The 134,663-nt window shown below is 48.4% G+C and overlaps 4 protein-coding genes and 1 long non-coding RNA gene across 9 annotated transcripts; 3 read left to right on the top strand and 2 right to left on the bottom strand.

Annotated features, from left to right (window-relative positions):
• Nucleotides 1–13,172: 13,172 nt before the first annotated feature.
• Nucleotides 13,173–22,593, bottom strand: LOC149360462 (uncharacterized). Its single transcript, XM_089567855.1, has 3 exons — nucleotides 21,301–22,593; nucleotides 17,144–17,308; nucleotides 13,173–13,178 (listed from the first exon to the last, which is right to left on the bottom strand). The coding sequence occupies exons 1-3, from the start codon at nucleotides 22,468–22,470 to the stop codon at nucleotides 13,173–13,175; spliced, it is 1,341 nt and encodes a 446-aa protein (XP_089423981.1). The 5' UTR covers nucleotides 22,471–22,593.
• On the top strand, nucleotides 16,850–105,802 carry LOC149360459 (membrane metallo-endopeptidase-like 1). Of its 5 annotated transcripts, none has more exons than XM_089572324.1 (5): nucleotides 16,850–16,979; nucleotides 93,699–93,798; nucleotides 94,665–94,774; nucleotides 95,499–95,557; nucleotides 101,301–105,802. In XM_089572324.1, exons 3-5 carry the CDS (start codon nucleotides 94,681–94,683, stop codon nucleotides 103,362–103,364), a joined length of 2,217 nt encoding a protein of 738 aa, XP_089428450.1. In that variant the 5' UTR covers nucleotides 16,850–16,979; nucleotides 93,699–93,798; nucleotides 94,665–94,680; the 3' UTR covers nucleotides 103,365–105,802. The 5 variants fall into 5 exon arrangements, with proteins under 5 accessions (XP_089428450.1, XP_089428449.1, XP_089428452.1 ...); XM_089572323.1 differs by lacking the exon at nucleotides 16,850–16,979 and adding an exon at nucleotides 80,695–81,041; XM_089572326.1 differs by lacking the exon at nucleotides 16,850–16,979 and adding an exon at nucleotides 80,695–81,041 and having other exon boundaries at nucleotides 95,485–95,557.
• On the top strand, nucleotides 26,508–40,270 carry LOC149360461 (uncharacterized). Its single transcript, XR_016288835.1, has 3 exons — nucleotides 26,508–26,726; nucleotides 37,122–38,643; nucleotides 38,731–40,270. It is a non-coding gene; the product is annotated as an uncharacterized LOC149360461 (long non-coding RNA).
• LOC149360460 (endothelin-converting enzyme 1-like) lies at nucleotides 50,273–54,717 on the bottom strand. Its single transcript, XM_089567854.1, has 2 exons — nucleotides 53,908–54,717; nucleotides 50,273–52,342 (listed from the first exon to the last, which is right to left on the bottom strand). Exons 1-2 carry the CDS (start codon nucleotides 54,715–54,717, stop codon nucleotides 50,273–50,275), a joined length of 2,880 nt encoding a protein of 959 aa, XP_089423980.1.
• A 3,263-nt stretch (nucleotides 105,803–109,065) lies between the features above and the next one.
• Nucleotides 109,066–110,665, top strand: LOC149360458 (uncharacterized). Its single transcript, XM_089569288.1, has one exon. It carries the CDS (start codon nucleotides 109,207–109,209, stop codon nucleotides 110,455–110,457), a length of 1,251 nt encoding a protein of 416 aa, XP_089425414.1. The 5' UTR covers nucleotides 109,066–109,206; the 3' UTR covers nucleotides 110,458–110,665.
• Nucleotides 110,666–134,663: the final 23,998 nt, after the last annotated feature.

The raw sequence follows: 134,663 nt of genomic DNA, 5'->3' as shown, positions 1-134,663 counted from the left end.
AAACTGGAAGAATACATTACTTGGTAACGTGTAATAGCAGTGCAGCGGCTTTTGCTGCACAGACTTAATTTTTATTTTGTGTTGCCCAAATCGTGTGCTTAAAGCACGTATTACCAAAAATCAGCCTTGCTTCCTGTATACATTATGCAGCCAGTGCGGATGTCTGCGCTAATCCTTTCCATAGCAGAAGGGGAGAGAGAAATTTTAATTAGCATGGTTTAATTAACAGGAGCCGGCTGGTCGAGGCCCTTAATCCAGGGCTCCTCTGGCGGCAGCTGAATTGCGGATTAGCTGGATGATCCAGGCTGTCGCTTGTCAGTGCCCCCTCCCACTGCTCGTGTGCCGGGTATGGCACTATTAACATTTTGTCCGGTTTGTTCTGGCATTCCCGAGATGTATGGTAGAGTGTGGGGCTTGCTCCGCACCAAGGACAGTAACTTGGGTATTGTGTGGGTCTGATCTGGAGCTTCGCATCATTGTTGTGACAGTGTTGTAAAATATTTCGAAGACAAGGTGAAGAAGAGGAGGAAGATTAATACATCTACACGCTTGGGAGCGATTTTTTTTTCCCCCTGTCATTAAAGCAAATAATGCAAGCAGTTTGCTCCCTCGTTCTTGCAAAGATGGTACTGTGACTAGGATACTAGTTGTAGTCAAAATTTTTTACTCAAATAGAGGAGTTGAGAGCAAGCAGGCCCCTGGGCCAATGCATGGCACCGGGTAGGAAATTGGTCGAGCTTGGGAATCAAACCCCGGTCTCCGGAGTGCTAGACGAGCATGCTAACCACTCCGCCATGCCAGCTCGGTGGTAGGGAATGAACAAAGGCGTGTCTAGTGAATATGGTGTCTTCGTTCACTCCCATCTTCCTCCCTTCCCGTTAGGGCGAGGTTCAGGTGTCCACCGAGGTATGCGAGACAGATACATTTCTTTTCCTCGAAAATAATTTACCGACGAGCAAGGCGTAGAAACGAACGGGCGATGGCGTTCATGGACTCCCTGGCAGCGTTGCAAGACTGTCGTGTTTCACTCTAGAGGCGAAGCTTAACATCTTAACAACACATCACTGACACAAGCAGCAACACTGAGATATGCGAAACAGTTACTGCTTAATTTGCTTTCCTCCAATACAATTTTCATTTTCTTCATTACGGCCCCTCTTTGTCTTTCTTCTTTCACTACAACTTCCTCCCTTCCTGTACGATGCGGTTCGGGTGTCCACCGCCACGGCTGCTAGGCAACGGCTCATACGGCCGCATCAACAACACAACAGTGCGATTCAGGCATCCACTGTCCCAGGGAGTCAGTTATGCGCACTTCCTTTCCTTAAAATGATCGGAGTGTAAAACGTCAACGCCAATGAACGCAAATGAACGCCGAACGGGGCAACGGCGACAGCGACGCCGCGAAACGGGCGCCAAAGAGCTGCGCTCTCAAACACTAGAATAAAAATCTCTGCCTCTCCCGTAACCGAGAGTAGAGTAAGCATGAAATGTTTACGGGCATAACAAATTGGTTGTAGATGGTACTAATGAAAATCTTGAGATGGGTCTAGTGTTCAACACACCACACCACACCACACATACTGTGCACTGGTCCATGTGGACGCAGTCGTTTCCTGTGTGTGTCTGGGGAATCTCTTCCGCTCTGCCTCGTCAGCTGCATCCGATTTCTGTTTGCCTTTCATCTTTGTAATCGTTGTTTTCATTCCTCCTAGACAGAGGGAGGATATCGACATGGAGATTAGGAGCAATCTAAGGATTCCCCCCTTACCCAAGAACATGCACCCAGAAATAAACAAGGAAAGAAGACAAAAACGGGCACAGGTGATAGACCGCATCTACGGTGACAAGCCTGAGGAGGAGGTCGCCTACGTAGACGCAGCGGGTGATATACCTAGTCAGTACACGACCGTCGCGGTAGTGAACGGAGCGGGTAGCCTCATTACGGCCGCAACCGTCTTAGGGACAAACACTGAGACGGCGGAGGAGGTCGCAATAGCACTAGCTTGCGTCGGTTCCAAAGCTAAATACGTCATAAGCGACAGCAAAGCTGCAGTCCAAAATTTTAGTAGAGGGAGAGTCTCTCCCCTCGCTGCCAAAATTTTAAGACAAGCGACATTGAATAGAACAATCAATATAATCTGGACCCCCGCGCACGAATCTGTCCGTGGCAACGAGGCGGCCCACGAGGTGGCTCGAGATCTCTACCACCGAGCTGCACACGACGGTCCACCGCTCGTAGATCACGGGAGAGAAGGGCGACTAATTTCCTGTCAGGAAGTTACAGAATATTATAGACAACATCGCAGGCACTTTCCCCCGCCCAGCATAACACTCAACAATCAACAGGCGGTGGCGTGGAGGCGTCTACAAACAGATGTCTACCCACACCCAATTCTATGCAAACATTTAATTCCTGAAATAGAAGACGATAAATGCAAGAAGTGCGGAGCGAGAGGGTCCCTCGACCACATAATATGGGAGTGTAGCCAATCCCCAGGCAGGGCGAAGAACATTAATAGTAGAGACGCCTGGGAGACCTTGCTCCGGAGCTCGGACCCTGAGCTCCAGCTCACCGCCGTCCGACTGGCTGAAGAGGCCGCCGGGATACAAGAGATCCCGGCCAGCATCTGACGCGACTACCCCATGCGGCCGGATCTCTCCTGATCCTCCTCCCTCAACTGAGGGTATGGGACAGGGGAGGTCTGGGTGAGGTAGTCTCATTCTGTTGGACAATAAATGTTTTTCACTCACTCATTCCTCCGTTATTTGTACCGCTTTGCCTATGTGACACTGGTGACGTCACCACTGGATTACGTCACACATAATTGATGACGAAGTAATAACAAATTAGTAATTAGTGACTAATTACCGCTTAATGAATAAATCCTAATTACCTGCTAATTAATGACGCTTAAGCTTCGCCTTTAGGAGAGGAACGCGAATGCGTGTTGTAACGCTGCCAGGCAGTGCACGGTGGTGAAAATATTTTAATGAAATGGTTTAGGAGGTTGTAGCCGTGGTTGGAGCTCTCAGTCCGGAACCCCATTGGCGTAGGCTGCTGTCCGGGCTCTTTCGATGAGTTGCTTTTGACTCTTTCCGTCCGAGCTGGACAGAGCTGCCTCCCACCCCTCCTGCGTTGGCTGGTTATTAACAGTGATCGCCTGATTTCGTTGGCAGGCCCATACCATATGGTACAGGTCCGCCTTCTCCCCGCAGAATTTGCATTGTGAGTCAAATGACTCCGGGTCAATGGCATGTAGTCTTCGTGGGTTGTTGTAAGTGTTGGTCTGTAGCTTTCGGAGGTGTTGTTCCTCCCCTTTATCTAGTGTCTTAGCCGGCGGAGGGTAGACCCGACGGGATAAACTTAAGTGCTGAAGTATGTCATTGTAAGTTAGTAATGGGGTAGGAGGTTCCACGGCATCCGCACTGGGTGCCCGGGGGAGAAATGCTCGGGCTGAGGCATGTGCGCTCTCGTTCCCTGGGATGCCCTGGTGACCTGGTACCCATATTAAGTGTTTGTGTGTGGGTTGGTAGCCACGGATGCAGCTATCTTGCAGGATTTTAGCTGCTAGCGGTGCGACCCTGCCCCTGAGGTAATTGCGATACGCTGTCTGTGAATCTGTGAGAATGTATATTGAGCTAGTGTGTGTTGCAGCTAGAGCAATCGCCACTTCTTCCGCAGCCAGTATGTCCTGGCTAGCCAGTACTAGTCCGTCGACTGTTGTATTTTGGTGCACTACCGCGACGGCCGTCATTCCCTGCTCGGGACCCGCATCATCGACATAGAACACGCCCTCGCGCCCGCCGTAGTGTCTTTTCATGGCTTCGGCTCGTGCTTGTCGTCTTGACTGGTGAAAATCAGGGTGCATAATCCTGGGTAGTGGAGCTGCCTTGAGTTGTCCTCTCCATGAGGCTGGGATGTTGGTTTTTTGTTTCTAGCTGTCGGGGGCAATTGATGTTTAAATCACTCAGGACTTGTCGGCCAGTTCGAGTTGTGGAGAGCCGTACCACCTGCGCCGTAAGGTGTGCCTCTATCAGCTCATCGATCGTGTTGTGCACACCCAGTCGCAAGAGCCGGTCCGTCGATGTCGCAAGAGGGAGTCCCAGGGCCTTCTTGTAGGCAGTTCTGATTATGATGTCGAGGTTTTTGATGTCACGCTTCTTAAGGCGGAGGTAGGGCGCTACGTAGACGACGCGGCTTACAACGAAAGCCTGCACCAGTCGCAGAGTATCGTCTTCTCGCATCCCCGATTTGCGCGTCGTTATCCTGGCGATCATCCTGGCGACTTGCTCGCTCACGAGCCGTAGTTTCTGGAGGGCAAGAAGGTTGTTGCCGTTGTTATTTATGTACAGACCCAGTATCTTCATGGTCTGAACTTCCTTGATGGGTGAGTTGTCTACGCGGATATTGATGGTGTCTTGATTCTTGCGTTGACGGAAGACTATCAGTTCGGATTTTTCGGGTGAGCACGTTAGTCCACACGCCCGGGCATAATTTTGAACTGTTGTCGCCGCGGTTTGTAGTTGTTCTTCAATCATTCCCATACTTCCTGTGGTTGTCCAGATGGTTATATCATCAGCGTACAGGGCGTGGCGTATGCCCTGTACCTGATTGAGAAGAGGTGGGAGATTTAGGAGTGCAATGTTGAAGAGAAGTGGGGATAGTACTGCCCCTTGCGGAGTGCCTCTCGTGCCCATCTTCACTTGCGTTGTGTGTTTTGAGCCGGTGCTGATGTTGACGGTTCTGTCCGTAAGGAAATCGCAGATGTACGAGTAGGCTCGCTGTCCGCAGTTCATGCTGTGGAGGTTGTTGAGGATTGTGGAGTGTTTGACATTGTCAAACGCTCCCTTGAGGTCAAGTGTTAGAAGCGCTCGGTTACTGTTTGTGCGTGCGGGATCAATGACTTCACGTTTGATTTGCAGAAGCACATCATGGGTGGACAAGTGTGCCCGAAATCCAAACATCGTGTGTGGCAGTAGCTCATTGTCCTCAAGATAATTGGAGAGACGGGTGTGGACTGCCTTTTCCATGAGTTTGCCTGCACACGACGTGAGGGATATGGGGCGCAGGTTTTCAATGCTGATTTTCTTGCCGGGTTTGGGAATAAAGTGTACATTGGCTGTTTTCCATGCTTGTGGAATGGTGCCGGTACGCCAACATTCGTTTATGTAATCCGTGAGTTGCTGCAGAGCCTCCGTGCCGAGGTTGGCCAGAAGTCCGACAGTAATTTTGTCTTGTCCCGGGGCTGTGCCTCGGCGCATATCTGCTAGTGCTGCAATGATTTCCTCTGAAGTGAAATCTCTGTCTAGGTCTTCGTTCGGTTCCCCACGGTACTCCTTATTGTAGGGCTGTGGGTCTCGCGCGGTGCAGATATAGCGACGCGTGAGTTCATCCACGAGTTCATGATCCGTGCCTTGAAAGCTGTGTAGGGCTCGATGCAAATTTCTGTGTTGTTCACTCTTCGCTTTCGGAGGGTCAATTAGGCATCGCAGAAGGTTCCATGTAGCCTTGGTGTCTAGGCGGCCTTTGAGGGATTCGCACTTCGTTAGCCAATTGGTGCGAGCGAGGTCCCATGCGTATTGGTCTGCTTGAATAGTAAGCTTGGCTATTCGAAGTCTTAGTTTCCGATTGTGTCTTTGTTTTTTCCACCGTTTTATAAGACTACGTCTTGCTTCCCAAAGGTGTAGGAGGTGGTTGTCAACAGCTGGGTGGTCCTCCGTGGTGGCAAGAGACTTTGTGAGCTTTTCTTTAAGGTCGAGAATGGAAGCCGCCCAATCTTCGTAGCTGGTTATTTGTTCGGATGTGGTTAGTTTGGTGTCCTTTCTGAATGTCTCCCAGTCTGTAATTCTGGCTTGCCCTCGTGGTTTGCTGTGCTTGTTGCTTTCGAAGATGGTCTGCAGCACGTAGTGATCGCTGCCTAGGGTCTCTCCTGTATTGAGCCACTCATAGTTGCGGGCATTGCGGACGAGCGTGAGGTCGGGAGAAGTATCCCGCGTTACGCTGGTGCCGACTCGCGTCGGGTGCTGCGGGTCCGTGAGTAGGGTCAGGGCCATGTCAGCGATGGCGGATGCTAGTTTTCTGCCTTTCGTGTCTTCCCTGGGGTATCCCCATAGGGGGCTAGAAGCATTAAAGTCGCCAACTATAGCTAGGGGAGCTTTTTGGGCTTCTCTTAGGGCTTTAAGAAAGATCACGTCGAAGGCTACGCGGTGCTGTTTGGGGCGACTATATATATTGAGTATATAGGTGCCCTTGCTGTTTCTGTGCTGTGGCAGTATTTTTATGAAGGTATATTCAATGTCGCTGTCTAGATTAAGGTCTACAGTAATTGCCGTGCATGATTTGTGGACCAAGATGCATGTCGAGGGATTTGTTTGATGTGTTGAGTATCCTCTGATCTTAGCCTCCATATTCACTTCTTGCAGGGCTATTATTTGCGGCGTATCGGGATGACAGTCTATGTATTGCTGTAATGTTTCCCTCTTCCGTTTTAGTCCCCTGCAGTTCCACTGTAGGATAGTAAGTTTATGTCTACGTTGTGGAGCCATGCTGAACACTAGAAACTTGTGCCTCATCATGTGGTGCGCCCTCAGGTTGTAGATCTGGCTGAGTGCTTGGCAGACGACGAGTTCCCATTTTACCCTGCAGCTTTGTGCCTCTGTTGTGAGAACCATCTGATAATTCCTGAAGTTTGCGGTCAATTCTGATCTCCTGCGATTGCATCCTTATTAAAACTGGTTCGAGGTTTTCCATCATGGGTTTAATAACTGATTCGAACATACTTTTGATTGTCGTCTCGATCATAATTTGTAATTTATTTTCAATGAGGTCTTGAATTGTTTTTTCCAAGCGAGTGATGCGTTCCTGGGTTTGGGGGTGCTCTGTATATTGCTGCTTTAGTGCCTGCGATGGTGGTGCCTGCGGAGTTGGTGCCTGGTGGGATGCGTCTGGTGTAGTTGCTTGCCTCTCGGGGGTGCTAGCATCTAACTGGTGTGGAGACGGAGGGTGTAGCTCTGCCCTATCTTCTTCCATCGGACATGCCTGTTGCGTCGATGGAGGTAATGTGTTGTTTGGATTGACTGCGATGACTAACTGCTGTTTCAATGTGCTATTTTCTGATTTTAGTTGTTCAATCTCTGCTTTAAGTCGTTTGTAAGCCAACGCTTCGGGGGAGGAGGCAGCTACATCTGCCCAGCTCACCTTGCTGCCGTTGCGCTGCTCCTTGTTATGGGGTCCTGTTGTCTTCTCGGCTGGACGACTGCCGTTGTTGTGCGACACATTATCGGTAGTCCCAGGTCCATTGCTTGAAGAGCGTGAGCCGGGTGGTGCTGAGTTGTTGCTGGAGGACTGGTCCTGGTGGGTCAGTCGGTCCCCGCTGCTCGATGGACCTCTGCTGCCGGACCGGTTCCGAAGCCTGGATCTTGACCGGTGGTTGAATTCTCCTGTCTTGGGCTTGGTTTTTTGTGATGTTCGGTACTTGTACTTGCACTGATTCGACCCCATGAGATGTGGACCTTCGCAGACCGTGCACTTGGGTTGGCAGTCGTGGGATTCTGGAACATCTTGCTGACCGCACTGCGGACATCTTGACTTCGAAGGGCAAGGGCAAACATCCGCCCGGTGTCCAAGTTTCCCGCACAGTGCGCAGGCTGGCGTTGTTTTCTTGTATAGGCGTACTGGAACCGCTTCACCGTAGTAGAAGACGTGAAACGGAACCTTTCTTCCTTCAAACGTGATGGCCGCCACGTTGGAGGAACCTAATTTTCTCACGCTCACCACTGGTGCGTCCGGGGAGCGAAGCGCGTTCGTGATGTCTTCGTTGGAAACCCTCGGGTCCACTTGTATTACTCCTTTGCAAGTGTCGTCGGAGGGGCGGAGGTAGGAGTACACTGCCTGTGCCTTGTCCCCAAGCTGAATTTCGTGAATTGCCAGGATCTTTCTGACTATTTGGGCGTCTCGCACCCCGACGACGATGATGTTCTGTTCCCATATGGGCCAAACGCTGAGCTCGGCTGAGCCCTTGTCGACGCCAGCAGCAATGTGCAAGGCGTTTCCGACCGCGTTGCTTCCCCTGAATTTGCTGAGATCCAGCGTTCCTTTAGGTTTGATTATGATCACTGCATCTTGCTTGTCCAGACGCGGCTGCGGAGGAGGCTTCCAACGCTTGACTTGCGTGCGGGGCGTCTGCTGCAGCGGCGTATCCCCTGCCGCGGTGACGCGTCCATCTGGCGTTCGACCTTTTTGCCGTGCCGAGTGGTTGTCACGGGCTGATGCGCGTTCCCACTCTTCTATCTTGCGTTGGATAATCGCCTCCGTAACCTTGTCGAAAACTGGGGTTTTCGCCTGCGGCATGGTGACAATCTGCATCCCCTCCGGGTCGTATACCATCAGGGTCGTCATGGTTTGCGGCAGAATTTGCCCGCGGAGCCGCGGCGGGCAGCTGAGTCGTGGCCTAACTGTTAGGCTTAGCAACTCGCAGATCCGCTTGGTCTTCAAATTCTCGAAGGATTTGAGAAAACGGTCCCACCTGAACAAGGGTGGGTGGTCTCCTCGTTGTTCTGGAAGTGTAGCCAGATGGTGTCGCAGCGCTTCGGCAAATGCTTCGGGAAAGGATCATAAAATTCGGCGGAGCCGACGTGAGACACGTCCGCTCTTCCCGACTGCTGAGGCGCGTCTCAGGCAGTGCACGGAACGCCACCACGCGTTCGGCGCGATGCCTTGCCCTTTGAACGCGACGCTTTTTTGAGGAAAGGAAATTACGCAGTAATTCTCTGTCATCTGGGTGGACACCCGAACCGCACCGTACAGGAAGGGAGGAACGCCACCACCCGTTCGGCGCGATGCCTTGCCCTTTGAACGCAAGGCTTTTTGAGGAAAGGAAATGGCGCAGTAATTCTCTGTCATCTCAGTGGACACCCGAACCGCACCGTAAAGGAAGGGAGGAACGCCACCACCCATTCGGCGCGACGCCTTGCCCTTTGAACGCAACGCTTTTTGAGGAAAGGAAATGGAGCAGCAATTCCGTCATCTCGGTGGACACCCGAACCGCACCGTACAGGAAGGGTGGTGGTGGTGAAAACTTTTAATTTCTGAAATAGAGTTTGGGAGCCACAGAGTGGCCACGCTACATGGTCGGCGTCCCTAGTCCGGGACACCGCATGACAATGCCCCGTCTCTAGCCCGTTTCACCAGAGCCCTTTGGGACTCAAGCGAGGAGCAGTTGAGAAGGGCAGTCTCCCATGCCTCTCTGGAAGGGGTAGGGGAAGGGGGGAGGTGGGGATTTTGAGTACATGCCCACACCATGTGGAAGATATCACAGGTCTCCCCACAGTGTGGGCATCGCCCATCCGTGTTAGGATCGTAATGCTTTAAGATTGCAGGACAGAGTAGAGTACCTGTCTGCAGGCGCCTTAAAGTTCGCTCCTCCGTCTTACTCAGCCCCTATGCAGGGGCCGGGAAAAGGCGGTGGATGTCGCTATAATGCGTTATAATTTCCTTGAATCGCAGCAGCGGCTGGTTAGTCTCCGAGCCAGAAGAGCTGGAATGAGGAGCCCGGTGAGTAAGCGCTCGGGCAGCCGCGTCAGCGGCCTCATTACCTCGTAAGCCCTGGTGGCCAGGAGCCCAAATGATTCTTTTGGGTGTTGGATCAGTGGCAGTCCGTCTTAGAATACAAGCAGCTAAGGGGGAGATCTCCCCTGCCAAGTAATGATCACATGCTTTTCGGGAGTCCGTAATGATGATTCTCGAATTGGCGTGGGCGGCAGCAAGCGCTATCGCTACTTCCTCGGCTCGCATTGAATTCGGGGCTCGAAAAGAGAGTCCATCAACGTGCATTTCCTGGTGAACGACAGCGGCCGTGTAAAATCTCGTGGGCGATGGGCCTGCTACGTCTACATAAAGGAGGAACGCCACCACCCGTTCGGCGCGAAGCTACCGGCGCTTGTATGCCGGTCCAGTAGGAGGGCTTAGAGTGTCTCGTTAAATCTCGTACGGTGCCCGGATGCTCTCGTTTCAGCTCCCGGATGTGTGGAATTCAGTGCCCGGATGAGTGGAATTCAGTGCCCGGATGTTGGCTCTCGGTCCCGGCGTGACGTCACCACACTGCCGACAACGGGAGCTAAAAGCATTTCATGCTTAAAAAAGCGACCGCAGTCGCCAAAGACAACAACCGCCTCTCCCGTAACCGAGAGTATAGTAAGCATGAAATGTTTACGGGCCTAACACAGGCTCCATTGCTCGGCTTAAGCAGCTGTGACGGTGGCGGCATTGAAATCCAGGACGATGCAGAAGCGTACGCGGACACGACGAGACGCAGGCCTGACAAGAATGGATATGCAGCGCGTCCGAATACTCCGCGAGCGCGTATACATCTGCCTGCCAGAGGGAGAAAGGGCTTGAAGGCCAAGCGGCCGGTCTTGATATCTTGATAAACATTGAGAAGACACTGGCAGCAGTTATTTTTTGTGACTCGTTTGGAGAGCAACCGGCGCTTGTATGCCGGTTCCTTAGGAGGGCTTAGAGAGTCTCGTTGAATCTCGTCAAGTCTCGTACGGTGCCCGGATGTTCTCGTTTCAGAGCCCGGATGATGGCTCTCGGTCTGGGCGTGACGTCACCACAATGCCGACAACGGGAGCTAAAAGCATTTCATGCTTAAAAAAACCGCACATGCGGGAAGCCCGCCACGCGCCAAGCGGTTCGGGGAAGCGACAGTGGGTTGACCACAAGGCTTTCGCCAAGCACACTTTAGAATTTCCAAAGTGTCTTCGGTAATTTTTTTTTTACCTCAGAGAGGAAATCGATGGCTTCTTGAAGGAGAAAAGTACGCCAATTGTTCAGTTGTGAAAGGGTGGAAGGATGGAAACAACTTTATTACACACAACAAAGAATCTTCCAGGGTGGTCCCCTACTGCTTTTGACATACTGGACTCACCCGATGCACCCCCGCCCCGCCAAGTGGAGCTGATATGGATGCCTGCGCACTCCGGGAATCCCGGAAACGAGGCCGCCAAACACGCAGCACTCTGGCGCAGATTACAGACACACACTCTCCCCTCGCCCCTTACCCTAACCCACTATCATCCCTCCTTCCCCACTCCTGCTTGCGCCCTATGCCCAGAACCCTTCGCTTCTTCCCTCCACATCCTTTCCCTCTGCCCGGCGGACCCTCCCCCGCGGGACCTAGAGAACCTTAAGACCTGGGAGGACTGGGAGACCCTGCTGCGCTCGGAGGACCCGGCCGTGCAGACCATCGCCACCGGCCGTGCTGCCAGTGTTATGGACCTTAGGAACATAAACACTTGAGTGCAGTGGGGTCATGCGGGGACCCTGGGGCATGCCCCGAATTCCTGTTGAAATAAAGTTTTTCTCTCTCTCTACTGGTCCAGGAGTCCACGGGCCTGTGCTTCACGTAAAAGCCCGATCCACCAGCCATTTCTGGCCGGCGGGCTGAACAGCCCGTAAAGCAGCCTCCCAGGAAGAACGAGTGGGATTGGGTAGGGTGGTACTGCCTTTGGGGAAGGACATTCCCAAAGGTAGCGGGAAAGTGGATCTGGGCACGCCACGTGTGCGGAGGCGGAAGGAGCCGCCATCGCACTTGCTCTGGCCCACTCCACCATTGACACAAACATAACCGAAATTTGCAGATTCCCAGGCCGCGTACCGCCACTACCTAAAGGGCGTGGCGACGCCGGCAACACACCGTATTCTTACCACGGCCACCTCTCTCGACGGAACGGTTACTCTGTCGTGTGTTCCTGGGCATGCCTCGATCCCCGGTAATGAGCGCGTTCATGCGCGGGCCCAAGAACTCTCCTCCAGGACCCCGGATGATCAGGCACCCAACCCTGCACAAGAAGCTCCATCGGTCCTCTCTACATGCCACCAAATCACCACATTTTACAAATTCAGCCGCGTGACACTGCCACCACCCCACAGTACCTTGTCGCCCTTATCCAGCGCCACATGGCGACAATTACAGACAGGCTGTTTTATTTCACCCCACCGTCTCTCATGCTTCCACCCCCCTTTCCTCCTGATTGTAGCACCTGTGGCGTGCCCAGATCCACAATTTTCCACTACCTTTAGGAATGTCCTTCCCCAAAGGCAGTACCCCCCCCATCCCCAATCTTACTCCTTCTTCCTGGGAGGCTGCTTTTCGGACCGCTCAGCCTAACGGCCAGAAATGGCTGGTGGATCGGGCTTTACGTGAAGCACAAACCCGTGGACTCTTGGACCAGTAGGGGACCACCCTGGAAGATTTTTTTTTTAATAAAGTTGTTTCCATCCATCCATCCAGGTGTTACAATCAGGAGGAAAGGCGGGGTGAAAGCATGAGAGAAGTGGCATGCCCAGAACCCTTCGCCTCTTCCCTCCACATCCTTTCCCTCTGCCCGGCGGACCCTCCCCCGCGGGACCTAGAGAACCTCAAGACCTGGGAGGACTGGGAGACCCTGCTGCGCTCGGAGGACCCGGCCGTGCAGACCATCGCAACCGGCCGGGCTGCCAGTGTTATGGACCTTAGGAACATAAACACTTGAGTGCAGTGGGGTCGTGCGGGGACCCTTGGGCGTGCCCCGAATTCCTTGTACAATAAAGTTTTTTCTCTCTCTCTCTGCGTTCTCTAGCATTTCTCACAGACACACGTGATCACCTTAACATCTTGAACGCAAAGCTTCAGGAAAAACAAAAAGTCATAACGAAAATGAGCGAGGACGTTCGTGTATTTCCGACCAAATTACAACTCTGGCAGCGCCAAGTAAAAGCGAATAAGGCGGACCACATTCAAACTATCAAGTCACTAGGAAACTTTGCTTAAGAATCTTGTGGTGCTCTCGCAACTCCACAATCTCGAGGAAGAATTCAAAATTCTGTTTCAAGGGCATCCACAACCTCTTCGATAGTTCCAAATTTTCTGCGTGCCCTTCGCTGTGTGCCCAAAGTTGTACATTTTTTAGATAAGGCAATTATTCCGACGGTGCTGCACCAAGCGGCAAGGATCATTTCCTTTTGCAGCTCTTCTTTTTTTACTGATAGCAAACAAATCTGCTCAGCGTTCAAAAATGACAGCCGGCTAATTGAAAGCCACCAAGCGAACCGTTCCCGTCTAACGCCGGGTATTGTATTCCTTGTCGCTGCTAAGTGCTGTCAAACCGGCTTGCTTAGACCAGAAGGACTATTCCTGCGATTAAAAAATAAATCCACTTCTTGACAAGGCCACTTACCTTCATAGTTTTTTATTCAACGCACTGCAAGACAACAGTTCTGCAACCCCCCACCCCCCCCTCCGCAAAAAAAAAATAAATTGGCTGGGGCTTAGCTAAGGTTAAGCCTGGATATCTCGAAGCGGAAAGAGAGAGAGAGAGAGAAAAGTTTATTTACAGAGGAATTCGGGTCACGCCCCAGGGTCCCCGCACGACCCCACTGCACTCAAGTGTTTATGTTCCGAAGGTCCATAACACTGGCAGCACGGCCGGTGGCGATGGTCTGCACGGCCGGGTCCTCCGAGCGCAGCAGGAAAGCTTCTCTAGCTTATGGTTATGCTTTATGATTTAGCCTATGTATATGCTTACGATTTAGCTTATGGTTATGCTTTATGATTTAACGTCTCTGTTCAGCTTCGTTTTCACGCCGTTTAGCGAGACGTGCCTCTCGTACTTCTGGGGTTTCAGACTCGGCTTTGCTGCCTCGTTGTTCGGGTGTCTCAGACGCTCTTTGAGCTTTGAGCCTTTCATTTCTTCGCTTCTTTTCAGCCAACTCCCGTGGTTGTTGTTGTTGTTATTGTCATCTAGAAAATGGCGCATACCCACTGCGGGGGATTGGCCAAGACACAGGCGGCAACTGATAGGTGTACAAAATGTTAAACAAGAAAATAATGGTGGAGAAAAATAAAATAATCATGATAATAATAGCAATTAGGAAATAAATGAAAGGATCTCAGATGTGTAATTGAAATAGGTTAAACAAATGCTGAGAGATCGGTGACTGAAATAGAGAACGGGGCTAAATATTCCACGTTTCAGAAAGCTTTCATTCCAGAGATATATTGATCATGAGAAAGAGCAGAGCTTAAGACGCCAGCCGTTTAGTGTCTGTAAGGAAGTTTTGCATGGCGGAGAGCCTATTCTCTGGCAAGCAACCGGTTATATAGCCGGTCTCCGCGATAAACACGCGCTTGCGGCGAACGTCATACGACGACGCATAGCGCGCGGCAGTGTACGCCTGTTCTAGGTTCGTTGGTTGCGACTGAGAGAAGGATGAAAAGAAAAGCCTGGTAGGTTGCGAAAGCTAGGGTGCCTCGATGCGCGCCCTCTCCTCCGCTCCGTGCGACGGAGAGGGCGAGCCTGCTCACTGTGGCATTCTGGCTAATGAAAAAGCAGATGAAGCGGCCCGTAAGGGCCATCAACATCGGAGATACATTCGAACTTTTTTCACGAAATCGGATGCGTCCCAAATGCCTAAAAGTTTTGCTTACGAAGAAACGTATCGGCTTTGGAGTTTGCCGACACATCAGTACCAATTTCTTCACTCAATCGACCCACATCTTAGATCAAGACTCTCACCCAAAATTCCTCGACAACTGGAAACACTTTATCACCGACTTCGTCTGAATTCTGCATATACAAACGGCTTGCGATACTGTTTTGGACAAACGAACAGTCCGCATTGTGACAATTGTGCCTCTATAGAAACTGTGGAACATATCCTACTTGTGTGCCCTGCGTATGCTAACGAGCGTGCGTACTATGAACATTGCATGCAGAAGCTCTGCCCAGTGGCCCTAACAATGGACAAAGTTTTAGGTCCCTTAGCCTGCTTCAGGCAACAGAGACTTGCAATGAACTTTCTTTTTACATATTTAAAAGACATTGGACATCTTTATAAGCTCTAAATTCACTTGCACGTTACCTTCATGCATTCTTCATGCAGTGAACTTCGTCAGCCCATTTGTCGGACTATGCGCTCCATCATTCCATAGGTTACATCAATACTCGCCATTGCATCCTTAGTACCCATTTCATGGCCGCATTTTATCTTCGGGTTTTTTTTTTACCTCTTCCACGCTGCTCTCCTTCTGTCTTTTTCTCCCAAATTCCCCTTCCTACGCAGAGTAGCATGCCAGCGATTTTTAAACGCCGGCTAAATTCTCTGCATTTCATTAAAGAGTCTCTCTCTCTCTCTCTCTCTCTCGAGGCACCCTAGCGAAAGCAAAAGCGCAGCGCCTCCAACTGAAGGAACGCAGTGCGCCGCGTCTACAGGTCACGCATGGCTACCGGCCGCCACTGCGCGACGACTCAAAGCGTCTTCAGTAATTTTTTTATTGCGAAAGCAATACTGCGCTAGGTTTTGAGCCTTCAGCGTCGTACCGGCGGATCCACGTTTGACCTTTAGCTTGACCTCTGTTGTGGTGTTCATTGATGCGCTCTGACATAGACAGCGTTGTAGACTGCGTTGATTTGGAGGAAAGGAAAGGCGCCTTACCAACTCTGTGGTTTACTGGACACCTCAATAGCACTTTAAGCTAATTCCGGAGTTCATTGATGCGCTCTGACATAGACAGCGTTGTAGACTGCGTTGATTTGGAGGAAAGGAAAGGCGCCTTACCAACTCTGTGGTTTACTGGACACCTCAATAGCACTTTAAGCTAATTCCGGAGTTCATTGATGCGCTCTGACATAGACAGCGTTGTAGACTGCGTTGATTTGGAGGAAAGGAAAGGCGCCTTACCAACTCTGTGGTTTACTGGACACCTCAATAGCACTTTAAGCTAATTCCGGAGTTCATTGATGCGCTCTGACATAGACAGCGTTGTAGACTGCGTTGATTTGGAGGAAAGGAAAGGCGCCTTACCAACTCTGTGATTCAGTGGACACCTCAATAGCACTTTAAGCTAATTCCGGAGTTCATTGATGCGCTCTGACATAGACAGCGTTGTAGACTGCGTTGATTTGGAGGAAAGGAAAGGCGCCTTACCAACTCTGTGGTTTACTGGACACCTCAATAGCACTTTAAGCTAATTCCGGAGTTCATTGATGCGCTCTGACATAGACAGCGTTGTAGACTGCGTTGATTTGGAGGAAAGGAAAGGCGCCTTACCAACTCTGTGGTTTACTGGACACCTCAATAGCACTTTAAGCTAATTCCGGAGTTCATTGATGCGCTCTGACATAGACAGCGTTGTAGACTGCGTTGATTTGGAGGAAAGGAAAGGCGCCTTACCAACTCTGTGGTTTACTGGACACCTCAATAGCACTTTAAGCTAATTCCGGCGTTCATTGATGCGCTCTGACATAGACAGCGTTGTAGACTGCGTTGATTTGGAGGAAAGGAAAGGCGCCTTACCAACTCTGTGATTCAGTGGACACCTCAATAGCACTTTAAGCTAATTCCGGCATTCATTGATGCGCTCTGACATAGACAGCGTTGTAGACTGCGTTGATTTGGGGTAAAGGAAAGGCGCCTTACCAACTCTGTGATTCAGTGGACACCTCAATAGCACTTTAAGCTGATTCGGGCGTTCCGTGCAACACTTTGTTGTCTCCAGAGTGAATCAAATGTATAGCATAATGATAATGCCATGTAAAACAAATGGCCAAAACTTTGATAAACATAAGCTTTACTAAGAGCACCACCAAGACACACCACCAGCCAAACCAGGCGCAGCCAGGGCTATTGCTTTCGCAACTTACCGGGCTTAACCAAGCTAAGCCTCTGCCAATTTTATATTTTGTTTTTGATGTTGCGACTGAGAGAAAGAAAAAATTGGGGGGGGGGGCTTAGCTTTGGTTAAGCCTGGTAGGTTGCGAAAGCAAAAGCGCAGCGCCTCCTACTGAAGGAACGCAGTGCGCAGCGTCTACAGATCACGCGTGGCTACCGGCTGCCGCTGCGCGACGACTGAAAGCGTCTTGGAACACAGTGCGCCGCGTCTGCAGGTCGCGCGTGGCTTCCGGCCGCCGCTGCGCGACGACTCAAAGCGTCTTCGGTAACTTTTTTATATTTTGTTTTTGATGTTGTTGCGACTGAGAGAAAGAAAACATAATCTACAGCTGGTATGACGTCACAGCGGCAGTAACGCCACAGGTGCGCGGCGCGGCGTAACTGGTGGTGGTGGTGGTGAAAAACATTTATAGTGCAATAAATATTTACAGAGAGGTGATTGGGGTAGTCCCTATGGCCCTTTCCCCTAACAATACTAGGTGGAGCCCCTATTCCGGGGCCCCATTGGCAAGCAACGCCGCCCGCGTCCGGTGAACCAAGGCCTTTTGGGTCTTTAGGTCCTGACAGCCGAGCAGGGTCGCTTCCCAGTCCTCTCTGGTGGGGTTGGGGTTGGGGGGATAGATGGGTTGGATTGACACGCCCAAACCATGTGGAAGGTGTCAGCCACCTCCCCACAGAACTGGCACGTGCCATCAAAGGATTCGTTGAAATGTTTAAGTACCGCCGGGCACAGTACAGTGTTAGTAAGAATTTTGATGAGGAGGCGCTCGTCAGCGCGATCCAGTCCCTTACAAGGGGCCGGGTAGCGCCGGTGCTCCTCCTTGTAGTAATCGGTGATGTGTTTGAATGTAAGGGCCAGATTGTCTGATTGGGAGTAGGCTTCCAAGGACAGGGAGATAGCCCGGGGAGAGAGTGCGCGGGCGGCCTGATCGGCCTGTTCGTTTCCCTGTAGGCTCTGGTGACCGGGTGCCCAAATCAGGTTGCGTGGAGTTGGATCTTCGCATCGGCAGCTATATTCCAATATGCGCCAGGCAAGCGGGGGAGCCCAGCCCAACTCATAGTTCCGACAGGCCCCTCGCGAGTCGGTGATGATGTGTTTCGACTTGGGAGTAGTGAGAGCCAGAGCAATGGCAATCTCCTCCGCGTGTGTTGCGCTGTAGGCTTTGAAAGTGAGCCCGTTAACTGTGTTTGTGTTGTGTACGACTGCGGCCGTGTACCACACCCCGTGGTGTGGGCCGGCAACGTCCACGTAATACACATGTTGTTGTTTACCATAGTATCGCGCCAACGCTTCCGCGCGCGCCTGGCGACGACCGCTATGGTCTTCTCTGGACATGTTGCGGGGAAGGGGTCGGACCCGGAGGGCGCGTCTCCAGGGTGCTGGCACTCTCTCCCTTTCCTCAATATGGTAGTCATGTTTGATGTGTAGCCGGTCCAAGAGGCGGCGACCGGACGTGGTCTGTGCAAGACGCGTGTATTGGTTGACTAAGTGGGCTTCTCGAAGCTCCCGGAATGTGTTTACCGCGCCCAAGGCCAGAAGTCGCTGGTTGGACGTGGTGACCGGGAGGTCGAGAGCCCGCTTGATGACTTTCCGGTGGATGACCTCCAGTTGGTCATCATCATGTTTGCGCAAGTGCAAGTAGGGGGTTGAGTAGAGGATTCTACTCGTCACGAAAGCATGGGCAAGCCGCAGTGCATCCTTGCTTCGTAATCCGCCCCGCTTGTTGGAGACCCGGCGGACCATGCGGCCCACCTGGTCTCACTGTGCGAAGTTTGGCTAGGGTAGTGTCGACCCTGCGTTGATGGTGTATGAAGAGACCAAGGACGCGGATCTCCTTGGACTTCCGGATCGGTCCCGAGGGGAGACTGATGCAAAGCGGAGTTGTGTCCCGAGGGGAGGGACGTATGTGCACAAATTCTGATTTAGATGGGGCGCACTGGAGTCCGCAGTAGGCCGCGTAGTCGTCGACTAGGGTCGCCGCTGCTTGCAGGCAGGATTCCATGTGGCCCAGGTTACCTTGCGTGGCCCAGATTGTAATGTCATCCGCATAAAGAGCGTGATGTATCCCGGGCAAAGAAGACAATTTGGAGGGAAGATGAAGCATTGCCAAATTGAAGAGGAGGGGAGACAGGACCGCGCCTTGAGGTGTTCCCCTCGAGCCGATGGTATATGGGCCGTGTTCCGCATCTTGTATGCGTATGTAGGCTTGACGGTCTGTAAGAAATTGTTTTATGTAGTTGAATGTTTTGTGGCCACAGTTGGTGTTACTGAGGTGGCCCAGGATTACTTCGTGGTTGACGTTGTCGAATGCGCCTTTAAGATCCAAGGCCAGGACCACCTTGTCGTTGTGGGGACATTCGACAGGATCTAAGATGTCGTGGTGAAGCTGCAGAAGTATATCCTGTGCAGACTTGTGAGGGCGAAAACCGAACATGGTGTCCACGAAATTGTGCTGTGTTTCGAGAAAATCGGAGAGTCTGTCGCGCACCATCGTTTCCATCAGCTTGCCGACACAAGACGTGAGGGAGATGGGGCGAAGGTTCTCCACATCGATAGGTTTTCCGGCCTTCGGAATGAAGGTCACGAGAGCCGATTTCCAATCGAGAGGGAGAGGAGTCTCTCCGTCCCGAATGCTATTGATGTATTTGAGGAGCGCGGCGTAGGCTGCGTCGGGAAGGTTGGCCAAGAGCTTGACCGTAACCTTGTCGCGCCCGGGTGCAGTGCCCCGCTTCATTTTGCTTAAGGCTGCCCGGAGGTCGTGGAGTTGGAAAGGCTTGTCCAGCTCCGTGTTCTCTTCGCCTGCATACGAGTACGCCGCCTGCCGGGGGTCCTTAGTGGTGCACAGGTATCGATCCCTGAGCGTGTGCGCTAGCTGTTTTGTCGTTCCTGTAAAGTTGTGCAAGGCCCTATGTAATTGGCGTTGGGTTTCCGTGCGTGTTTGTATTGGATCGATGAGAGCGCGGAACAGGCGCCACGTGTTGCGGCCAGACATCTCGCGAGCAGCCGCGTTGCACCGGTCCACCCAGTTAGTGTCGGCTAGCTGAGTAGCATATTCCGCTGCCTGTTGTGTGAGTTCGAGGATGCGGTTCTTTAGGCGTCTGTTATGTTTCTGTTCTTCCATCGCTTCGTGAGGCTGCGACGGGCCTCCCAAAGGTGGAGAAGGTGGTTGTCCACGTCTGTTTGTGTTTCTGTGAGCTGTATCTGCTGTTCGTGTTGTGTGAGTGTAGACGTGAGCGATCTGGACCAGGCGTCGTATCCCGACTGGAGGGGGTCTACGATAGGTAGAGAGGTGCGGAAAGTCGTCCAGTCAGGGATACAAGCTTGTTTTAGTGGGCGTTTCAGGGGACGCATGTAAATGGTTGTGTTGATTATACAGTGATCACTACCTAGAGTGTCCTCTGTATTCAGCCAGTCGGCATGGCGTATGTTGCGTGTAAATGTGAGGTCCGGGCAAGTATCTCGTTGAATGGAATTGCCGACACGTGTTGGGTTGGCGGGGTCAGGGTGCAGGGTGAGTCCAAGTGTGGAAAGAAGTTCCGCAAGCTTCCTCCCACGCCTGTCCTCCCGGGGGTATCCCCATAGCCTGCTCGGGGCGTTGAAATCGCCGACGATTAGGAGGGGATCCCTACCCGCCACCTGCATAGCTTGAGTGAAAATTTCATTGAACGTGACGTTCTTAAGTTTCGGTGGGCAGTAAATATTTAGAATGTGTACAGGTGGGTCAGACCGCTTTAGGGGCAGCACTGAAACCATCGTGTATGAGAAAGACGGTGTTGTGGGAAGTGTGACCTCCTGCGCAGTGTATCGCTTGTGAACAAGTATACATGTCTGCGGGTTGTGTTGAAATGTAGTGTAGTTTGTGAGTTTGGTACCGGCGCCGGGTTCCTGAAGGGCAACCACGGCGACGAGGAACTCAAGGTTCTGAAGAAAGAGGCGGAGATGAGTCCGCTTCTTGTGGTTCTTGAGACCCCGGCAGTTCCACTGCGTTAGTGTAAGCGGCTGAGTTGTTCTTGCTCGCGACTTAGGGTTGGGGGCCATGGTCGGAGGCGGAGGGTGGGGTCACGTTGTTAAGACTCCCCAGTCCGCTAGTGCCCGGCGCAGACGTGCAGGAGTCTTCCGAGAAGTCAAACTCATCGGGAATAGCTCTATTGAATTTTGAGGGGCGGTTAGCGTCCCTGATGGGTCCTACGCGTTTAAGGACGCGCGGATTGTCTTTTATCCATTTTTGGATAATGTGCGTTACGGCTTGTGTCACCTGTGCGATGACACTCTCCACCTGACGCGCGATGGTATCATGGATAATTTTGGGGAGGTCAGCCAACTGTGTTTCAATTGCGGTCACCCGGGTCTCCATGGCCGCGGCGCTACTCTCCACAGGAGGAGGGATCTCCCTGTCTTATGTTTTCTGCCTCGTCGCTCGACGCGGGCGGAGTATGGAATTGGGATTTGAGCGAGTTAAGCTCGCTGGCTAGTTTTTCGTTTTGAGCTCGCAAGAGGGCGAGCTCGCGCTTGAGTTCCTGCGTCTCGGCGGTGCTGGTGGGGGAGGAGGGGAAGGAGAGGAGGCGACCCTCGTCCAGCTGCCTACCTTGGGTTGGTTGCAGGCGGCGCCGCCAGATGAAGCGCTGAGAGCTGGGAACTCCGCTGCTCCGGGTGGTGGCGTCACCGTTGCTGTCTTGGCAGGGGGAGGCGTCACGCCACGCCGTGGCGTCTTGTTGTTTTTCTGCCGCCCTCCCCGTGTAGCGCCGGCATTGGCTCCCTTGGATAGCGTCCTGGTCCCTGGCTGCGGCAACTTAATGAATTTGGCGGTGCATTCGCGGGAGCTGGTGAGGTGCGGGCCCCCGCAGATTAAGCACATAGGATTGCAGACGTGGGGGGCCATCCCCTCAGTACCAAGCCCCACGTTTTGGCCACAAATGCCGCATCTTTCCTTGACCGGGGTGGGACAGTTGTCCACCCGGTGCCCCAGTGTGCCGCAACGGTAGCACGCTGGCACTGTTTTTTTGTACTCCTTGACGGGAGTCAGTTCGGCGTTATAGTGGACGTAACGCGGAACGGTGCGTCCCTCGAAAGTCAGCACAGCTACGTTTGATTGTCCCAGCTTGCGCACATGAACTAGTTCACCACCGCGCCACTGCACATTATGTTTTAGTGACTCACTGGTTTCTAAGTTGTGAACAGATATCACACCGCGACACACATCACCGGTGAGCTTGAGGTGGCCGTGAAATGCGAGCGATCCTCTGCTGGTGTTGAGTTGAAGGTTCGTGAGCAGCTTTTTAACCACCTCTGGGCTCTGCGTGCCACAGACGATGATATTTTGTTCCCAATTTGGTGAAATGATGATGGTGTCCATGTGCTGCCTACCGATGAGTTGCGAAATGGCAGCGCCGAGCTCACCTTGCTGGAAGGCCGTCTTGAGGGAGACCGTACTGCGTGGCCGCAGCACGACCACGTAGTCGTCAGGGTTCATCCTGACCGTTGGCTTGGGAATCCACTTCGAGACTGGTGAAGAAGTCTTCTGTGGAGCTGTAGAAGACGGAGCGCGAGCGTCTCCCGTTGTTGAATTGTTGAGAGGAGTCTTGGGCATTGCCGCTCCTCGTGCGTTCTGCCGGCGGCGGCGCCGGCTCTCAACGACTTGGAAAAGGGCAGCTTGCTGCGCCGAAATGGTGGATGGGCCATCCTCTGACTGGCTTACAGGGACAGATGACCACGACAGAGTCGTGGGGTCGTATCCGCGTTGTTCAGGCAGAGCCATGTTGAGAGGTTGGCCGGCAGGCGTCTCCGCAGCCAGCGGCGGAGGAGCCGGAGCCGTTAGGCTTGGCTCGACCGCTACGTGGTGATGCGGAGGGTTGCTCGAAATGGCCAAAAATTCGGCGTACCTGGGTGTGATCGGTTTCTCCAGGTTCCTGGTGACTTCACGGTTGCAGGCGCAAAGGTTTGATAGGCGTTACATCAGGTTGCCGCGGTTCCAGCCGAGAAATCGACGGAGCCGATGCACCACGCGTCCGATCGCTCCGCCGCGTAACTGCAGCCGGGCTATCTGAAGGAGCGAGTTGGTCGCCCATATTCACTCCGCTAAAGGTAGCTGACACGAAAGACGCGGTTTCGATCCCGAACGCGGCGGTTGAATTTCTTTGGAGGAGAAATTCTAGAGGCCCGTGTACTGTGCGATGTCAGTGCACGAAGAACCCCAGGTGGTTGAAATTTTCGGTGCCCTCCACTACGGCGTCCCTCATAGCCTGAGTTGCATCGGGACGTTAAACCCCAATAAACCAATAAACCATTACTTTCAATACTTCAGTAAGAGTGTCTTACAATTTTTCAGTTTTCAGAATTTTTTCCCGAGAATGTTGGGCATAAATACGGATTTGAAAGCCTGTTGAGCTGGCTTGTGAACAAGGCTCCCGTGTGGGAGCCGAAACGTGGAAAGCTGAAAGCTGGAATGGAACCTATAACAAAGGAACATAGAAAGGAAACAAAAACGAGTGGCTGACATATCATGACCCGCTTTCACTCGCAGTTCCTGTTCCGAGTCACACCTTTATTACTTCTACTTTTGATTGTTGGCTGTTTCTTGCAGGCATTGTATTTTGCTCGTACTGCTTCTGTGTTTATTTTGATTCCTTCCTTTTTTCCCGAGATTGTGCCCTGTTTCGCTGTCCGCAGTTTTGATGTCAGATGGTTATCATTAATCGTGTTTCAATATCTGTAACTGCGCTATTATTTGCTTCGCTGCATGCGCGAAGGTGATGAGGCCGTGCCAGGCGCTCGCTTTTTCCCTTTGGAACGTCAGCAGATGTAATCTCAAAAATTGTAACTTTCTTGCTAGATGTACTCCAATTTCTGCTGAAGTAAGACCTTCAAACCTTGAAACGCCATCTTCTTTTCTTTTGGTCGGCGTAGTTTATTTGCATCATAATTCTTAATGCTTCCAGTGGTCTGTCTTCCTTCAACAACGCTTTTCGAAGCTGGTGAAGTATCGCTGAGTGCTGACCACAGTTAAACGGATGACCGAAAAATTGGCTGAAGGCTTAGCTTGGTTAAGCCTGGCAGATTGTGAAAGCAATAACACCTGGCTGCGCTTGGTTCTGCTGGTCTCTTTTGTAAGATTTTGTAAGCACAACAGCAGCTCCGTTTAATCCCAGTATAGCGAGCTCCCTCACTCGGTAGCTGCGCGGGAACGAAGGTGATGATGATGATGATGTCCTCGGGCTGAATGAAGAGCCTCCATTTCTTCTTCTTCTTGACTAGCGTGACGTCACGCGGTCACGTGGTAGCGCGCCGCAGCTCCGCCGGAGCGAAGGATGAACCTCCATCGATGGCAGAAAAGTGCAAGCAGTATTGCTTTCGCAATAAAAGCTAAAGCTGGTAAAACTGATTGTCACCTTGGCCTGGACGCCGTCAGACGAAGCTACGCCTCTCGCATCGCAGCGTCATGGAGGACGGTTATAGATAACCGTCCCCAAGAACCGCCGACACGCTTGACGGACTTTGCAGCGTGAGGCACTCTTCCAGCAAGTATTTCAAAGGCACCTGTCAGTAAAGTGTATAAACCTGCAAAAGAGACCAGGAAACACGTCTTGAACCTGCCTGATGGCCTTTTGAAAATCAGGGTGAATTTACTACACGAGCAACGCTGCAGCGGCATATGATGAACGTAGTTGAGAGCTACCTTGCAAGTCGGGATCTGGTACTGAGCGTGGGAAGCTTGCCAGGTCACACGAAGGGTGACAGCCAAATTCTTTAATAGCAGCAACAATTCATTGGTCACTTCGTCAGTCGAAATGGCGTGTGCCGACGATGGGGGCTGTGCCTAGAGCAGAAATTCTTTAAAAGATGTTTCGAGAAGCATTTAGGCGTTGACAGAAATCTGCGTACCTTTCATGGGGGGAGAACTGGAAGAAATACACCCAAAGAACTTCGGCTCCGGCAGTCTACTTTGACACTTGTGCACCTTGAAAGTGAAGACTTAGAACTTAGAGGATGAACTTAGGACTTAGACGATGAAGAAGCTTACTTCTAACTTAGGAGCTAGAATAGATCCGTGTCAGTGACGTATATACTTCTTGCAGCCGCGTGCCACCCGAGGGTGTGAGGACAGCGCACCGCTCGTTAGGTGTTGCTTAACTAATCTGCTGCGCATCGAAGCTGCAGCGAGCGGTGCTTTGGAACTAGGCGCTGCCTATCATAAGATGTCTAATCCTGTTAGCAGTACACTATAAATAGAAAAATCGCTCTCTGAAATTAAGGTATCGTTGGTTTACTCAACGCCTTCGGCAACAAAGCGAGCGAAGAGTCTCACACGAGGGCCGCGGCTATGCTTTATTTAGTGTGGTTGGCTTCACCGCATGATCGCAAAGTGGCGCGAATATTGACCGAAGAGAGCCGCTAGGAGAATCGCCTCTTGCCGCTTCATGGCGTGCCGTTCGACATATCGAACGACTGCCGAAATTGGTGTCCGAATAACACGCGAGTTTTCAATATTTTTACACCGGATTTTGAAGGGAATAATTCGCGTTTTCGATATATCCAGTAATTCGAAATATCCAGGTTGGATATATCGGGGATCGACTGTACCGCACTGCAGGTTGTTCCAGCGAAGCTCTTCACTATTTGTTAAAAATGGGTTTTTTGAGGCATGATGATGGCTTTCGTGGCATATATACCAATACCAGTGGAACGAATCGCGGCCAGCATAACACTGCTTTTGCACTTCAAATGTTTTTGAACAGAAATGCAATAAAATCGTGTGAGGATTGATTTCATCTATTTTTATCGCTCGAGATGCTCTCTGGACTACATCGGATGCCCTTGCGTTATGAGTGCATGTGTTCTGTGCTCCATAAAAAGAGAGTCCAGCTCTGGCGACTCTGCACACTTGGTCACGGAAGCATCAGTATTAAATGAAGTCCATGACGCCTGCGCCGTCCCCTGATGCAGTCGTACAAAAATTGTCGCACGTATCAATATTCATTTATTTATTTATTTCAAAATATTACAGGCCTATGCGGCCCAAGCAGGAGGGGCAAACACAAAAAAGAAACGAAAAACGTCATACGGCGATAACAAAAGGAAGATAAAAAGAACAGCATTAAAAAATACAAAATGAGACAACTTAACCAAGGAAATGTTCTTCCAATGCGTTGCTAAAATTACTATTTTGAAAAAAAGATTCTGAGAGCAAGTTTCAATCGGAGGTGGTTGGGGGGAAGAAGCTACACTTGAATGAATTTGTTCGTGCAAAGATAGGCTGTAGTGTGTGTTCCTTAGTGTGTCGTGTACATCTGGTGGTAGAAGGTTGAACATAGTTAGGTATTGGAATGTTTACCTCGCGTGAAAGAATCTTGCGAAGGAACAAAGTTCGGTTTACTTTGAGGCGGTCTGAAAGAAATGGGATATTATTTTCTGCCATTAGCTTTGTGGGAGAATGAAATCTGCTGCATTTGCGGAAAATAAACCTGGCTGCTTTCCTTTGAATGATTTCAAGGGAGGTAATGATATTTTTCGTATGCGGATCCCAAATGATAGATGCGTATTATCGGATAAAAAACAACACTGCGTAAAAAAGCCGTAAGGGCAAAGGTATACGCAAGCAGTCCTTGAAGAGTAATTAGCCGGGATCGAACCGGCCGTCGATTCGTCGACACTTTCTCCTAGCAACATGCGACTCGCGCTCGAGGAACACCTGCACGAGCGCAACCACGCCTTTCTAACGGATAACAGTGACTCAGCTTAGCTTTTTTGTAGTGTGCTAGCTGTCGTTGGCGTCCTTTTATTTTGCAGAATGTCACCGTAGCGCGGCACTGACGGGCGAACAGCGTATTGTGTGCGTTTCCCGCCATCTGCTGTCGAGTGCGTTGCACGCCATTTTCAGGCTCTCGGAGCTTGCGCATGATGTCTCATCAGCTCTAGATTTTCAGAGATAGAGACTTGGACGCATTGGGGAAGTCACAAAGATTCGAAATCCACCGCTGCTTGGAATCACCCGCTAAAGCTGTATCAAGAGAGAAAGTAAGCAGAACTTATTCTTTTCTATTTCGGTGCTTTCAGAAGCGGGGACATTAAAAGCTAATTAATGTAATTCGCATTAGGCAGTTTACAATCACGAAATAATGTAATGAGATAGCAAATATTTCAAATTAAGCTAGAACGGGGACATTGCAAGCCATAAAATTGCTCAAAAGACGTGAAGATTGGTTGCCGCGCCACTAGTAAATCTTGGAATCTTGGACTCTGATTAAGAGTTGCTGAAGTTGAGCTAATTGGCTGGCTCGGAGAAGAGCGCGAACAGAGGTAAACAACGCACGACGAGCGTTGACTGGCAAGTGAAAGTTTGTTAAGAAGAAAGACATCGAAGAAATGAAGCTTTCAATGCGTATATCAAGGGTTTAATTCCTTCAATGACTGTCTTCTTAAACATTCAGTCGCGAGTCAGCACTCGTTGTGTGTCTTCTACCACTGTCCCTCTGTTTATCACGGTCTTCATCACCCAAGAATGTTAACAGACCAACTAGCCCATTTTGAAATTCTTACTCTAGTTTGCTCATTGGCTGAAGCGAAGCAACTGAGACTGCACGAAGACGCTAGCTAAGGAATGCAGGCATGGACAGGGACATTCGTTCACCTGCTTTTTCTGAACGGTGTTTCACTATTAGCCTTTCTTAGCTAAAACAATCAGAATAGCCCCAGCCATTTGTTCTCTGTTCTGCTTAAGAAATCAGTTTGGATGAAAGTGTAGGGTGAGGGGTCTCTGACGATTGAAACGGCGCAGTACTTTTTTCAAGCATTTTCTCGGTCGGCACCTGTCCTGTTTCTCAGCAGTACGTAAACAGCCACGCTGTCGGACGCGGCACTGCTTGCGTTATCACACCCGTCGTAGTTGGGAATTATTCAGGATTCTTGTAACGCTTGGGCTCTTATTGCCACGTGTTTGTTTTTTAAGTGGCGTTACGTGTTGTCTTTTTTCCCCCCTAATTTTATATTTTTCTGCGAAACAGTAAATCGCGGCCATTAAATCGGTAAACTCCCCCTTGCAATGAACGCACGCCAAAGCCCCGAAAAACTGATTTCGCGTGCGCATGCGGGTCATAGAGGATGTTTGATCGGGTCCAAACTGCGGTGCGTTGTAGCCATTCCTTCCCGCTGCAGTGTCTTTAAATGCTGACGTGTAAAACGACAAACGCGACAATGCTGAACACTCTAGCCCGTTCGAAACGTCTTTAAGACCTTCTTGTTTTTGTCGTGTTGTAGTATATGCCTTGCACGCATATGCTTGCACGCGCGCGCGTGCAAGCATATTTTCAGCAGGAAGCAGTTTTTAGGGGGCTTTGGCGTGCGTGTGTGCGTGTGTGTGTGTGCACGTGCACGTGCACGCACACAAACAAACACACACACGCACACGCACGCACGCACACACACACGCACACGCACGCACAAACACACAAACACGCACGCACACGCACACACACACAAACACGCACACGCACAAACACACAAACACGCACGCACACGCACGCACATACGCACGCACACACACACGCGCACAGACACAAACACACAAGCACGCACACACACAAACACACAAGCACGCACACGCACACAAGCACGCACACAAACACACGCACGCACGCACGCACGCACGAGGCTAGGCTCGAACTAAGATAGGTACACATATACCGCCAGCCATAAAAATGCGATGACATCTCTTTATTCTCGGAAAAACATGACACTGGATTAAAAACCAGCGCACCGGCTTTACATGACAACAGCAACGTCACTCCACTGGTAAACCATGCGCCGTGGCTCGTCAGCCGAGCGGTAATGCCCGGTACGACTACGGGTGCGCGTAGTCGTCGTTGCGTAGCTCACTTGGCTGTCGTCGCCGTAGCGTCGCTGGATAATCCAGTGGGATGAGGAGGAATTAGCGAAAACCGAAATGGATGTAGAAACAAATTCTCAGAAACCGTAGAGCAAGAATGTAGCGGATACTGCGCCCAGTCAGGAGGCTGCTCGGCAACACCGTCTGTGGTCCACTGAGCACCCACAGCCCGAATTTCATTCACAAGAGGGGTCCCTCCATCCATCATCGTACAGCACCGAGAGAATGCTTCCTTGCTTCGTGTGCTTTTCCTTTTGAGTCATTGAATTAATTGATGAGCATTATTTTCCGTTCGAAAGGAATGCAAGGACTTTCGTAGCAGTTTGTCACGTGACATTCACACTACTGCGTGTGCTGATGTTAGCCCCCATACGACTGTCTGAAAGCGAGTGATTAGAATTTGTGCCGGACCGTCCTCCTTTAAATATGTATTTTTTTGCCAAATCCAGCAACAAAGTAAACGGTTGTTTTTGTACCACTTGCGTCAAGTTCTGACTGTCCGTGTCCTACAGGCTTGAAGCTATTGCTGCATGTAAGCTGTCACTGCATTTTCATAGTGTTGACACTGTTGCGTAAATATGGCAACACGTATTTAAAGGCAATTTTCGTATATTCAGTTATAGCTGCGATACGGATAATGTATGATAAATATGCCTCGAACGAGTCATGGATAGTATCGAAGATGCATGTATCTTCGATACTACTAAACTATTTTGCAGTGCAATTTGCGTATCGCTATAAGGTACCAGTAGCTTAAAATGAAATACATTTTCAGGGTATCATGTATGTTAACGATACGCTAAAATAAAAAAAAAGTGTGCCGTAGATTTTGAGGCTGCTCAGTCTCAGACTTTGGGCCGACGGCGGCAGAGCATTGAAAAAAGGGAATTGGGAGTGAAGGGCTCCGGAAATTTCGACCGTCTGGGTTCTTTAAACGTGCACTGACACCGCACAGCACACGGGCCTCTGGAATTTTGTTTGCCTCCATCGAAATTCGGCCGCCGCGGCCAGGATCGAACCCGCGTCTTTCGGGTCAGCAGCCGAGCGCCGTAACCACTGACCCACCGCGGCGGGGCTAAATGCGAATAAGAAAGCCGGCTGAACGAAGGATATTCAAAACTTGCCCATCTAGCTTCCTATGCTTGTACCTGAGGTGTACCGAGCTATACAACGGTGCCACACCACGATGAAAAGGCTCGCGCTTGCTTACCGTTGCTTCTACACGAAGTGCACCTCAGCGGTTCTGTGGCGCAAGGGATGTGACAGGTTTGAGGGCATGCCGCCTCGCTTTTTCTGGCCGGGAGAACATCTGTGGACACTACGAGAGAATAAAGAGCGTCGCTCTCTGTGTTGCAGACACGCTCGCTGTAGGGCTCTGAAAATGGCATAGCAGCGCGGCCTGCACATAACAATAGCCGGAAGAGAACCCACTCGATCATGCACCGTCACCGCTTACGCTGCCGGTGTCGTCATCTATGCACCAGCTGCGGTCGCGTCTCTGCTCTTTACGTATGCAGTGCTCTCGAAACTGCTTCGTCCAGCGTGCAACAGCGGATGTTACGCTGTACAGATAGTACTGCCATCTGAACGATGTTTTAGGAACTATATGGCCGGCTTGCGGACTGGGTGGGAAAGGTCGCCCTCCGTTAGGGGGCCATTCATCCCACCCCATTGATCTGTTAGATCAATAAAGTTTCTCCAATCCAATCCAATTTCTGGAATGAAAGCTGCAGCCCAGGCGCGTATCCTATAGGAGGGCCCTCCGTGTTCCCCGAAATCAAGCTTGCCTCCAGCCCCTCTCCTCCTGAGGCTAAAAAGACTCTCTATAGTGTTCCTGTTCAGCATGCATCGCCTAACAGACCCACTCCACCTGCTTCCGATAAAAAAAAGTATGGGTGCACCAAAGCAATTCTTATGATGTGGAAAAACGAGAGCGTTGCTTGTCGCTGAGTGTGCTGGTGAGTGTCGGGGATTTGTGAAGTTTTTTGTGCAATCTCTAGCCGCGTTTACACGAATACGACAGTAACCTGGTTTACATGAACCCGAAAGGGGTGGGTCGAGTCAGGGTATGTAGCTGAGCAAGGTCAGCCCAACTCGACGGCTGCGTGTTTACATGAATTCAATTTCAGCGAGTTCAGACCGGTTCAACTGAAACGACACGAAGTGTCGAGCAGCGCAGCGGGCAAGGGCAGTTTCAGCCTCCAAGATTGTGACACGGCACCGCTGTCTCGAAGCATGACGGCGCAAGCGAAAAACAAATTCGCATTTTACCGGTCCCCTCCCGCTCACCTGACTCTTCGTTTCGATGCTTTTAAAAAGGAGGGTCAAGCGAGTTAACCTACCCCCTGTAGTCGAGTTAACTCAACTCGCTCTGCCGCTTATTTTACTCGACCCGACAGCGTTTACATGAACCCGACAACTTGTTTTTTACCCGACAAGCAAACTCGACTCGATTCTATCGAGTTCATGTAAAAAGGCCTATTGGCGCATCGTAATTACAGCGTATCACGCGGAGATGACACGCCGCTGTTTACATATGCCACATCCTCAGCCGGGACAGTGGCATCTTGCCCAGTGCGTGCAACGGAGGGGACCAGCCGCTCCCATCTTGAGCCTGGTCTGCTTTGTTATTCGAGTGAGAGGGTATTCTATAGCCACCCTAGGGAGGAGAAGCGGCGCCCCCTAACCTGTTTTCATTAATCGCTGAAATCGACTTGTCGTTCTCGGAGGAGGAGAGAGAGCGTTGATGTTGATGACGTCACTCGCGTGCGTCGTCTTTGCCACGCGTATTGGCCGCACGTGCCTGCAGCGGCACGCTTCAGCTATATATAGCTTCAGCTTTATTTTCTCAGTAATCAGTCACGACCACTCGAATGTTTTGTTTTTCTTTCGAGCTTTACGAGCAATAGTGAAAATTACAGAAGGGTGAAAAAAAAACATGCAAACTACCGCCTGCTGAATCCTCAGCACCGTGCGGCACAGCACAGAGCGCGTTGAAAGAACGTATCTGAACATGACCGTTTCCTGCAAACAGACTCATTAGAAATGGACTTAGCTTCTCATTTCACATGCAGAAACATCGCATTGCCCACGTGACCTTCGTATGGTCCTCTCTCTATGGTCGCTCTCTCGGATCTCATGAGTACGCTTTGAAAGGAGAGAATAGAAAATCTACTTGATTTTTTAACCTCTTCCGGAGGAAAGGTATGAAAGCTGTTTCCTATACACGCATCTGTAACTACGGACTTATAACATGGGCTTCGAATCGATCCTCTCGCACACAAAGCCTGAGGGGCGCTGTTCATGAGGAAGAAGTTAGATAATGGAAAGTTCAGGGCGCGTTGGTGGGGAGGGTGTCATGATTAATCTTGAAGGCTCCCGTAGAGGGTGCTTCCGAGTTTATTTGTACCCATATCACTTTAACAGAAGGGACAAGACAGGAAGATGAGATTCTTGAAAAGGCAAAACAAGACGAATAAGAGTGAGGAACGAGACGTGAAGAATCAGCTAGCAGCGTAGACAGGTTCCTTTTCCAAATCCTGTTCATTTCATATTAGCATATAAAGATGCGTGAATTTTGGCGCATGAAATACATTATACATTTACATTAAAAGTTTTCTTGTCCAGTCTACCGTGTCTGTACGCACTGGGCGTCACGAAATATGCAGAGTAGGGTAGAGTTTCTTCTACATAGCTGCAAGTTTGCAAAGGTCAATCTAACCCACCATTGGGATGCTGAACCCTGAACCATGGATGCTGACGTTGACCCATGAAAAGGGTCAACGTCTCTTGCAGAGCGCAGAGAAGAGCTGTGACACGGGGGTTTCAGTGACACCCACCTCATAAGTTCAGACCTAAGCTCACATCGGCAACAGAGAAGCAAATATGTTTACAACAGCAGACGATAGCGTCTAAGTATCATCATCAGCTTGACTACGCCCACTGAAGGGCAAATGGCTCTCCCATAACTCAGCAATTAACCCTGTTCTGTGCCCGCTGCGGTCACTGTATCTCCGCAAACTTCGTAATGCCATCCGCCCACCTAACTTTCTGCCGCCCCCTGCTACGCTTGCCTTCTCTTGGAATCCACCCCGTTACCCTTAAAGACCATCGGTTATCTTCGATTCGTATTACATGACATGCTCACGCGCGCTATTCCCCTTGACTTCGACTAGGATGCCATTAACCGGCGTTTGTTCCTCACCCACTCTGCCCGCTTCCGATGTCTTAACGTTACACCTATCATTTACTTTCCATACCTCGCTTTGTGGTCATCAATTTATTTTAATCATTTTAGTTATGCTCCATGCTTCTGGCCCATTATTGAGTACCGGTAAAACACAGCTCTCATATAATTTTCTCTTGCGGGATGTTGGTAAACATCCAATTATGATCCGCCATTCATGAACCTGTCAAATGCGCTCCACCCCATTCTTATTCCTCTGGCTTTTTCGGTCTCACGATTCAGGTCTGCGGTCACTACCTGCCCTAAATATACGTATCCCTTTGCCACTTACAGCACCTCGCTACCATTTGTAAACTGCTGTTCCCTTCCGACACTGTTGAACATTACTTTGATTTCCTGCACATTATTTTTAAATCCCACCTTTCTGCTCTGGCGGTCTAACTCACTGATTATGCTGCGCAGTTCCTCTCCTGAGTGACTTAGCAAAGCAATGTCATCAGCGGATTGCAAATTACTTACGTATTCTCCATTAACTTTTATCTTCAACTGATCCCAGTCCAGGCCACGGAATACCTCCTGTAAACAGGCACTAAATAGCATTGGCGAGATCTTATTTCCCTGCCTGACACCCTTCGTTATTGGAATGTTATTGCGACTTCATGGAGAACTATGGCAGATGTTCCTTTTTGTCTCTCGACACATACATCTGATTTTTGTCTATGCATAATTTCTTCACCGCTTTTAGGCTACCTTCGTTCTTTAGAGCATGTTCGATTCTATCCGTAGTAAACTTCTTTACGTCCTAAACTTTGTGATTAGGGATTAAATTTGATAGCTTTGCCTGTTCTATTCTGTGGAGTCTGATGCTTTCATACTTTGGCGTTTCTTAATCAGATCTTTCGTCTGCTGAGAGAGCCTGCTAGTATGCTGAGCAGCCATCCTACCGCCTACTTCTACTGCACACTCCATAATGACAGTGTAGCGGGCCATCATGGTCCGGCAGCAGAAGACGACGACTGTCCCAGTACGCCTGCCAAGCACGCGCAGACTGGATTTGGTGGCTGCTTAACTGCAAGGCCGGCGCAGCGCTGTTCCGTTACAGCTTGGCTGAGCGCGTCCAGCCGAATGTATTTGTGGAGACCCGACGAAGACTGGTGTCTACGATTCGTCTCCACAACACCTTTGCGATTATCGTTCACAGCTTGAATATTAAGGTCGCCGTCCTCAGTTAAAACTTCATATCTGTTGTGAAGCGATATCCTGAATTCCTCTACTTTCCCACTTATCGCTAACTCGTTAATGGACTTCCGCTTTTCTAGTTTCTTCTGTTCCCTCTTCAAGTCTTGGCTAATTCGAGTTCGTACTGCCCTGCGATCGCTACAACGCATCTGTTCGGGGACCGCCACGTCCTTAACGATGCCAGGATGAACGCATAGTATGAAGTCTAACTTTTAGTCTCAACATTGGGTCTCTTGCAGGCCCACTTCCTTTTCTCTCGTTTGCGGAAGAACTTATTCATGATTCGTAATTGCGGGTCATGAATTTATTCGAACTCTACTAATAACTCCCCCTGCTATTCCCATAGCCTATGCCACAGTCGCTTACTGCCTAGTCTCCATTCTGCTTATTTTCTGCATTGGCACTGATGTCACCCATCAGTAGAGTGTAACGTGTTTTACTTTGTTCATCACCGATTCCACGTCTTCATAGAAGCTTTCAACGATTTGGTCTTCATGGCTGGATGTAGGCGTTGGCCTGTACCACCTTCAGTTTGTGCCTTTTATTTAGCCCAATTACAATAACTGCCACTCTTGCGTTAACACTATAGAATTCTTCTGCTGGCAGCTGTATTCTGTTTGATGACGAATCCCACCCGTATTTCTCGTCTGTCCGCTAATCCACGATATCATAGGGCGTGTCCACCCCTTAGCACTGTATACGCCTCATTTGTCTCCGTAACCTCACTAAGCCTTACGACATCCCATTTAACACCCGCTAATTCTTCGAACAGCACTGCTAAAGTAGCCTCACTGGATAAGTTTCTAGAGTGAAATTTGCCAGGTTCAGTTTTCAATGGCGGCCTGTCCGTAACTAGTGACTCTTAGCCCCCTCCGCAGCGTCACAAGTCTGGCCGCCGCTTTGGTCAGTTGCTCCGCAGCCGCTGAGAACTGAAGGCCGACATTTAATTGGCTTAGTCGTACAGGAGGTTGTAGCCAAGTACTACACCAGGGTAGCCAAATCCTATTCCGGTGTAGGAGTGCGTTGTCGGTTCTGGGCACCTCGAAGTATACATGGGCCTATATTGGAGCTCTGTTAAGAGCATCACAAAAAGAAGGCACCCCGTTTGTCAAAAGTTTACAGCCCCGAAGATTTTGTTTTTGAGGTACAGCTTTGGCATGTGATGCATCCTTATTAATCAAAATCTTCTGAAAGTGAGACCTGCCCTCTCCAACGGGTAGATCTTCCACGGATACTACAGGAGCCTACTACAAGGCTTAGAAGCATACCCCTGGGCTCAACTTCTGACAGAGACTTACTATTAAGAATGGAATGACCCGTAATCAGGGCGGAGCAAGATCAGGCTGTAGACGCCATGAGAGGGCCAGTCACCTTTTCTTCTTTTTTTTCAGCCACTCACATTTTAATGTAGCGCTATACAGAGCATTTTAAAAAAATAATAATGACGATAATAATAATAGCATGTTTTATTCATTTCAATCCGCAAATAAGTGCTACAGCCCGCGTAAGCATTATCGCTTGTGCGCGTGGCTGGGCAGCCGGGGTGTGAAGGACTTGACTCAGCAGTGAATAAAATACAGAAACAAAACACAAAAAGAGCATGACCCGATACAGACTTAGAAATTGCTTCCGCGATCCAAGGCGAACAAACGTACAAGAAACTTGCAGTACAAGAAAGCATTAAGGCGAAAGCCTTTAATGCCTCATCGTTGTCGACAGAAGGTTGTCAGCAGAGGTGTCACGCCTTTCTAGTCAGACCAGGAAAAATTTTTTTTCGCACGATGGGATTCGAACCACAATCCTTCCGTTCCGCAGCAGGGCGTGCTAATGGCTACGCTACTTCGTTTCTTTAATTAAGTTACGCTACTACCTGCCAACGCATATGTAGTTCTCCTTACGCTGGAGAGTGTTTGCAGAAAGGCTTCGAATCAGACGGATGCCTATCAAGCGCCCTCCAGTCTCTCCAGCATTTAAGATTCACAAACAATTGCGCACTGAATTAACATCTTAACCACAAATCAGTGACACAAGCAGCAACACCGCGCAAAAGGCTTTCGCCTCACCGCACTTTAGGTCGCAAAGCGCTCCCCTGAATTTTTTGCATTGTTATAACTTTCATACACGAAATGACAACGCCGAGAACCTAGAAAAAAAAAGAGATTAAAAATTCGCCACTCATTATTGTTATTCAACCACGATCGAAGAAATTTATTGTTTTAACCGTTAATGATCGGGGCAGTCTGCATCTTAAGTAATAAGGAACATAATGACTGCGAGTTCCATAATTAGAGAAGATGCGGGGTATGGCGTATTTTTCCGACTGACGGCGAGGCCGTAGTTTAATGTTGTCTATTTTAAAGGAGCTGTGGAAGAAACTTTTGCGCAATATGTCAAAAATAAATTGCATGTATACAGGTAGCATCTCAAAATGTTCAGTACTCGCTATTTCTGCTTTTTCATTGTAGTTGGTTAAGATTCATCAGGAAGTTTGCACGCCTGATGCTGTTTCCTGTGTGGAAGCAACTACCGTGAAGGTGCGAAACGTGTGCTTAAGAAATAGTTATATTAATGCTCTGCTTACTGAAAGCACGTACGCGACAATTTTATTAAGTACTTTGAATTTGGTTGAGTTCTATTGAATGTACGTGAGTTGTGTCGGATCTGTATGGATGCATGCCAGAACTATAAACAAGCGGCACTTGTCCTCAATTGAAAACTTTTGTTTCTCAGAAGACGGACGAACGGCAAGCCATTATACTTACCAGCTTCTGTAGTCAAGGCTCAATCCCAAAAAGCTGCTTTGATTTGGTTTATTGGGGTTTAACGTCCCAACGCGACTAATGCTATGAGGGACGCCATAGTGGAGGGCTCCGGGAATTTCGACCACCTGGGGTTCTTTCAGGCCTCTCCTCAATCCCACGCACTAATCTTTCGCCTTTTACTAAAAAGCTGCTTTGAGTTGTGACGTAAGTAAGCACATGATAACTGTGGAGACACAACACCAAACGCGTCAGACTCTTTGCGTCCGATCATGTACATGATTCCCTCTCACTAAAGCACTGCTGAGCTACCGAGGAGAATAACAGAGACTTTATTCACGCAGGCAAACAAGGTAACAGTGACCTATCTACCTTGCGGTGCATGCTCGAGGACCGTGCTACTCCTCTGGTGGCCATAGTTTGGGAGGAGCAGCCTTGGGTTATATCTGTGCACCGTCCAGTTGCGCCGCCATCATGACCAAGCTGTACTTTCGCGTCTCTTCTGAGAAGGAAGAGCGCCAAGAGGTCCTCAAAGCCTGTGCACGAGCACTGACCTGCTCGGCGGCCGCGGTATGCTGGCACACAATCAGCAGCTGCAACGCTTTTCTTCGGCCGAAGGTCAAGATCAAGTGATGGCTACCACTTGGCGACTGAAGCCTTATGACATCGGAGATTAATGCAGCAGACAGCTTGGGCAAGAACGTAGCGGTAACAAGTAATGGTGAGTTCAAATTATCACATAGCAACGGTTTTTAAGCCACCTTCACACTTCAAATATGGAGCTATGGAATAGAGATTAAGATAAGGTTGCTATAAATTTATAAAGGGAAGTCGGTATATATGTTTGCAAAGGAGTTCTCAAACGAAGAGCGATTCAGATCATGAAGTCTCCTGGTATCGAGAATTACAAGTACTTCAGTATTGTCTGTTGTCATCGGGATGTTGCAGCGAGGGACGCGCAGCTGGTTAACTTTGCATGCCATCCACTTTTCAGCCACTGTTCACGGTTGCACCGCATTTGAGATGCCAGACAGTCACCTATTCACAACAGAACAGAGTTGCACGTGCAACCAGCAGGAAAGAAATCTTGCGACAAAAGAAGTGTGCGGGGCCCATGACGCATTGTAAGGCGAATGCGGCTGCAATACGCACCTCATGCACAGGTTTTCGTCTGATGCCGGCTCGAGAGAGCGCTGGTTAACCGGAAGTGTTTTGCGCCAAACGAGTCGTCGCGCGTGTGCTCCCAGCATTTTGTGGACAGTAAGAGCACTGATGGCTTATGGTTTATCAGGGTATTACATCCCAAAGCGACTCAGGCGATGAGAGACGACGTAGTGAAGGGCTCCGGAAATTTCGACCACCTGGCGTTCTTTAACCTGCTTTGACATCGCACAGTACACAATCCTCTAGAATTTCGCCTGCGACGAAATTCGACTGCTGCGGCCGGGATCGAACTCGCGTCTTTCGGGTAAGCAGCCGAGCGCCATAATCACTGAGTCACCGAGGCGGCGCAAGAGGACTGAGTTGAACCCCCTCTGTGTGCAATAGGACTGAGTTGAACCCCGCGGCAATGCTTAGCCCCAGGAATGAAAGAAAGGTAAGAATTGCAGTGAGGTTAAATTTTTTGTGTTTCTAGACACCAAAAACACGTTCGTTTCAGGTGCTGAAAGGGCTGCGACGTGTAGTTAAACACCACTGCGGAACGTCAAGCAAGAAGAGGGTTTGTGAACAGTGCTTTGATCGGTGACTTTGACAACTTGGCGGTGGCGTCCTGCTGTTACTGCCTCTCCAGGCCCAGACCATAGTCCTAGGCCGCAGGCCTTAGTCGGCAATACCGTTTGCCGAAAAGACACTCCAGTCCATATGGTGAGTGTCTCTGCGTGTCATCCCTGCTTGTTCATGTTGGCTCGCCTATGAAATTTATAAGCTCGTTTTCTGTTGGCGTGTTTGCAGGGCAAAGAAGACCTACACGCAGGGCTGAACTTTTGCGCTGCTGCCTTCTTCCAGGTAACCACTCCGGCGTATAGTGCGTTTCCCCGTGTTGCACTGTACGTTTGCTTGTGGTGGTTTAACGTCCCAAAGCGACTCAGGCTATGAGAGACGACGTAGTGAAGGGCTCCGGAAATTTCGACCACCTGGGGATCTTGAACGTGCACCGACATCGCACAGTACACGGGCCTCTAGAATTTTTCCTCCGTCGGAATTCGGCCGCCGCTGCCGGGATCGAACCCGCGTCATTCGGGTCAGGAGCCGAGCGCCGTAACCACTTAGCCACCGCGGTGGCCTGTTGCACTGTATAGTTATGTAGTCGAACTGAAGGCGCCGCAAGACAGTGTCATCCTGAACCAACAATGCCCAGCCGCGTTTAGGAAGCTGTAATGCGTAACATAAGCGCAGATCTATGATTTACAGCGTCTTTTACTTGTCGTGCATTTATACGATTCTGTGTTACTGTGTAGTCGTCGGCTCAGCGGTGGGGAGGGGGGTCTGCGGTTCTGCGCTTGACCTCTTCGATGTATCGTGCGAAATGTTGCAGTGATCCAGAAAAATATATTACTGCCCTGAGGTTACGGCACGTTCCCTCAATGCCGTGTCTTGTAGAATTCGCATCGCGGCGCTAAACAGCAGCTCTCCTACGTTATCACTCCGTGGTGTGCGCTCTTCAGTTGGTACGCTGAATTGCCGTTTGCTCGTACTGGTAAGTTCACAGTTTCCTTCCCCAAATAGAGTGCCTAAACGTATAACAAATGAGAGCATGTGTCGGGCGATGTACTTACACAAGTGAAAATGTGATGACAAAGGAATTTCTTGTTACTAGTGAAAATCTGAGCCTGTGGTTATTGAGAAAGTAGGCAACTGCTGCACGAAGTTCACTGTGAGCACTTCTGAAGGCAGTCGTAAAAAAACACAGGCTTTCAGCTCTCATATACAGAGAGGCTGTGCATGCAACTGAAAAATAACACTGCACTTGCTTTGTACAGGATGAAATATGTCAGAAGGTTCTGTTTTATTTCAGACATAATACACAGCTCCTGCAGCTGGTGCTATGGACAGCAAGGGATGTGGTGAGAGCAGCACATGTACGAAGTAAGTAGAAGAATCAATGCACCGAGCAGTATGCACACATTTGATACAGGTCTAAGGGCACACAGCACACTTTTCTGCATTTGTGTACGTTCAGTATATATGTGTGTTCCTAATTAGATTGAGATTTTATTGTACAGTAGTCAGTGAAGGGATTCCTGGGCTAAAAGCCACGCATTCATCTGAAAAAAAAAAAGCCCAAGAAACATTTAAATCGCAGCCCATGGGAATGTCTGTAATGGAATTGTGTGCAATAAACGAAGTTCGTAAACACGATCAACTCGAATGAACTGCATAAATGTGATTCCTTCGTTATAGCCTACGCTGAGATCCCGGAGGGGTTGCAGTGACGCTGCTTCTGAACTGGCCCTTGTGCGTCTCTGTTGAGATTGTGATTTTAGAGGGAAGGAAAGGCCGATAAGTGGCTCGAATATCGGTGGAAACATCAGTCACGCCGTAAGTGAAGGGAGCAAGTTTGTAGTGAAAGAGAAAAAAAAGAGAGGCCGTAATGGAGGCCTGCGTCTCCACTGGCGTCGCATTCGTTGACCACAACAGCAAACAGACACGTTCACCAGCGGCTCTCGGGCAGTAAAAGTTCTATGCCATCGCAGCGTTTGACACCCTCCAGCAAGAACATGGGGCACATAGGTCCGGTCACCGGTGCCTGCCCATCTGAAGTCCGAAAAGGTGGCGAAGGGTTGCAACCACGCTGCCGCCCGCAGGGGCGAAAGAGAGAGAGAGAGAAAACTATTTCAACAGGAATTCGGGGCACGCCCCAGGGTCCCAGCACGACCCCACTGCACTCAAGTGTTTATGTTCCTTATGTCCATAACACTGGCAGCACGGCCGGTGGCGATGGTCTGCACGGCCGGGTCCTCCGAGCGCAGCAGGGTCTCCCAGTCCTCCCAGGTCTTGAGGTTCTCTAGGTCCCGCGGGGGAGGGTCCGCCGGGCAGAGGGAAAGGATGTGGAGGGAAGAAGCGAAGGGTTCTGGGCATAGGGCACATGCGGGAGTGGGAAAGGATGGATGATAGTGGGCTAGGTTAAGGGATGAGGGGAGAGTGTGTGTCTGTAGTCTGCGCCAGAGTGTTGCGTGTTTGTTATCTAGGGAGGGGTGGGGCGGGGGGTAGAGCTGGCGTGAGGGTCTGTATGCCTGGGTCAGCTCACTGAATGAGTGCATGCGCTCCTTCGTGAATCCCCGATCCGAGGTAACCTGAGCCCGGCTTAAAGAACCTCGGGCTAAAAGGTTGGCAGCCTCGTTTCCGGGATTCCCGGAGTGCGCAGGAACCCATATCAGCTCCATATGGCGGGGCGGGGGTCATCGGGCGAGTCTAGAGTGCCAAAAGCAGGGACATGAACTCGGCCTCGAGCAAAATTTAAAATCGCAGTTTTAGAGTCACTTAAAATATACCGGGCTTCCGTGCGAGTGATAGCAAGTGCAATGGCGGCTTCCTCTGCAGCCTCTGGGGACGTGTCTGGAGGGAGAGGTAGTGTGAGGTGGGTGGATGAAGAGTCCACCACAGCTGCTATCGCTTCATCACACGTGCAGGCAGCGTCCACCCATACGGCGTCCGGCTCGGGGCCGTGCGCTCGATGGAGTGCCTTCGCACGGGCTCTGCGACGCTGCTCATGGTGGGACGGGTGCATATTCCTCGGGAGCGGCCTAATGAGAAGCTCCCGGTGAAAGGGTCGTGGGATGGCGAGGAGGGTTGGGTCGTTGGCCGGTATTCTGATGCCGAGGGAGTCCAGGATATACCGACCTGTGGAAGTTTGTGAGAGCCTGATGTATTGGACCTGTCGGTGGGCCTCCACCAGTTCCCCGATCGTGCTGTGGAGGCCCAGGCCTAGTAATCTTTCTGTGGGTGTGTTGAGGGGAATATGAAGTGCTACTTTGAATGCCTTGCGAATCAAAGCATCTAAAGCGTTTATGTCATGTTTGGATAGTTGTAAGTATGGGGTAGTGTACAGCACACGGCTGAGGACAAAGGCATGAATGAGGCGACATAGGTCGCGCTCCTTCATGCCTCTATGACGTCTCGAAACCCTGCGGATGAAGTGCGATATAGCTCCTACAACCTGCTTGAGTTTTTTGAGGGTAGTGGTGTTTTTGCAATCGTTCTGGATGTGCAGGCCCAATACACGGAGGGAGCCAACCTAAGGTACCGGGTCACCATTCAGTTCAATGGCAATGGGGAAGCGGGGACAGCGGTGGTTCTTAGGACGGATGAGGAACAGTTCGGAATTCTCTGGGGAGCAAGACAGTCCGATGGTCCGTGCGTAATTTTGGGTGAGGGTGGCTGCTTCCTGTAAGGTGCTCTCTATGTCGCCGTCACTGCCGTGGGTGGTCCACAGGGTGATATCGTCGGCATAAAGAGTGTGCTTCAGGTGGGGAATAGTTGCCAATTTTCGGGCAAGGGGGATGAGGATAATGTTAAAGAGAAAGGGGGAAAGGACGGACCCTTGAGTGGTGCCGATACTCTGAAGCGTGTAGGAGGGGGAAGACAGAGGGCCGAAGTGTATCTCAGCAGTGCGGTCAGTGAGGAATGCTTGAATGTAGGCATACGTGCGCGCACCCACATTCAATGGGGATAGAGCAGTCATGATCGCCTGATGTTCAATGCGATCAAAAGCTTTGGAGAGATCCAAAGCTAAGACTGCCTTGGTGTGACCTGGAAGAAGCGGGTCGAAAATGTCGTGTGTGAGTTGCAGCATGGCGTTCTGTGCGGATAGATGGGGGCGAAATCCCACCAAGAAAGGTTTCGTCCGCCGGTCTTCCTAATTCAAACCACACCTGTGCGATGCCAGTGGACGTTGAAAAACCCCTGGTCACCGAACATACCGAAGCCCTCCACTACGGCTTGTCTCATATCCGGAATCGCTTTGGAACGTAAAACTCCATAAACCCAAACTCAAACCGAACATGGTCATACTAACGTACCTCAGCTGTTCGCATTAACTTTCATCTCTGCAACATAGATGGTTAATTAAGGCTGCGATTTGGGCTAGTTGGTAATGATTCATGGTGAAAACAGCGTGGGAAAAACGAACGGACGAATGTTGTGTCTTTCGTCGTCCGTTCGTTTTTCCCGCGCTGTTTTCACCATGAACATAGATGGCGCGGCGTTGCCACAGCTCATGGCAGTCAGTTGAAATGCGTTATAGAGTAGAACACGATTGTTATCGGGTACAGTTTCAAAATTCACACATTCATAATAACTCATCTACGCATTAGTACACAAAGACACTTCACGAAGTCAAAAACCACAACGCATTCACCAGGTGCACCTTTTATTCAGTTCCAACCAACGAGCTTTCGTAGCGCGTTCTGCGCGTGATTGCCTAGCATTCTGAAAGGCCTGGGCGTGAATGGAGATTCTCTTGTCGCAACGCCGGCGCCAACAACGCCGACACCGGCTTATCTTGCGACCCGAGCTCCTTAACGCTATCGCATTTAAAAGGCCGAGAAGAGGGAGGAGACATGCAGCACTCAGAAAATTTCGGGAGGTATTATGACACCGAAGCACCCCCCCCTCCCCCCATCTGGCTACGTCCCTGCTTCGTAGGTATGGGAGCGAGGTCGGCGTTTCTGATAGCCTGTAGGACTTCTTTTAGGTGGACAAGATGTTCGTGGAACGTAGTGGAAAAAATGACATCGTCAAGGAATACCAGGTATGTTTTCCATTTAAGGCCGGCCACCAATGTGTCTATAACGCGCTGAAAGGTTGCTGGGGCAGTACAGAGTCCGAAGGACATCACCTTAGGACCATAGAGTCCATCCGGGGAGGTAAAAGCAGTCTTTCCTCTGTCACGCTCAACGACCTCGATTCTCCACAACTTTTAAAATCAATGGAGGAAAAGTAATGTGCATGACGCAAGCGATCAAGAGCGTCATCGATGCTCGGCAGTGGATAAGTCTTTCCTCGTGACTTTGCTGAGGAGCCGATAGTTAACACAAAAACGAAGAATTGAATGTTTCTTCTTCACCAGCACCACCGGAGCAGCTAAGCGCTCTACGCAGACGTTATTGCAATCATTACCACGGAGGGGTGCCTTGGGGAGATGGAGGACCGCTTTCAGCAGGCCGCCTCCATAGTGGATGCATGTGCTGCCGACTGTGGTCTCCAATGTGCTCCCTCCAAATCAGAGCTTCTTCATGTCAGGGCAATTCACAAGGACAACACGTCTCTACACATCTCGGTCGGGTGGTCCCATCAGAGAAGTGGCAGAGGTCCAGATCCTGGGTCTGTTCATCAATAACAGACTTAGGCCGGACTCTACTATTGCGAAACTCAAGCGCGTAGGCGAACAGGTAGGGCGCATGATTACCCCGTTTTCAAGAAGCGGGGTGGTCGGCGGGGAAAGGAAGCGCTACGGCTCGCCCATGCATTCGTGACCAGCCTGATACTCTACGCCGTGCCGTACCTACGCACCACAAAACAAGAAGACGAGCGCATTGGCACCATCATCAGGAGGCAACAAAGCGAGCACAGCACCTCCCGGTGGACTCGCCGCGGTGGCTCAGTGGTAAGGCGCTCGTCTACCGAGCCGGAGTACCCGGGTTCGAACCCGACCGCGGCGGCCGCGTTTCGATGGAGGCGAAACGCAAGAGGCGCCCGTGTGCTGTGCGATGTCAGTGCACGTTAAAGATCCCCAGGTGGTCGAAATTATTCCGGAGACCTCCACTACGGCACCTCTTTCTCTCTTTCTTCTTTCACTCCTACCTTCCTCCCTTCCCTTACGGCGCGGTTCAGGTGTCCGCCGATATATGTGAGACAGATACTGTGCCATTTCCTTTCCTCAAAAAAACAATTTACAATTTATTTACCTCCCGGTGGCTACCTCCAACGACAAACTGAAGGCGTTGGGGGTGTTAAACTATCAGGAGTTGTGGGAGGCCCTCCTCGTGAACTAACATACGTGTCTCTCGCAGACGGCTCCTGGGCGCCGCCTGCTAAACCGCTTACACATCCAACACACATGCATACCAGAGGGGGGTGGGGGGGGGCAGAACATCTTGGTGCTGTGGCGCCATATACTCTGGGTCACTCCGCTCCCACGTAACATGGACATGACTTCCCATGAAGGCAGACGACAAGTGCGGGTTCGCACGCTTGAGAGGAAATATGGATCTAAACAGGGCGTCTATTACGTGGACATGACACGGCAGTCGCCCGCGGTATTCTGCTCGGCTGCCGTTGTCCACCAAGGAATGTATGTCGATGGGCTATTTTTTTGGGCTCCAAATTCAACGCGAGCAGAGGAAGTTGAAATAGCTCTCGCTGCCGCCAATCCAAAATCGAGAACGGTTATCACAGACTCTCGCCGGGCATTCGAACGCTATCTTCCAGGGGAAATATCAACTCTTGCCTCTCAAATTCTAAGACAGGCTCCCGCCGATTCAACTCACCCAAACGTAATCTGGGCTCCTGGCAGCCAGGATCTGCGAGGCAATGAGGCCGCTGATGTGGCCGCCCGAGCGCTTACACAGCGGGCTGCTGATACTAGCTCTCCTGGCTCAGAAGCCCATAAACCGCTTTTGTGCTTCCACGGAATCTTAACTCGTTACTGCGACAGCCACCGCCTCTACCCGGCCCCTGCCAAGGGGCTGAGAAAGGGGGAGGAGCGGACTCTGCGGCGCTTTCAGACAGGAACTCTTCTGTGTCCTGCCATTGCCAAACACTTCGATCCGAGCATAGATGGGCGCTGTCCGCACTGTGGAGAGATCTGCGATATCTTTCACGTGGTGTGGGCATGTAATCAGACTCCTCACCTTCCCCCCTCCCCGATAGGCATGAGAGACTGCCCTCCTCAAATGCTCCACACTGGAGTCCCAAAACGCTCTAGTAAAGTGGGCGCGAGGCGGGGCCTCGTCATGCGGCGTCCCGGACTAAGGATACCGACCATGTAGTGGGGTCTTGTGATCCCCCCACTCTCGTTGAGTATTAAAAAAGTTTTTCACCACCACCACCACCACCACCACCACCACCCAAGGGCTGTGAGATGGTTGAATTGGGTCGTCGTCCAACATTTTCCGTTCTTGGTTGTGTATAGTTTCGCGTTCTTTCAGCGAAACCCGATAAAACGACCGACGCACAAGGTGAACAGCATCGTCGTCAATAATTATGTGCTTAGAGATGGTAGTCCGGCGTACCCCAAGAGACGTAGAGGAGCAGTCGGGGAACTCAGCAAGCAGTCCGATGAGCTCGTCTCTCTCGTGTGCAGACACTTGGGGTGCATTGCCAACACCTAAAGGCGGCACCGCGTGCTGGTAAGGGGACGGACGGGAAGGAGCTTCGGACATGATCGCAGCGTTCCTCGGCAAAGGGGCGGTGGCCTGGGCTGGGAATGGGACTCAGCGAGGCGGGCAGCTGGGGGTCACCCAGCACTCCCACCAGAATGTCACGGGTGCGTTGTTGAGACTCGAGAAACCAGCGGACCGGGACCACAGGAGTAACAGAAAGGAGAGACAGACGTAGCGGTCGCGACGCAGACAAGCGATTTTCACAGATCCTTTTCTTCCTCTTTGCCGTGGATTCGTACCAAGCAGGAAGCTGGAAGTCGAGGGAGCGCAAATAATTCATACGGCACTACCAGCCAGTTGCCCTACGAGCTTTGTTGGAATGCTTATGGAGCGAATGGTGCTCGAGAGGCCTGGATGGTTTCTGAGAGGAATTCTCTGTATCCATACATAATGGCTCAGAAAGATCTTAAATGGAAGATTCATCGACCTCGTTTCGACAGTGAAACATGACAGACGTCGCCGCCGACTAGTCGCTGCTGTCTTAGACATGAAAAGAGCTTACGAAAGCGTCTTTCATGACGCCATTCTTGCTGCACTTGACGACTGGGGTGTTGGCGGCCGGCACTACCTTTGGATTGTGATCTACCTAAGCGGCCGCTTAGTTTACATGTCAACGCCTGATGTAGAGACTACTCGTCATTAGGTTTGCGGTGGGGCTCCGCAGGGAGCATTCCTGAGTCCAACTTTATTTAACGTTGCGTTGATTGGCCTGACGAGTTAACTACCAACTAACGTCCACATCAGTTCACGTGGTGATTACAACTGCTTCTGAGGTTCGGCACGGCCACAAATTCCTGCGTGATGCAACGAGCTGTGTCATCTATAATGAGGCGTCAAGGTTTGGTTTTAGGAGCAGAAAAGTATTTGAAATCAAGGGGTTCTCGATGGGTGTAAAAGCCCCCACCCCCAGCATTGACAAGGGATCTGAGAGTCACCCTTGCAAGAACATAGAGACTGTATGAAGCGGAAGCAGGCAACAATTTTTTTATTATTCTCAGTGGTGGTTTGAACATTTCTTCTAGGTTAAAAGCACCGACGCTTGGTTTTACTGGGAGTGTTTTACGTCAGATACCGTTAAGTCCACTGGCATATAAAAAGTGGAGGTTGCCTGCTTCACGCTTGTGTCATAAATTAAGCAAACAGCCAAAGGTATAAATTATTTCTTCCTTTTCTATTAAACGAAGTGCTAAACAGGCCGCCAGTCACTTTCTCTCTCTCTCTTTATTTCCCTCTACAACTGTGCTCGAATCACTAGAGACCCCCTATCGATTGAGCCAAACTTTAAGCACTGCTTGTCTTCTTTCGGAAGACATTATGAGGAGTGTGACGGCGAGGTACAGGGCCCAGCCAGAGGCTCGATGCATCCGCCTTGAAAGGCTAGATCTGGCAATGACTTTTTTTTTTGCTACGCGTGGAATTCCGCGTACTCATTCATGTTTTCCGCATAGATTACGTTTAGACGTAGCATTCACGCACGAGTACTTGCATTTAATTGGACGAACGGACAATCCTGACTGTTCCTCTTGAGGCATAACTGAGGCGGTGGCAGGGAAGCCGGAACAGGCTCCCCCCCCCCCCCCCCCCCCCCCCTTTACAGATGAGGTGGGGTGGGACGGCTTCTTTAGGACTTTAGGCTTCTGCTGAACCCGAGACCGCGTCTGGAAAGTCGGGTGTCTTCGCAGAAGGCGAAAGGCTTGAGGATTGTACGATATTTGCTTCCATTCTCGTTGGCGCTGATCACTAATTAAATGACATACGGCGTCTTTTGGTTGTCCCCCGGTTACAACGTGCACCTAGCATAGAAAACGATTTGGATGTTCCCCATCTTCAGCAGATATAGCACTGAAAAATTAACTTGGCAAGAAGCATTTGTCGAGCTCGTCTCCCGTCGGAAACTTCCGATCCCGTATCGACGCCGGCGGCATCGGTGAACGGTTGGGTGGTTGGCCTTATACATAAATTAGCATTTGTGTGTCGAGAACAAGGCGCTGCTGTGTAAAGCTCGAAAGCTCAACAAGGAGAAAAATTGGAAATACGTGTGGGTGTCACAAGGAAAGATTTGAATGCGTAAAAGTGAGAACTCTTCAATCCTGCATGTTACGTGCGAGCGTTTTTGAAAACCAGACCAATTCAACTCCTATGGATCCATGCTCATGCGGGCAACCCTCGGAATGAAGTAGCCCACAACAAAGCTCAAACAGACGTCAACAGAGCAGGGCCAGCTACAGACCCATGTAGTGCACGCGAACGCCTGGTTACCTATAACGAAATTTATGTTCACTGTAGGGAGCAACGGCTCCCGTATCCACCCACAACAAATCCCTCTATAAACTCGAGCAAATGGCCTGGCGCTAGCTCCAGTCATCTACTTTTCTATCCCCAGCTTACCTTGCCCTTATTAACCCCGGCCTTTTCTCCCCTGAATGCACCCTCTGCGGGGCACCAAGAGCAGACTTTCATCATATAGGCTCTACGTTTGATCTCAGCTCCAGCCAGCTTCCCAATGGCAACTCACCGGCATTGAGTGATGGGAGGTCGAGGCGTCCAGCTTGAACCCGGCTGCACAAAAACAGCTAGTGGGTTGGGCCCTAAGAATCGCGGAGAGCTACAAGCTCCCGGCCACCTTTTGCGATAAGGAGTCGACCCATCAGTAGGCTGTAATCATAAAGCTTAAGAATCAAATGTTTTCAGAACCCCCCCCCCCCCCCCCCCCCACACACACACACACGCACACAGAGCCCCTCCATATTCTACTCCTACTTCCCTCCATAACCCATCGCCGGCCCTCCATTAGTTATCTTTTGTCTTATGGCCATTTCAGACAATGACAATGGAAGGGCATCATATACGCGACGGCTAGGGGTGGCCTCTGTACCTATCTGACGGCTCTCACCGTAAAAACTCGAAAAGGAAGCCCCCAGCTAGATACTTATTCAACGAAACAAAAACGGCGGGCTGTTTAGCATTGCTAAGCGCGGCATATTGTGCGAAAGCAGAGTTTTTGGCAGGTGGACACCACCACCACGTATACCTGAAAGCGCGACTCAGGTGTCCGCTGAACCAGGGAGCCAGTCATGCGCGTCTTCAACTTTTTCATCGTCGATGCCAATTTACCCAATGTACGCCGGCGGCCTATGTTGCAGTGCCGCGTTTCTGCATCAATGTTGCCAGCGCCAAAGAGTTGACCTGGTGCCTTGTTTCTGCTGCTATACATTCTCCATTCCAGCGCATGCAGCCCACATCTCTCTGTAACTACCGCCACATAGCTCAAAGCGCGAATAGTAGCTTGATAGTAGCATTAGTGGTTGAAGTTGTGCAATGCACAGCGCGAGTGTGTTTTGCGGCCTAACGCGATGCGGCTTGACCGCCTGCAGCGACACAAAAAATGGAGCGATAGCTTAGGGCTCTTGTGCAGTTGCCAGCGAATTTATTTATTACAGTACCCACAGCGCCGTGAGGCATTACAGTGGGGGGGCCGCGAACAGAATTTGATCTGTTCGCGGCGCCGTGGGTTCGAATCCCAGCCGCGAGAATAATTATAGTTAGCCCAAGGTCTCTCTCCAGGTCAAGCTTCACATAAACTGGCGAGCCGGTTTCACCTCATGAGGTGGTGCTTTCGCACTATGTCATTGAGCACACTCACGCATAATTGAAGCAAACATTTTTCGCCATCAGTTTGATTTTTTTCACATTTTCAGCCTATAACTGAACATCCCAGGCTAACTATGTCTTTGAGAAGTACAAATTTCTCCCACTAACCTTTCCGCTCTAGGTTTTTGGCGTTGTTCGAAACTAATAACGGCCGTGGACGCCGGTCTCCGATCACGAGAGCGATAAAGACGAATTCTATCAGACTGCTATAGTGCTGAAACTGCGGCGAAAATCGCGCTGTACACAAGAAGCAAAAGTCTCTCGCGTTAAGAACGCAGTACTGTAGCGCAGTTCGTATAACATCAACCTCCGCTACGTTCCAGGTGCCATATAGAATTTAAAATTCGCTAATGAAGAAAATGTGACGCCGCCACAACAAAGTCACTTAACAAATACGGTGACGTGATCAGAGTTCAACGATAATAGTGGTGATTGATGCTGTCCTTCAATAACAATGTGACCTAATCGAAGAAGTTACACTTTTTTATGGGGTTCATCTTTGATCCTGGCGGGCATTCGAAGGCGTTTGCGAAAGCCACAGAGTTGCGCACAACTTGGTTGCAGTTGGCAGATAAAGCGTTCTTCACACCCGCTCGGCTACACGTCATATAGCAGAGTGTGATGAAGAACACCTTCGCTTCAGTCAGCTCCTCGCTGATTGGTGGCGTGCTCCCCACATCCTTGGTGGCATCCAGGAAAGCGGAGTAAGCGACCTGCAGCGCCGGAATCTCGGGAAACAGGGTCTGGCTGGCACCTCCGCCGGTCGTTTTCACACATTGCTCTTTCGCTTCAAAGGCTGCCTGCGAGCGTGCACTTAAAATCGATGGAGCCAGTCCGCCGCCAGGCCTCCAGTGGAGACCCTCCCGGTCAATCGCCTTGACCAGTTCGACGGCAACGGAGAACCCAAGCCCACCGTAGAGCATGCCTTTCGTGCCCTTGCCGTAGAACAGAGGACGGGCGACGGCGCCAATGGCGACATTGACGCTGTTTTCCACGTAGTCGTATTCGAAATAAGGTTGCGCGTAGTTCAATGGCAGGTCGAGCACAGCCTCGTATTCTGGTGTCCTGTTTGTTGCGCGCATGCTCTGGATGGATTCGAGCCAGTAGAAGCCAAACGATGACGCGTTTGTTGGAAACGACTCGTAGATATGTTCTAGGCTTGCGTTGGTAAGAAAGTGGGCCGGCGGCCACAAGCGCATATATGCCGAGCCAATCTTATCGCTCACCACGGCTTTGCTGTCTGTGTCCAGCCATTCAGTCGAGTTAACTAAGCTTACGGCGGTTGACACCAGTCGCTGGAACGCGCCGTCGACAAGCCGCCTGTCCGTCTGCGTTACTCGCGATGAAAAATACAGCGTGAGCAGAAGCACTTTGTACGCAACCTCGACGTGTAGACCGCAGAAGGCCGGCCGCAACAGGTCCACTTTTTGCTGGTCTCCATAGCGCGTCAGCAGCAGACGGCTGTCTGCCACCGGCGCGTAGTGCTGGACAAACTGCCACGCCAGAAACGCCAGGATCTGCTCGTTCGTGTAGTTTCCGAAGAGCTCTCCGATGGTCAGGAGGAAGTGCTTATTGTTCACGACCATCTCGTCCTGCTCTGTCAGCTCGGGCCTTAAAGCGGTGCCATTCTGCAGCGTCCTCAACCACCGAGACGTCTCTATACTCGGTGTGTAAACATCTACCTCGGCGATCGGAAATACGGACGCCTCTTTGGGCGACGCTGCCAGGGCAGCGTTGAGAGCTTCCAGAATTTCGCTCTCCAGCCTCTCCGCCTCGATGGCGCGTTGCTCGCTGCCTGCTTTGATGTCTCCGATGAAAGCACGGCAGTACTGCGCCCAGTAAGCAACGTAGCTCCCCGCAATCTTCACGCTGCGATGGTAGTGGAGGTAGAAGGGCAGTCGAGGGGCAGCACTCAGTATGATGTTCCACTTGCCATTCTTCATAGCACCTCGCAGAGAAAACCACAGGGTCACCTGCCAGTTGTAAGCGAGGGTGACGAGCACACGCAGGGCGTCGGTATGTCTGGGTGACGCCTCGGGCCACGGAAGCTCCCGCCGTTCCAGAAAGGTGCGAAATTCGTGCAGCGTCGACCCGTACTCGGAAAGGTTGCTCATGCAGGACTCGAACATGGCCAACGCCTTACGGCCGATGGGGAACATCGCCGACCCGTCCTGCAGTGTAGTCCTGATGCCGAAAAGCCAGGAGTAGACCATGTCGTGCATGGTGGATGTGTCCAAGTCCCGCAGCTGTTCCCTCCCCTTTGGCGGCGACCACTTGGAGCATACGTGAGCTCTGAAATCCTCGCACGCGTCGACGCTGCGGTTCAGTGCGTCATTCAGGAGGAACGCGTGCAGCCGGCAGTCTTCGGTGGTGCACAGTACTTTGCTCCGTTTGCGCGAGTCGCTCTGAATGACGATCAGGACGACAGCAAGGACGAGGAATAGAGCCACCGCCACCGCCATGGCAAGGATCAGTTCTTCCCGGCAGCAGAGACGCCTTGCGCTCCTAAATGCGTTCTCTGGAGTTCTTTGCTGCAAGAAAGAAAGGCAAGACGCGGAGCTGAACAACTCCGCCATTTTGTCCTTCTTTTATATCGGCGGGTGCTTACATGCGGCGCTTTGACACATGCCTCTCTGGGGCAGAGCCAGTAAGCACTCCAGTGTTTTTTATTTTTTTTTAATTATTGACACTGCAAGCCAAAATTCTGGCCCAAGCTGAAGGGGCTTACAGTGACAAGGCGTGATATGACAAAGCACAATAAAATCTCGCGAATACGATGAAGCTGCGACAGTGTTACTAAAACGTGTAAATCCTTGCCCTAGCATAATAACCAGCAAATAAAAAATTGGCTGCGGAAAGTTTCCGGACTACTTCAACGTGAACCGGCTGTATCAGAATGCATTATGAAAAGCGGCCGGCCTGGAAGCCGTACGCTTTGGTTTGATACTCGACGACCGCTGTTCACTTACAAACTTCGCTGCCGAAGCAATAACTACCACTGTCTCACCCCTTACCCTGAGTAAGGTACTGTCAGTGGCTGCTACAGAGCTGGCGAAAGCGGACGAACGAATACTACACCGCCTTCAGACTAATTACTTTCTGTAGTCCGCCGGTCGCCCAACAATTAATGCCGGAAATCTCTGGCACATGGCAGACTTAATATGTCCTCGCCGACACCTTTCACGTCGTGGCTTCGTGCCCCGCCACTCCACTGCCTTTTTCATCCCCTTTCCCCATCCCTACTAGAGAGGCCTGGGAGGAGCACCTGCTCGCCTGCTCTACCTTGGAAGCTCAACGCTCCTCGGTGGCGCGCGCCCGTGGAGCGGCCATCTGCAATGGCGTCCACTCAGACGTTCAGCAAGCAACTCTCTTGTTCACTTCCTGGATAAAATGTTTTCTACGACTGTAGAGTTAGTACACTGCCCCCAAATGTGACATAGACATTGATCGAACGTTCGCGAAGCTGACAGCGCCTCAGTTCACATTGGCGAAAGTTCCTCGAATCGCTGTCGCATCGATTATGCACTTCACTCTTCAGCCTACTTCAGACCGCGTTGGTAACTACTCTTTTCCTTCCCTTCAACCAAAGCAGCACCCCAGAAAAAGCTGCTTCACCGCTTGTACCCCATGTGCAAATGTTGCGAAGTAAAGCATATATAAACAGAAGAGAAATATTGATTTATGGTTACGCTCAAGACACAAAACACTGGTACATTGGAAATCAACACACACGTGAAATCAACACAAACACACGAAAAAAAAACGCAGAACGGGAAGGCCTACGCATTCAGAGGCGTTTATAACTACTGAGAGCTGAAAAACCGAAATCCATTCTGAGAGAATGTAACCTAATTGCATATTAATTTAAGAAGTTGATATAGTAGATGATATAGTAGCGATGCTTTCTCGCCGGGAGCATCAAACACGGGAGGACGCCGCAGTCGGCCAAGAGTTACACAACGCTGCTATACACCACTGAGAAGCATTTTTTAGTTTGGTTTTACGGGGTTTTACGTCCCAACGCAACCTAGGCTCACTATACCAGTGCATGGAGCCGCGCCGATCCAACGGCATAACAGAAGCCGCGCATACTCACGATTCCGACAATGTCCAAAGCTTCCACAGAATGGGCACCAAGGCTGAGGACCTTCCCTGCTCCGGCTTCTGCGCACTCCACCCGGCTGCGAGGGTCCTGGGGTGAAGCAAGGCACGGATCCGGGTTGGTGGCCGCCAGGGCATCGTACAGGCGCATCGTGTCAGCTGACGAAAGCGACATTGGGCTTGTTGGGTTCACGGTGGATGTTGGAGGCGACAAGTCCGTGCTGGCCATCACCTGGCCGGGGGCAGGTCCAGAGGCACCGCCGGACACCTCGGTAGAAACCCGAGCCGCTGCTGTCTGCGAAGTGGATATTCCTCCAGCGGCAGTTCTTGACGATCCTGGCTGCTGTTGGGAACTCAAGCGGTCGCCTTTGCCGGGTTTCGTCGGCTTAATCCTTTTCGCGCTTTGCCCAACTTGCGCCGGCTGTGGTTTGTCGCGGGTCAGACCAGCGCCATCGCTGGGAGCCTTCTGCGGGGATTTTTCGCGAACGTTGCTTCGTGAGGCCGGAGAAGACTGTTTACAAGGCGACGGTAGCGCCTCAGAGGTGCCAGCTTCACCGTTTTCCTTAACGGCCTGCGGGGTACGGAGATCGGCGGTGCTGTCCGAGGCGGATGTTGGCGCAGAAGCCTGATTGGGAGCAGAGCTCTTCGCCCGACTCTTACTTCTCCTCCCCGGTGCTTGGCGGTCGGAATGAACTGAGCGGGAGCTTTTGCTCTTTCCTCCCGCACCTTTTTTAGGCGGCTGTGGCGCTTCGATCGCTACCTGTTCTTTTGATGGACTTGTTTTGGCGGTGGCCTCGACCTGCATGCTTGGTCTCTGGTAACTCTGTAGAACACCAAACCGCCTCCGTATTCCGGAATGGCCTCCACCGCACAGAACCCTGTCTCCTTACTCTCTATTTCGGAAGAGGTAGGTCTTGGTAACGGGACCTCTTATTTGTCGAAAGCGTTTTTCAACACTTGGGCGCCACCTACGGTCTGAACAGCGCTTTCGAATACCTGCGTCCGGAACAAGAGGAGCTGATTAGATTGGCAACAGAGCAAAACCTTGCAACGACACTGTGAATGTTCGGCACAGGGAAGAGTGGTGCAGTGGCTGCCCGCTCCAAGGAACCATGTGATTGTGAACTTGATTGGAAGCACGTGATTGGACAGTACCGGTGTGATATAACATTGACAAAATCCAGAGTACCTCAAAAATCAGTATTAAGTCCGCTTCTTTTTAATCTATATGTCAATGACCTCACCGCTGCTATTCCTACCCATACTTTTCAGTACGTAGACGACACAGTTATCCTGTCTCAAGATTCTAGTTTTTCAGATGAATCTTATCCTGTCTCAAGATTCTAGTTTTTCAGATGCAATCTCCCGTTTGCAAGATGCAACGTTTAGCGTTATGAACTGGTTCGGTAAAAATATAATTAAAGTGAATTTCTCCAAAACGCAGCTTATTTGATTCCACAATCCCTTGAAGAAAGTTAGCTTAAGCCTTCATCTGCTGGTCCACCCTTCTCCTTGCCTTCCTTGTACCTGTTCGCCCGTTCCATATGTTTCATCTGTTAAATATCTGGGTGTCCTACTTGACAGTGACTTTGCCTAGAATTCCCACCTGTCTCATGTATGTTCAAGTTCTTCGTGCAGTTTCAGGAACATTATACAGTATTATACAGGGCGTCCCAGCTAACTTGGACCAAGGTTTATAAAAAAACTAAGTGTTCTTCAGAACTGAAATTGCGTGGATGTTGTTAGGGTTTATCTAAAGTTACAGTACTACTTTTGCCGTCCTCCTATTTGAATAATTAGTCGAGATAGAAAAATTAACTTTTTAAATATAGCTTGAAACGTTCAGGTGTCAATATGAAAGTTGTGGAGCTCCACAAATATTTTCCAACCCAGGCACTTCGAACGAGAGAAACTTAGCGTGGCCGTGTTTATGCGGGAAAAACGTGCTACATCAGGTTAAACGGTAACACAACACAAGAACCTTGACTCGCGTCCGAAGTCTTCCATGGCTATACCGAAGAACCGGCGAGCAGGCGCTACTTTTCTCTACACCCGATAGCGCCTGGATGTCTGTGGATGACGTCATACCACACGCTGCAACACGCATTATCACCGCAGCAAGGCCTGCAAGCTTTTGCAACTTGTATGCCGCCAATCGCTTGCCGCCGTTCGCAGATGGTCGACCGGCCGCAAAATTCTAGCTGCGGCGCGCTGAAGAGCCGACTTGGTGCCCCATCTCTCGCTCTGGTATGACGTCAGTAGTCACATGGCCGACCACCAACCGTGAAGGGTAGGCTGCGGTACCACGAAGAGGCGACACCTGGCGTAGTATTGCTTTCGCAATGAAACGGAAGCCCGTGGAGCTTAAAAAATACCACGTGACAGCGCGCTCCGTGCGCCCGGATGCGCCGCGATTAAAGCGCTCTCATCCGTGGTTTGTAAAAAACATCACTCGCTTCGCGCCTTTCGTGCTGCCCAAGACAGGGCTTCACGTTGCGCTTGGTTCCGAGATAAGCGCCAGTGTGTTCAGGCGGCAATTGAAAGAAAGCACGGCTCCTGCCCTTCGGCGTGATTCCCACGACGTTATCAGGTTTGTTATTGCGTCTTTGCTCGTTGGGATGTTGGTCCCAAATTCCAACTCATCAGATTGTCATCGATGACCCGCGTGCATTCTGGCAGCGTGAGAGCGCAATTATCGCCGGAGAAACGGGAGCCGTGATTTTTTTCAACTGCCGCCCGTACCCACTGACGCTTATTTTGGAACCATGCACAACGCGAAGCCCTGTCTTGGGCAGCACGAAAGGCGCGAAGCGAATGGTTTTTACAAAGCACGGATGAGAGCGCTGTAATCGCGGCGCATCCGGGCGCATGGAGCGCGCTGTCACATGGTATTTTTTAAACTCCACGGGCTTTCGTTTTTCCCGCATAAAAACTGCCACGCTATGACTATCTCGCTGGAAGCGCCTGGGTTGTACAATGTTTGTGGAGCTCCACAACTTTCCTATTTACGCCTGAACGTTGCAAGCTATATTTAAGAAGTTAATTTATTTATCTCGGCTAATTATTAAAATAGGAAGAGCGAAAAAATGGTACTGTAACTTTAGATAAACCCTAACAACATCCACGCAATTTCAGTTCAGAAGAACACTTAGTTTTTTTTAAAAATCTTGGTCCAAGTTAGCTGCGACACCCTGTGTATTATCTGTCATTGTCAGTTCATAAAATGAGTTTGCATGCTTTGGGCCATAGCATGCTCCGTTATGTGATTACGGTGATTGGTCACTGCGCGATTCGTTGGCGAAATAGAATAAACTCTATCCTTCGACATATTCTGAAAATTATTAGCCGGCGGTGACCTGTTCAAAGCCTTAAGGTGTTGAAACTTTAACGCTCTTCTCACTGAAACGGCTATCCTGAGACATTTCTGGTCGCAAAAGTATAAAGTTGAATATGTCTTTCGCGTTGCCTGCAGCCTAAATACCGTTTTTGGGTGCCTTGCTGCTCATCCAGATACCTTCAGTGCACCCTTAATTACTTCATACCATCTTGTCTCAATCAATTACCAGCTAGTGCCTTTTGCATGAAAACAAAGTACAAATTGAAACGAATTCTTCGTCGCATTAACCTTTAGTACTCTACCCATCAACCTTTTTTCCCTTTGCTTAAGTTCATTTAAATAAAATCGGAGCCTGAGAAGATTTACTGTCGTGGCACTTATTCTGCTCACGCGTAAGCATAGAGCGTGAACAGAGGAATTCATGTTTTGATGCCCTGTATACTGTGGATGTATGAATATTTTTGTTCAATTTCCGTTCCGATCCCAAATTTTATTGTTTACTTTAGGTCAAGAGTATGTTTGGTTTGGTTTGGTTTATAGGGTTTAACGTCCCAAAGCGACTAAGGCTATGAGAGACGCCGTAGTGGAGGGCTCCGGAAATTTCGACCACCTGGGGTTCTTTACCGTGCACTGACATCGCACAGTACACGGGCCTCTAGAATTCCTCCTCTAAAGAAATTCAACCGCCGCGGCCAGGATTGAACCCGCGTCTTTCGGGTCAGCAGCCGAGCACCATAGCCACTGAGCTACCGCGGCGGCGTTTTAGCTGAAGAATGCTGCCTGCTTATGTATTATATCATTACATGGCACTGTATGGCTGCTCTGTATTGGGAGTGCTACCTCGCATTACATTTCAGCGTAAGTAGTTTGTTTTGTTTTTATAATTTCCCTCCTCATTTCTGTTAGTCCTTTTCCTGTATTTGCTGCTGCTTCAACTGTTTCAGCACAAACTCTGGTGTTCGCGGTATTCCGCTTCGTTCCCGCTGCCTGCCGGGCCTGCCCTTCAAGCCCACTGCGGCTTTGTCAGGCCTATCATGTATTGCTGCTGTGGAAATCTTGTGTTAATAAAGGTTATTATTTATTATTATTACTTCGCGGGTTGTTCTACTGGTGGAGAAGGTACAACGTAATTATTTAGTGTCAGTGACAGGCAAGGAAGAATGAATGCCTTCATCGCACTTTTTTACGTTGCACATCTTTTCTCCCGTAGCTCAAGTATCGCAAGCGTGCTTCCTTTTCCACAGAAACGCAGGCCACGACGGGACTGGCTCTAGTAAAATCTTTCTAGCTTCAAGCTCAGGATATAGACTCCGGAGTCAGTTCAAGATTCCATAGAGCGCGAATGGCAGCTTTCCACGGTGCATAATCTCTGGCACCGGCAGGAGCGGCAAAGAGGTCTGAAAGCAGGAGTTGAATCCACTCGGTTCAGCCATGCAGAGATATGAGCGTTGCTCACATACTTCGCACTGTACTGTGACATAACACGGCGGAGCATTTTATGCAAAGTGCTCATTGCGCCCGATCATAAAGATCAAAAGGCACCAGCGGTGGCTGGTCTGTTCTCAATTCAAGCGTCAAAAATTGTTGCCACCAAGGCAAAGTCACTAGAAAAAAAAATGAAAACTGGTTTTGAGGGATGCAAATGACGCAGTAACTGTCTCACATATCCCGGTGGACACCCGAACCACGCCGTAAGGGAGGGGATAAAAGAGGGACTGAAGAAAGGAAGAAAGAGGTGCCGTAGTGTAGGCCTCCAAAATAATTTCGACCACCTGGGGATCTTTAAGGCGCACCAATATCGCACAGCACACGGGCGCCTTTTGCGTTCCACCTCCAGCAAAACGCGCCCGCCGCGGTCGGGTTCAAACCCGGGTATTCCGAGTTAGTTGACGAGCGCCTTAACCACTGAGCCACCGTGCAGGGTCAAAGTCACTAGTGCTATTTTATATTTTTGAGCTTCGCGGATTAAGACACATAAAGCTGAAAAGTTGCTTTCTTTGGTCAGGGCAGAAGCCCAGTGCAGATGACACGAGAGCCTCGAACGTTGACGGCGGCAGTTATTTCACGCATAACATTTGTGACCTCTTGAATGAGATCTCGTAAGTGCGGAGTAACGAGGCAGCAGACTAAGCGCAGAACCGTGACCATGCAGCAAGACCAAGTGATCACAAAGCGGTGCGTCCACCATGCAACTGAAGGCTTAGTGTGCTTCAGGCTTAAGCTACGCTCATGCTTTGCACCAGCGAAAATGCAGATTAAAATTAACGTGGCTTCGAGACTGCATAAAGAGGGCCGTAGCGTTCCATTAGGAATCCTTCCCGATTCCTTTTCTACGAATCAAAGAACAATCACCTTCAGAGTGGGAAATTCGCGGCAGACTTCTTCTTCTTCTTCACCTCTTTATAATGGCACATACCCACGTGGGGGGATTGGCCAAGGTGTAATGGTATACATAAGAAAATTTTCATAGGATTAAACGTGAATTTTGAAAAATGTATTCATGAAAAACGACAGAAGAATATTTGAAGTGAAATAACAAAGAACATTTTGGCGAGAATAATAATAATTAAAAAAAAAACTCCGAGACTTTTAAAGGAGTTAGCAAATCAACCTACCAGTTGCAATTATGTAATCATGTAGATTCCCACAAATTGAACTCAAAGCAAATCCTTTGGCGCTCGCTCCGAACGATAACAACACTGGCATAGATAACGGGAGCCCTAACCTGGAGAGAGGGACCTCCAGGTAAATCTTTCTCTGAAGTGCGAACTTTGGACAGTAGAGCAGGAAATGGTCCACAGATTCAACGACCCCGCATGAGTCACATAGGTTTGTTGGAGACCACCCACATCTGCATAGGTATAAATTTAAACTGGGAATCCTGCACCGCAGTCGCGTCATTGATACCTCACACTGCCTGGTTTTACACGAACGGACGTTCCATTTATACGCTAAGTGCTGATAATCAGCAGTATTTAGTAGGGGATCGCGTAACCTGGCTGATATGTGTTGGAACCGCTGAAACCTGGAGATCGCCAGCAGACAAATTCGGGACGGGATGCGTTACTGGCCCGTCAAGAGCTGACCTTGCTAAATAATCAGCCACCTCGTTGGAATGAATGCCTGCATGACCAGGAACCCAGACAAAACGGACCTCCTTTAAAGTGGACGGGACAAAAAATCGCAGGAAGCGGCACAAAAAATATTTTTGGGAAGTTTCAAGGGAGACTAAAACTGACAAACAATCAGCCAGGATGATAACGTGAGATACATGACACGGAATTTTGTGCAGGGTCATTCCAAGAGCCAAAAATTCCGCAAAGAATATGGGGATATAATCTGGGATGCGGACAGAATAGCTCCATGCCAAATCCTGCGAAAAGATGCCAACTGCAGCTTTTTGGCCGCTGACGGAGGCATCAGTAGAAAGCACCACATGATGGGGGAATTCCGCTATATGACCAGAAAGAATGCCGTTTAAAATGTTTGTGGGCATGTGTTTCGCATGAGATGGGAAGATGTGGTCAAAATGGAATTCCACTGCTGCCGGCGTGTCGTCAACCCACTGCAAGGAACTGAGATCAACACCAATCGGGGTTAAAAGTTTCTGCGTTAAGGTAATTTGTGGCATTTTATACCGTGGCCAATGATGGTAAAAAATAAGGCCTGCTGAGACACAAAAATAGGAGTACTGACATTAGTCATTGGGTCCAACGACCTGAGGAAAGTTCGCACCGTGAGTATTTGAAAGCGGGAAATTAAATCGGGCATACTGGCTTCGAGATAAAGCAGGGCGTTTGAAACTGATTTTGGGAGACCAAGGCAGAGACGTAGAGCGCGCCTTTCCAGTAAGATTAGGGGTTGGACCTTGTAGTTTGCGCTACCAGAGAACAAAACGCAACCAAATTCAAGTATAGGTCTTACATAAGCTTTGTAAAGTAACAATAATGTGTCGCGGCGCATCCCAAACCTTTTATTGGCGATTCGTGTCAGCCGGCCTAGAGCGCGTTCTCCTTTACGCACGTTGTTCTTGATATGAAGGCTCCAATCTAAGGTTGGATGGTAAGTAACACCTAGATATGTAACAGATTCCACTTGTGGAATCAGATTAGAGTGATGGGCTAGTGAAATGTACAAAGGCGTGTCTGGAGGAAATACCAGTGTGCCACATTTGTTAACATTCAGGGATAAATTAATACGGTGCAACCAAACTCCAAGAGCATCCAAATATCCCTGCATAATCTGGTAAAGCGAATGGATATCCGTGGCCGAGGCGAAAAAAGCTATGTCGTCTGCATACACAAAAACTGTTATATCAGGACGGATGGGGATGTCACTGACCAAAATATTAAAAAGCAGCGGTGATAGTACCGAGCCTTGCGGCACTCCTCTTGATTGATGGTAAGTATTAGAACGTAGGGTACCCTCTGCGCAGTAAAAGTATCTGTCCTTTAGAAATTCAGATATCCATGCATAAATGTAGGTTGGAGGATGTAACTGCGCAAGTCTGTCAAGTAAAATAGTATGTTCTACACTATCATAGGCCTTTGCTACATCAAGAGTCACCAAAGCTGAAACTTCTCTTCTGCGTATCGAGAGCCGGATTCTACTCTCAAGATCCACATGCGCGGTCCATATAGAGCATCCGCGACGAAAGCCAATCTGTGCTGGGCTAAGGCCATTAACATCCTGAACATGTTTTGTGAGACGGCTGTGCACTACCCTTTCAATTAATTTGACTAAATTTGAAGTTAGTGCAATTGGCCGAATATTATCTAAAACGTACCCTTTACCAGCATCTTTCCTCAATAAAATAATTTTCGCTATCTTCCAAATGCTTGGAATCCATGCATTGCTCAATGAAGTATTGACAATATCTAAGAGGTTGCTTGTGAAATCCTTGGCTAAAATTTTAATCATACCAACAGTGACACCATCTTGCCCGGGAGCTGCAGGGTGCATCATTGCTAGGACTGAGAGGAGCTCTGACGCATCAACCTCGGTATAATCTGAAGAGGGTGTGATTGCGCGCAGAGGGACATTTCTTTGAGTCTGGAAACGTACCGCTAGTCCCTGAGCAATACTATCCAGGGTTTCCTGAGCCTGTTGTGGGGATAACACTGTTGAAGAATTAAGGTGAGGGACTGGAGAACTCTTGTTACGTTCCATAAATCTATACAGGGCCTTCCGATTACGAGGATTTGAAAGATAAGTGCTCAAATTTTGGTTATAGTCCTCCTTGGCTTTTGCAATTGTTCTTTTGAAAGATGCAGAGAAAAATTTGTAATTTAACCAATTTGCTGGACTCTGGTTGCAGGATAGCCTCTTCCAGGCCGCTTTTCTGCAACGATAGGCCTTCTCACATTCTTGTGTCCACCAGGGAGACGGCTGTTTATTAGAGACTGCTGCGGGCACAGTGAATATTGCATGGTCTACTGCACTTTGCAAAAATGAAACCGCCTGCTGAGCTCTGTCATCCCGGCTAGTACTGACTATAGAGGCAAGTGAGGCGGACATCAAACTTTTATAAATATTGTGGTTGACAAATTTATGGTTCACACAACTATTTTTGTGCGGAGATAACCGGATAGTGCAAGTTATAGGAAAGTGGTCACTAGAAGTACCCGAATCTTCTGTCAACCAGTCAGTCACCTCAAGCCTACCTGCCGATAATGTTAAGTCAATGGCTGAGCGAGCACCACCTCGCATAAATGTTATATCTCTTGAATTACAGCAGCGTACAGCATTTGCAGACAGCCACGACCAGAGAAGCTGGCCGCAGGAATCAGTGCGACTTCCCCATTCACTGTGGTGGGAATTAAAATCTCCCGCAATAACTACACTACTTGCGCCAGCCACCAAGCTGTCTAAGCAGTCTGTCCTCTGTACACCTAAAGGAAAGTAGGTATTAGCAATTGTAATATCAGCACACTGCGGAAATGAAATTTTGAGCGCTAAAAGCTCACAGTCAGGGAGAAGAATTTTGTTAGAGATAGATGCCTGATGACATATGTGTTTAGAAAGCATGATTACCAATCCGCCTCCCCTACCAGCATTTCGATCTAATCTGAAAACTCGAAAGTTTTTCATTGAAAATGATTTATAAGGTGATAACCACGTTTCTTGTAAAAGCACGATATCAGGGTTGTGTTTCCGAATAAGTAGTTCTAGATCTGGAAGAGAAGAGAATACCGAGCGGCAATTCCATTGTAACACTTTGATGCCTGCCATGATTACTGACCAATTGAAGAGGCAGACACCGCCTCTTTGAGGATATCAGCATTGGGAAGAAGTTTTGGTGGTCCTTTTCTAGCTTTCATCTGATGATAACTAGATTTAGATGGAGACGAGGAAGCACGACGCTTCTGCGTAGAACACGACATTTCAACATCTGTTGTGCAGATATCGGTGCAACATGCATTGCTAGGTAGAGAGATGTTAGGTGGGACCTGGGAAGCATCAGGAGGTGATGCTGAGCTGCTAGCAGTAGCGGCAGAAGCTGAAACAGACGCAGGCTTCGCTGCCAGAACGGATGGAGATGGTGACACAGATTGAACTGCAATAAACTGAGCCAACGCCTCAGAAAATGTGTTTAGCATACGCTCAACAACATTGTTAAGGGCTTTTTCTACAGTGGAGACAATGGAGGCAGTCAAGTTGGACTCAATATCCCCAACAGAAGCGCGCACACGACTAGCGTATGAATCCTTCTTCCTGTTAAGAAGAGCGTAAGCATCGGCTCTTGAGCACCGCTTCTCTGTGATAATGTCTAACAAGCTGCGCTCCTCACTGCGTTTTGCGCAGTCGGCATCATCTGCTGGGTGGTTATTGCTGCAGAGGCAACAATGAGGCTGTTCTGAGGTGCAGTTATCCGCAGCATGACCTTCGCCACACAAACGGCAGCGGGTCTCTGACTTGCATGCTTTGCCGCTATGCCCGAACCGCCAACAGTTGGTGCATTGAAGTGGGCGCGGTTGCAGAGTGTCTACACGGTATACAATAGGCCAGATTTTTAGTTCAGTAGGGCAGGAAGTGCCAGCAAAAGTTGTTATTACCGATTCAGTAGCAACACGCGAGCCGTTTATTTCTCTACTGCACCGATATACCGAAAGGACTCCAACACCTGCATCCTGAAATTCTTCTAGAATTTCTTGCGTGGAAGATGCTGGGTCCACACCGCGTACAATGCCCTTGACGCATGCAAGCTGCTCGGGAATGAATGCTTTTACCGGTAGTGAACTGAAAATTTTGCACTGCAGCAAGTCAGCCACACAAGCGATATCGGACGATTTGCAGACAATGCCTCTACGGCCAAATGGGCGCACTTCAGAGATCTGAAGATAATTGGCTGTCAATGATCGTAGTTCCTGTTGAATAACTTTGGGTGTTTTCATTTTGATCGCCCCCTCACCGATTGGGACGAGAGCCACAGGAATTGCCTCAATGCCATTTTTCTGGAAGCACTCAAGCGGCAGGCTTTGGGCTGGCAAGCTGGCAAACCAAGCTGCCGACCCTCCACCTGGGGAGGTCAAAGACATCTCACAGCGAAAAGCCCCCTCAGGTTCACATTAACCTAACCTTAGCCTAAGCCTTCGCCAAAAACCCCCCAACGTAGAACGGCCTCACCAGTGAAGAGCAATCCGGAACCACCAGGAGAAGCAGAGACTGGGCAGACTTACCGACGCAGCCTGCCGAGGAATGGGGCGCTTTCTTCTTCTTTCACTTCTAGGGGGCCGTTGGCGTAAGAACAGCCGCAGTCATTATCCTATGGTTTTATTTAGGCACGACAATGATCAGAGAAGAAGATAAGATAATAAAGATACTAGTTGGCGCATTGATGCGGGTGCTAATTAATTTTGAAAAATATATGCCGCTTCATTGGCTTGGCCATCTCCGAAGACTCCGTGGACAGCAGCATCGCTATGAAGAGAGAGAGAGAGAAAGTTTGTTGTCCACCGACATAGGAGGCACCCATACATTCCCAACTCAGGTACGCAGACCCGGGAAGGAGTAGGGGGCTCCGCAATTAGAGGCTGTGTTGCGAAGCGCTTGGTTCTTCGAGGCCTCGGTCGCCAGGCGGATGGTTTCAAGTTGGTCTCCGAGTTTCGAGCTTCGAAAAGACTCCCAAGCTCCCTCATTACGAATGTTTGCGGCATTGAGTAGGGGCATTGCCAGATTATGTGGTTTAGTGTCCCTCTCTGGGCGCATTGTTTACATACATGGTGTTCACTGCCGTGAATGCTAAGGAGGTATAGCCAATGTGGTTTCGAAATAGTTGCCCGCGTATTGTCCCGGGATTAAAAAAGCGGTTGACTAGTGGTCTAACAGCCATGGACTCTCATACATTTTCTGCGGATCGAAATCTTTACCGCTATTCTTGCCCGAAAGTCCGGGAGCGGAAAGACCGTAGGCTATGAGCTGTTTACTACAGGCCATTAAAAATGGCTGATAGCCATTAATGTGATATTGTCTCAACAAACTTCTTGAGGTCTTTTGACCATCAGCTCTACAGCAATGCGAGAATGAAAACATCTGCAGCTATGGCCTGGAGGCTTCACACTTTTCCAAGGAAACAGTCACAGGGAAATTCAAGGGGCTTTTAATAAACCCCTTTCAAGGGGGTTTATTAAAAGTCACTTAGAAGGCGCTTTGTGCACAGTTGTGTACAGTGCAGACTGACTTTTCTGTAAGTGTACGGAACCCAGTATTGATTTCTTTCTTTCAGGAGACTTTAGCATCCCTATTATTTCAAATGTCCTTTTTTTATGCCAACCAGCGAACGCAGTGATTATTGTTTCTCGAAATAATAAGCTCAGTAATACATACTACTCCTTTTTCTCGCAGAAATATGTTGCCAAGGGTTTTAATAAACATTTTTTTCTTAATTTCTAGTGCCATTAAAAACAGAAAGTGAGTTCACGATCTGTAGGCTGTTTATTCCACAAGTCTCGTCGTATGATGAAATGTACACCCTTCATTCTATGTGCGTTAGCACTATTAAGCCGCATTTTAGAGCTCAGCCTTTTGGCGCCCGTTTCTGCGTTTCGTGGCGGGAAACCAATGGCGCAAGAGCTTGGAAAGCAGAGGATAAAATTGGTAAATTGGTTTTTAAGGAAAGGAAATGGGAAGTATCTCTCTCACACATCTCGGTGGACACCTGAGCTAGAGGGAAGGCGCATAAATGCCCTCTTGGAACAATGGACATCTCAATCTTGCTTTAATTACGTGTCGGTAGTGAGAATTGTGCGCTGTATGCGTTGGCATTGATAACGTATTGCCAGAAACGCGGCGCTGAAGCCATGCGCCGTCGGCATTCATTGTGTTCATTAACGTTGACAAGGTTTTATACTCTGATCATTTTAAGGAAAGGAAGTGCGCATGACTGGCTGCCTGGGTCAGTCGACGCCTCGATCGTGCTTATAGATAGGTGGGATGATGAAAGAGATGTGGGCTGCATGCGTTAGCGCTGACAACGGTGAGCGAACTCTCGCGATCAACCTTGACTGCCACCTCCAGGGTGGCAGGGCGGATGAGGACTTTAATGTAGACGTAAAGACAAACAGGAATTTGTTACCACTTATACGGGAGAACATCCTGTTCCTCTCGCTCGTAACGGCTCTCACAGTTGTGACAACCTCGCGAAATACTTGTATAGACCCCGTCATTGAGAACCAGGCATTGGTGCAGCAAGTCATGCATATATCCACCTATTTCTCCGACCAAAAAACTTCCTTCATGACAATCAAGAAATGTTAGTGGAGTGTTTCTTGAAGAAGGAAAGTAACAAGTTGTCTGTAATTGTACTACATACATATCTTGTTCGAATTCGTCGCCTCAATCTATCGAAAAGCTGAAACAGCTGATGAGCTGCGGCCAAATTTCGCATTAGGAAATAACGTAATCGTCGGCAATTTTTTCAATTTCGGGCTTACATATGTACGTTCCTGAAGCCTGCTTTGTGGCAGGTGGTCAACCTACTTATCGGGCTGGGGGAGCGCTGGTGCTGTGTCTTGTGTTTCTCTAGTCCCTGTCTTTTTCCGCGCTACGCCTCCCTTAAACAAGGTGCGTACACTTGGCTAGCCTTCACTTGGATGAAGGTCTAGGTGAAGTGCATACTTGAATGCACCCCAACCCATCACCCACCACCCAGAATGGTTCAACGTGTACAAGAAAGTCCAAATAACTCTCAGCACTCATGACGTCGGCAGCCTTTCTACCAATGATGCCAACCTCGCGAATTTCATTGAAACTGCGGCATAGAGTGTAACTGTTTAGCGCCCATCAAAACTAAAGGTTTGTGGAAAAACCATGCTTTCGATAAGCTGCCCAAAGAGAAGAGATCACGTTTGTACATTTGCTGTCTCAATATGAAAGTAAACAATAAGTAAACCAGGAAAAAAAGGTTACTAGTTGGGCTTATACGGCACGAGGCGGATTTAGGGTTGCTTGAAGGCGGAACTTATCTCTCATACGTCAAGGAAACTGTGGTCTAAGACCCTTTTCCCAAGCATCTCGCCCTAGAAGAGCTGAGCACCAGGCCAGGTTGAAATCTTGTACCCGTTGCTTGAAGGCGGAACTTATCTCTCATCCGTCAAGGAAACTGTGGTCTAAGACCCTTTTCCCAAGCATCTCGCCCTAGAAGAGCTGAGCACCAGGCCAGGTTGAAATCTTGTACCCGTTGCTTGAAGGCGGAACTTATCTCTCATCCGTCAAGGAAACTGTGGTCTAAGACCCTTTTCCCAAGCATCTCGCCCTAGAAGAGCTGAGCACCAGGCCAGGTTGAAATCTTGTACCCGTTGCTTGAAGGCGGAACTTATCTCTCATCCGTCAAGGAAACTGTGGTCTAAGACCCTTTTCCCAAGCATCTCGCCCTAGAAGAGCTGAGCACCAGGCCAGGTTGAAATCTTGTACCCGTTGCTTAAAGGCGGAACTTATCTCTCATCCGTCAAGGAAACTGTGGTCTAAGACCCTTTTCCCAAGCATCTCGCCCTAGAAGAGCTGAGCACCAGGCCAGGTTGAAATCTTGTACCCGTTGCTTGAAGGCGGAACTTATCTCTCATCCGTCAAGGAAACTGTGGTCTAAGACCCTTTCCCAAGCATCTCGCCCTAGAAGAGCTGAGCACCAGGCCAGGTTGAAATCTTGTACCCGTTGCTTGAAGGCGGAACTTATCTCTCATCCGTCAAGGAAACTGTGGTCTAAGACCCTTTTCCCAAGCATCTCGCCCTAGAAGAGCTGAGCACCAGGCCAGGTTGAAATCTTGTACCCGTTGCTTGAAGGCGGAACTTATCTCTCATCCGTCAAGGAAACTGTGGTCTAAGACCCTTTTCCCAAGCATCTCGCCCTAGAAGAGCTGAGCACCAGGCCAGGTTGAAATCTTGTACCCGTTGCTTGAAGGCGGAACTTATCTCTCATCCGTCAAGGAAACTGTGGTCTAAGACCCTTTTCCCAAGCATCTCGCCCTAGAAGAGCTGAGCACCAGGCCAGGTTGAAATCTTGTACCCGTTGCTTGAAGGCGGAACTTGTCTCTCATCCGTCAAGGAAACTGTGGTCTAAGACCCTTTTCCCAAGCATCTCGCCCTAGAAGAGCTGAGCACCAGGCCAGGTTGAAATATTGTACCCGTTGCTTGAAGGCGGAACTTATCTCTCATCCGTCAAGGAAACTGTGGTCTAAGACCCTTTTCCCAAGCATCTCGCCCTAGAAGAGCTGAGCACCAGGCCAGGTTGAAATCTTGTACCCGTTGCTTGAAGGCGGAACTTATCTCTCATCCGTCAAGGAAACTGTGGTCTAAGACCCTTTTCCCAAGCATCTCGCCCTAGAAGAGCTGAGCACCAGGCCAGGTTGAAATCTTGTACCCGTTGCATGAAGGCGGAACTTATCTCTCATCCGTCAAGGAAACTGTGGTCTAAGACCCTTTTCCCAAGCATCTCGTCCTAGAAGAGCTGAGCACCAGGCCAGGTTGAAATCTTGTACCCGTTGCTTGAAGGCGGAACTTATCTCTCATCCGTCAAGGAAACTGTGGTCTAAGACCCTTTTCCCAAGCATCTCGCCCTAGAAGAGCTGAGCACCAGGCCAGGTTGAAATCTTGTACCCGTTGCTTGAAGGCGGAACTTATCTCTCATCCGTCAAGGAAACTGTGGTCTAAGACCCTTTTCCCAAGCATCTCGCCCTAGAAGAGCTGAGCACCAGGCCAGGTTGAAATCTTGTACCCGTTGCTTGAAGGCGGAACTTATCTCTCATCCGTCAAGGAAACTGTGGTCTAAGACCCTTTTCCCAAGCATCTCGCCCTAGAAGAGCTGAGCACCAGGCCAGGTTGAAATCTTGTACCCGTTGCTTGAAGGCGGAACTTATCTCTCATCCGTCAAGGAAACTGTGGTCTAAGACCCTTTTCCCAAGCATCTCGCCCTAGAAGAGCTGAGCACCAGGCCAGGTTGAAATCTTGTACCCGTTGCTTGAAGGCGGAACTTATCTCTCATCCGTCAAGGAAACTGTGGTCTAAGACCCTTTTCCCAAGCATCTCGCCCTAGAAGAGCTGAGCACCAGGCCAGGTTGAAATCTTGTACCCATTAAAGAAACCGGTGGGTAGCCGGCGGCACTGGGGATCGTACCAAGCACCTCCCGAATGCGAGGCGGATGCTCTACTACAAGGCCACGCTTCGGTCGGCAAATTCGTAGGAATTTGCCTTGAAGGCAAATTCCTTCGGTGTGAAGGCCTTAGGCAAAAACTCTTTGTGGTATAGCTCTTTAGGTCTAAGGCTTTCGTGGTAAATGCATTCCGGGTAAAGGACTTTAGGTAGAAGACCCCTATAATAAAGCCTTTTAGGTGAATTGCTTTTAGATAAAAGGCGTTTATGGTTAGGGCATTTAGTGCAAAGGCCTTTAGGTCAAAGGCTGCTTTCGCATTCAGAGCACGTAAGCTCCTTACGGGCCCACTGTAACTACAGCTACTACACGATATTCTGCGCTTAGCCATGCTAAGCCGTATGCTAATATTTAGAAGCCCAAAATTTTTTAATATAGGCTTTTTGAGGTAAGGAGGGGATTTTTTCATCATAATAATACTACTGCTAGCGGACTTCAAAAACGAGGTGAATCTTGCTAAATATAAAAGTGATTAACCAAATTCGAATACTTATCTTTTTATCTATAGTCGAGAGGCGCCTGGCTTTAATTACATATTTGTAGCCGGTCGTTAGGAATAGCCATATCAGTTTTTAGAATTTCGCAAACACGATTACCCTCCGCGCTGCGGCTGGATAAACATAGGCTTTTTCGACTGGTTACGTGCACTGGAGGGGCTGCTTTGCCTACAAACTTTTCGAAAGCGCAAGGCAAGCGTTTTCGAAGTTCTAAAAACTGATAAGGCTCTTGCAAGAAGCCGGCTACAAATCTTCAATGGCAATCAGGTAATAGTTGGTAATAGTTACAAGGTAGCTATTAGAATTTAGTTAATCACTTCACTAGTAATAGTTCAGAATTTGGACTATCAGAATACATTATCTCCTTTGCTGGTTTGGTGGTTAGCTTTATTCGCTTGCTTTTTGACGTCCGCCAACACTGGTTACAGTGAGCCGCAAAAAGCTTTCCTTTGCCTTAAAAACCCTATTTTAAAAAATACTGACCTTCTAAAAAATATCTGGTATTATACGCCATCACTTCCATTCCTTCACTATGAACAAGACCAGTGTAGCGGGGCGAAGCGTCTTTTGTTTTGACGATTGGTCGGCGCTGGATACTCTTCCGCCAGGAATATTCCCGACCGGACGGATTTCTTTCAAAATCTGAATTCCAAAACAATTGGAAGTAGTTTGCAGAGGGTTTCCGAAGTTTTGTGTAAAGGATTACGCTTTGAGGAAAAATAGGTCTCTTTTCAAAGCGTCAGCCGGCCTTTCTCAGACAATGACAATTGAATAGTAGTGTCCTCTCTTCTGAGAGATGGAACAAATAGTTGGACTGCCGAATGATATGCGACATTTCGAGTCATTCGAGCTTTAAAGGCACGAGGCAAATGGCTACGAAACAGGCGGATCATCCAGAGAAAGCTTCCGCGCTTTTCCGTATGTTCAACACAGAACGTATTGAGGCCGATCGGCACAACCGTCCGATCACTTCAACCCTCCCGTAAAGAACGATCAGCAAAATCACAACTGGCAGAAAAGCAACCAATCTGCTGGCGCACCCGATCGACATAAAAGAAATGCCCCTCTTGCCTTTGTGCAGTTGCCTCTGCCCACTGCCTAAACGTGGGCTTATAAGGACTTTTTAGGGTAGTCGCCAGTTCCAGCTCCTCTTAAGGAAACTTCTTTAAACTACCACTTTAAACTTGACTCTCTAAGCTGGACCTTACAGCCTGGTGTACGACTCGAGGCCGCTTACTCAGGAGCTTACCGAAAACACGTGATATGAAAGGAGGTATGCATTCTTGTATGTTCTTTCGCTTCACTACGGGACCTCGTGCTTCGATCATCGGGTGCCTAGTTTTGACCCTCAGCGGAGTTAGGGGTCAAACCATGAAAAAAGATTGGTTTATTGGGATTTAACGTCCCGAAGCAATTCAGGCTATAAGGGACGCCGTAGTGAAGGGCTCCGGAAATTTCGACCACCTGGGGTTCTTTAACATGCACTGACATCGCACAGCAGACGGACCTCTAGAATTTCGCCTTCATCGAAATTCAGCCGCCACGGCCGGGATCGAACCCGCGTCTTTCGGGTCAGCAGCCGAGCGCCGTAACCACTGAGCCACCGCGGCGGGGCCATGAAAAAAGAGAAAAAGAAATGAATAAATATCCATGAATGGGAGTCGAACCCGCGGCTGCGCGAACAGATCTCCTTTAACGACCGCTCAGCGAGACCACCACTATCGTCGCAGCCAAAACGCCTCTTGTTACTACACCAAAATCTCGCGCTGTGCATTTGAGAGCGTCGTCTTCATCAATCTCCATCGGCTCCGTCCCGCGGCACTGCCTGCTCACCATTGTCTTCTACGTAGCGCAAATTCGTGCTTTCGCTACGATTCGAATGTAGTAACACACTCTGTAGTTTTTGAGAATATTTTATGCATATGAAACTGGAGTGTGTTTCAATGAAATCAGTGTTTGGAAACACAGTTGGCGTGCCGATATTTTTGATATTACATACGCAAACTTTATATTGTGTTGCTGTTCTGCCGCTTGTTTCCTAATGTGCTGCTGTTAATTCTCGTGCGTCTTGTGTTGCCAGGCCTGCAGCCCATGGGTCATCTACGTCACTATATTCTGGACGCCCTCTTGCTGGCCTGTCGGTTACCCTGGCCATGGGACACGAACAGACACAGAGGATCAATCGTGGGTTACAAAAACCTGCTTATTGCTCCTGTGAAACAGCGATCGTCTCCAGCGATCCTGGCTCATCGAGTGCATTGCTCAAGTCCACCGGTGTAGTGCATGGTGTGTCAAGAGTCCAGAGCTAGTGTGCGCGTGGGTGTGTGGTGGCTTAGAGCGCCCTTTATGAGTGTCCATGTTCCGTGTGCTTTGAGGTCCTGCAGTGCAGTGCGTCAATCGTCCCTAGAGATGAAGACACCGAGGTACTGTGCGTGGCTGCACAGAGCAGTGTTAATCGCCAAGTCGACTGCAGCATGGTTTCTCGCACGGAATACGCATCCTGAATGACGTCACCTTCCAGTTACGTTCCATCCGCACCTATATGCAAGACATGCGTCATCACTGGCGGTACTTCACGTAAGTGGCCCGAACTTTACCTGGTCTGTCGGCTCCGTAACGCTATATCTTTGGCGCTGTTGTTGTGAATGCCATAACTACCCATAATAAGCGACGTCCGCGTGCTTCCAAGACAGGCCCTATATAGACTCGGCTTTCGTCGGGAAACTGGCTTACAAGGCGTCATGTCTGTACATTCGGTTCTTGTTCTCAGATAATAAAGATCAAACAAGTGTTCTTACTCCTGCCCTTTGTAATGCCTTTGTACACTTATTTGCACCCTGCACTTATTTCCAGCATATCATTTGTCGTTGCCCATTTACACCAGCAATGCAACAGTGCTCGTCCAACTCTCGATTTCAACTCGCGAGTTCAAATCTTGTCAAAAACAAAAGATTAGAGAAAAAGCTGCAATAGCTGTGGTTTACATTAATCTGGCACTTACGGTGGCGCGTAACTTAAATCAGCGTTCCTTTTTATAACTTTACTTTCACCAGCAAAGGCGGATATCGGAATACCACTGCGAATGTTGAATGGGCGTGCACGAGATGACCTTGTAGACGGCTGAGTATTACGTGTTCTCAAGTGAACATCTAGTTTTTAGCCCAGACGTTTTTGATCGCTGCAACGCACGTTCATTGTTCAGTGTGCTGCGCCTTGAAAGATGTCAGAGATCGTATTGTCGCAAATCTTGGTTGCGTTTGTTCATTCTTCAAAGCGGCCGGCATGCCGCTTTATTGCTTTGTTTGTGATGCAAGTCGCGACCAGATTTATCTCGATTGATCGCATCCAGGTGGAGGCGATTCTATATTGTTCCAGAATGTTGTAACTTAGCATGTATTACCTCGAAAGTTCGCTCTTATCTTTAAATTTAGCATGGCCGAGAGCGGAGGCATTCTGCTCGACGACCGCGAGCACGCCTTTATCTACGCCACCGTCGAGTCATTCAGTTGTTTGCGGGCGCAAGTCAGCCGAATTAAAGAGTTTTATTTACAAGCCATTTTCGCTGTCTTCCTGCTCACCGGGCTGCAGTCACCACTACGTGACAGTATATCAACTGCGGATGCGCGCGGTCCCAGAGTCCACAGGCGACAAAAATATGGTCGGGCGAAGATTAGCCCAAGTAACCTGGCGGACTGATTCTTCTCAAGTCGAGCTCGGCCCCCGAGCCTGGCCCCAACTTGAGGACTGACACTGTCCTTAACTCTCCATATAACGGCAAACTGCCTTGGGCCGACGGTTAACAGTCGACCCATCGCACTTTTCCAGCCTTCGGCTGCGCTGTGCCCAAGCATGGCCCGAGAGAATTCCAGGCAGTGACTATTAGCGGAAACCGTTTCATTCGCATGGCTTTGCTTGAAAAAAGTGCTCTGTTGTAATTTATTTATGCAACAACCGATGTGTTGATGGTGAATTCATTCGGAAAGGTAAAATAAATGACGGGCTTTCATACTATGCGATGCGAGAAAGGTTTTGCGTTCATTTTTCACGATGACTGCCTTCCTATCCCCGCCTTTGAATTGCATTTTGCCGTCGCTTTCAACGCAAGAGCATTAGTGCACTCATGTCGGGAAGAAATTGTCCGGCGTTGGCACTGGCAACCGCTTCAAGCCTCACAGCCGGGGTGGGCGGAGCACTCAGATGGATTGTGCACCTTGAGGAAGAATGGGAGAGAAGCCCCCGCCCCCTGAAATTACTAGAGAAGCAGCCTACGTGGGCTAACTAGGTCACGTGACCTTGTGGAATCATCACTACCTGCCCACCGGATTGTGAGCATAGTGATTACCCTGGCAGGTGGCAGTGATTGGCCGCGAGAGATTGCTCAGGAAGAGCAACCAGTGTTTCACAAGCCCCACCGGTGGTAGCACCTGCCATCGCAGTGCAGTGATGCATCGCTTGACCGCTGCACCCCTGCACCAGGAGAGGTATGAAGACTCGCAGTGACCTATGACTAAAGCTCGAGAAAAACCAATTCCGCACATATATATGCACCAACACATTAATGCCACCGCGTCACACTCTTAAAGCAGAGCTTAAGTGTCACCTCCTATTTTTCTTTCTGCTGCCGTTGTTGCGCCTAGGACTTTTCCCTCTAACGCATTTTCCGCACTCAGCCTTGCTGTACAAAGTTGACGTTGTCGCCGAAGCCGCTGCATCTTCGCCAGCCAAGCGCGCCACGCTGCCAGGACGCCTTCGCTAGTCTAGGCCAGGAGTCTCCATTGCAAAAGTCTACGCGCTTCGAAAGCCAGAACAGAAATGAGCTGCACGCGGCAGCGAACACGTATGCAGCGCACGCGTTACCAGTCGTGTGACATGACATGTCATTTCATGCGCAGCAGGGGTTATAGCGCTGCGCTCCTCCGGCGTGGGCACTAGATCAGCACCTTCGCTCTAAGCAAGAAAAATTGCCTGAAATACAATGACTCACATCTTGGTTTCTTTCACTGCGGTGTTTAACTCACCGTTTCACTTCCTCCAGACTTGTTGCTTTCCTCGAATCTAACCACTTTTTCGTTTCTTCCCCCCACTGCTTCAGAAAATTTTACTCATGCGAAACACAACTCCTGACCTTCATTAGTTACGTATTTCGCGGTAGTGTTTGTAAGGTTCTGGTTGCCTGCATTTTTTAACATTGTGTTAAGCTATTCGACACTGTTACTCATGATGTCATGTTCTTAATATTGGCGTTCATTCATTAGGTTAGAATAAATGTTTTCGTTTCAACCGCAACCAATACGACTCAGTTAATGATCATGTGTCTCCTCTTGTTTGCGTAACTTCTGGTGTGACACAAGGTTCTGTGATAAGTCCTCTTCTGTGTCCAATTTATATTAATGCCCTTCCTAACAACGTTCTCTGAGGTTATTGTGTTTCATAACGTTTGATAACTGCTTGCTGTCACGAAGCATGTTTACAGTCTGACAGACGCAGTTTCTTCATGGTGAAGTAACTGGCTTATGATGCTTAACATAACGCAGTTCAAATGCATGCGCATTTATAGCCGCCGTCATGATAATACCTCTCGGTATCTGCTTGATAATGCTCCGTTATTGTCTCTTTCCTGGTGTAGTTATCCCGGTGTTCAGACAACACATAATATATCGTGGAAAATGTGCGTGAACTACACACCTGACCAAAGTATGAAAGCGTCTAATCCTACAGACAGAATAGAACTGACACAGCTATTTAACTGGCATAAGGAAGTTTAATACTGATAGGATCGAGCATTCCCTAAAGAACGCCGGTAGCCTAAAAGTTGTCAAGAGGAAGGAAGGCATAGGTAAAAATCAAACGCGTTAAGACACAAAAAGGGCAATGTTATTAGCAATAAGGATAAAGCAGTTGATGTAACCGAAGAATTCTACAGAAATCTAAACATGCGCCGATGTAATCAGGACGTTAATGAGAGAGGCAAAGCGCACAGCAATGGGAAATCTCGCCAGTAACTAAAATAGGAAACAAAGAAAGCCTTAGGAGCAATGCAGAGAGGGAAACCCAATTGGTGGGGATCAGGTAACAGCAAATCTGCTGAAGTACTGTGGCAAGATTGTGCTAGAAAAATCCCCCACCCTTTATATGCTTCGAGCGTACCGGAAGGGTGAAAAAAGCTAACATCTTGATCCATAGGAAAGGAGGCGCCAAGGAGCTGAAAAATTAGAGTCCAATCAGCTTACTGTGTTTTATGTACAAGGTATTTGCTTTGGCTAGCGCTAATAGGGTAAGGACAACCTTACGCATCAATCAACCAAATGATCAGGCAGGCTTTCATAAAGGATACTCGACAATAGACCATATTCACATTCAGGTAATAGTGAAATGCGCTCAATATAAACAGCCCGTATAGATACTCTCCATGGATTACGAGAAAGCATTTGATTCAGTCAAAACCTCAGCTGTCATGCAGGCATTACGAAATTAGGGTGTAGGAGAGCCTTATGAAAAATACAGGAAGATTTCTATAACGGTTCCACAGCCACCATAGTGCTTATTAAAGTAAATAAAATTCCGATAGTGAACTGTGTGTCAGCCAGGAAGACGCTATCTCGCCAATGCTATTCACAGACTGTTTACAGGAGGTATTTACACAAGCAGCACAGGTAATGGGCCCAATACTGGAAACGTATAGGCAAATGACGCTCCTACAAAAGACCGGAAGGAAACCATTAATTTGAAATATTGGGCCGATTACCTGAGTTGCTTGGGTGAGAGGCCTGTACTGGGAACAGTTTTCTATAAGATTTAATTAAGAATATTTAGCAATCTGTCATTTGTTGATGACATTGCCTTGCTAAGTCACTCAGGACATGAACTGCAGAAGCACAATCAATGAGTTAGAAAGGCAGAGCAGAACGGTCGATCTAAAAAGTAATTGGCAGAAATACAGTGTAATGTTCAGCACTCTCAGAAGACAACAACAGTTTACAATTCGCTGCGAAGAGAGCTCTAAGTGGTAACTGAATATGCCTACTTAGTTCAGGTAGTGACAGCAGATCCGGATCACGAGAGTGAAATAACTACACAGAGTAATCGGAATGGGATTGAATGAATTTGTCATGTTCTCTTAGATCATGAATGGCAGCTTGAGTTACCAATATCTCTGAAAAGAAACGCATATGAAAGCTGTATCTTATTGGTACTCACCTGTGGAGCGGATACTATGGAGGCTAAGGAAAGGGGTTCAACTTAAGTTAAAGACAACGCAGAGAGTTATGGAAAGGAAAATGGCAGGTGTGACGTTAAGAGACAGAAAGTGGACAGAGTGGCCCAGGGAACAAACGCGGGTTATTGATATCCTATACGACATGAAGAGGAAGAAATGGGCATGGATGTAATGCAAAGGCAAGCTAACCGCTGTTCCTTAAGGGTAACGGAGTGGATTCCAAGAGAAGGCAAGCGTAGCAGGGAGTGGGAGAAAGTTAGGTGGGCGGATGAGATTAAGAACTTGGCATGGATAGGGTGCCCGCACCTGGCACAGGACAGGAATAATTAGGGAGATAAGAAAAAAGACTGTCGTGAAGTGGGCGTAGTCAGGCAGATGATGATGATGAATACTCCGATGCCATCGGCGATGGGAAGGACGATAGCATGCTTAGATGAGAGCGACAATGGCGCAGGTGCCGCGAAGAGATCCGCTTTGGGTAGACATAGTGGCTTGAACACGGAAGATATACTACCGATCGATAATGACAGTGCGAGACCGACGAGAAACGCTTGTAAGAAAAATAAGGGCTCTAACCAATCACTAATAGCAGCCGATGTCGCATATCCGATGACAGGTATCCAATGGCAGAGGGCGCGAGCTTTTGGCGCCCAATATGACGCGCGCTCCTGAGGAGGGCGCGCGCTGGAGGCGAAGAAATCATACTACAGCTGTAAGCTCATATAAAGCAATGCGTGGTGGACGTGGGGCTTAGTGCACTACCACGATTGAGCAGCCGAAAGGAAGCCTATGAGCTTCAAAAAATATTTCGACGCTAAAAAGTCGCACAATTTTTCTTTTATACCGACACAACACAAAAGAAAGAAGCACATTGTGCCACAAGAAACAAAGCCTTAAAAAACTACTATGCTACGAGCCAGTGCCTGAAATTACAAAGCAATAATGGTGCCGCCGCCCACTGAGCTAGTCGGATATGGAAAGAATTTTGATCGAAGAGATAGAGAAAGAGAGAGATTACCTGGAGCGCTGTATTCCATAAAAACTGTAGGTGGAATGAGCCAGAAGTGTGCTGATTGAAAGAAGTCCAATATCCCCACTGTTCCACTTTAGCTTGAGTCGACAACATAAATGCCGCTGCTTTCCCTGAGAAAACAGTACATACTAATAAAAAAAATGTTTCGCATTCTACCGGATATTAAGTGATCGCCTGAAACCTCCCTTGTTTCACTATAAACCGACAGCTCACTTAATTTACCTGTAACATATGTAAAACCACATTCACAGTGATATAGGAAAGGAGTCGTGAGACCGTCGAACGCCAATTTACTTATGCTGCAGAGCCATGTCTGTTTCGCTCGCCGCTCTGTCTCTACGCTGTCATCTTCGTATACTTTAAAAATAAAACAATTTTCCTGACATTGCCTTTCTTCGTCCGGAGGTTTCCCCATATAAAACTGACGAGTTAGGAATTAGTCTCAGTAATTAGTCTAAGGAATTAGTAACAAATTAGTCTAAGTATTTAGCCCGTGTTCACTGCTTTCGTGCTGGCATATGTGTTGGCTCATGCGAATCGCGCCCAAAAAAGCAATGGTTTTACACTTGTAATGTTTTTAAGCTGAATAGAAAGAAAATCGTGTGAGAAATAATCTATTGCTCGGGGTGCTTTTTGGATTACTTTGGATACCATGCGCAATAACAGCATGCATTCTCTGCTATATAAAATAAGATATGCTAGCTTTGCCGCTGGAAGCCTCAATACTGTATTTACTCGAATCTAGACGGGCCAGGATTCGAAGTAGACACCCAAAAGGAGAAGTCCGAATAAAAAAATAAAACTTTCCTCGGATGTAACACGTCCGAAAAAGACAATTGATAACGACAAAGAATAGGTTGGGGTAACCGAAAAGGAAATAAAAATAATAAGCCCCTGCAATTGATATCGACAGTTGATAACGACAGTCGGGAGAGGAGGCAAACAGCATTTATTTCCTGGAATCCACGCCCGCTCACTTGTCCTCGTCATCGCTGTCCTCCATCTCCTGTGCCATCAAATGCATTGAAAATGTGGCACTTTCGGAACGAAAGCGCGACCAAGCTTTCCGGGATGTCATCCCATGCTGCAGCGATTAAGCCAGGTGTTGGAGTTAGCTTGCGTGTTTCCCTGGTCCCGGGGTATGCCCCCTCTCTCTTGCCTTGTCTCTTGCTACGGCCTGTAGCACTTCTGCGGTTACTGGAAGTGCCTCTGACCTCCGCGATTTCAAGAACTCTGCCAGTGCTGATTCCACTTCGGGACCGTAACTATTCTTCGGGCCGATGAAGGCACACCTCGTTTGGGCTAAGCTAAAAGTTCAGCACCCTGCCGCCTCCAACGGCAGACATTCTTTTCATCCACGCCGAAGCCCGGACCGGCTAGCAGGTTTGAAGACTGCTCTGCATCGAGCACAACTTTTCCCTTGAAGGCGGCACTATATTGACAATGTCTGCTTGGTGCCATAGTGTCGGTGAAATATCGCGTGGGAAAAGCTTGCACAGCACTGGAACGGGCCAACGCCGCCATTCCATGAAAAAATGAAGGGAAAAAGGCAGCTAATGCTCGTGCGTGCTTTTATCGGCATCGACTACGGATAGTGCTACAGTGCCATCTCCTGTTGGAGTTCCGTGGGGTCGCTACCTGCTTGCTACTTATGTGTTGTATATTATACATACAACAATAGAATCTTCGAATCATAGTCGACCTATTAGTTTCATATCTCGTATTAAAAAAAAAAAACTGTCGGCCCAGATTCGAATAAATACGGTATTTCTTGCACTCATGAAACGCGCGCGCAGATTACGGCAGCGCTGTGTCTTATTTAAAAATGTGCAAAAATTGTCGCACATATTAGATCAGTAGAATAAAAAACAACGCCGCGCAAAAACTCGTGACCGTCAAGCCATCGGCAAGCACTTCGCGACGGATCCGGCAGTCATTGTTCTGTCTGCACTACCGGCTACAAACACGCGGCTCACGCTGCACAGCTGCGCGAAGGAAGAGAAAGGAAGGGAAAACTTTATATTACTCTAGTGCTTTTTCCTGCGGTTTGGGGGCATCTTCAGAGACAGCTGCGCGAAGAAAACCGCGCGTTTCTAGTGGCGAGAAGCTTCTCGATTGAGAGACTTGTGTCACGTGACCTGCTATTGGCGCCCTTTTGTTCACAAAACCTCACTGTTGCGCCGGCCTCGCGACTCAGCTACACGCTGTTTGCTCTGCGGACTATCTACCACTTTTCGCCGAACCCTCGAAGCTCGTGCACGGTTTAAGCTCTATATTCGGAGACAGTGCGCTCTGCACTCGAACAGTGAGCGACCTGGTCAAGTCCCCGACTCTGGAGAGGTTTTGAATCGAGTGCTGGGTAGGACCAACCCGCCAAGGCTGCCTCAACGGAAAGTGATCAAAAGGTAATTGTGTTTTCTTCCGCTGCTTTCAGTAGTGGAGATATTGAGAGCTAATAAACTCACAATCCCCGGAAAGCTAATGAGTAGAAAATATCGCAGACTGAGCTAAAATGGATATAGTACTTCATAAATTACGCACAAGGTAAAGATTGTTAGCTGTGCCCCTAGTAAATTGCGGGAAAACGCCAACTGACGTACTCTCCAGGTTTGTGATACGATTCATTCGTGGATGCAATGAACTCTTTTCACCACTGGGGAGTCCTCCGCGCGGTGAATTGACAGTGTTAGGCTTACCGGCCACATTTCCCGTCTACCTCCATCCAAGCATGCTTCTGCTAATGTCGCCATTCGTATAGCTCCGTATCTACTTCCCGTCCGCTGCACTGGTACCCAAGACCTCGATTTGACAACACAGTGAGCTGCATTTCATTTGTCCCTGAGTCGGATTTTCTTGCGAATGGCAGATGACTTATCATCGTCTCATAGTTGCGCTCATTCTTTTTCGCGGCGTCATTCGTTTTATTAAAATTCGGTAATTCTGGGAGTTTCTGCTGGCTGCTAGCTTCGATTCATTTATGTGTGTCTGTAGTGTCCGGGTGCTACTACAACTGTGCCCGTCGTTTATCGATCGGGTCTTTTATTTATTCCTTTCATGCTGCATACCTAGGCAGAAAGGATGCTCGCGCGTTTCGGTGCCTCCGCCTCCAATACTGACAGTCGCGCTTCACGGATACAGCGACACAACATGAAGCATTGTGTCGGCGGGATAGGTTCATAAGACAAGCGCACGGCAGCACGGCTGTAAACAAGTCGGGAGTCCAAAAGCAAGAAAAAAACCTGGCGAGGCGCGGCTACGACGGAGGCATCTGCTCATCTCCTGACCTACTCCGCGCCTTCGCCCAAAAGCGAGGGTGAAACGGAAATTCAACTCGCTAAGCTTTGTCGGCAGGGGGAGGGGTGAGGGAAATTGAGTCAGAGAAGATACGGCGGCGGAGAGAAGAACGGTGAAATCGCTCAATGCCAACGTATGTAACTCGGCTGTTATTGAGCGTTTAAAAACAATTGCGGTCGCGCATTCCCGACACGATGATAGCCACAGGGGATTAGCAAATTTTAATTCAGATGTTGATCCCGCACTCTGTAAGGAAACATGTAAGCTGCAGCGATTAAAAAAAAAGAATTACAGCTTCGCACTAGCTCTCACTGCACTTCTTGATTTTTTTACACAAATAGAAATGAGATGTCATTTTTTTTTGTCTCATTTCATTCCAGCAAAGCTGCTGTCGTAAGCTGCATATGCAGTCGTAGCCAAAACTATTAAACGCTGGTTATTGTAGCACAGAAAAGATAAGTGCTTCTCTTTTAATTTTTTTCCCGCTTGCTGACTTGGAATTCGCAGCGTTGGCGTCTATGGCGGTCCGGCAACGGCACCGTCTGGACTGCTTAATAATGGGCGGCGGTGTACTATTTGAAGGACACCATAGCGCGTTGCGGTATTTGAACCGGTGTTCGATATTTGTAGCTTGTTTTGAAGTTTTTTTTGGATATTTTTTATTAATACCTAAAAGGTCCCTATGTGGGACTTTACATGTGGGAGGGCGGGTGTATGGCGACAAATTGTGAGAGTCTCGTGGTATACATGGTTATGCTGTAGCAGCCAGAACTGTCACGTTTAAGCTGGCAGATGTAGAGGTTCTTTTGGAGGAAGAAGCAGCCATATTAACTGCAGAACACTGGGTGAACGCAGCCACGCACGTCGTAAGCACCAAAGAAAAGTGCACCTGAGACAGCAGCGGCAGTGCTAATATTCAGCCCACCCACATCAAACTGGATGAAGAGCGCATGGACTCGGAACGTGACATCTGTGGTGTTGAGCCCCCTTCAACACATGTAAGCTGGCGGCTATTGACTACTGCCATGAAATCAGTACTGTAGCTTCATGGTCCAATGGGTGACTCTGCAACTGCTGGAAAAACTCTTCCAAGGCGTCATACCTGATGACACTGTGGCAATTAATTAAATCCATCATATGCAGTGTCTAGCTGGCGTGGCAAAGATCACCTTATGTGCACAAACTGCACAGTGAACTGCACTTCTGTGCACAAAAGTCATTTCAGTGTATCAATTCCTGGTCTAACTTTATGTGATGAATGAAGCGTGCGTGCCCTGTAGTTGACCTAGCCAGGATCGCTTTCAGATATTGCAGTGAGCTTGAGGAAAGCTGTATCAGTGCCTTATTTGCGATCTCATTTTCTGTGAAGAACTCGGTTTTCGTGCTGTGTACCTGACTCAGTGAAGCTCATCGTGAGATATAACAGTGAGGACGAAGAGTGCTGCTTCAGAGTTTCATTCCTCATATAATTTTCTGTGGCTAACTCATTGTGTGTGCTGTGTACTTAATTCAGTGAAGCTGTCTTCAGATATCGCAGTGAGCATAAGGAAAGCAGCTCGAGTGCCTAAATGTCAATCTCATTTTCTGTGATCAACTCGGCGTGCGTGTTGTGTACCTTACTCAGTGAAGCTTGTCTTCAGATATAACAGTGAGCACGAGGAGAGCTGCTTAAGTGTTTCAGTCCTGATATCATTTTCTGTTACTAAATGAAATATGTTGTGCACCTAACACAGTGAAAGTCATCTTCAGATATCGCAGTGAGCATCAGGAAAGCTGCACGAGTGTTTCAATGCCGATCTTTGAATCTGTTATTAACTCACCGTGTGTGCTGTGAAGCTGTCTCAGACAAGAATCACCTTTAGATTTTGCAGTAAGCCAAAGGAGTGTTGCTGAGTGCCTCATTCCTGATATCGTTTTCTGTGATTAACTCAGTATGACCGCTCTGTACCTGACTCAGTGTAGATCAGCTTCAGATATAGTAGTGAGCACAGGGGAAACCGCTTAAGTGTTTTAATTCTCATCTCATGTTCTGTGATTAACTCCGTGTGTGTGCCGTGTAGTGGAGAGTGAAGCTCATCTTCAGATATAGCAGTGAGCATGAGGGAAGCTACTTGAGTTTACCATTTACAATCTCATTTTCTGTGATTAACTTTTTGTGCATACTGTGCAGCTGACTCAGTGAAGCTCACCATCAGATATAGCACTGATCATCAGGAAAGTTGCTCGAGTTTCTCATTGCCAGTCTGATTTTCGGTGATTAACTTTGTGTGCGTGCTGTGTAGCTGACTCAGTGAAGATAGCCTTCATATATTGCATTGAGCATGAGGAAAGCTCCTTGAGGTTCTCACTGCGTCTCATTTTCTGTGATTAATTCGACGTGCGTGCTCTGTAGCTCCCTCAAAGATGTTCACCCTTAGATAAACTAGTCATCACGAGGAGAGCTGCTTCAATGTTTCATTCGTGATCTCGCTTTATCTTATTAAGTCGGTGTGCCCTTTGTGTAGCCGCCTTAGGTTAGGTCAACTTCAGATGTAGCATTGAGCACAAGCAGCGTTACTTCAGCGTTTAATTCCTGATTTCATTATCTGTGATGAGGTCAGTGTGGGTGCTGTGTAGCTGACTCAGTGAAGATCACCTTCAGATTTAGGAGTCAGTTCGAGGAGAGCTGCTTCAGTGTTGGATTGCTGATCTAATTTTCTGTGATTAACTCAGTGTGGGTGCTCTGTAGATGCCAGCACGAGGAGCGTTACTTCAGTGTTTGATTCCTGCTTTCATTTTCTGGGGGGCAACTAAGTGTGGGTGCCATGCATATGACTCAGAGAAGCTCACCTTCAGATATAGCAGTCAGCACGATTAAAAGAGATTGGGTGTTTCATTCGTGATCTAATTTTCTCTAATTAAACAGTCTGGGTGCTGTCTAGCTGAGTGAGTGAAGGTCACCTTCAGATATAGGAGCCAGCACGAGAAGCGTTGTTCCAGTGTTTCATTTCTGATTTCATTTTCTATTATCAACTCAGTGTGTGTGCCGTGTAGATGACTTAAAGAAGCTCACCTTCAGATATACGAGTTAGCACGAGAGCTGCTTCAGTATTCATTCCTGATCTCGTTTTATCGGATTAACTCGGTGTTTCCGCTGCGTAGATGACTCAGTGTAGATCAGCTTCAGATATACCAGTCAGCACGAGGAGGGTTACCTCACTATTTCATTCCTGAGCGCGTTTTCTGTGATTAACTCATTGTGGTGCTGTGTAGCTGGCTCAGTGAAAATCACCCTCAGATATGGCGGTCAGCATGAGGACAGCTACTTGATTGATTAAGTCCTACTTTCATTTTCTCTGACTAACTAAGTGCCTGTGCCGTGTAGCTAGCTCAAGAAAAGTCGCCTTCGTTTATATGAAGTAGATGAAAGCTGCCTCAGTGTTTCATTCTTGATATCACAAGCTTGCATCATTAGTGGCACATTATGGGCAAATTTACCATCATTTCAAGCAAGTGTACAGTCTTTGTCAAAAGTAACCGGGCTGCATGGTTTGTTCTAGCTTGCATAGTGGAGCCCTTGTGACTTTCGTAAAGATCAAAAGGTGTTTGAAGGTAAGAAGACCCCCAGTCCTTACCTTTAACGACAATTTCAGGTTCAGGGAAGCTGTAAGGGCTCCACTGCACAAGCCAGAAGCAAACCATGCAGCCTGGTTACTTTTGACAAAGACTGCACTTCGCATCGGGGAGTGCAATTTGGAAGATGTGCTCATCGGGATGAAATGTGTCATTTGGAATAGATCAGTTTCCAGTTGTGTACTGAGCATGCTGCTAATGTGCTCGTCAACCATTTCCATAAGGGGAGCTGCTGCACCTGCTCTTCCATATATATGTATTTCTTTGGGCAATGACACGACCCTTTGTGGGATGACATAATAAGTAGAGTGCTAAATGTTTTAAGCCCACACTAATGTGCACATATTCTCTGTACTGACCTTTCCAAAGAAAAAGAGAATGAGTTGAGGTGCTTTCTTGATTCCTGATCTGAGCGGATTAGGTGTCGCACTTGCAGTGTACTGCGCAGCAGTTTTGGGCCCCTGACGGTAAGTCAACCGCCCTGACATTGTTCCAAACTAAATTCTAGAAGTATTTTGCCACTCTGGCTCTGTACAGGAATATTTACTTCAGAGGGAGGCTGAGAGCTCACGTTTACAGTCAGGTGTGCCCAAACCGACTGGGCTGAGTTTGCCACCTCGCTTTCAGTAGAATCTATTAATCGAAAAACTTTTATTTTGCAAAACAATTCGAGGTCAGGCCTCCTGGGTTTCCGAACGACAGCACTCAAGGTCTAAGCGTTCATGTGGTGTTGGTCCATGACGTATGGGGTCCGGCTGGCTGCAATCTTCTGTCTGGCCAGGTGCGCTGACCGTAGTGAGGTCTCCCAGTCATCCCAGGTTTGGAGAAGCATCGGTTCGGCGGGGGAGGGGACGCGGGGCATGATAGGAGGATGTGGGTAAGGGTGGCTTTGGGGTGGGAGCACAAAAGGCATATGGAGGTCCCGGCATAAATATGGAAAGATTGGCTGGCGTAGGCAGCGTTTCAGTACAATGCAATCTGCAGGGTATTCCACTGAGGTTCATCACCTGACACTGTGCAAATGGTACTAAAGACGGGTGGCATTGTTGAAAGTGATGCTATATTTGCCGATTTGACAGTGTAGCTAAACAGTGCCATCTAAAAACGGCGCACTGAAAAACACACAGAACACAGGGAGAACGGACAGGAGAAGAGCGCACTAGCAACTGAAGCTAGAAGTCGAAAAACACTTCTCACTCGGTAAGCATGCGCCAGGAAATTCAGCACGTCAGAAGTGAGAAGTGTTTACCGAGTGAGAAGTGTTTTTCGACCAAGCTTCAGTTGCTAGTGCGCTCTTGTCCTGTCCGTTCTCCCTGTATTTGCGTGTTTTTCTGTGCGCTGTCTTTAGATGGATCGATACAAGCTAGCCCAACTTTCTGCTTTACTAAACAGTGCATGTCGGTATTGCTAGCTGACTGGAAATTGCGTTTTGATACAGCGAAGATCAGAAATGCGCGCTTCAATGTTTCATTCCAGATCTCATTTGCTGCGCCTAACGCAACAGAATGTGTGCGTGTGCGCAGCTGTCCAGGCCAGAAGTGTTGACTAATACAACAGCGAGGATGGTAAAATTTGCTGCCGTCTTTCATTTGTGATCCGATTTTCTCTGTTCAGAATAATCATGTGTGTATTCCGGAGGTGAACTCACCAACTGCACGGCTCGCTGGATTCTATTGTAGAAATTAGAATAAGGAAGCAGGTTGCAATCTATTCTCTCATCCATTGGCCGAAATCTGTCACCTATACTTTTATTGCAGAAGTGCTGTGCTAAAAAAATGACGCGCGATGTATTTGGAGAAATGACGCTTGATTTAGCCGTCACGTTCCTTTCATAAACAGTATCATTTGTATTCAATGGCCCACCTTTGGCAGCAGAATTTCCCTGAGCAAATGCACCAAATGTGGCTTCTGTCATGAGATAAATGAAGCTTGACACACAGTGGTTAATGGCACAGACCTGCAGTCCAATTTTCACGCAGCTCTGTATAATTTAGCATGGCACTCGAGGACAGCATTCAGCACGGTCGCAGAAAATGCATACAGGTTTTTATACATCACCACATAATCCACATCCCATGCACATCCCATCATCAGCCTGACTGCGACCGCTGCAGGGCAAAGATCTCTCCCATATCTTTCCAATTAACAATGTCCGAACTACCTGGTGTCAGGTCACTGGCAGCCAGTGCATACGCGTGAAATATTTTTTATCAGAGAGATCACTAACTGGTTCTTATATACACACAGACATAGCATTTGCTTTTAAAGGGCATCAGTCTGCGTGCACTAGTTTCAATATATGTTCCTCACATGTGCTGAGGTCATAAATAATACGAAATGCACTTGTTGGCACTTCTCGTCCAGTATGTGACATTTGGAATAGCAAAAAAAGAAATCCCACCGTTCTATCTGACTGTTATCACAAATTAATTGCGTCAATGGTTTATGTTTCGTAATAATGGCATATAGTATTTACCGACAGTGCTACAAAGTGGGTGCATTTCATATGTAACGGCCACCCACGTGTGCAAGCTAACCTGTGCTACTTCAAAGATTTTAACCAAAGCACCGGATTAGAGGTACCACTTGCCATGTGAAGCTATTATAACGTGTTTGTGTTTTCCTCAATGGTCGAACCTAAAAAACTCCTTCCTCATAACCTCGGTCATATGTGACGCATTAGTTTACATATCAATTGAAATTACAATGCGTGTATGCTATCTTTGTAGCTTTTTGTCAGCCTTGTGCGATGAGGATGAGCTCAGGATACAACTGATGAGTTTAAAATATATCACTTGGCTCTTGCATATTAGTCATGTGTGGCCCACATGACCTCTTCTTTTGTATCAAGCACGTCACATTTTATGCACTGGCCTTAAGTCGGCTTAACAAAAATAACATGCAATAGCCTTTCACCCTGTAGAAAGTTCATCTTTCAAGCGCTGTAATCGTTATAATGATGCAGCAGCGTCGCGTCAGTCGAAACAGTTATTCAGGTGCTCGCGGAGAATAAATGCAGCCAGTGAACGCATGGTGAAAAAAACCTGTTGACTCGAACAATATTGTCACGTAGCAGTTGGTACAGGTAGCGCGGCGTCCAGACGGCAGAGGAGCGCCAACACCGAGATGATGCCAGCGCACACCGAGGCGGCCAGGATGGAACGTCGAGCTTCGTCTTCTTCAGCAGCGAACAGCGTGGCGCACGAGCTGCGTGCCGAACAGCCGCCGAGCGGCTATTGTTGTAGACGCGGCATTATGTCAGGGTATACTTATGCCAGAAGGAGAAATATACAAGAAGCAGAAATATGCCATAGTGCTGTGTGTGCGCATCGTTCACTATGGTGTGCAGGTACTCGTACATGGATGCAGTCGGCCCCCATCCTTTTAACAAAACAAAACTTGCTATCACTGCGCAACACTGGATGCGTTGCTCAAGAAATACATGCAAAGGACAGCGGCAAGCTGTCGTAGTAAAGGTTATGAGATGTTGAGGTAAATCATTATTCAGTCTCTGCAGTATCGTTTAACATATGAGGAAATACTTATTCATTGAGCGTGGTGGCACAGAGGTTAGGGTACTCGACAGGAAAGTTTTGGTTGCGAAATGGATCCAAGCTATTGCAGTTGGTTTGCAGCGAAACTCAAAGCCATCCGTGTAGTGTGCGATATCAGTGCATAGCGAACACCTAAGGTGGTTGAGTCAGTCTGTGCAAGCCTTACACTACAGCACCTCTCGTAGCCACGCTTCAGCGGTATGATGTTAAAGCCTGCAAAAATGCAGAATGCGAGTTCATGCACGAACTGAGTAGTTCAACTAGAAATTACTCATATGCTGGGCATACCTTTGACCTGTCCTTTTTTTGGTGCAACGTCGACGTTCCTCTCACTGGGCTCTAATGTCTATTCTGTCAAAAGTTTGTTGAATGATCATCTTCGATGTATCACGTTGGTCTTAAAGTTTTATATAGATCAGAACAGTGCTACGCCACTGTGTTGATAAAAAATTTTTGTTGACTCTTTCGGCGAATCAAAACGCAACAGTATATCAGTAAATATTGGTAGCCCACTGCGCAAGCAATATACAGCTCAAATGTCGCGGATAACGTGGTGCTAATTGCGAATGCTCATTTCTTGCTCTCGGTGCATATTCTAGCTAAAAGTAAGTACACTCGCTGCCAAGTCTTCAGGGCACAGGGCTTCCTATTCAGCCATGCAATGGAACACTCAAAAAGCCCTGTAAGCTATAAGCGTCTGGAATGCGAGAAGAACCCAAGTCCGAGCCTTTCAAGGGCCTTTGGTCTTTAAGGTTGCAAAAAATTTGCACCCCAAAATGAAACTTTGGGGCCCGAGAACTTTTGGTGACTATATATAAGTGTGGTCTGCATGCGAGCTATTGACGGCACAAAACATACCACCGCAGACCAAACTCATGATGTGCTGCTGTAGTTCAATGTAAAAATAAAGCCCATGTTGTGGGAAGTTGATCTATGACACGTGAGGGATAGAGACAAGTGCCGTAGTAAGATAACATGCTCTCGTAACAAAGCTATATGTCCAGCATGTCTTTCCCACTCATCTTTGATGATTATTCACCATCCGTGCCCACCCAGAGGCGAGGACATTGGGTCGCTGAACATGGGTTCTAGGTCTGATTCCAGGCATCGTAATCATACTTCAATGGCAGTAGACTAAAAATCATCCCGGTCAATAGCACAGGCTAGAGGTAGCTGATATCAACTTGATTTTCACTGTGCAGCCTCTCATAGCCTCAGTTGTACTTTAAGATGATAAACTCCCGCAACGTATAGCAAGTTCTCAGTAAAGGTTACTGATTCCAGATTTCATGCACGAGTAAAGTAACGCCATTGGTGCCGTACTGACTCCAAAGAACATCACAGTATTTATGCAGTCTCTATCACGGCATTTACAACAATTGCCTGAAACAATGAAAACATAACGAAATGTCTCAGCTGTTAATGTACATGATGTATGACAGCCATGTTTTCTTCCCTTTGAGGAATGTGAATCACTTGAAGAGCGTAGCTGAATGGAGAATTGTCAAGAACTGACCAGATAATCCGAATTCGCATTCATAGAAAATAAAATTTAAATGTAGTATGCAGCATAATATAAGCTGCAGACTGAAAAAGTAGGCACTCGAGGCTATGAATAGCGTTAACCAGTTAACCTTTAGTACAGCAAATTTTTGTATAAATACACAGCTGCTGCAAAAATATAAAAGAATAAATATGAACAAAAACTAGGATGCTTGTTGAATAGCGTACTTGTGAAGGTTCTCTGTCTTTTTTTTCTAGAAACTTGCGCACACGGTGTCACCAAAACAAAATTTTACTTCCCAGGCTGCACTGTACGTAATCCTTCGTTTGTTCTTTTCTGTGTATCTAGGGTCAGACTGTATGCTTCCCGATACTACTCAACCAGATATTCCACTTGAGCTTGGTGTAAAGTGCCGCTTTATACTGACAGAGCTTCCTGAAAAATTTTGTACATGACTATGCTGGAAGCTTTTCGTGCCCAGCTTGCTGACATGAGTTAGTATATTTAGTTGCCCTCAGCAATACTTTGTGCTTTCAGAGCATTTATGATTTTTCAGTGGAAAGTTCTGCTATATCTTCATGAAGATGCAAAAAATTTTCCTTTGGTAGAATAAATTACAGCTTCATGCATGACATCTCTGGGCAAAACATCTGATGTCAGTTATTTTGGTGGTATATCGGTCATACAAGGGGCAGTTATTTCATAATAATGCTGAGTTACGTTCGCTGGCGCGTTGAAAGAGCGTGCAAAAGATGTGCCCAGGAGTTTTCACAGCCGCCGTAAACGTGTGACCTACCGGAAACCTAGGACTGAGTAGCGAGCGCGAGCTGCGTAGACACATTTACAGTTTTCCGAATTTACATTTACCGATCGCAGAAGAGTAGTGAATTGTGAATGCGACAGGAACCCACAGACAACACAGCACAGTTGCCTCACGTCGTGTTAGGCCGGGTGGAAGCCGTAGCTTCAGGACTGGATCCAGGGATAATAGACGTGGGTTTGAAAAATCGCCGTAAGTCCACAAGGTAGCGTGACATCTCGTGCCAGTGTTCGAAGCTTACCCGCTGCGTCGGCTCTCGAGATGCGGATGAACACAAAATCGCCCTCCTGGTGAGCAGTTCGCACGATCTCGTCCGCGTGGTGGTTGCCTGCGATGCCGCTGTGTCCTGGCAGCCATTGGTAGATAATATCATGCCCTTTACTTATGGCGGTGTAGTGTAGCTCTCGGATTTCCGCGACCATTGGATTTCCGCGAACAGGCCATTGATGGGGTGGTTCTTCACTAATATGCTGAATGGTGACACGAATAGCGGTAAGCTCTGTATTAGTCGATGAGGTTCTGAGTGATTTTTTCCTTTCTTAACTATGGTTGTTACGTGTATGACCACGGGCTCCCGAGGAACTGGAGGGGGGTCACTTAGCCATCCGTGTATACGTGCAGTCGCTGTCCGTGCTTCTCATGCAAATATTCAAAAGTGGTCTGTTTTAATGCTGTGGGCGATAAAACAGCTTTCTTTTTTGATGTCTGGCATGGAATGTGCAGGCTCCATAATAGAGAGGATGATCTAGAGGCTGGTGTAAACTGGGTTGGTAGAATGTCGCGATGGGCAGCAATAATTTTCTTGAAGTATGCGGCCAGTTAGCAGGAAGACTGGCAAGACGGTGATCGGGAATCCGAGAGAACTGCCGAATATTCGCTCTCAAGGCGTCGATTGTTACATACGTAGTCACTGGATTCTCCTGGGCGATGAGTACTGTGGCGGCTATAGACGCGCATTTTGGCAGTCATAGGCACGCCCGGAAAGCTTGAGCTCGAACGTTTCGTAGACACCGTATGTTCACTTTCCTCAAGTTTCCAAGTGCAGGGAGACTGTACTGAAGGAATTCCATGAATAATGTTGTGTACAGCTGGAGGATCGACTGCACTGATGCGCCCCACGACATCCCTCCAAGAATGGAGAGAACGTGAACGATCGATGTCAGTCGCCTTTTCATGTATGAGACATGTGGGCTCATTATCGATTATGATCGATGATTACTCCAAGAAGGATGGCTCTTTTCGTAGGGTATTGTTTAGCAATTTATACATATGGCTAATAAGACATGCTCTTGCGTGTAAAGGCAACAAGGGAATATTTTTCAGCAGAAATCTCCAGGGCTTGCAGGCGGATGTGGGCCGTAAGAATGCATGCCGCATTTTGAAGCCCTGCTCTAACTCGTAGCCTCGTAACTCCTGATGCCCCGATACAAATATCGTCCGAATAGACTGAGAGTTGCGACTAATGTGATAGTACGTCGATGAGGCCAACAAGCGCAAGCTGTGGACCCCGTAAAAATTTCCTATTAATGCATCAGTAGACAAGCTAATAAAGTGGACTGCTCACTTTTGTCGAAGACTGGAAAATCTCTGGAAATGTGGAGAAGGCGCGCTGCTGACCAGAAAGGAAAGGATTCGGCCACTAATATAACGCTTGTCAGTTGAAAACCTCAACCAGCCAATAGCGCCCATTAAATTTTTTACACTTGCTAGCAGTCCTTGCCGCGAACGGCGCGTTTTGCGGCAAGTAGTCTGAAAGAAGCGAAAAAGAGTTTCGGCTTTCTATATTGAAGGGGACGTCCTCTTTTTCCTGCCCTTCCTCCACCCCCTCACCCCGTCTCCGCTTCCAGTTTTAGTTCATCCCTAGTTCGCGGTAGAGCCTCAACAGAACATCGTAGAAGGAGGACCACTTTTAAAAGACTGTCCCGTATGACGCCCTCTTAGAAAGACGAGTCGTTGAAAGTGAGTAGGATTGTCCGAGTGCAAACTATGCAGCTTACTATACCAGGTTATACCAGACTATACCTGCAGATTATGCCAGGCAGTTTATCTTACGGTTTTACAACGCACCATGGCATCGTTTATTTTAAAATGGGATTCGATAACAGGAGTGCAGTCCCTGAGGGAGGATGTAACCCCCATTCTCAGACACACACAAAAATCACACTGGGTTTTCGTGCTGTGGAATCACAGAGTGTGAAACTTTGACAATTTTAATTTCTTGCAATGAAGAGGAAGTTCATAGCGGAGTTTAACACCGTTTCATCTTTTATGTGCCCAGCTGCTTTCAAATCCTGCTGGTGCTGCGGCGTCGGGGAGCGAGGAAGTCGTGAAAGAAACAAAAAGTCTTGACTACAACATCTAGCAAGTCTCCGCTTGAGGTAGGAATGCATGTTCTCTCATGGCTCACTGAAAACGAAAGAGGGTTAGAGTCGCAAAGTATCGGTTGGGCTAGATGGTGGTTCTTAACGAATTTTCTACAAGTTGCTTGGATCAAAGTGCGGAAGAAAATGCTGATGAAAAATAGCCACCGACCGAGGGACCATCAGCATCTCTCTGCCTTCAGGGTCATTGTTCTCTTTCTTCTCTCGTGGTCTGCTGTCGCGAAAACGACTGGAGGCGTGCTGCGACGAAGCGAACATTCCAGACCCGATGCTGTCGACGTTGTGAAAGAAGCGGCGCAGTCTGCACTTGCATGCCCTTTGTTGCTTTGCTGCAGCCAGTTTGCGAACCAGCATTTGCATAGCTTTCCTTCGTAGGCTTCGGGGCTCGCCTCGCCTCATGTCTCTGTGAGGACCACTCATCGCGTGCATAAGAATGAGCTTCTTTACAGGACTTACACTGTTCGATGTAAGTGGATATGCTTTCCAAATAGTGTCATTTACCACCATAAGATCCATAAAACATTGTTTTTTTTTTTATCTCTTTTGCCGCTGCAAGATGGTGTGTTTTGTATGTCCTTGTCCCTTGTCTTCATATTCTCGGTTACCCAAAGCATCGAGAAATTTTGTGCTCGACTTTTGTGTATTTAATAAAAAACCCACCCACTTGTCTTTGAAGGAGTGAAATCATTCATAGTGTTTACCGAAGAATACGCATTAACTCGCCAACCAACAAGTCTTACTTGAGTACCTCTCTTTATCTTTCTTTCATACGTTTGTTGGGGTGCTTACCGGTTCATTTACGTGCATTTCGCACTGTCGATCATTTCAAGCAAAATAACACAGACCGTGTCTTTTGTTTCCAGTCATCGGCAGTAACAGATGGCGGAGATAAATGAAGCCCGAATTGATGGTGAAACCAGCAACAGTGACGACCTGCGGGAAACAAAGTCATACGTTCCGGATATGCTACAAGGTAGAGTTTTCAATGGCCTTAAGATGCAGGAAGGTTCATATTTATAATAGTTAGGGCAGCAGTGGCTGCGCATGGACTTCACCGTGAAACAAGTGGCAGAGTTTTCACGTAGTTGAACCGAGCAGAGGTGCGGAAGCATGTCTTCATTCATCGCCTTTTTCTGGCTTTTGCATGTGCAAGCGACCGCTTCTATCGCTCTTCATCTTCACACCCTCTCTCCATTCTGCGATAGCTGACACGATGCCGTACTCCTACTGGCTACATCTGGCGCGACAGTTCTCCGAACTTACCCGAGCTTCCTCCCACTGGCGCAAGCTTGCGGCATGCTCGTCCGAACTAACCAGAGCTTACCCGAGTTGCTCTGAGGCTTCACACAAGATTCTTGCTTGGGTTTCATAGTGTTCAGAGTGCTTTCGGTATAAAACGCTGCCTATCCTGCCACTGCCTCAGAAAGCCAGTGCGATTCTAAATTCTTTTTCATATTACACGCATCTCATGCGTTACAAGCGTGTGGCTTACGAGAAGACAATGCTTCAACTGCCTGCCCTTCGTTGCATGGCACAGCAGTGAGTAAATTAAAATAAAGCTAAAGAAAACTTCTTGGTTACTCGGAACAAGCGAGCTGATGTCTTCTGATGTCTTCTGAGCTGATGAATTTCTGTTATTTTGCTCTTCCTTCTTGATTACTGGGCGTCCATTCCTATCCAAAGTTTGTTTTTTACAGTGCCTCTTCTTTTGAGGAGCCTTCGACAACAGGACAGTATGAGGCGGCTACTTATATTGGTGAGCTTCTTAATGCATCATTAGAAGCAAAATATCTGACAAAAAAAAAAACAGGTGACTTCGCACACCCACGTATGCATGCATACGCACACGCACGCATACATATATGCGCGGGATGGGTGAGGGAAGATGAACCATTATTTTTGAATAGAGGCTTTATGAACTATACAGGGAGCTTCCGCGGCACCTGAATACCAGCACTGGAGGATGTCAGAAAAGAGGAGATTCCTGTTAAAGTGCATCATAAGCTGACACTAAACTAAAAAAAATCAACACCAATTCAGGGAAGGCTCTGACCGCTATCGAACGCTTGGATAAGAGTGCTTGTCTTCATTTGAGCAAGTGCGGTCATCACGGCACGGCTCAAGTAGGACTTTCACTCCGAGGAAGAAGCCCTTGTCAGGATGCTGAGTGCGAGGGTGCGAAATCGCAAGGTGGTACGATGGCGAACGTGAAGTTTAAAATGCTGCCGTACAGGCTGGCCGTGCGACACGAGTCATGGTAATGGGAATGTCACGTTGACCTGAAAAATCTGCGATAACGGAACACAGCGTCAGTGGCGAAACAAATGCTGGGTGGTAAAAAAGAGGGAGGGGAAGCACAATTTACTTCAGAGAAGGAGAAAGAAAAAAAAAAGTTGCGGGAGGGATTGCGGAAGCCAAGGGTCATTGAAGAAAGATGCAGAAGGTCCATAGCGGAACGTAAGCGTGGATAAAAAGAACCGAGAATGAAAGAAACTGTGAATAAGCGATATGAAGCGAGAACAAGGCAGATGTAGTGTGTGTATGTGTGTTTTAGAGGGGGGAGGAGGGCGTTGTTTCTATTTTGAATTTGGGCTGGTGGAAAACCTTATCAGAGGATTACTACAGCGACTAAATGCACATTACAGACTGAGTTTCATTTGGAGACATTTATCCCTGTTGGTTGTAATGTTTTTTTTTTAAAATTAAGGATTAGAAATGCCTCTGTATTTTATATGGCTTCCAGATATAGATAGATAGAGAGTAGAGCGGGCGGGCGGGCGGGCACGCGCGCAGGCCTAGCACACCTTTATACATGTCAATTGATATACAGAATGAATCAGGCCTCCTAAGCCGTAAATGGCTTGAGTGACAGAACCTGGTAGACAGCGAACCGTTTCAGGAGAGCGATGTATCAAAAGAAGCGAAGTACAGACGTTGTCACAAACCTAACAAAGCGACTTACGCGCATAGAAAATCCCACAACAAGATATATACAAAGTTAAGGCGTTACACATTCAAATGAATGACGGCGTGAAATTTGTACAATAACGAAGGATGACAACATTTATGAAGCAGCAAACGACGTAGCGGTGGAGCGCAATGTTTTTTCAGAGTGTATCTAGTTTTCGCGCTCAATACACTAGGTGGTAGGCTATTCAAACATGCATGCACATAATACTGACGTTTATGCGGATCATACCCTGTTCAGTGGCGAGGAATGATAAACAGGTATTTCAGCCTTAAATCACGTGGAGGAACGTATGGAGTTATGGAGTGGTATGCTGACCGCACCAAAAGTGTTGTCCGTTAACAGAGCGTTAACTCTCGGGAGGATTAATTTTCTAAAAATATCAATATCTTTGTCAATGAGCAAATTACAGGCAATATTTCTTGGAAGTGAACGCAGAAGAGACTTCAACCGGCTGCATTGCTAATGGATGGAGCATAAACAGTGATGCCACATTTGAGCACATTACACTCTAGGACGTGTGTGATAAATTTAAGAACAGATAAGTGCATAATGTATCCAGTGTTATACTGCACACATCATATGGCACGAAGCCTCTAGCTTAAAAAAGATACGTGCTGACTCCAAGAAAGATCACAGTCGAAGATCAGGCCGAGATATTTGACCAATGGCGCATGATTCACTGCTTCACAGTTGTACTAAAAACTGGTGGAAGTCTGTAAATTGCTAGGGTGACTCAGTTAACTTCTTTTTAGTAGAGTACGAAAGATTATAAACTGCGTTTTAGACGTATTAACATAGATAAGATTAGACTTAATTTTGTCCATGGCCTTAAAGCTGCCCTCTTTAACGCTATCATTGCCTCTATGTAACTTTTTGTACGTTAGAAAATAACACTGCCGTCAATGTACTGAAACTATAAAGTAGGCACCATGTTTAGAATATCATTACCATATAAGTTAACTAACAAAGCAATCAATGTAGAATCCGGCGGCACACCAGCTTCGGTATCATGGAATCGCTATAGCACCTTGAAAGCGACATATTTGGAAGCCTAAAGTGCTAAGAAGTGGAAATAGAAGAGCCGTGATATACCAGCGCTGAAAGTTTAGTATCAAAAGAACGCAGCAAATGCTATCGAAAGCCTTGCTACCGTCAAGAAAAAGTGAGCGCACGGCCTGGTAGTTATCAAACGCTAAATTTAGCATATGAGAAAAATCAAGAACTGTTGTTCCTTTTTCTGGCATGAAGCCGTATTGGCAAGGTGATATAGTACGCGGTGTACATTAAAAAAAATTGTCATGGTAAGTAGTAAATGCTTCTGTACAATTTCTCCAATGCATTGCAGAATTAAGATCGGTCTGTAAATATTCGTAATGTTTCTGGAGCCTCCCTTGTACAGAGGTATAACTTAAGCGTTTTTCAACGAAGTCGGTATTATAACTCTAGAGACAGTGCTTATACTAGATAACAGGACAAGTTTAATTGATTAAATATTCCTGCACAAGTATTAAACCGCACTGCCATCCAATACCTGAGGATTCGCGGCGTTTAACACCAAATAGAATCGACCTCTCATCACTTTCAGCAACACCTGGAAGGGAAGCCGATTCCATCACACTAGAAGGGATAGGACAGTCGGTAAGGCGAATTCGAGCTACCGAACACACCAGCGAAAACATATTGTTGAAATTCTTTGCTATGATCTGTGCATCTTTAAGATAAAGCGAGATAAAGTAAGTATTATAGACTGCAGCGCCAATTCCTTACTGACTATTCACCAACTTCCATGTCTTTTAATTCTAAAACAGCGCAAAAAAAAAAAAAACGGACAACAGGAAGAGACTGAGAAGCGGGCGCTGATTCACAACTTAGGATTCACAACTGCCATTTGCTTATCAAGCCGCTTATAATTAATTCGAACAGAACAGAATAGGCTTGGGCAGGTTGGTAATTTATGGTAACACAGTAATGATAGCATGGGAACAACGCAGGACAAAGACGAGACGGCACAAGTGCTAACTTTCAATACAGCGGATTTATTGCCGATCAGGAGCTTATATACTCTACTGATACAGCAGATAGAAGAAGAAACATAAGAAAATGCCAGACGCCGTCATGCCATGAAATCGAGCTCTTTCTTCGATAATGCCACAGACGGTCTGCTGACGCATTGATCTTCTGCCCGCGCTATCTCACACGCTTTCTTGGTTTCTCTAGTCAAGTCGCTATGGTGCCGATACAAAATGACACTCTTGTCCAACAAGGGGTGGCAAGGTGGTATGGCGTCAAATTTTTTGGAATGAGCCGCCAGATGGCAGTCTGTGCTGATGTTACCAACTTTATTGTTCTGCTCTAGGAGGCGCACATTCAAACACCTACCCGTTTGCCCTATGTAGAGCCGACCACATGAAAGTGGAATTTTGTATACAGCCCCCTTCCTGCAAGGCATGTAGGCATTTCTGTGCTTAATTCTGCACTCAGGTTTCCGTGCTCGCGTAGGGCAAGTCTTTTTGCTCGCACTCAAAAGCTTTTTAGGTGCCGTGAATACTACTTTTACGGCAGAACGTTTCACTACCTTCCTTAGATTGTGCGAGACCTTATGCACGTAGGGAATCACGGCTACCTTTTCCTTCTCTCCTCCGCTCTTTGTTCGTCGCTCATGTGTGAACCAACTTTTTTTCTGCGATGGGCGACTGAAACAATGACATGTTTGGGATAACTCGCCGCCTACAAACGTTCTACCTGCTTTTGTACACTTTCTTCCACAGTATGTTCGCATGACTTGCAGGGAGCGCTACACAAGAAGGAAAGAACAATGCCCCTCTTTTCCAATTTTGAATGAGCAAAGCTGTAAGGCAAAGGAGGCTTGTTGGCTCTAGGCTCATACATCCAGCAGGTAGGATCGTGGTTGAAACGCAGCCGCAGATGTAAAAACCTAATGCTTTCCTGCGCGGGCAACTCATGAGTAAACGTTAGGGGCCTAAAGCATGCATTAAAGCAGTCTAAAATACTCCATACATTCGGGTCAGTAAAAAGAGGTCCACATAAAACAATTAAAAAATGATCAACGTACCTATAAATTTTTTAAATCCTAAGGTCATCTAGCCGCTCAAAAAGAGCTTTGCAAGCTAAAAATAGATCGCTCAAAATAAGTGCGGTACTCGAACCAATACAAACACCCTCCTTTTGCAGGTAAATATTGTTGCCAAAGGCAACAAACGTTGACATCAAATACAAAGATAAAAGCTCTGAACCCCACCCCCCTACTCATCGCACAGGCGTTCTGGAAATCAACGGCACCACACTCGTCAATTGCTGCCGCCACACAGGACAGCAGATCGCTATGGGACATAGAATAAAACAAGTCTTTGATATCAACAGAAAAAGCTGGGATATCTTTGTGGTCAGTAGATCTGAAGTAGTCAATAACTGTAGAAGAATGTTTAGTCAAGAAAGAGTCAACCACATTCAGCAATTTCAAGTGCCCTTGCAAAAACTTTGTCATGCACTTCTGCCACGTACTGACCCTCTTCTGTCACGTACTTCTGCCACGTACCTGACTTGGCAGAAGTACGTGGCAGAAGAGGTACTTCGCAGAAGTGCGTGGCAGAAGAGGTACGTGGCAGAAGTGCGTGGCGAAGTTTTTGCAATGGCACCTGAAATTGCTCTATGTGGTTGACCCTTTCTTAACTAAAGATTCTTCTACTGTCCCAGCTGCGTTTGCTTCCTAAACACCCCCCCCCCCTTCCCAACTTACTCTTCACAGGGTAAATTTGAAAGGTATAGGAGAGGCCTTTGTCTTGCAGTGGGCGTGGTCCCACTGGTAATGGTCTCGTACGTGGTCCTTTTTCTAATAGAAAAATAATCTGAGCCCGTGATAGCGCTTTTGCGCTACCACATTTCTAGCGCTGCGCGTTTTGAATGAACGAAGCGAGCGCCCTCAACGTCTCGAATTGTGCGTCTGACGCCGCTAGCAACAAAGTCTTGAATGTGCGCCAGCACATACTTCCGAAACGTGAAAAGCCTGCCCGGATCTGCGATAAGTGATAGGGAAGCCACCGACAGTCAATGCTGATGGAGCATTTATTGATGTTTGATGAGCACAGAATAAAATAGATGAGCACAGAAAATACAAATATTTGTGGAACTGTGGAACACTTGAGCTCCACCTTTAAAGGTATGACACGACAGCGTTAGTGAGTCCATAAGTGGCTCCTCTTGCTTACGCAGACACGGACACTGTTTCCTCTTTCACGATCATTATATTAAAGGCCACATAACGTAATATCAGCTACAAATGCTTAAAGGACGCGAGATCCTGGAAAAACGTTTATTGTAGCTCCACCTCGCTGCCCAGTCGCGTGATATTGTTATCAGAGGAAGGAGCATTTAGGCATTTAATACCTTCATACAATATCAGGTGAGTGGGTAATGAGGTGGGTGCTGGTGGCCATGCGGCTTACTGAAAAGCAGTCAAGGTACATTGTTTACAAAGGAATTTCCTAATGCTTTGTTTGCTCAAATGCAGGACCAGCGGAACCGCTCAAGGATCCTTTGGATACATGCCGTTTGTTACACTGCGTTGCCTATCGTCATCTTTCTAGTAATAGCCATGCGCGCAAAGCCGGACATTGAAGAGCAAAGCCCAGAGGTGCCGACTTTATCGCCACCTTCGGCGAAGTTATGTAACAGGAAAGGGTGCAAGTTTGTGTCCGGCTTGTACCATGAAGCGTTACCGCCATTGCCATGCAATGACTTTTATGAATATGTTTGCACAAACTGGAAAAAAAGGCAAGACTCACTCAATTCCAGTGTAATGATACAGCAGAACAAAAAAATCATGCTGTCCGTGGTCGCAGCCCTGCTTGAAATGGTTGTACCTCCCCGAGCCCAAACAGCTGCGCAAAAAGCAGCTGGCTTGTTCCAGTCTTGTGTGGCCCTACACAGTCAAAACGACAACTCAAGTCAAAACCCGAAGGCTGACATTTTGGACTTCCTAGCTGAGCACGGCGCGACACTGGAGTCTCATTCGGCTTTGAGCGCTTGGCACTTAGTCCTTGACTTCTCACTTAACTATGGCTTACCCACGTTGTTTGATATACGGTTCGGTGGACTGCCGAAGTACAAAAATCATCCGAAGGTGGTTCTTGCTACGCGACCGTCCTTTACGAGCAGCCATATTCGAAACAAGGCAGCTATTGATGATCATCTCAAGTGGCTGGGAGTGGGGGACAAGCAAATTCCGGGGATCTCCAAGATGATCGAAATTACGGAAAGATATTTAGTACTGGCTACAACGATCGAGAACGAGCCAGCTAAAGCAAATATGAGCGTGCACCCACTACACAAGCTTGAGGAAGTCGTCACGTCCAAGAAGGGCGAAGCGTGGAATGACTACATGCGAAACGTCACTGAGGGCTTGCTGCCTGGAGAGCACGAGGTTGCCTTTCAAAGCAACCGCTTAAAGGAATTCATTGTGAAGGTCTTTCGCAGTATGGATGAGAAACAATTGGCAGTTTGGGTTGCCTTTGATGTGTCGTGGCAACTCAGACAAATGGTGCCTTCGGCGAATGATACTAGGCGCGTTGCAAGAAAACAGAATCATTTCTTTTTTCCTGGTACAAACTATTTTTTGCTGCAGCAGCTATGCCTTATCTATACATCGACGGTCATGCACAGCGCCACTTACTATTCTTATTCTCAGTCTGCTGTAAGCAAAGAAGTGCTATTGAAGGCGAAACACATACTTTCCACCATAGCAGCAGCTTACCGTGCGAGGATAGAAGAGTCACAGTGGCTGGACAAAGAAATGAAGAGCGGCATGGTAGAAAAGATTTTAGGCATGAAGAAGATAATAGGTTATCCCGGAGGCTCGGGAGATGAAGTCTCTTTAAACAACTTTTTCTCATCGTACCAGGATTCAGGAGCCTCCTTCGTAAAGAACTGGCTAAGCGCTTCGCGCTCCAGGACAAGAAGGTTACTGCGCCAGAGATCTGAAGAAGATTTCATTACGTCACTTAACAAAGACATATCCCAGGCTAACGCCTTCTACGAGCCCAGGGAAAACGTGATGGTGTTGGGCATGGGGCTTCTACTACCGCCATTCTTTGACACTGTGCCGTCCACCGACTACGCGTCGATGGGGCAGTTAGCTGCGCATGAGATGATGCATTCAATCTACATTCTACACAGTCGCCGTATGAAGGGGGACTGGGCTTCGAAAGAAGAGTACGAGAATCGCACGAAGTGCATCCGGAACGCGTACTTTTTGCCAGAGGACAAATCTGCGCAAGATGAAGAAATTTTGGCGGATTTTGGTGCCGCACCAGTTGTTTACGACGCCTACATCCGTCAGAAGTACGAGACTGATTCGCTGCTACGCCTGCAGGAACTGCCAGGTATAACCAAAGATCAGTTGTTCTTCATCGCCTTCTGTTACATGTGGTGCTCGAATGTGTCGCCATCGCATCGGTATCCTGAGTTCAAGACCAGGTGCAATTCGCTCGTGAAGAACATGCCGCAGTTCTCGGCTGCTTTCAACTGCCCTGCCGGGTCACCTATGAATCCAACCCTCAAATGCAAGCTTTGGTGAAATCTGGAGGGGTCCTTGCTGCTGGGTAGCTTCCAGATACCAATGGTAGCGGCTGCTGTTGTATTGAATGTTTCCCTACCTGCCGGTCAGCTGTAGCTGGGTTTAGATTTGGTGCGATCTAAATGGGCAGCTTGGTTATGAAACGTGTGAAATGCACTTTTCTCCATCATTTAGGAAACATGTGGTGCGCGCATGGCGAACAATCTTTTGGGTAGCCAGCTGTTCTTGCTAATAACAAGCTCAGCCTTTTGGAAGGACTCACTGCTGCACGAATTCCTGAACCTGGCCAATGCTTGCCGACGTGCGGGACTAATTCAAAGCGAGTATGATGTACCCTTAGCCAGTGAAGGGTGACTTTGTGCGTATTTTGCTCGAGAAAGGCGCATTCATCCCAAGACTGACAACGCATGTTCCCGAGCCGAGAAATTCCGTCGAGTCAACCACATTGTACGTCCACATTGATGGTAAAACAGATTTGATCATGTAGAATCCCTTACGCAGCTAGTAAAAGGACCGTCGGACGATGTACAAAGAAAGGCGACTGCAGATGCTGCAGTATTTAGCCAACGGTAAACATAATTGTCATTCAACACTTTCTTTTTTGTTCCTTAATGTTGTGCGCACTTAATGTACCTTGCTTTTTAAAGTCCTATTTTAGATTTACCGTGGGCGGCTACTTAAGGCAGGTTATCAGGTCCAGGCATTCAGGATCAGACAATATGGAGAGTCCTCAGTGAATAGTGGAAATGTCCAGAACCTTTAGAGGAGGAGGACGAGTCATAAGCATTTGAATATTGAACAATGTTTAGCGCATGCTATGGGCCTCGACTGCAGCAGGAGGCCAACCAAACGTCTGCATGACTCTTCCAGATGCAAAAAAGCGACCTTGGAATTTTTGAAAGTTGCTTTACTTTTATTCATCCTAATTAGTTCATCCTAATGGCCACAGAAAAAACGCCTGTCTGTTATTTATGGAGAAATGTATTGAACCACGATTCGCAGCTTATGCTGCCCATTTATGTAAGCGTATTACATGTACTACTTGCTGTACTGTTGTGTTCTGCAGAATGTGCACATGCTTTGGGTGCTGCGGCCATTGTCAGGCAAGAATACTGCCTTCTGCTGTAGCCTTGGAGACAGCTGTATGTCTCAAAGCAAAAAAAGTAAATAATAACTAGTTTTGCTTTGGGTTCCGTAAATCAGCAGATCAATCTTGCATGTTCCTTTTATTTTAGTGTGTTTCATGCCTCTGTAGGCGTATTTACCAATATGCATGTCAGCAGCATGTAGTGGGTTCATGGCGTGCTTCTATCGTTGGTAGTTTTCCTGGCAGCTTTATATTCCCAATCAAGAGGTCTCTTGTTACAACATTTGCTAACTTAAATGCGTTATTTAATTTTGAAGCTAGATGTCACTCACCCCACACCTTCCTGCATATGACCACTGGTTGGGAGGTTTCTTATCTGCTACGGAACTGTTTTTCGTACAAAACTATATGCTCTTTCAGTTCGTTTTCTGAGTATCCTCCTGCTCATTGTGTATACTTTGACGTGATGTATTACATTTTCATGATTCGTTTATTTCTGGTCTCAATTGGTCGGAACACTGCAGCAACAAAACATGCTGTTCTGAAGATCCGAGCGCTAATTGGCGTCAGAACTATAAAGCATATGGTGCTCATTGCTTGCCGTCAGTATTAGTGCATTCGTATTCTCTTTATCTAACGTTACTTTCATAGAGCGACCATTGCTTTCTGCGCGCTGCTGGCATTATATTTGCTCAAAAATCACTCAGCTGCGTAAATTGTGCACGCGTTACTTACTTGCGTTGGACCATTTCTTAGAGCGCCTGTGATGAAGGCACTTTCCTGCTAATGTTAAAAGACAGGCACAGCAAATAAGCTTTTTAACAGAGTGGCGTTCAGCGCTAACTCTGGAAGCCCTTGACTTGCCGGTAAAGGAGAGGGTTTTCCTTGACTTTGTGGCAGCTAGGGGAAATTAACGACTCTTTAATTACTGGAGTGCCTTCAGTGCGGCCTCTAGTGCATGTCGAACTGCCAGAATGACTGCGGCGCAATCCCATGAGTGGTGTTTGTTTTTGGTATGCTTTTCGCAGTGAGTGCGTTTAAGGGAGTTGCGCTAACGTTGAAGTGTTTTGAATGCTTTGTTAGAAGTGTTATTGTTGCCGATATTATTGTTTCTGTTACTCTCTTTTCCTTTGCAATTTCTACTTGCTCAATATACAATATCACCGTCGCTCCTGTGCGGTACCTTTAATTTTGTTCACAGAACACCCTTATAACAATTAACTTTATGTATGTGATAAGTTCGTCTTTTAGTTCATTTTTGTACAGTTCTAACTGTGCTGAAGTGGACAAAGCGAGGCTTCAGCCAGCCACTGTCGGCTCACATTATTTGTTACTTGAATAAAGTGGTCTGGTTCACTTACGGTACAGGAGTCTTGTGTCTTTGCTACACTTGATGTTGTGGTAATAACTGCCCCAAAACAGGTAACTATGCTCTTTTTATGAACGTTTAATCCTAGGCATATTATTATCTATTTCAGGTGATTGAAGCATACAACTTGGCTACAGTGCATGAGAGTATATGTGATCTACCACAATATTGTATTACTCACAGATGGTCCTGAACACCTTATCATGAAAGGCAATGCCTTCACTCTAATTGAGCACTTACCGCACGGAAGCAGTGATAGAGGTGTAGCGAATTGACTCTACCAACACAACACACAGAAACCCCCATTCCGTAGCTTCGTTTAAGAGCTCGCACAATGGAGTTTCAGTCACATCAGTGTGGGCATGAAAATAATAGACAGAAAGAGTGAAAAGAACGGAAAGGCAGGAAGGCTAACTATGTGACGCCCAGTATGCTACCCTAAACGCGAGGAAGAGAACAAAAGAACAGAGAGAAAGGGAAGAGAGGAATGGGAAATCACGACTGAGAGCCAAGCAGTGGCCATGTGGTTGACCATCCGCCTAGCATTCGCGAGGTTCTGTGTTCGATCCCCAGTGCCGCCAAGTTCCGATGTTTTTGTTTTTTAAAGCATACAAGTATCGTCCGGCTTGGTGCTCACTTCTTATGGGGCAGAATGCCTGAAAAAGGGTGTTTGGTTACCTCACTTTCTCTCGATGGAAAACATACCAGCGAGGGAATGAAATCCATCTGTCCAATAAAAAGTCCCTTGTGGTCCTTGTGTTTCATACAAGTTGGGGTGAAAGACCAATTTCCCAAGCATTAATCCCGAGATAACCTGAGCCCCAGGCCAGCGGAAAGCTTGTGCCTATTGTATCACCGCTTGGCACCCGGCTGCAGTGGGGATTGCCCCCCGCATCTCCATAATGCGAGGTGAATGCTCAACTCATTGGGTGCCTTTATAAAGCGAAACACTTGGGCGCGGCAAACGCGCCCTGCTGGCGTCACTTTCGCGCTATAGTTCTGAATTTTCGATGCAAGGAGGTGGAATGTGCTCGAATCAATGCTACGTCGCTGACATGCTGCCGAATTTACAGGCTAGGGCAAAGAGTATGCATTGACAGTTTAGACAGAAAAATCAGGTCATAGGTGCAGGCTTTATGAAAGTTGGGTGATGAAGGCAGCTCCAGTTAATTCAATTGTTGTCGCTCTGTGGCGTGACAGGTGGTAGAGAAAAGGCGGCCCAACAGCGGCATGTCAATTAAGTGCCGCATAGCGAGAGACGCTCTCTTATCGCTCATAGATTAGCTGATACCAGTGTTGGCAACCTCTGTTTCAGTTGAAAGTGCAGCCTGGCAGAAAAGTGCTGATTCACAGTCAGGCCGCTACGCCTAAGTGAAGGTCTTAAATAATAAATCTGAAGAAATTCGCCGTAATTGCATTTGCAGCAATCTGCGTGAAAGAAGTGTATGAATGAAATTCTAACCAAGCCCTCACAAAGTTAACAAGAGAGAAATTCGACGTCAAGGTTTAAAAGCCGGAGAAAATGATTCCGAAGCCGTCACCACTAGAAGTATTAAGTTTTAGTACCTTCAATATTTCATCGCTCATAATTAACGCGGTATTATTTTGGTCATTTGATTACGGCCATTTGAATAAGAACTCAGCACCCGGTTTAAATACACACTTGTTTGTTTGTCTTGAAACAATTTATTCGTTGCCAAAAACATGGCAGTGCATTCCAAACGTGAAAATTAGGAAGCGGAAAAGCGGCATTGTATTCTGGGAAGTCGACCCAGCGGACGAATTAATGGCTCATATTATTTTGCTGTCGTGGTGGCTGCACTCCGGCGTGGAAGTAAACAGCGAGAATGGCTTGCAAACGAAACGCCTTATTTGGGCTGACTTGCGACCGCAAAGACTGAATGAGAGATACAGAAAACCTTTATTAAACAAATATAGAGGATGAGCCGGCGCCGATAGGGAATGCTGGCATCTCCTTGGTTCGCGTCCCTTGTCCGGGATGCCGAAAGATGCCGGCGTCTCACGTGCCCAGAGCGCGAGGGCAGCTTGCGCCGTTGCACTCGAGCACCAGAGGAGGAAGTTCTTCCAAACTTCTTTAGAGGGAAGAGGGGGAGGGAAGTGGGATACAGCATGTGGGAGAGGGAACAGAGCTCGTCGCAGTTGTGATGAAGACGAAGTGCGGCAGGTGCGCTGCATGCAGTCGCGCGCAGGAGAGAACAGGAGGGAGTAGAGAGAATAGAGATTAGCTCGACCGTATGCTGCGTCTACTGCTTCTTAATTTCTAATTAACCCTTCTTACGATATAACAACAGTGTGGGCAGTAAACATTTATTTTCGGGTCATAGCGAGCAGCCATTGCGATGCCGCAGTAGGTGTTTGTCTGTAGCTGTTGCAGAATGCGTTCGTCTGCCTTCGACAGCCCCTTTGCCGGTGGAAGGAACTGGCGATGCCTGTTTTTGTAATAGTCGATAATTTCTCGAAACCGCATAAGCAGTCGGCTAGGCTCATCGGTTGGGGAGGACGCTGGAGTAGGTGCCCGGAGGACAAGTTCTTGGACAGCCGCATTCGCAGCTTTGTTTGAGGGGAGTCCCTGATGGGCCGGCGCCCGCACGGTGCGTTTACAGATGGGTTCGGCGCCTCTAACGGCGTTCTAGAGTATGTGATAAGCTAGAGGGCATACCTCGCCCCTGACATAGCTCTCGCAAGCGAAACGGGAGCCTGAAATGACAACCTTGACATGGGGAGTCAGCGACCGCGAGCGCGATAGCAACTTCATCACGTTGGGCGGTTGGCAAGGGGAGCCCATTAGTTTGCAAGTTCTTGTGGACTACGGCTGTCGTGTAGTGGCCCGATGAAGACCGCAGAACTGAACCACTCAGCGGCGGCGTAGCAACAGGTGTGCTCGGTGGTCGTCGAACAGAATGCCTGCCGCTCTCGGCCATGCTCAGCTTAAAGCTGATAGCGAACTTTTGAGATAAAGCCTTGGAACATTCTGGAACAACGTAGAATCTGCTCCGTCTTAATGCAACCAATCGAGATAAATCTGGTCGCGTCTTGCGACCAATGTGCGACATTGGCAGACAGTCGGGGTCAGTAAAAAAATTCAGGGGCGCTTTGTTGACCTAAAGTACGGTGAGTCGAAAGCCTTTAGCGCGGTGTTGCTGCCTGTGTCACTGATGTGTGGTTAAGATGTTAATTAAGTACACAATTGTTTGTGGATCTTAAATGCTAGAGACACTGGAGGGCGTTTGCGAGGCATCCGTTCGATTCGACGCCTTTCTGCAAACACTCTCCAGCGTCCTAGACAAGGAGAACTGCATATGCGTTGGCAGGAAGTAGCATAGCCGATTCTACTTCCGGCCACTGGCGTGTACGGACGCAGGATCATGAGCTCCCACGGAGCGGCGACGGCGGCCATCGATGGCCGCGGAAACAGGTTCAGCGCCGAAGACAAGGAGTATGAGATCTTTTTGCCTACCCTGCCCACCGGACGTGTTGTTCTAAACACAGTTTTTTTGCACGGAGATGTGCGTGTGAGACCTTACAGGGTCGAAGACTTCAGGGACGCCCTCGCCAACACTGGTGCGCTCCCCGACGTCGTGGCGTTGGGGGCGTACCAGGTAAACCACGTGTGGGCGGTAACCTTCAGCAGCCCAGAAGCCGCGAAGAAATTAGCCGCCTTGAAGGAGCTTGAGGTAAAGGGACGCCGGTGCATTGTTTTCGACCCGGAGGATCAGCAGGTAAAGCTGCGCCTGCATTGGATGCTGCACGGCGTCGCCGATGACGACATCCGGACTGCTTTCGCGGCGTTCGGAAACGTGACCGAGGTGACGCGGGAGCGTTGGCGCGTTCAAGGAATGAAAGAGAAGGGATCCACCACGAGAACAGTGCTGCTCAAGTTGAAGCCAGGTATGAAGGTGGACGACCTGCCCCACCACGTTCGAGTCGCCGGCGAGTTAGCTCTCGTGGTGGTGCCCGGGCGGCCGATGCAGTGCCTGCGTTGCCACGGCGCGGGTCACGTTCGTCGCGACTGCAAGGTTCCCAGGTGCTCCAAGTGCAGGCGCTACGGACACGCGGACGAGGACTGCGTCCGTACCTACGCGTCTGCGACCGGGCTCGGAGGTAAAGGAAACAGCGCGGAGCTGATGAATGTCGCGGAGGCTGAGGACGCAGCGAGGGGTACCGACGAGTTGGGCAACCTCCCTGTGTCGCTGGACACGTCGGCGACTTCAAGCGGCGACGCCCCCCTTGCCAGTGCACCAGGACTCCAGCCACCAACGGGAGACTCGCCTCAGTCAAAGGAGGCGACTTCGGGGGATGCAAAAAGCCTACCAGTGCCCATGGACTTTGTAGCGAAGGAGCCTACCGAGGGTCATCGGCAGAACACCGGTGGCCGTGCGACCACTGTGGCTACGCCTGGGAAGCGTCCCCATGGAGACACCAGCCCCGACGGCGACAAGGAGGCGGCGCCCAGCGTAGAGGAACCACCAGCAAAGACGCCTCAAGCAAGGCGGGCCAGTTTTCGGCCGCGCCCTAACCTTGCGAGCGAGAAGCGCGCCGGCGACAAGGCGCCTCCCGAGCTGGGCCAGGTGCACGCTCAGGATGACGCCGGCGGCGATGGCGGCGGTGGCGTCTAGCCATGTGCTGGACGCGAGAGGTAAGCACCACGCTTTCGGTCTCTTCTTCTTATGTAGAAATGGCTCCTGCATCTCCGCTGAAAGTCGCCTCCCTGAATGTTAGAGGTCTGGCAGGAAAGAGAAAGCAAGGCCAGCTCTTTCGGCTTTTAACGGAGCACGGCATAGATGTACTGGCTGTGCAGGAGACGAAAGTAGACGGCGAAGAAGAGACCGGGAGCATGGTGCAACGTTTCACGTCCTCGTTGTTTGCTGTAGTCAGCCACGCTGTAGGCACATCGGCTGGCTGTGTTCTTTTTCTAAAGAAGTTGCCGGGGCTAGAAGTGCAAGCTCATTTCTCTTGTATGTCGGGCCGGTGTGTTTTCCTTGACTTTCGATTGAATAACGTCGAGTGGCGGATTATTTGTCTGTACGCGCCTAATGAAGCAGAAGAAAGGGCGCAGTTTTTTTATAGCTTTATAGCTTTTATAGCTTTTATAGCTTTTTATAGTTTTTTTTCATGGTTGAGAAATGGAACATGGAAGATGTGGCAGAGTGTCTTGAGGGAACGCGTGCAGTAAAGCTCACACACTTTCAGGGTTCTAGCCATGCACGGCTGGACCGCATTTATGCATCCGTCGATGTCTTACCTGAATGTCATAGTTACGATGTTGTGCCAGTATCTTTTTCAGAGCATTGTTTAGTTAAATGTTGTTTTGGGATGGTAAAGAGAGGGAATTCTTTTTCGTGGGAAATGTGGAAATTCAATAATAAACTCTTGCAGGACGAACTGTATACCAGCATAGTAAAAGATGAAATTGCAAAAATAGGCCCCGGTAAAAATATGCACATATGGCAACAGTGGGAGCTGTGTAAAGAAACTATAAAAATTAAAGCAATAGAGAGGGCTGCCTGTATACGGTTTCAAGAAAAACAGAAAGAGACAGAGTTAAAGAAGCTGCTCCATAGGCTGCTTCAACAGGAATCTCTAGCGCCGGGGAAATGGACTGAAGATGTAAGGAAAACAAAGCAAAAACTAGAATTGATGGAAGAAGAACGGTATCGGGGAGCGTTAGTAAGGGCAAGGGCAGAAGACATAGCTGCAGGGGAGATGCCATCAAAACGAGCGCTAGGGTTGGAAAAGGCAAACGCTGAAAGAAACCACATCGACAAAATAGAATGGGGCGGTGTCTTGTCGGCGGACAACGACCACATAAAAGCAGCTTTCAACGAGCATTACCAAGCGCTCTTCGCTTCCCACGTGGTAGACACTATCACGTTTAAAGATAAGTTTCTGGCGGCGATGCCGCGTCTCGGTGATGACGTAAAAGAGAGATTAGAAATGGCTATCAGTGGGCGCATTTGTTTTTCAGTCCCGGACTGTCCGGGACTACTTGCGGACTCGAGTCCGGTATTTGTTTTTCTCGGGCAGCCCGAAAGCTCCGCCCACCTGCCTGCATCGCCATAGCAACGCGTTCGTTTTTAGCCTATGGCAGTCCGCGGGCTGCTGAGAAGGCAGCAGACGACAGCTGCGCGCCGCGCTGGCAGCCATATTGAGTTAGACTCCGTGTGCATTTTGAGTACTTTTCGTGTTCCTGGAGGTCGATATCATGCGTTAAACCTTCAAATGAGCTCCGTAGCTGCTCTCTGAGCCATCGCAAGACTTTTTGTTCTTGCATCTTCGTTTATTTTCTTGAAATCCACCGTACACGGACGTGCGTTCGAAGCTGCGAGCGCGTATTGTTTGCTCGTGTCGTCAAGAGGTTCTCGTTCGCTTGTTTTGCGACATGCTGTCTGTACGCTTACCTGAAAGCATCGCAGGTGAACCACTCGTATACTGGAGCAGCTATAGAGCTTGTTGTCAACATTTTTGCGAAGGCTTTCGTCTATCTGCCTATCCGCAACGAGTTGGGCTACTTTGTGCTAGCTTCGCCGCAAGCGGTAGCGGCGAGCATACCTCCGAAGCTGAGTTCTGTAATGCACCTACGCTAAGCTGACAGTACAGTCTTTAAATCGACCCAGTATCATGATCGAGCGCACGGCGTTGCTTCGGCGTTGCTTCGGCGTCGTGGTGGCCGTGGCTTGCATCGTCTGCTAGCAGATGACAGCGTCCTTGTACGGTAACCGAGGGGGAGCCCGGCTCTGGCGGCGAGTTCGAAAGCAGCCTATGGCATGCCTATGGCAAATAGGTCATGTGACCATGACGCTTTTCCTGTCCGAGCGGAAGCCGAGACCTGCCAGCAAGTAGTCCGGGACTGGAAAAACAAATGCGGCCAGTGAAGCCGAAGTGGAGCATGCAATCGCCAGTTTAAACCCCGGTAAATCGCCGGGACCAGATGGGCTCAGCGCGCGTTTTTACAAAGAATTCAAGCACGAAATTGCCCCTATTTTGAACGTGATATTTAACGCAGCCTACACAGTAAATGCACTGCCTCCGTCATATGGGTCATCCCATACGGTGCTCATTCCTAAAACGGATCAAATAGATAAATTGCGACTGGTTACAGCCTACAGACCCATAGCACTTACGAATGTTGAATATAAAATTTTTATGAAGGTTTTGGCTCGGAGGTTGCAGACGGTGATTAAGGATATAGTTGGGCCACACCAGACGTGTGGGATAAAAGGGAGGTCAATAATGTCCAATATTCATAAGATGCGAAGTGTGCTTGAGTGTTGTGATGACTCGAATGGTCGGGTGGCCATTCTCCAGGTCGACCTTGAGAAAGCTTTTGACTGTGTCGATCACGAAATTTTGTTTTCTATTTTGGACCATGCGAATGTTGGGTCAGTTATCCGCAAGGGCGTGGCCCTGGCGTACCGAAACTGCACGACGAGATTGATCGTAAATAAGAGTCTGGGGGCCCCCATTAGCGTGCAGCGTTCGGTGCGACAGGGCTGCCCTCTCAGCCCTCTTTTGTTTTGTATATATATTGAGACATTGTGTATTAAAATATTGAACAATGATAACGTAAAAGGGTTTAAGTTACAAGCAGCCGAGGTGAAGCTGCTGGCGTACGCGGACGATGTTGCACTTTGTACGGTTGACCATGAGAGTATAACCGAGGCGGTCAAATGTGTCCGTGAGTTCTCTCAGGTTACCGGAAGCGGGGTGAACTGGGCCAAGTGCCTTGGGTTCTGGCATGGACGGTGGCCATCGCAGCCTGACCACTTTGCAAATGTGACGTGGGCGAAAACCCCAACCAAGTACTTAGGTGTCGAGCTTGATGGTTACCGCCAAAGCGAGCAATATTGGCAAGAGCAGACGAAAGCGCTAAGGGAGAAAGCGGAGAAGTGGAAAGGTGCCAACTTATCGATTTTCGCCAGGGCTACTGTATGTAACCTTTTTTTTATCAGTAAACTTTGGTTTGTTATGCAAGTTTTGCATTGTTCGCGTGTAAACATACAGAAGCTCCACAGGATTTTCGCTGTCTTTGTTTGGGCTGCAGAATGGGAACGCTGCAGCAGAACAAATTTATTCCGTCGGGTAAAAGACGGCGGCTTGGGACTTGGACACCTCTTTTTGCGGCAAGTGGTCAATCGGTTTTTGTTTTTCCGCGACGTTTCTGACCCTTTCTTGCGCACTGTCTGCCAAGTAGGCTGCGGCGCCTACTGCCGGAGTTTGTTGTCTCCACCGAAGAAGTTACGTGTGGTATTTTCGGCTATTACAGAGAGGTCGTCGCAAGTTTAGATTTCTTTCAGTGCGTTTTTCTAATGAATATTTGTCCTGTGTAAAACGGAAAAAGCTGTACCACGATTTATGTGACACTGTTTTACCACAACCTTTGTATAGAGTCTTATACAGTGGAGGCCCAGGCTCGGACGTCTTAAAGAGGGTAAAGAAAATGCAGGTGCCGCCAGGAGCTAAGACCTTTTTCTTTAAATTACACACCGGAACGTTGCCAGTAAAGAAATTTTTTGAGGAAAAGGATTTATTTTTACCTTGGGGTTCGCATTGTTTAATCTGTAAGCAGCCGGAAACAGTAGACCATGTTTTTTTACATTGTTGGGAAGGGGTTTATTTTTGGGATGTTTTGCAACGGACTATGAAGAAAGATTTCCCCCTAGATTCGCATGGCATTCGATATTTAAGCATTGATAATGACGACGGGGTTCCATTTGATTTAATTATGCTCCTGGGTCTCCACTGTATATGGCGCTCAAGAATGGCAGGCTATCACTGTGACAGGGAAGCACGCCCTGCCCGAATTTATTTCCGAGAGTGTATGGACTGGTTTGTCGCTATACAAAAAGCGGCTGCGGAACCTCCCGAGTGGCTCTCGAGGGTAGAGCCTTTGTTGTCCTTGCGGGAGTTTTAATGTGACGAAGCCAGCCTGATGCTGGCTGAGTATGACTTTCAGTGTGTTCATTGTCTTGTATTATTGCTTTTGTGATTTGTCTGTTCTTTTTCGTGCAGTGTTGTTTTCCAACGCCAGGAAATAAAGAAAAAAAAAAAGGAAGTAGCATAGCCATTAGCACGCTCGGCTGCGGAACGGAAGGATGGTGGTTCGAAACTCATCGTGCACAGATATTTTTTTTTCTGGTCTGAGTGGAAAAGCGTGACACCTCTACTGACAACCTTCTGCCGACAACGATGAGTCATTAAAGGCTCTCGTCTTAGTATTCATCTTGAATGAGGCGGAGGGTGCGAGAAAACGCGCGATGTCCAGCTGTCTGATCTTCGTGTGAAGACTGAAGAGTTTCTTCGCACAGAGTTGCAGGTAGAACAAGGAGGTAGGCTGTTTCGTTCGCTGCGAAGTTCTTCTTCACCAGGACATCATTCTGCACACAAAACAAAGACAATCCTCGCTTGAACCAGGAGGGGGGTGAAGTAACCCTGTCTTCCAAGTTCAAGTTTCAAGTTCCTTCAAACTGGCAAGCCAGCACTGTGAGTGGTGATCGCTGACAACCTTGAACAGTCGTCCATTACAGATAGGGGCAGAATTTCGGCGTAGCCCATATGATAGCAAGGCACTCTTTCTCAGTTGTCGAATAATCAGCCTCGACGTTGGACAGGGAACGGCTAGCGTACTCGATTACTTTCTCCCGTCCGTCGGTTTTCTGAACGAGGTTGGCGCCTAGGCACACGCTGCTGGTGTCGGTCTGAATTTAAGTCTCGGCGTTTTCACCAAAGTGCGCCAGGATTAGTGGGACTGTAAACGACGCTGAAGTTCTTTGGAGGCTTCCCCTTGTGGCGGTTCCCATTTAAATGGCACGCCTGCCGTTGTCAGTTGTGTCAGAGGTTCGGCGATGCGAAAGTTCATGACAAATCGTCGGTGAAAAGCGCTCAGTTCGCAAAGCCTTTTTATCGGTCGGCGCTGGAAATAGAGCGATAGCAGCTGTTTTCTGCGGGTCTGGGCGTACTCCCTGCATGCTAACAATGTGGGCCAGAAACAGCAGCTCTTCATATGCAAAGTGGCACTTCCCTGCTTTCAAGGCCTGGCCGGACGACTTGATTGCGTCAACTGCTGTTCGAAGGCGTTTTAGGTGCTCTTCAAAGTTTGAGACGAAGACAACGATGGTATTTAAATATACCAGACAAATTTGTCACGTCGCGCCTGCCAGCCCTGTAGCCATTACTCGCTGAAACGTTGCTGGTGCGAAAGAGAATCCGAACGGCATCACCTTGAACTCGAAGAGGCCATCAGTGATGAATGCGGTCTTCTCGCGATCTCTTTCATCGACCTCTATTCGCCAGTAGCTCATTTCCGAAATGCGCAAAGAACAACCGCAGAGCAAAGGACATACACACACACAATGCTGTGCTTATGTGTGCACTTTGCTCTGTGGTTGTTCTTTGCACAGTTCGAAAATAAACTTCAATCACCAACTAGCCCGTCAGAAAACGCTTGCCAATAGCAGCTCTTGAGGTCCATCGCCGGTCGAGAAATACTTGGCATTACATGGGCGGTCTAGTGTGTCGTCGATGTGGGATGGGGGGGGGGGGGGGGGGGGATTCAACGTCCTTCTTTGTTATGTTTTTCAAGCGGCTGTAATTAACGCAGAATCGAAGTGCGCCGCGTCTTTCTCCCTCAGTAGAACAACCGACGCTGCTGCCCAGGGGCGCTTTGAAGGCTGGGTGACGTCGTCGCGAAGCATTTCCTCTTGGTCCCGGATGGCTTGTCATTCTCGCGGCGACACACGATAGGTGCTTTGGCGGAGAGGTCCGGTGTTCTGATCGGCTACAATGCAATGCTTGGCAATCGGCGTTTATCGGACTTTCGGTGTTGACAAGAAACACTTGCTGTAGCTTCGAAGCAGATTGAGGATCTTATCTTGTCTTTTCTGGGGCAGGGTTGGATTTATGTCGAAGACGTGTTTGTGAATCGGGGACTCGTTCGGAGAGGGCGCGGGTGTCGTGAACGTCGGATAGTTCGTCCAAGAAAGGAATTGTCGTTCCTTCGTTAACGTGCGAGCATTTTTCGCTGAAGTTCGCAACAGTACTTCAGCTTGTCTATTCCGGAAATGAGCAATGCCTCTTGTGATGCCGAATCCTCGCTGTAGAAGAAACTCCGTGTTCCCCTCGATGAGAGCTTGCACTGTCTAGGCATCCATGGCGCCTATGCTGACTATGACTCTCGATCGTTGTGGGACGCTCACTCGTTAATCCAGGACACTCAGGGCAACATGCTACCCCATGGTAGTCATCGCAGGCATGGCCTCGTCCGTCGAAAGCGTGGTCAACTTCGATCGGAGTTCAATGATCTCCTGATGCTCGTTAAGGGAATCCATGCACAAGACCACTTCGAGGGGCCAGCTGTAGCGCAACGAAGGTCGCAGGATAAGTATGTTCCTTGACGGTCACTCGCGCTGTGCATCGTCCCGATGGCTTAATGAGGTAGCCTCCTGCGGTGCGAATTAGTGGGCCGTCCCAGACGGCCATGACTTTCCTCAGCTGCGCGGCGAATGTTCGGTTAATGACAGAATAATCGGTTCCTGTGTCGACTAGAGCGGTAACTGTACGGCCGTCGATGGCAACTTCGAAGTCGCATTTCTTAGCTCTTGCGCTGCACGTCGTCCTCGACGTCTCGTTACGGCTTCGTTGGGTGTGCGAGTCATGGGTAGGGCGTGTCGTTGGTGCTTTTCTGGGTGGCGGAGTCATTTTGAAGTCCGACGGCATCGTGGTTGAACTCTCGTTTGTATGCTGCATCGGTGTAGTGGGTGCAGCGTCGTCATACGGCGTGGTCGCTGGAAGATCTTTGTCATTTCCTCGGCAAGCAGCCTGACCTCCAGAAGTTGCTTCGTATAGTTTCCACTACGGGAGCCAGGGGACCTTCCTCGGACAGCCGCGGCGTAGCTGAGGCCCGGTGATGCAAAACGTGTGGTGAACAGCGACGCGGAGACGGCGTCGGCATCTTAGTGCTTACGACCGGAGCAATGACCTGAATGTCATATCTTGTAGACGGAGGGACCAATGAGCTAGGCGGCCGGATGGCTCTGTGGGAGAGACAGCCAGCAAAGAACACCGTAATCGAGTATAACATCGATAACAGAAAACTGCAAGGATAACAGCAATGTAACGGCTAGACTTTGTGAACGCCCAAATAAACGCTAAGCATTCTTTCTCCGTGACTGAATAATTAGTCACTGCGTTTGTGAGTGCTCACCTGGCGTAAGCAACAACGTACTGATGGAAATCAGGATTCCGCTGAGCGAGAACGGCACCAAGACGGGTGCCGCTTGCGTCCGTGTGGAGTTCGGTAAGGGCGGAATAGCCAAAATATGACAAGATCGGAGGGGACGTGAGAAGATAGCGCAGCTTTGTAAAACCTTCGTCCTACACAGGAAGCGAGACCAGAAGTAGTGGCTGCCGGCAATAAGTTGTGTCAGTAGGGCGATAATTGTAAGAAAATTCGTGACGAAGCAGCGAAAGGACAGCAAAGACCAATAAAGCTTCGCAGTTTTTTTTATAGACATGCATATCAGAATATCAGCAACTGCATGGAGCTTGACAGGGTGCGGGGGGGGGGGGGACACCGTACATAGACACAACCTGGCATAAGGTAGTCAGCTGTCCGGATCTAAAGCGACACTTTTTTAAATTGAGCTTCAGGCCTAAAACATCGAAGAGCCCGCTCGAGCTCCAGAAGATGAGGTGGAAAGTGATTGGAGATGAAAAAATTGTCCAGGTAGCAGAGGCTCGTCTCACATTTCAGCACTCGTAAGATGTCATGCGTTAAATGTGGTTGAAGCGTTGCAGAGGCAGAAGAACATGACATTAAATTCATAGAGCCCGTCAGGCGCGATGAAAGCAGTTTTCTGGTGATCGGTTTCGGCCATCGGCACCTTCCAGAATCAAGAGCACAGATCGAAAGAAGTGCAGCGCTCCCTGCAGGCAGTCAAAGGCGTGAATGGAAGTCGCTTAAGGTAGTCGTCCTTCCCAGTAATATTGTAAGAAAGAATCGAATGCCGCTGTATTTTCCTTTACGAGCACGACCGGGAAGGACACGGGCTGTGAGAGGGCCGGATCACTTCGCGGCGCAGTATGTTCCTCACTTGATCGTCAACGATGCTGCGCTCAGCAACTGAGACCCTGCAAGGAAGCTCGCGCAATGGAGCACGAGTTAAAGGACGCGCGGAACCGCTGAAGCAAGGTGACAAGTTGGTCGCGTTGAGGAGGCTTCAGCGCGGCCTCGACGCAACGGTAGAAAGCATCGCGTGCGGTCAGGTCGGCGACTTCGGGACGAGTTAAGGCGTTGAAGTGATGCACATCATGGTCATGAGATACAGAAAAGTCAATGGAATTGATGGCATCAACAGTGCCAAGCGATGCTAACTGAAGTGGTGGGGAAATGAAATGGGCTTGCCATATGCAAAGCGCACCGACTACTAGAAAGTGTAAGGATGACATAACAGGGAAGTATGGAAGCTGAACCTGAACTGCAACGATTAACGCTAGAACATTATCCAGTGAGGATAGTCTAACAGTGGCGTTAGACGAATTAGCGGGTATTAAATGGGATGTCATTAGGCTTAATGAGGTTAGGAGGAAAGATGAAGCTTATAGAGCGTTAAAAGGCGGGCACGTACTATGCTATCATGGATTACGGAAAGACGAGAACTAGGAGTATGATTCCTTATCAATCACGATATACTTGGCGAATTAGATGAATCTATAGTATGACGCTGTCTGACAGGGCGGCAGCTATCGTAATTAGCCCTAATAATAGGTACAAAAATGAAAGCGGTTCAAGTCCATGCGCCTAGATCTAGCTAAGATGACCATATCATAGAAAGTTTCTATGGGGACGTGGAATCGACAATGCACAAAGTAAAAAAAACTGATAGGTGATTTCAATCAGTGCACTTTGCGGAGAGAAATAATGTAAGGATCATGGAAAACTTCTTTCGAAAACACCCTAATGGTTCGACTAAAAAATGAAGCACACCTCATACTATATGCTCACAATGGCATCGTGGAGGATGCGGAGGTTCTCGGAAAGGTGCATTCTAGCGACCACATGACGGTAACCAAGATTTGAAGAAGGAACATGAGAAACTAGTGAAACAGAAGCCCATTAACAAGTTAGTGGCAAGAGGGACAGTAGAAAAATCCAGGATTTCGTTGCATAAAAAGTATTTGGCTTTAAGTGAGGATGACGAGCTTACTTCTCAAGCAATGCATGATATTCTCTGAGCTATTATTACGAAATGCGCAATATAAGTAGGCGGTAGGTTGTTTCGTCACGATGCTGGTAAGCTATCTCAAAAGGCGAAAGATCTGTACAAGAAGCGTCAAAGCATGAGAGCGTTTAACCCTACAAACAGAATAGAACTGGCAGAATTCTCAATGTTATTCAATAAGCGCAGGGTAGCTGATATGTCTGTCCCGTCTAGCTTTCTGTGTGTTGCCTGTTTCGGTGCTACAACCCTTTTCTGGAAACATGCACCAACTAGCCCCCCAACAAGTATTACTTGGCCGATATGAGGAAGTTTAATATGGAGAGAACTCAGCATGCTCTAAAGGCAGAGGTAGCCTAAAAGCGGTGAAAAGGAAGCGAGACATAGGTAAAAACCAGATTCATTCTTTAAGGGAAGAAAAGGGCAATGCCAGTAGCAGCATGGATAACATAGTTAAAGTAGCCAAAGATGTGTACACAAATCTATACAGTAGAGAATCTAATTAAAGCGTTAATGAGAGAGGCACCAGAGCGCAGCAGTGGGACATCCCGCCATTCACGAAAGACGATAGTAAGGAAAGCTTTAGGAGCAATGAAAAAGGGGAAAGCTGCTGGTGAGGACCAGGTAACAACAGATCTGATGAAGGACGGAGGAGAGATTGTGCTAGAAAAATTGTCCACTTTAAACTCGAGCGTTCCGGAAGAATGGAAGGACGCTAACATCCCCTTAAGCCATAAGAAAGAAGACGCCAACTACTTTAAATATTAGAGATAGATCAGCATTCTATTTGTTGCCTGTAAGGTATTTAATAAGGTAATCTCTGATAGAGTCAGGACAACGTTAGTCTTCAATCAACCAAATGATCAGGCAGCCTTTCGTAAAGGATACTCGACAATCGGCCCTATTCCCACTATAAATCGGGTGATATAGAAATGCGCAGAGTATGACCAACCCCTGTATATTAACTTTGTAGGTTACAGGAAAGCATTTCACCGAGTCAAAAATTCAGCAAGCCGCCGCGGTGGCTGAGTGGTTATTGCACTCGGCTACCGACCCGAAAAATGTGGGTTCGATCCCGGCCGCGACGGTCGAATTTCGATGGAGGCGAAATTCCAGAGGCCCGTGTACTGTGCGAGGTCAGTGCGCGCTTAAGAACCACAGGTGGTCTAAAATTTTCGGAGCCCGTCATTACGGCGTCCCTCATAGCCTGAGTCGCTTTGGGACGCTAAACCCTCATAAACCGAAACTTCAGCAGTCGTGCACGCTTGCGGAATAAGGGTGCCGAAGAGCCTTATGTAAAAATACCAGAACATATCTATATCTAGTACACAGCTAGCATAGCCCTCCATATAGCCAGCAATAAAGTTCCAATAAGGAAGGGTGTCAGGCAGGGAGAGACAATCTCGCCAATGCTATTCACCGCCTGTTTGAAGGAGGTGTTCAGAGACCTGGATTGGGAATAGTTTAGTATGAGAGTTAATGAAGGATACCTTAGTAATAAGCGATTTGCTGAGGAGATGAGGAATACCGTAGGTCTAAAAACAAATTTGCAGACAATCAAAGTAATGTTGAACAGTCTGGAGAAGGAACAGCAGCTTGTAATTGGTAGCGAGGTGAGGCAAGTGGTGAAAGAATGCGTCTACTTAGGGCAGGTAGTCACCGCAGAACCGGATCATGACACTGAAATACCTAAAACAATAGGAAGGGGTAGAGGACATTTGGAATCATGTCTGAGATCTTAAATGGCACTTTACTAATATCCCTCAAAAGAAAAGCCATAACAGTATTATCAACCGGCACTCACCTATGGGGCAGAAACGTAGAGGCTAACGAAAAGGGTTCAACTTACTTTAAGGACAGCCGCAATTTATGGAAAGAAAATGACAGATGTAACATTAGGAGCCAAGAAGAGGACAGTGTGAGTAAGGAATCAAACATGGCTTAATACCATTCTAGTCAAAATCAAAAGAAATAAATGGGCTTGGGCCAGGCATCTAATGCGAAGGCAACATAACCGATGGCCCTTAAGAATAACTGACTGGATTCCAATGGAAGGGAAGCGTGGCAGGGTGCGGGGGAGTGTTTGGTGAGCGGATTAGATTAAAAAGTTCGCGGGGATAGGGAGGCCTCAGATGGCACCTGGGAGGGTTAACTGGTTTGGTTTATGGGGGTATAACTTTCCAAAGTTTCTCAGGCTGTGAGGGACGCCGTATTGAAGGGCTCCGGAAATTTCCACCACCTGTAGTTCTTTAAGCTGCACTGACATCGAACAGTACACACGCCTCTAGAATTTCGCTTCCATCGAAATTCGAGCGCCGCAGACGGTCGTCTTTCAGGTCCGCAGTCGAGCGCCATAAACACTTATCCACCACGGAGGCTACATGGTTGATTGGAGAGATACGGGAGAGGCGTTTGTCCTGCAGTGGGCGTAGCCAGGCTGCTGCTGCTGATGATAGATTTGCGTTGTCACAAAGTAGAGAGCGTGTATAACGGACAAACAGAAAACTGACGCGCCGCTGCCGTCCAAGGCGCAACTATGCGCGGTCGGAACAAGGCAGGTGTCCAAGAGAGCGTCCCCGAGAGATGCCAAATGAATGTGAGGACGTGCGCATGCGATAATGTGATGAGCAGAAAAAGGCCCACCTGAGGATGACGTCATAAAAGGAGGGGGAGAAAACGATGAACTGTATGGTGTAGGAGAATCTTTCTATGATGATAGGATAGTGTATGCTGCTATTAGTCGAATGTGTTCACCACTGGCGGTAGCGCTTTTCATGTATCGGCACGGTTTCCTGTAGCAGTCTTCAAAGCGGAAGCGTTACACAGTGGTGGTGGCCATTCATTTTCGGGAGCCTAGCCCACAAATATCCGGGGCAAAAAGCTCCAAAAATCGGAGCGATGCGAACGTGCGTCTGGTTGAGATGGCTTGTTTGCTGCGCCCTCTCGCGGTTTTTCTTCCGTCTCCTTGCACTGTGAGTTAGCACACTGTCTTAGTAGCCTTCTTTAAGTGGGGATATCAAACTAATCCTCGACCGCATAGATCTCAGACAAGAACCCAAAGTAAGGTAATAACCAGAGCGCGGTCCAGTGATGAGTCGACCCCTACTTGTCCGGGGACTGCTGATGACAACCGCAGTGACAGCGACGCCATAGTTAAGCCCTCTGTGGCCGATATGTTTGCAGAGTTCCCTGGCAGCCAGAAAAAGATAGCGCACGACATTGCTGAAATTAATAAATTTGATCTATCTTTAAATCAGCATTTTGAGGGTCTCAAATCGCGTTATACTGCTCTCGAATCAACTTCCGTGGAGCCCATCATTACCAATCCATCCCATTCTGTAATAAGTGACCAGCTTAAATTCCTCACTGACGTCATTAAGAAGCTTGCCTTAAAGAACGACAAGCTAGACATCTGTTCCCGCAGAAATGACCTCATCCTGCATGGCCTAGTGGAGACAGCTGGCCAGAATAGCGATACCCTGATGACAACCATGGCAAAACTGATAGAAGAAAAATTTAAGATGCCCTGAGACTGAAAGATCTCACATGTTAGGCAATAATCAGCGTAGCACTTCTAGCCCTGTTATCTTTAAGTTAGCGGATTTTCATGACAGAATTCGAATCTTAAAAAGTGCCTCAAGACAAGAATCTGTTTTCCGCTTCACTGAAAACATTTCAGCTCGCGTCTTTTCCGTTCGTAAAAAGCTGTGGGATGCATCCACTTCTTTCAGGGACAGTGGCGCCAAAGTTATTGTGCGTTTTGACCATAAAAGGTACGTTATGAGTTGTGCGACACAAACACCATGACGCAAAGCTGCAGTGCCAGGCTGCAACCTTCAAATAACCTGTAACCCAGACACTCTCGTTGACTTCGTCGTGTTCCGCCTGCTAACTTTGCTAATTTTAGGATCTTGAACATTAACGCTCGAAGTCTCGTAGATAGGTGTCTAAGCCTGTTCTCATTTATTTCCTCGCATTCCCCTCACATCGTTGGCGTCACTGAAATGTTGCATAACGATGTACTGGACGCCGAGATAACCCCGCCAGGCTTTAACGTAATTCGAGCAGACCGGCATTTCCTCAAAAGTGGCGAAGTTGCCTTTTTTCTGCCTTCTTGTCTAAATTTTCCGTGCTTCCTGCCCCACCCGATACTGAATGAGTATGGTGCAGGGTGAATTTGCAACGCAAATCGATAAAAATCGATGCACTGAACCGTCCTCCTGGCTTTTCTGATAATCAATTGTGCAACCTCAGCAACTTTATCCATCAGCAGAACCTTTCTGTATATAATCTTATCCTGCTGGGCGATTTCAACGCACCCGGTATCGACTGGTCAACGTTATTCGTTAGCGTACATGAGGTAGCGGTGTGTTATGAGGTGTGGACATAACTTTATATTTTGGATTAAATAAAACAATTTGTTAACGATTGCACTCGTGGTAACGCAGTTTTAGGCTTGGTCTAAAATGGCTGTGATGCTATGCCCTACTACACCACAGCGGAGTAACTTGGAATTTACACCAACGAGAGTCGTTTGCGTGCTTCCCTGAATGATAAGTTTTCTTTGGCTTTTAGTGTTGCTATTTCTTTTTCTGTTTTCTAGGCTCGGCACGACTCTGAATGAGCAGGATGGCTGCCCGCGCAATTAAAGCAAAGGTGAGGTTGAACTTCACAGTTTTCTCCAGGATGGTCGTGAGGAGCACATCTGCCGCTAGCGTGTTGGCCCCGGCAGCTCTGGGAATCGTGGCCGTATCTCTGGCATTTGAAGCATCGGCGTGGATTGGGTATGTATTGTCTGAGTTTGAGCTTTGTGTACCCTACTTCCGCAGAATTAGTATACTAGAGACAAAGGTGAGAGTAATGTGCTTCGCTGGTGTTTCTGTGTTGTCGCGTCTAATTTTTATCCTATAGACATCAGTAAAATTTTGGTCTTTCTGTACTTCTCGTAGTTCAGACTCGCTTAGGTATTTAAGCCATCATCAGAGGTTACACCACGAACAGTGCTTAGTGATCGGTGTGGACTGACTGTTAAAGAAATTTCTCCAAATGATGTAATACCTGACGATTTCTCATGTTGATGTTTGTACAGAATTTCCAGAAGTAGATCTCCATTTGCTAACTTTTTGAATTTGTAACCTGGCCCTATGTTGTGTTTTAGCGTTCTGGAAATGAAGATGGTAGCGTGGGAAATTTGTCTTGATGGCAAAGAAGGGAGCAGTCACTTCGGTGCGCACTCCTTTTGGAGGACGATCAGCAGGTAGTAAGAAATAAGCCATGAAATATACTTTGTGTTCGGTTACGGTGCCAGCCACCCGCCATGGAGCCCAACTAGGGGACGGGACAGGAGCTCGCAAGCAAGCCCTGCCCACGCCAGCTGTACACCCCAACAATAACCACATATGACGCAACTCAGAGTATTTGGCCACACAAGGTTAACTCTCGCTGCCAGGAAAGAAAAGTGAAAACAAAGAAGGGAGTAGGAGACATGAAAGTTGCGAGAAAGAAAATAGGAAAGCGAAAGATGAAGGCGGACCGGAAAAGGCAACTGCCGATTTCATCCTGTCGGGTCAGGCTGGAGGTGCCTTTACGGGAACCTGGGGTCAAAGTGGTGTGCTGCCTCCGCCGGGGGGCCTTAAAGATCCAAGCGCTTGGCATCGCCTCAACCACCGGGATCCTCTTTCCCCGGACACAGCTGAGCCACGCACGGCTAAGTGCGGATCCTCGGGTCCGTGGTGGCGCACTGCTCACCATCATTCCTCTGCGGAGATGTCCCTGCGGATGCTCAGGAACCCGCGGTGTCGCAACTCAACAACATCGGTACGCTGCAGTTGCCCCATCGAGAGTTTTTGTGATGTGCTTGCGCTCCTAAGTTAACACTCTTCCCTGGGCCCCAAGGGGAAAATAAATGATTTTGAAAAGTCAGCATCAAGCAATTGAAATATACCTGCCGATATCCACCTGGTCCTTCAAATACATTAGCAAGTGAAAATACTACCACCGGTGCGGTGGTAGTACTTTACGGCGTCTGCTCCCGAGCCACTCGAAGCGCCATCATTCTAAGCGAGATGTTTTTTAGTGAGTCTGTCTCTAAGACTTTTCCACCATGCCTGGAAGTTGGAGCCTGGAAGTAGAGCTTAGTAATACATCACTTGTTCACCCCAAAGGATGAAGGGGCCAGAGGGAAAAGCCTCAATGACTTGACCAGCCCTCTACCATGTGTAGAGACAACAGGCGAGAATTTGTCGCGTATAATAAAGCAACATCACACTAGTAGAAAACAGGTACAAAGTGAGACACACATTTCAGGAAAAGAAAACAAAGCGAAGCTCCTCGTGCAAACGAAGAAAATAATCGAGAAACTCTGCATAGATGTCGTGATTACACCAACATAATTCTGGTGTAACATGTTTGAGTGTTTGGGTAGCTGGCGGCCATTTATTTGCCACAATTCGTCCTAGCAGTTTTCATATTGTATGATGGGTAATGTTTCCTATCTGTGTTCTATTCGGTGTTTGACACGCTAATGTTTCAAAGTGTTGGATGCGTCGAAATAGGTGTTGTTGAAATCAGTCGAAAACGATCAATAGATAAAATCCTCCTTATGCCTATGTCGTTACAATACATTTTTGTACTTTGGTCTCGGCTAAGAAAAAGAATAGCTGTCTTTGCAGCATATGAATTCTTTCTAGGTTCCATATAGTCGCGGAGCCCCATGCAAGGAGACAATACGTTACAGGAGAGAAGAAGAGCAATTTATACACACGTTTAAGAGATTAAACCCAGCTCATAAGCATCGTGAAAGTGCAAAGCTGTCATGAATCTTTTTCCCGCCACTTTCCACAATAGCTGCCTCATCAGCATGCTGCTAACGGACGCTCGCCTCGTCATAATATGGTCGCATAGTCTGAAATATTATGCGTTCAGTTGCAAACAATGTCAACCAAATAGCGTGCCAAAACAGTTGGCCGTAAACAACTACGTGTGGCAAAATTCGCTGTACATCTATGAGCAGGCTTGTTCAGAGAGCGCGCAATGCGCCATGGGACAAATGAAATCTTTGTTAAGCTGTATACATTAATATGTAGTGGCTGGTTTGTTGGTTACACATCTTCACAACAACAGCGTGGTGGGAACACGGGCAGGAAAGATTGACACAAACACAGGCGCTGACTGACAGCACCGTTTATTGCCTTGAACTGGCTTATATAGGCCCAGTTCCGTGACAACACAGGAAAACAACAACTCACTTCCCGTGGCACAATTATCTCATTGTTCCGTAACCTTCCCTCAGGTCACTGGCATGCTCATGGGCGCTTAAAAGGATCAGCTCTTTTTTGCTTAGGTGTACGGTTGGCTTGCTGACACATTTATCAGAGAATCTTGATATTGCGTTAGCTTCTATTATCACCCTTGTGGTGGCGTCGCGGCACTTGCCTAGAAGGGCCGTTCTTTCAAAGGCAGGAGTGCAGTTTTTACATTGGCTGCAGTCGTTGCTTAGCTCACCCGATTTAACATCTTTTAGATTTCTACGATGTTCCTGTAGCCTTGTATTCAGGCGTACTACACAACAGCAGGCAATATGGCGGCGCTCGCGAGATCGGCATACAGGTGGCGGCACCGTCACTCCGCAAGTGTGAATGGGCACCCTGCGGCTTCCGCTGAAACGTACACGGCGGCGGTTCACTTCCAAGCTCGTGCGGGGTTTTCCGCAGAAGAAAATGTGTCCTTTCCAATGGGTGAGTGGTAAACTACTTAAGATACTCTAATTTTAACAGAATAGCGTAGAATTGAAAGCCGAAAATTAAAAAAAAAACCGCGGTTTGCAGTAAATCAAGGAATTGAACCGCAACGCTATAATCCTTGCTTTGTAATTTGCTCTAGTAGTTTTGCATGCATTTTTCTTGTACTGTGTTCGCGCGCCTGATATATTTATTGCGCTACATTTGCCTGAAGGCAGTATTGTTTTTTCTTCGCCCTTTGATCTGTGTGCAAGCCACTGCCTGCCACCGCACAAGTGATATAGTTATGCGGGTGTCAGATAGGCAAACTTTGTCTTCCAGAAGCTAGCTTGATTTCGCACAAACTCTCACAAACTGACTGTTGCGACATGGTGCCACACTGGGCGGCGAAATACGATCCGGAATGCACTTTTTCCACTAACGTGCTACGCATAAGCTTGCCCTCTCCTATTTTTCTAAAGCGAAGTCGTTGTGCTTATCTTCCACGACAAGCGCTTCATTGGACTAGCACAGCAGCTAATGTATTGTCCCGCAAGACGAACTGCAGGACGATACATTATAGGTGTTTTGCTGGCACTGGCAAAACCCACGCAGATGCATACGCACTTTCGGCGCCGACCTGCGTCAAGAAAACACACGGTAAGGTTCCCTCGGACTCTCATCACTTGCGGGTTAAGCGTATGAATGCCGAGCTCACAGCGCAGTGCTTAGCAGGTGTGTCCGCAGATGGTGCGCGCACATACATGATCTGGCTAGACGACACTAGTACTTCTCCGAGCTATTACTAAAATTAAATTAAGATACCACCGGCAGTGAGAGGAATGTTCGTCGCACAGGAAAGCTGACTGTTCGCATGTACAGTGTTTCAGCCAAACAGAGTAAGTTCGTTGAACTTAGTGCGAGGCGATTACTTTTGCAGTCAATTTCAGTGACGTAATTCGTGTGACGTGTGCGCAAATGACTCGAAACGCGAGTGTCACTCGTTAAAAATGACAACGTGGCCGTGTGCGGAAGTAACACACCAAAATTTTGTAGCTTTTGCAATTAGTTTTTTATTACAATAAAGTGCAAGCTACTCGTTAATCGTTGCTAAGAGACTGCAAATCATTGCGCGTGAGTGCGGTTAGGGGTGCGCATCTAGGTTGCAGGGAATGAAGATTCCTTTAGCTCTGTGACTATCGGCCAATGACAGTTGTATGCAAAACCTAACTGGAGGATATTTCCAACACAGGAACCGAAAATAAAATGCTCACTGCTCTAAAGTGACGGATGCGGAGTAGGCTTTATGTTTAGCAGCAATAAAGAATACACAAATGCCTTAAATGTGCCTTTCAAAACCGATTAACCTATCGAGAAGGAAATGCTCAAGCAGTTCTATCCTGCAGATATAGGGGCCAAAACAGCCCGTTCAGACTGGCTTCTGCTTCGCAGCAGTCTTCAAGCCGCATGTGTCACGTGTGTCAGTACCTGTCTGATCTTAAACATAACTGACAGCAGTATACAATGCTGTGCGGCGCATTTAGTCGCAAGCATGACAGGGAACTGTTCGTTTTGCTTTGACACGGCACCTAACGCCATCGCCACCGTGTTCAATGCGCTGCGCGGTAAAGAACGTTAAATGCCGAAAACCGGTGGAAGCTGTCATGTTTCAGCATGACGTACTCAATATGCGCAATTAACGCCTTCATTGCAGAATAGGAAGATAGCATGTTGAGATTTTTTTGTACGAGGCACACAAGTAAATAGGAGCGCACTGAAACTGCGACACGAAGTCATGAGGTACAGCCGCCCTGATTTTTAATAATACAGCGCGAGCGTCGACCGGACTGGCGTGCAACAAGGCGAGAGTTCGCGCACGAAAGCAGAGCGTCGTCTGCTACGCTGTTCCGAGCACGAGGACACACGCCCTGCCACAATATCAGTTCGCAAGATCCCGCCAAGCCGTTGAGCGCATGCGCATGATTAATATGTGAGACTGCATGAGACGTGATTTCTTTCTCTTTTTTTTGCCTATTACGGGAGGCCAGCCTGGCGATGCAAAACTATGATAAGAAAAAATAAAAGCAAAGAGATATAACTGCCCATTGAAACCATTGCCTGGATCGCGATAAACGGGGTCCAACCAGCTCTTTAATCAGTCTTGCAGTGTCTCGACAGTATAAAAAGGCATTGCAGTTTTGAAACGTGCCCTTCGGCGGAGAGTGCCTCCTTGCGAGTTTTCATTTTTCGGTTTTTGTGGCTGTTGACCAGGGCCCACTTATGCTTTCTTTTTGTCTCAATTCAGTAAAGTTTACTCGCTCACTCCTGAACTACTTGAAGAGCACAGACACGGAGCCAAGAATGGTTGCACTTTCCTTTTTTTTTCTGCAAGAAGGTTGCCGCTTCCAGCATGCGTCATCTGAGCGGGAAATGGTAGTCGCCAGGTTAGGAGCGATGAATGTATTGAGAAGCGTGGGTTGGATAAGCACGTTCTTTTTGTTTGTTTTTTTTTTAGGAGAGGAGGGGGTAGTAAGACATGTATCCGCGGAAGTTGAACACTTCTGTGTATTTTCAGCAAATAAACTTTATTTCCTTGGTGCATTTTAGAACTGAAACAGGGCCTTGACTCAAGGCTCTCAAACATCAGACTTACAAGTTAATAACGCTGGAATTCTCCTCCGACTGAGCAACACCCGCGATGCGCTTGGGCAGGGAGTCGAAGAGTGCGGGTACAAGGTCCACGTCATCCTTGAGGGCATCCCATGCACTCTTCACGGCTTCCCACAGGTCGTCTAGCGATGCATCGTGCAGACTCATTTCTGACAAGTTGGACTTGAGGATACCCTAAACATTTTCAATTATATTGAGGTCCGCTCCCTGTGGAGGCCAGGACAACGTCATGATGCCTAGTAGTTCCAGATGTTCCTTCACGGCGCGTGCAGCATGCACCGGTGACAGGTCATGCTGTAGGTAGAAGCAACCGTCCGTGAAAGGGCCGTCCAGAAGATGGGGAAGAAGCTCCTCATTAATAATCTCCAGGTATGCTTCAGCACAGAAGCAGCCCGATATACGACGGAGTGGGTCAGGGCCGTCCTTAGTTATTACACCTCAAATGTTTACGCTCGTCCGGCCACTAGACGTGACCTTCTGAATATAGTGTGGATCAAACCTGCAAGAGTGGAAGAAAATTTTATAAACAATATATATCGTGTAATAGGCTCCTAGACAATATTAAAGGACACCTAAAGAAAATATTACAGCGACAATACACGCCCTCTTCACATGGAAGTATAATCCATCCACAATCTCAGCAAACATTTTTCAAATTTAACCAAGTATAAGTAATTCTATTTAGGAACCATTTTACCCGTCTGTGCTGCATCATTTATTTCTTGAACAGTGTGGCATTGATAATGACATGTGAACCCGTGAAGCAAATGCCATATACTTTCGTAGATGTAAGCCAAACATAGCCGAATCGAAAAAATGAACAATGATAAATCACCAACCTCATGATGTCTGGCCGATAAACTTTCTGTTATGGTTCCATTTTATGCAAACCGTGGACTCGTCTGTGAAGACATTTTCCCAGTCCTCCACGGTTCATTCAATTGGATCACGTGCAAACTGTAGCCTTTTCTCCTTGTCAGTCGCCGAAAGCTTCGGCTTCTGGGCCGTAACTCGATTGCGAAGACCTGCTTCCTGAAGTCGGGTACGCAACATATTATCACTCACGCCCAACCTGCTTCAATTGGCGAGCAACCATGAAGGGCGCTACACAAGCCGCAGCAACAATGGCATGGTCCTCTTCTTCGGTTGTCTTGCGCTTCAAATGTCGAGGAGCGTCACAAATGCGCCCTTCGACGCGATAAGTCTGAACTATTCTGCTTACGGTAGCCTGAGTGACTGCAACGCTCTTAGCAATTTCATTCTGAGACTTGCTGCAAAGCGACACTGCGATGACGCGGTGGCGTTGTTCCAGTGGCACGCATGGAGACATTCTCTGCCGAAGAGGGCGTTTCAAAGCTGCGATGCCTTTTTATACTGTCGAGACACTGCAAGGCTGATTAAAGAGCTGGTTGGAACCCCGTCTATCGTGATCCAGGCAATGATTTTAATGGGCTGTTATATTTCTTTCCTTTTATTTTTTCTTATCATAGTTTTGCATCGCCAGGCTGGCCTCCCAATAGGCAAAAAGAGAAGGAAATCACGTCGCATGCAGTCTCACATATTAATCATGCGCATGCGCTCTACGACTTGTCGGTATCTTGCGAACTGATATTGTGGCAGGGCGTGTGTCCTCGTGCTCGGAACAGCGTAGCAGACGACGCTTTCCCTTCGTGCGCGTGCGCGAACTCTCGCCTTGTTGCACGCTCATGGCCGTTATAAGGCGCTGACCAGCAGTTCGGTCGACGCTCGCGCTATATTATTAAAAATCGAGGCGGCTGTACGTGTGCTCTAAGCGCGCACGTAAACACTGCTGACTAGCAGAGGACTGAGAGGGGCGTCCACATTGTGGAGGGTTCGCGGCTGCGCCGCCGCTCCATCTCGAGGCGTACAGTCGAGCGCGATTTGAAGGTTATCGCATGTTATCGCGCGAGCGTCGGCCGAGAACATGAACAGCGCTATGGCCCAGAATTCTCTGCCGAGGCGAGGGAGGTATCAGGCCAGCTTCCCTCACTCTTTTTGCTGTTCCTTCAGCAGCTGTCACTCCCTCCTCTGGGCTATCAGTTTTTTTTTTATTTTCTTTCCCACCAACTTTGTTGTCGCCCGCAAGATACGACAGGTAACCAAGTCCACACTTTATCGCAACCAATGGAAAGCTTAGAATAGAGAGAAAGGGTGGTGATCTCGTCGCGGGGGTGAAGCTTGTTGCACGGAACAGCGAACGAGGAAGAGGAGAGTGCGAAATCATGATTTTTCCTGTTCCAAAACCGGCCGCCAGGTGCATGGAGTGCTAGGCTGGTCGACGCTCACGCGATAACCTTCAAATCGCGCTAGACTGTACGACAATACGAGGCGGAGAGAAAGCGGTGTAGTCGCCTGCTTCTACCGCTGTTCTCCACGCTGCGCATCGGGAAGCTGTGGGCCTTTTTCCCTGTGATGTCCTGTCGATGCGCGTCCTTTAGTCGGGGATTAAGTGCAGCGCGGGCAACGTACTGTGCGACAGGCGTGTCTGCTGAGGGGTCACGCACGCCTGCTCTGGCTGGATGCAGCCGACACTGTTCGTTACTAAACTAACCCCAAGAGGCTATTGTGACGGGATTTATTATGACCACTCCTCACCGCATTCTTTTTCCGCAAGAGAAATCTGCAGTAGCCACTGGTGGCTGCTAGAGGGGCGTGCTACTGGAAAAAATGACAGGTTGTGCTCACCAAGAGCAATTTTTGAATGCGTTAGCAAGCAGTTCACCACACTAACGACTGCTTGCCTATTTTTCAAAGCACTGCAAACGCATTTTGTTGGCATTAGCAAACACCTTCTTTTCTTCACTCATGTCTTTTGCTGAACCACTGCCACCGTCGTCTTGTTCACAGCGCAACACCCCTATTCTTTTGTGGCTTTTATTCGCAACTGTTGCGTGTTTAAGGCACGCCAAGGCATTGGCCATTTTCCCTGATCGGTGCTTCGGTCGAGGCAAACGCGACAAGGCGACGAATAGGGGTTCTATAGGCCAGCGCGGTAGCTTTCCATGACGTTGCGCAGGCGGTGTTTGTATACGTCATCCACCTTCTGTTCACCGTCGCCACCAAGGATGACGTCATGGAAAGTTCCGCCGCTCTGCTGCTGCCTTGTCGCACAGACTAAGCTCACCTCTCTTTATCAAGTAGCACGGCGCTCGTCGTGACGTTCAGGAGGCTAAAAGAGGGAGGGGGGGGGGGGGTGACTAGATCACGTAGAGCACCTGTTTTTACGGGAGATGGTAAACTGATTTTGGTTTTTTCGGGACTCACTGATTCTTTCTTGCACACGTTCTCGCAAACGAGACATGGCCGCGTGCTACCAGATTTTGTTCTGTCCACCGAAATTGTTCCGGGGAGGATTTGTGGTTACTGGAAAGGAATTGTAGCATGTGTTACTGGCAACGCGTTTCTCCAACAAATATTCGTGTGAAATCAAGAGGAACAAAACTGTACCGGGCCTTGTGCGACCTTGTTTTTCCGGAACCCTTGTACAGGGCCCTGTACAGTACAGGCCTAGGCAGTGATGTTTTAAAAAGACAAAAGGCAGGTGCCACCAGCGGCAAAGACCTTTCTTTTTTTCGAGCTACATCCAAGGACCAAATCGGCGGAGAAGTTTTTAGAGGCAATAGATTTTTTACTCAGGGGATCGCATTCTTTGAGTTGAAAGCAGACAGAAACAATAGACCATGTTTGTTTACATTTTTGGGAAGGGGTATACTTTTGGCATGTATTACAACAAATAATACAAGAATTTCCGTTAGTCTCAAACGACATTAACTAGTTATGTGCAGACAATGAAGACGGGGTACCATTTGACTTAATTATGCTGATGGCCTTCACTGTATATGCCCCGCCAGAATGGCAGGTCACCACTTAGATCCGGAAGCCAAACCTGCGCGAATTTATTTTCGTGCAAGTATGCATTGTTTGCATCAGTACAAAACGCAGCCGCGGTAATTCGCGAGCGGCTCTCAAGAGTAGAGCCTGCGCGATGCTTAGCAAGAACCTTGGAAAATAAATAATCGCTACTTGTGGATATCTTAGGGGCCGTTACAGCAGTGCGAATATCGGTGTCACATAACAATGGGTGGTTGGGTTAGTTCGTGAGATGGGGACAGGATGCAGAGATTGACTGGCGATCAAACCAAAGTGATGGAACAAGCCTGCGACGGTAGCTTATCAACCGTCTCAATTCCGCTTGCGCTT

The sequence above is a fragment of the Amblyomma mixtum genome, chromosome 2 (assembly GCF_055824585.1).
Source record: "Amblyomma mixtum isolate Tamu chromosome 2, ASM5582458v1, whole genome shotgun sequence".
In the NCBI taxonomy this organism is placed as follows: domain Eukaryota; kingdom Metazoa; phylum Arthropoda; class Arachnida; order Ixodida; family Ixodidae; genus Amblyomma; species Amblyomma mixtum.
The sequence above is the reverse complement of the archived record's forward strand: the minus strand, read 5'-3'. Positions and strand labels throughout refer to the sequence as shown.

Excerpts from the sequence above, each read along its gene's own strand:
- LOC149360462 (XM_089567855.1), bottom strand. The coding sequence starts at position 22,470 with ATGGCTCTGCCTGAACAACGCGGATACGACCCCACGACTCTGTCGTGG. Across the intron at positions 17,309-21,300 it reads CCGCCTGCAACCAACCCAAG|AGAGGACTGGGAAGCGACCC; the intron begins GTAGGCAGCTGG and ends CAACCCCACCAG.
- LOC149360460 (XM_089567854.1), bottom strand. The coding sequence starts at position 54,717 with ATGCAGGTCGAGGCCACCGCCAAAACAAGTCCATCAAAAGAACAGGTA. Across the intron at positions 52,343-53,907 it reads CTTTGGACATTGTCGGAATC|CAAAGAACTCCAGAGAACGC; the intron begins GTGAGTATGCGC and ends TCTTTCTTGCAG.
- LOC149360459 (XM_089572324.1), top strand. The coding sequence starts at position 94,681 with ATGGCGGAGATAAATGAAGCCCGAATTGATGGTGAAACCAGCAACAGT. Across the intron at positions 94,775-95,498 it reads CGTTCCGGATATGCTACAAG|TGCCTCTTCTTTTGAGGAGC; the intron begins GTAGAGTTTTCA and ends TGTTTTTTACAG. Across the intron at positions 95,558-101,300 it reads TGAGGCGGCTACTTATATTG|GACCAGCGGAACCGCTCAAG; the intron begins GTGAGCTTCTTA and ends GCTCAAATGCAG.
- LOC149360458 (XM_089569288.1), top strand. The coding sequence starts at position 109,207 with ATGAGCTCCCACGGAGCGGCGACGGCGGCCATCGATGGCCGCGGAAAC.